The following is a 144,179-nucleotide window of genomic DNA, read 5'->3' on the forward strand; positions in this document are numbered from 1 at the left end:
AATCTTCATCTTACTAAAACTGCAGAGCAATTGGTTTTGCAAAATATATTTTAAATCAAAATGCTATAGAACTATTTTAAAAATGAAACATCTACAAATACAGTCAGTTTTGTAGGGATTGCTCTATCTGTTTTCCCATTATTTTCCTAACTAATAATTACTCTTATTATACTGAATTATTGTTTTTTTTTAAAACAATATTTAACTTGGTGTCCAAATGGCTTTAGTTTTATATTGACTATATTACTATTTTATGATGGAAGAGATTGAGATTGGGATTTGACTTTTCCATCTACTCATGCATGTGAATTTAAAAAAAATCTATAGCAGTCATTAAATCAGCATGCTTGCTTATTTTACTAAAGATTATTCACCATGTAGCTTGTTAAGTACGTATATAAGTCTTTGCAGCATTGACTGCAGTGCTGCAGTTACTGGACAATTTTTGCATACATCCTTTGTTATTTATGTGCCTAATCTCGAATCTTACATCTTTAGAACAAGGAAATGCATTATATAATCAAATATTTATGGAAAAAACCCCCAACCCCCTCACAGAAAATATCTTTATTTTATTTTATGACCTTAAAGGTACCTTTTGTTCAGAGTACATGCAGCAGGGGGTTTTACTATGCATGATCTTTTGACTATGCTTTTGTAGATCCACTGCTAGTAGTCAGAATTACAGGAAGACAACTGCTGGAAGCTCTTGAAAATGGAGTTTACAGACAGTCAGCTCCTGATGGAAGGTTGGTACCATGATTGTTTAATCTGTTCTATTTGTGTATGACAATACTAGCTGTCCCAGAAAGTTAAAATTTTTTACAGTTTCAATTAATGCTGATAATGGTGTCACAAGACTTGTGTTAAACTTGTACCATGTAGGATGATTACATCTCTACAAGACACATTTCTAATATTTCTATATTACACTAGTTTAAAACGAGTAGAATCATATCACATACAGTGCATGTTTGGTTTACAAGATAAATGGGATATTTATCTGGGACATGCTTATTTTTTTTATTTTGAAAAAAAAACCTTCGAAAGAATGACATTTTCATGTTGCGGGCTAATGAGTAATAAATTTTGCAGTTAGCTTGATGTTCCAGCGGTAGACACATTATTGACATAGTTACCACTGAAATGACTTTCTGTGATTAACAGGTAGTCTAGATTTTCCTTGAGACCATTAAACAACATGTGCAGATGACCATAACTGTGTCATTAATAACTAGATACCTTTCTCTTTTTTTAGTGATTTAAGAGATGTTTAGTTCTGGACCAAGTTCTGGGCTGCTGGCAAGAAGCCTAACAGCTGTTGCCTCAAATATCCTTATATTTTAGGGTATTAAGTGAAAATATGATCTTATTAATCTTATTTTAAGATTGTGTTGAGCAATATCTGGCTTGCTCTGAGTTTAGATTTTACTGCATTGTTCCAAAAGGTTCATTAATTTGATTTATTCCTCTGCTATTCACCATTTGTTGTCTTAACTTCCATATTTCGTCAAGTAGCAGGAATAGAATTTGTATTTGATCCAGATGCAGAATGAGGGCACAGAATTCTAAGTGAAAATTCAAGAACAATATCAAAAGGAAAACAAGGTCTGCCTACTTGACGTTAAGGATTAATTGGCTTATGTATGTTCTGATATATTTACATACAGTTTCTGAGAATACTTCATACTTGTGAAGCGTTACTTCCATAAAATACAATCTAATTGCTAAATTATGAGAGTACACTGGATTATGATTAAATTCTTTTCCCTTTTTTTCCCATCAGTTTTCAAATGTGTTCATTTCCTGACATTCCTATCTGTCTTTAGTCTAATGAATATTCCTGCCATCCTTCAGAAGATTAGAAAATGCTGGTACCAAGTTTGGTTTTTAAACCATCTTAGTCTTCTACTAAAGTTCGGGTATGCAAATACTATTTTTGCATGTTCAAATTAAGAACAGCTATTTGTGGCCACAATCCCTCAGTCCAATTTGTATGCAAAATGTACGTGTTCAATCTGGGAGTTATTTAAGAAGGTGTCTCCAAGCAATTTCAACTTATTTTTCTAGCAAATAAAATATTTGTAGTAAAACAAAATATGGTAGTATTATTACTAATTTTTCTGCAGCCTTATAGTTCAAAGCAATTTTAAATAGGCATTAAGTATGTACATTTTTGTATGAACATATTCATATTATTACTCTGATTTTTCAGGGAAAAGATTCAGGGATGCAGCAGTACAAAAGTGTCCCAGATTTTACAACAGAAACTACACAGACACTTTCCACAGCTCTTATTAATCATTTTGAATCTATCAGATTTGTTCATGGCTTCACAAATGTTTCTCAGAATGTGCTTAACTACCCTGTTGAATCAGCATCACTAACAGGTAATTTAAAGTAGTGAGGTTCCAATCAGCTCCAGTTGTTGCAATGGGTTTTGGAATCTGGGCAATAAAAATACGACATTTTCTCCTGACTCTTTTCCTGTTTTATGCACTATTTAACAGAGATAAGTGCTATATGTTTTTAGAGCAACAGTTGCTCAGTATTATGGTTAGAACTGTCATTTATGAGAATGAGAGTGTTTCTCCTGGAGACATGTCTTCTGTAGTCAACTTTGGTCATCCAGTATTTTAGAATTTTGAATAATACAAATAAAGCTAAAATGTGAATAAAACAAAACATACAGAAATTAGTCTATGTGATTACACTCTACCAGAGTGTAATCAAGAAAGAAAACAAAAACTCTATGCCAGCTTCTGAGTACCTGACCCTGCAAGTCCATGCAGCCACTGGTATATGGATATGGTCATGCTTCTTTCCCATGCAAGCTGGATTAAGAGTTAGTTGTATTTGGGAGATCAGTCCTGCAGGTACATAGGGATGGATTTCTGAAGAGACAGGAAAATGGAGGAAGTAGAGAACAGAGTTCAAACTGTGGTTTGAAATTCTAGTCCTCTTGTACATTTTAAGAAAGTGGATTTAACACGTGGAGGCTTTGAACTTAGCATGTAAGGCTTTTTAGGGACAAAAGCCTTTCTGATAAAATCCCCTTTTCACCCTTGCAAACAGTCTGTGATAAGATTGTTTTTGGGGGGTATAGTTCTACTGATACTTCCTAGCACTGTCACCATCTGTCTCCTTCCCTTTTTTACTTTGCTGCTTGTAAGCATCAAATCTAATGTCTGGAGAGAATACAGAGTGATTCTGTCACTTCTCTAGGCACCAATTGCAGAAGTTGTGTTGTATTAGATTTTCCACAGTTACAAAAATTGGAATTAATTTAAAACGAGCCAGAAAAATGACAGCTACATAATACTCTCCCTTTTCACTTTAAGGGTCAAGAACTAAAATACAAATCCTAGGGTGTTAGGTCATCCAATTCCCACTGATTTCAATGAGTAGATAAAAAAAGGACACTGACAACTTCAAAGGCAACTAAGACTATGTAGCTTTTGGAAGATGCCCTATTTAGCTGTTGTGTATTAAGATTAAAGTAGAATATGTGGATTTTAACAATAATTTACTTGGGCAGGTCTGAAAAATCCCACCTAAGATTTTATTCTTTAGAGCCATGACTATGGCCCTTCATTACTTGCAAGTTCTTCCTCCCAGTAATATTTGAACAAATCTGTTTCTTTCAGAACAGTTTACTTGTTAGGAGGGAGGATCTGATCTAACAAATGTTTTAAGTGATCCTAATACTAAATGGAGTCTTACAGCTGAAATATAGTCTTATTTTCAAGCTGGCATTTACAATGCCTGCATTTACTTAACAGGCAGATTTGGATAGTCAGTAAAATCCTTCTATAATAACCCAGAAAGCAATTTTCCTTTACTCAAGGACATGTAAAACACTGAAGAGGTGAGGCATATATACACTAGCTGTATATACAAGGACATAAAAAACACTGAAGAGACAACCTTTTGTTGTCTACATTTTTGCAAAATGAAAAATTTACGGCACATTCTAATACTTGCTATCTTGCATCTTGGTCAATTTTCCCTGTACTCAAAACAATGTGAATAAAATGCTGTATTTTGTTTATATCATATAACTCACCTTGCAAATGTTCAATGACGGCTCGTTTAGAATCTTGTATTGCTTCATAAACAGGAAATTCAGAACTTTCTTGTTTTATTTTTTAAACAGGACACTACAGAGAAATCACTTTGTAATAGATGCAACGTCAAAAATGTTTTAATCTGTTCCAGAAAAGCAAGTCTATCCGATTCTGGCCTAGCAGCTGTTATGTGTATTTTTTTTAAATCCTAAGAATCATTGAAAAGTCAAAATAGTTAAGATCATTTTCATAGATCTAAATTATGCGAGCCAGACAACAGGTCGTACGCTCCTATGATTTGTGCAAAAAAGCGCAAAAAAGGAAAGTGTTTCAAAACATTAGCATTAGCTAAAACTTTCTATTTGCATTTTTGCCAAAGTAATTTATAACTGTAAGTATTTAAGGAAATAGGTCAAAGCCATAGAACAAAGCCTAGACACACTATTAGTGTTTCACAATGTAGAGCTTGAGATAATGCAATATTCTGTGTAATCTCTGCTGAAAGTAGATGTTGTAAAGTTTAGTGAGAAACAGAAGTTCCTCCTTTTCCTTCTATGTCTTTTCTTTCGCTTTCTTCCCTTAGGTCCACTGGCTATATTTATCGCCTTAAAATCATACGAATTGCTTTATTCTTCTTTTCCTTTCCTTTGCAAAGACAATGAAAAAATCTAGCCCTCTGGACCTACTACCTAGCACAAACATCTAATGGGTAATAAAACTGGCCTAATTGATGCCTTCATTATTTTTCCTTACTGATCCTGTTGCAGGAGGCATGTTGGGTGCAAGGAAGAGGCACCCTATTCACAGCCTGTTCAAAGCTAATACCGCCCCCAGATTACCTTATGTGGCTCATGAGAACAGTTGACTGGGACTCTGTAATGAGCTTCCTGATATGTGAATGCGGTTCAGACTGGGTTATCCCCCCCCCTTTGAATCCCATACTGGCTCCCTTGTTATTATGACCTTACATTTAACCTCTTTTTCCTCAATGACTGATTCAATATAAATTATTCTTTTTCCATGATGCTCCTTTTTTCTTCTTCTTACCATATTTAATTTTTACACTGACCTTCCTCTGTCAGAATAATAGATTATAGTATTCACTTTGTACAATATATAGACTAGTTTTAGTTTGAAATTGGCAGGAGTTTTTAATCCTTGAAAAGCTCCTGAGCATTTCATGTTCATTTGAGTCCTGTGTGTTAGATTTAGTGTGAATGTAGTACTCTGCAGCAGTCACACATATCAACTGCATGGTGTGGTAACAGTATTTCTGGAGGAGAAATAGATAGGTAATATATGACCACTGCTAGGACCTTCTTACAGCTATGGATTTGGGGGCCCATGTCTTAAGACAGCGCTGTAGGTAATGGGAACATAAGAAATCTCTCTAGCGTGAAGCAGTAGCTGTGCTAATTTTTAGCCTCAGCTCATCTGGATGAGATAGAAAAGATCTGGTAATGAAGAATAGTTCATCCTACAAAATATTCTCAAATACTTGGCTTTTCCACATTCATCTCTCTAGGCTGGTGATCTGCTGTCTTCATTTCACTATACAGTCTGTAAATGCTATTTCTTGGATTTCTTGGATTTGGACATAGCTTCAACAAGAAAGAATGGTGCCTCACTCCAACTACAGTGTTGAGTTCTAGGTATGTAGAAGATGATTATAAGAAACAATACAGTTCGAGTTATCTATTGGAATTCTAGATTATAATTAAAAAACAATGTTTAAAGTGTTTATTAAATATACCATAGTCATGCTACAATCAGATCAACACTTAAGTTGTTTAAGCGATGTTAATATAATTATTTTTATTCTATTATTTCTATATTACTTTAACATTTTTTTTAATTTGCTGCAAGTCTTTAAAGAAAGCACAGATAAAAGAACATCAGTGCCTGCCATAGAAGGAAGGATTTGTCACGTTTCCCAGAAAATGAGGGAACATTTGTGACAATTTAGAATGCAAGAGAGGAGGGTTTGCATATGTTCACCATGGTTCTCAGCAAAAGCTGCGACAATTCTGACTCTGACTGAATGTGATGAACAATGTCTAGGCCAATACAGTATCTAAAAACTGCATTTCCTTTAACATAGTAATATCAAACACCAGGTTCTTATTAAAAGTCCAGCAAAATTATGTTAGTGTTATTTTTGCTTTTTCTTTCCATTAGCATTAAAAAATTTCACTAGTATAAACATTTATTTGAAATAAACAATAATAATTTTTTAAAAATTATATATCTCTGACATGGTAAATACATTTTCTTGTTCTTTAAAAAGTAACATGAGAGACAAATGTTCATATATTTAATGACTAACATCTTTTGGTTGCTTTGCTAAACTAATCTTTCTCATATTCTTGCTGATTTGTATTGTAGCAGTGATTCCAATTAATTTTAATTTTGAAGGCCAGTATGTGAAAAAGTGATAGTTTGTATTAAAAAAAAAAAAAAAAAAAGAAAGAAAATCAGGCTTACCATTATCTAAGTAACTAGTACAATACTTACATAGGTTTAACCTTACTTATATAGATGTTTGTACAACTGGTATAAATAGCCATTAAATTATACTGTTAAGAAGGGAAAAGTATTTCATCAAATATTTTTTCTTATGACTCTCTGTTTAGTGGGAAAGAGAAGTATCTCCAGGGTTTTAATTGGGGGTTTACTTTTATATGCTCTGGTTTCAGTGTACAATCGAAACCTGTTTCAATGTATAATTCTACATTCTCCCTATATAATAACAGTGCTCTGACCACCAAACTGTTACGTAGAATTATTGTGATCAGTGATAGATATATTATTATATATGAAAGATACTGTTATTTCATGAAGGCAAGTGGGGTTCCTAAGGTAGAGCATATGGGCCTACTTCATTCTGTGTCACAGTGACTTCCTGGGAACAAAGGAGAAATACCTGGAGAGCTGCAGCAACTGTATTTCCACTTTTCTCTAACAGTCACCTAGAGCCTGTTGTTCTGGCAGAGCACGGCCAGTTTGCAGCGTCATTTGACCATGCTCCCTGCCATCTGCGTGCGTTCCTCATGCCAAGCGTTGTTGCACACCGCCAGCCATGCTGGCTGTGTTCCACATAAGGATTTCTGCATTGAAAGGGGAGCAGAGCACAGCAATACCAAGTGCAGAATGATGCAGTAGTACAGAAAAAGGGCTAGTGAGAGACCAGATTTGTCCTTAGCAGCAGGTAAAAGCAAGAGGAAAAAAAACCAAGATTGTTGAGCTTAATGGGAGTGTACTAATTTAAGAATACTATTTCTGTTTTTACCTAATACTTCTAAACACTGCATTCTGAACATTGTGATTGAATTCTACTATCTACTATCATTAATTCCTTACAAACTGGAATTGGACATTTCAGGTTAAAAGTGATTTATAATTTAGATGAACATGTCAATAATCCAGTTAAGATATAACAGCCCAAACATGGTATAAAGAATAAGAAACAGCAAGAGAACTAAAGAGAGACAAATGTTAATTCCTGAAAAAATCAAATGAAATAGGAGAATCCAACAGGAATTCTTGACGTATGTTTGCTTCAAAATGTTTGAATTTAAGGGCCTCTATATAATGAATGTGATCTTAAGTAACAAATGAAAGGTAGAGCTTTGAAAAGGATGGTGGGAATGGAAATGGGCAAGCTTTTCTAGTGAATTCGCAAAACTATTAATTTCTGTTCATCGCTGTAGTGTTCAGTGCATCAAAACAAGAATGCGGGTAGTGTAACAGAGACTTACACCACAGGAGAGTGGCTGGGGCAGTAGGTAAAAATGAGTAAGCCAGTCTTTCTGCAGCTTGGTCTGTGGGAGCAGCATGTTGTCTTCACAGGGCACTGCAAATGAGTCAGGTGGGAGAACACCCGTTTGGAGGTTTTCTGAATGTGAGAGATGAGGTAAGGTTCAAGGGCCTATACCCTCCTTGTAAATCTAGCTCCAAAAGCTCCTAGTTTATTTCAAGTTCAGTTCATCTCAGTTTCAAATTTTTGTGCATCAGACTTTATCAAGAGAGTTCAATATATGAAATATTCAAAGAACAACAGACAAAAAAACCTACTAGACTACAGTGCAAGATGTATCAATCATCAGAAACTACAACAATGTGAGAAAATTAACAATGTTAACAAAATTGTTGTAGAAAAACTGTTCTGGAACAAAACCATAATGTCAAATTCAAAACCTCATTTTTCCTTTAGGAGAAGTTCTGAGGTGCTTCAGAGAGCAATCAAGTAGGTTAAAAAAAAACATACACGTGAGTTAGACGTCATGATACAGTGCGGGCAGAACTGCTCTGAGGACCCTGGTAGATAAAAATGACAGTGTATTAATACTACAGAGCAACCTGAGGAAACCTTCGTAAACTTCCAGACAGTAATTAAATCATTTAAGGCAATTATTCTTTTCTTCATGAGCTGATTTTATTCTAGCATTGCTGAAAGCCATCTGTTTTATTCAGCTTCTTATTTGTAGCTGTTGTGGCAGCAATTGCTGCTTTTCATCAGATTGCGATTCATGTTGGCAAGTTTAGGAAACCAAGGCCAGATTCAGCAAAACACTTCAGCTTCTGCTTAGCTCTAAGCATGTCTTTGTATTTACTAATTTCAGCGAGACTTGTGGACAGCTTTAACATGCATTGCTGAATCAGAACTTCAGCTTTACCTGTTTGGAAGATGCTTATCTAGAACTTGACATTTTACTAATCTAGTCCTTGATTTTAAGTGCACTGTAATTCCTATTACTCTGTGGTGGTTGGAATCACTGTTTTACCTTTCAAGAAGAAAATATAAAGGAATCACAGCTGCTATTGTATTTGAAGATTTTTTTTTAACTATAATTCCATTCATTATGTTTGAAATAAATTTACTTGCTTTTGAGACCTATCCACTATACAATGTCTCTCAAGTGACTCATTTCAAAAAACGTTTTGTTTGTTGCGTATTACCGTTTGCACTGTTTTATTCTTACAGTGTTTTTCAAAGAAACAGCTCAGTAGTCTTTACAAGCATCCTGTTCTACAGACAAATACTGGTGCAAAAGGGTTGCATGACTTGCTATATCACATAGCAATCTTTGGTGATGTTGACAGTGGACGATTCTTGACTCTTAGGTATGTGTAATTATTACTTGATTACTTTACTTATACTTGATAAAAAGCTAAGATGTGCAGTAAAACCTATCTTTCTAGTGAACGAAAAACCAAGAACATTTGATAAATCACACTAATTTATATTGTGTTGCCTGAAGCAGCTTGCTGTGTGCACTGTTTAAAGGCTTGGATGTTTCCTTTGCCTAGGAAAGGATACTTGAGGATACTTGGCTAAGCAGTATGTGGAGGAATGCTGCTAATGGAAGTCTTCCAGAAAGCTCCTCCTTACCAGCGGGTCAAAGACAAAATCCTGAAGAACCTTTTAATATTAAACTTCCCATAAGGCAGTACATGCTAAACTAGCTTGTTTAGCTTTTTTTTTTCTTTGAGTCAGTAAAGAATATAGTTAATAATTATGTAAACCATGCATGTGTAATTGGCTGTCCAGTGATTTAAATGATAATTTGATAATTTAGTTACTGTTGCAAAAATATTTTTTAAAGTGTTGGATTAACAGTGTAATACTTGACTTTAGATACCATCTTGTGCTTGTAAAAGTGCCTTTCATTTGAGGAGCTCTAAGTGCTTTGTACGTTTACTCAACATAGGGAAATGGAAGTTCTCAAGGGTTAGAACTTCTTTTAGTAATTCAAAATAATGGAAATATAAACCTGTAAATCACTATGAAAATAATGAGTTTGAGGAATAACGGATTAGGGAAGAGAAGAACTCAGATATCTTTGTTTATGCTATTGTTATCATTATCCTGTATTCCTGTCTTAAATAAACCTGCCAGTATAGCTAAGTAATTTAATGGCAATATAATTTATTTTTTGTAGTTTAGAATCGAAATCACTGTCTAGATGATGAATAAAAATGAGTTTGAGAGTCTTAATTCCTATTTGAGTATAATGTAAAACTACCAAACCATTTTGCAGATTTTGCAGATGTTCATAAAAAAATGTACTATGTGGGTAGTGTAAGAGGCTTTTCACAAGAAAAACCTGTGCTCTTTAAGACACTACAACTAATAATTACTTTCTCATACCCATTAAATTCACAAATCATTAAAAAGATGAAAAGTGGGGTCTGCATGCTCTGCATGATAAGATATAAAAGAAATTAACATATTCTTCCTCTCAGCAAAGTCTGATTCAAATTACCGTAGAACCAGTTTAACTTCTGGCAGATGAAATGCATACATTAGCCTGCTAGAGCCATCTGCAAGGCAAACACTTTCTTACCTCATATGTTTCTAATTAGAACGTTTTGTCTTTCAGGCACTGTCAGATGACATGCTATGACTGGTAATGAATTCTGAAATCAAGTACATCCCAAAGGATTTAAAATCTTCCTGGATTATGGAGAGCTGTGAGTTTCAGTTATTTTCACAGTTTGACCGTAAGTCTAAACAATATTTCTTGGAGAGCAACTTAATTATATGAAGAGCTGATATCCCCAAGAGAGGGATTTTTTGGGGCAGATTGGGATAACATAGGATTTTTTAAAAGTATTCTTTTTCACTTGTTCATTGAATAGGACAGTCATGTAGATTTTTATGTCAATATCCAACATCATTTATTTTGGAGAGCTAATACAGTGTGGCTACATGCAGATTTCCCTTCTGCTCAACCTGAATTCTGTTCCCTAGCCGAGAAATAGTGGAGTACAGTACAAGATTAGCATTTTAATACTCATTTTTATGACAGAGTAAAACCTATTTTATGTAATTAATTTTTAATGCTTGTATGAATATCAAATGACTTAACATGATCTTTTTATTGGTGACATTTACTTTTTCTGTTTCATCCTCTTGTTTGAGGATAAAAGATTATATGTGTGATATATTTAAGTGATTGCTTTATTACATTTTAATGCCTTATTGGAAACATAAATTATTTTACATGAAACATCATCTTCAGCTGAAATATTTCTCTTATTAAAAGATAACCTTGCAAAAAGCTGTAGTATCATTACTGCAGTTTTCTCACCCTAAAACCAAACTACAAACCTAAATAAGCCATCACTAATATGGTATCATATAGCATGTGCATCACTTGCATAATACCAGTCATGAGAAACATGAAGAATAGTTTTATTTCACTTGTAAATTAGTATTGAGATATGGAAGGCATGAAGCTGAAGGAGTCTTTACAAATTCTATACAGGAATGGGATGGATGTTTTACAATATGGCTGAGTGATAGCAGCACTGCTGATGGCTCTAGATGAGTATCTGATTAGGATATGCTGTGTTACTGGATTTTAGAATAATTTTCAATCTCAAAAAGCTATTTAGTTAAGTACATGAAGGGAACTGACTGCTGCTGAAATATTAAAGGAAGTGCTAATAGATAAAATCAAAATTTCAAACAATCCTATCCTTTTCTTGAGTAGTGATATTTTTGAAATATCATAAGCAAGCCTGAATAAAGGATCGTGCTTCTCTCCAGAGACGGGTGTGTAAGGACCTTCAGCCCTTGAGCGCCCTCAGGAAAGCAGACAAGCGAAGCCAGGATCTCCAGGGCTTTTGTCCATGGGTAAAACCAGCACATAAGTTCACAAGCTGCTCCTCTGTTATCGTTCATCATTTCATACCAGCCTTGATCAAAGCTGAGGGAATATTCAGTTGTTTTCTTGACAGTGGTCATCAAATAGCTTTGTGGTGTTAATGCTGACCCTCATTTTCCTTAGCCACGCTGAATGGAAACCAGTATCTGCCCCTGCCACCCAGTACAGCTGGCCAGTACCTTCCCTGCAGGGACTGCTCTCTTGTCCTTGCTTACCTGCTGCTTTGCACACCTCCCTGGTTCATTCACTTCTGCTGGTGCTTGCAAGGCAGCAAAGTTCTGGCTCCTGGAAGCCTCTTTAGGGAAATTCCACACAGGGGCTCAGAAGTCACTTTGAAAAGATCTTTGGGTTTTGGTGGATATATGTTTTCCTTCTGTTTACATTTGCTTTTGTGGGTAAGTACAGGGGCTGTGAAGGAATCCATTGCGTTTCATAACAACCGTTCCCCGTGCAGCTATCATTCAGGACTTTTTTTTCCCCCTTCTTTTAGTGTGGGAGGGAAGCAAGATGAGTGGACCTTTGGCAGGTAGAATAGCTACAAATATATCCACTACTAGGCATGAAATGGATAATCTGTCAAATGTGCACAAAGTGCCTTTCCCTGTCAGAGGCAAACCTCTCAGTCTCCTTCTGGATTTGTGCTGCCTTCAGGATTTAATCTGTCTGGGCTAACAGCATCAGCACTGAGTACTCTCCATTCATAGAATATGTAAAGTGCCCCACCTTACCCCAAGAAGATTTACAACAAATGCTGCTGTTCCCTGGAAACTACTGAAACAAATAAAAGATTGCTAGTATGAAAAGAGGTAACCATAGTAACAAAAAATTCAGCAAATCCCAGCTGCATCCCAAACAACAAAATAACAAACATTAAGCTGATTGAAAAAATATTAAAATTTAATTCCACCAAGAAGAAGCCATTGAAATGGCTGCAAAATATTACAAACAACCAAAATTTTACTGGAAACATTTTAGTACCACTGTAGCTAGGAAAGAAGAGATTGCAAGCAGGATCAACTTCTTAACCAGAAAACTGCTTACAAAGGACCAACTCTTGTTCCCACAGATACCAACAGCCTATTACTGGCAGAATTCAACGGAAACAAAGTTAGAGCCTTCAAATTCTTACTGTATTTTTACAAAAGTATTTATTCAAAAGAGCAATAAAGGAAAAAAAAAAGTACAATCTCTCTACACTTTCTCCTTAAGAAAAAAGTTGCAACAGTCTTATTTGTGTGCCTTTGCTATCTTTTTAAACTAACTGCCCCTTGGAATTAATAACAACCAATATAAAGTAAAACAGTACAGCCCAAGAAATTGTTACTGATAATACCTCGGAGAACGATATGGCTACGCAGTTAGAAATGCCATACAAAATTGTTATCCTGACTAAATTTAGGAAAATGTAGCCATCCTCAGTTATCAATTCTTGCTGCAAATGTACAAAAGGGGCCAGTATCACATTGGGTTTTTGACTCTCCTTCGTGTCTTTTTCAGAATAAACCCATAGTAACATGCTATTAAAACTAATATAAGTAATTCTATTTGTATACAATTAGTGAAATCTGTATTATGTATCTTATGTGACAATATATTTTGGAACATTAACTTAAGGATATTACTTCATCAGATATCCTAAATTAAATTACTTTAAATTATTATCAGAGTTTCTGACTGTCAGTATGTCAGTTAAAGTAATTTTTTAAGATACATTTTATTTTAATATTTTATGAGATCATAAGATAGAAGCAATTTGGCTGACCAGGTGAATTAGTCCCTCTCTTTGCTGAGATAGGAACAATAAGCTAATAAAATTAAAGACAGACAAACAAAAAAATGCAGCTAGAATCCCAGTCGTGGCATAGATGAGAAAAATGTTTAGAATTTTTGATAATTTTTGAGCATGTCTAGATGTAGCAAAACATGAAACTATGACAATAAAAAACTAGATTTTAAAGACTTGTTTATGTCAATATAAAGAAGAAATTTGCCATAAGCTTTATCACACCTTAAACTTACAAAATACTATGCCTAATGTCACCAGTAACAGAGCCAATCTCTTATATGTGAAGTAACTGGATATACTGTAATTACATACAAATTATTTCTTTCATGACAATGATTACACTGTGATGGTGAATTTAAATTACTACATTTCCTCTAAGTTTGTGTAGATTAAAGAAATGATGGTGGAAAGTATTTACTTCAATTAATGTCACTAGACTGGTAATTTTTAATTCTGCACATATATTCTCAAAGAGAGAATTATTTTTTGCAGCCTATAAGGAAAACCAAGTAGCAGATTTACTGCTGTTTTTCAGATTAAATAAAAGTGTCTGGTCCTGATCGCTTCATAGCCTATACGAGACTGAGTTTGCTGGCCCTGCTTCAGCAAAGCAGCATAAGCACATGCTTAATGTTAAGCACACTGATAAAACCTTTGATTTCATTCCATTCCATCACATTTGGCAGATGGCAGCTTCCATAACACACTTCTCTTTGTCCTCTACTCGAACAGGGGAGTACACCACCTACTGAAAAACCACAGGTCTCCCACACAAATCCTGATACCAAAGGAACGACATACATATATGCACATGCTTTTCTAGATCAAACTGCAGTGCTCTTTATAGAATTATGCCCCTTCCTTGTACTCGCCTGAACAGTAAGCTATTTAACTACATTGTACCATTCTTTGGCACTTGACTTCTGCAAGTTTTTGACATCCCTCTTATCATTTAAAGAAGTTCTTTCATTTTCATTTGAAAAGAACTGTGTAAAGCAGCAAGTATGGACCAAATGCTGAACTGACTGCAGTTTGGTACTGTAACTCTGTGATCTTTACATACACAAACTATAAAGTGCTTTAAAGTCCATTTACATAAAAGGTGCAAATAAATACTGTGTCCTCTTTCATGATTTTCTTGGAGACACACAGCACTGATGAGCCCACACTTAGGAGTATCCTCAAATTGTTACAGTAATTAGAAGAAGATGTGAATTCCATACAGCCATGCACAGGCTGAATTAAAAATGGGGAACACTTCTTTTTCCTGTATTTACTGGGGTTAGTGTCTCATGGCACCACAGCCAGCAAGCCTGCAGCTTGTCTTCCTTTAGCTCTGTGTCTTCCTAGATCCAGAGGCAGTCGCCTGGATAGGTAAAAAAGGTATAGTGCAACTCTGGAAATCTGTGCAAAAAGGTCCCCTTAGTGTGCAGTACTTGGAGTTAGTTGATTCATTCTGATTGCCACTTGCTGAAAAGATGAACTGTTAGCAAACTGTGCAGTATCTTTTCTCTCCTTAGTTAGCAGGCTCAGAATATCAGGCACTGACACAGCACATCCCCACAGCAGAATGCTGACAGGTCTGTCAGTTGTCAAAGTTTCCCCAAATTTGGTTTATGCCGTTAAAAGAGCTCTAATAAATGTCTATATAATGCATAGTGCAGCACTGCAGTGCTTATAATCTGTTGTGCCCAAAAGATCCGACTATAAAAGGGGAGCAGCTTCATTGGTTTTTAAACATGAGGAATCGAAGCACCTGTGAGACGACTTGCTTAAGGTTGCAAAGTGTGCCAATAGTCAACTCTGAAAATGACTTTATGGATCATGTTCTGTTTTAATGGACAGAACTTCCCTAAGAACAAATAGTACTGTATATTTCTACAGAGTAATTACTTTATACATTTGGGGTATAGTCCTTCTCCCATCTGAATCATGGCAAAACTCCCACTGTAGTAAGTATGATTTGGATCTCATGTTATATTTGGAACCAAACTCAATTACTTAGTCGCATATAGCAGAACTATCAAGCAAATAGCCTCACAGCATGCTTGATGCAGTCTATTACAATTCTTAATGATCAAAATGCAAAGTCAAACATTTTGCCTTCTTTAGGTTGTTTCTGTTCACATTTTCGTGCTTCACATGGATGCTGTTCCTCTAAACTGTAATTAATACAAACTAAAAAGGGAAAAAGAAATAACAAAGAAAACAGAACACAATAAATCCTATTACCCAGTTGACGGAATAAATGTAGATTATCACCATGTCCATATCAAACCGCCATCCGCGGCTATCATCCTCAAAGTCCATGTAGTCCATCCTGTGAGCAGCATGGGGAAAATGCCTCCTTGTTACAGTAGCTGAGCGTCTTTGAAAACCTGCTGGAAAACAACAGGCTATAAAAATCCTTATAAAAGCAACTACACTGAGTACAAAATAAGTTAACCTCTACTCCCCAGTTATTTTCAGAACAAATAGAAGCAGGCAATCTTACGCCTTACTGCTGGGTTTCCTCACTTTATCAGACAAGAAGCTCTCTGGGGATTTGAATTTAAAGGATCTAAAACCAAACTTTTTCTTCCAAGTCTGGCAAATAATATTTTTGTTTGGATTTGGTACTCCTTACTATACTAAAGTAATGCTATATGCTTGTATCATCCAGATCTGTGAACATGTCTTTTTTGGTGCCAACTTCCACTGAATTTGATTCAGAAAGTAAAAGGCTCCATATACTGTAATTAGTTTCTTGAATCATTAATTTCTGGATTCCCTGAACCTACTTATCTGAATTCTTCAGCAGTCCTGCCACATCCCTATGTGTACACAGATTTCAAACGAACACACAGACCAACAGTGCAAAAATATTTGAAATCCTATTGATTTAATTGAATTTTGTATTTGATTTTTTTCAAAACACTCTTCTGACCAAGACCTGTTTGCTTTAATATTATTTGAACTTGCACTGATTGATGGCTAAGCATGTAAGAGAAATACTATATATGCGTAGTACTTGTATAAAAGCTGCTTGTGAGGGTAAAGACAACTGACGGACCAGCTGTGTTAGGCACCGAGTTATGGCATGGGCAAGAGGTGGGAGCTGCGCTGCAGAGGCAGACAACCTGACCCCAGCTGTGACAGTGGACAAGGAGGGACCGCAGTCATAGAGCTCTGCATTTATATACAGCGTTCTGTTTTCTGGGAAACAGGTTATTGCTGGACTGTCCAGACCCTCTTCCCCTAAATCGCTCTAATGGGTTTTGGAAGCTCAAAGCTTGGGAGAAACAGCTCAGAGTTCCCTTCAGGGTGCATCACAGCACAGCAGCGTGCACCCACGCACGCTCCTCCGTTTCATCTGCTAACGCGCTCCTTCTAGTCTGGCTTAACTAGGCCTCCCTGAAGTTCCTCAGTTTTCTGCTTTTGATTAACACAAATAATTTATGTGGTATACTGTTCACATGCCAGTAATTTTCATTTTAATACTCTCAGATTTTATTCAAGATAACATAAAATACATGTATTAAAAAAAGTATCCTAATAAACATTTTTGGTGGAACTGCGCTATTTTTCCTTCTCTATGGAGAAGACGGTTTTGTTTTTCTTTCTGAATTAGTATTTTGTCTAGAACTTGTATAGCACATTTTTTCCATTCCTTCCAAACAAAATCTTTCTCTCTTTGCTATCTTTTTTAAGATACTTTGTCAGAGACCTTTTGACTCCTAGTAAAATAATTCAACTGAGTATCCTATGTTCATTTAATGACTGATTTAGCAATGTGACTAGACTACTGAAACACAAATTTTATTGGAGAATCAGTGCTGGTTATCATGATACCATATTTTGATGAATTTTATTTTTAATAATATGGATCAGTTTGTCATGTACAGATATTAAACTTCTAGGTGTGTATCTATCAGAATCTCTCTATTCTATTATATGAAATCTTCATGGCAATGAAGCATGGTGAACTTTTGTAATTGTTTTCAGTGACACCAAGTGGGCTAAGATCTGCCTACAGCTAAAAATGCTACAGTGACTCTACAGAAAAAAAAAAAGCAAGAATTTTCTTTTATAGAGCTTTAGGTTGCAATATGACAAATTTTACTCAAGCGCATAAGCTAATCAACTGCTTAAAGAGAAGTATGGCATGGACTGTCTTGTATTTTATGTTATGTTTTCAATTATGTTATTTAAAACAGTATCTTTGAGTACTCAAAAATAATTCAGTAATTGAATACTGAAAAACATTAGTCTTCTTCAAGCATCCTTATCCTACTATGAAGATGTAGTTTATGTGAAAAATGTTCATTAAAAACCTACCTCAACTTAATTTATAATACTTAAATATTTTTGTCAAATGTAAGTCTAGACATATACTACATATACATAAGTTAGTGTTCTTTTTTTAATTCAAATCGCAAATGATGTTAAATTTTATCACTTCTATTTTAACACGATCTTTGCCTTTTATGCATGAATTTTGGTGTATGTTATCCTCTCTGGAGGGTCTCAGTTAAGACGGCTACCTGTGATTTCTTTTTATTTATTTCTATACTTTTAGCAAATATAACAATGTAACAAAACACTACTGGCTATTTTTGCATGAACAGTTTAAGATCATCTTGCAATCACAATTAATGTAAATATTTAGCTACATTAGTTGAGACGTGGTAGGCCTCGCCTTCTAGAGGATTTAGACAAATATTACTGTGGTTTGTATCTTTGTGTAATTCACCCTAGGCAAACCTGCATTCAATTTATGTTAGATTAGACTTTGTAATGTAATCATTCTATGTTGAAGAACGGCACTTTCAGTATAGCAAACCAGCTATTCTGTAATTGCTCTTGATATAGAAAGCCTCAGAAATACTGCTGGTGCTGTAGTAAAGATATGAATGCAGTCAGAAACTGCTTACTGTACAACATATGTAATCCCTGTGGCTTCTTGAGCATGAGTAAAGCAACTGAAAGTTGACAGTCAGTAATGTGAAATAGATCTTAATTCCATTATTGAAATAGTCTCATTCTTACCATCTATAAATTGATTAAGCTTTAGTTGAAAATGTCTAGCCTGTAAACTGAATTCTGGAACTTAACACACACTAACAAAGAAGAACTTTTTTTTTATCCTGAAGTATATTCCAAAGGACATTTGCATATATACAGTACTGAAACTGAGTATCAGATTTAGACACTCTGATGTCTATCACGCATCTGATCGTGCAGATAGCTTACTGCAGAATCTATGATCCATACTGGACTTCTTGTCTTTAATACATCCTGACAAGAAAAATATCTACTGGAGTGGAAGAAAGCTGTGGCTATACATAGCATTCTAGCCAACAGCAAATAAAGCTGGAGCTGTGAAGTTCTCCAAAAACTGTAGAGTAACATGGGGTTTTGACATGCGAAATAGAAGAGCTGATGGTGCCCCAAATCACTTTTAATGTATTTAAAAAGTGTATTTAAAAGAAGCCTTATTTCAGGAATACAGTCCCTAAATCACTTCTATAAGCACGTATTTGTTAAAATACATACTTATATAACTTGCTTATGCATGGCTGTTGATACGATTTTCCACTCAAATCACATGTGTAAACATGCATACTGCCAGCAGAGTCTGGCAGACTTAGTGGAAACCTATAACTGAAAAAAAATAACCTCAAATTATGATTTTAGATTGATAAAAAGAGTACAAATCAAAAAAGATTTCCATTGGATCATGAATAGGCACATCTGTTGCATGCATCCCTGCTAAAGTTTTTGCAACCTTCTATTGAGATGCTAATGATAATCAAAATAGGGCTATAAATAATTTAAAATATTCTCCCTATTTTACAAGTTGACTAGACTAATCTTGCTATGACTGAAGGCGAGATATGAGATAGGAAATTTAGCTCTAAAAATATGCCTGTATGAATAATAGGTAAGCTACAATGTCTTTTGCGGCCCAAAATCAGATGCAGTATTCTGGATGTGGTCCGCTGAGGGCTCAGGAGTGGGATATCATCGCTTCCCTCAATCTGTCGGCCCTGCTCAAGTTCATGCAGCCCAACATGCTGTTGGCTGCCTCTGCAGTGAAGGCACAGTGCCGGCTTGCGCTCAGCCTGCTCTCCATAAGGATGCCCATGGCCCTTCCAGAGAGCTGCTCCCCAGGCAGTGCCCAGCCTGCGTCATTGCCAAGGCCGCCTCCTCTGCACGTGCAAGACAGCCTTGCTGAATTTCAAGAGATTCCCCTCAGCCCATTTCTCCAGGCTGTCTAGGTCTCTCTAAATAGCAGGCCCGCCCAGGAGTCTATCAACTGATACTTTTTTTTGGTCATCGGCAAACCTTGTGAGAGAGCACTCGTTGCCTCCTCTAAATTGCCAATAAAGATAACTCATAGCTGTCCATTTTATTGTTACCACCATCAGTGAGCTGAATAATTTAGTATCATTAGTAAACTTTAGCAGTTCATTATGCATCTCTTTTCCTAACCACATATGAGTATGCTGAACTACACGGACTGCAGTGGGATTCCAATGAAAATCCATTATAGTTTACTAGATGTTCTTTTCTGTACTATTTTCCATTATATATTCCATCTTTTGTCTTGGTCTGGTTTTATTTGCCTTGCTGAAAGAGGCCTTTATTTGCTGAAAGGTCTGCTTCATTGCTTCCCACATGAAGTTTACCATTGTTTGTCCTGTACTTACTTCAAAGACAACGTGTTTTTACACTACTTTCACAGAGGAGATATTATCCCAAACTTCTGCATGCCTACCAGCCTGCTCTAGTATATGTGCAAGCTGTATCATATTCTGGTTATGCTAATATAGTAGCCAAACTGCAAAATTTGTCAGTTAAAATGAACTCTGAGTCCTGTATTTCCAACAACAGAAAAAAGCATGTATTACCAGAGAGATTTTTGAGAGGATGGCAGTCATCCTGTATGAATGCCTGCAAACATGTGCCACACCGATTCCCAGTCTCGTATCCTAATCCCTGACTCAGTCTGAAACCTGAAGGGTCAGCCTGACAGGTCTGATGGAGTACACTGTGTTGGCATGCCTGCTCTAACAGGCAGGGTGAGCCTAGCTACAGCAGCCTTTTGTTTATATTTGTAAATCTAGCTGACTGGCAGCGTGCTTCCCTTAATTCCTTCAGACAAACTGGTGACTGACCTACCTTGGAGCCATGCCACTGTCTCCAACCAGATTCACATTCAGCATTAGCTAATGTCAACTCAGAAAAATGCCTATTTCCCATGTAAGCAAACAAAAGAAATACTTGTGCCTCTAGGGAATGAAAAATACAGAACACAGGACCACATCTTGAGCAATTTTTTTCTCAATTAAGTTTTCTGATTCTAGTATTACTTAACCAGTTTTTGGAAGCTGATCAAAGTTTTATCAAAAGAGCTATCTGAAAAGCCTTCATATTGGACCATCAGAAAATAAATCTTTACAAAGAAAAGTTGCTCAAAAGGTTACCAAGAAATAAGCTGATGAAATTAAAAAAAGATAAACTATACTTATGAAATGTTTAAAAAGCTTTAAACCCTTCATTAGGTGTGTAATAGTGGCTATCTCTGACTTTCCTAATTAAACAAAAACTAATCTAATTTCCCCACTGCTCTCAGTGATGTTAACATGCATTTTTGTGAGTTTGTGTGTTACGGTGTCAGAAGTCTTTTGCTGCAGATACCCTCGTGCCTTCTGCCTGTGTGTCCCCAGCAGCCCCCTGAGGCAGGGATTATAGGCAAAGTTAAGAATACCAAATAGGGAACCTAAAGTGGTTTTGAGCACAATTTAGATTCAAGCCCAAGAAAGTGATCCAGGAAGAATATATTAGCCAGTTGCATTTTGAACTGACATAAAACTTTCAGTAACTTTTATTCAAACAGAAAGCCGGAGGAATGGGTCATGGTAGTGACACCTGTATTTAAGTAGGCAAAGTTTCAGACAACTCTATCTTTAGAGTTTCCAACTAACTGTCTCTAGTCATGTTCCTACAGTGTGAGGGATTTTTAGGCTATGCTTTTGAGATACCTAAATGCAGCATTCTAAATTACTGCTGTGGGACAACTTGCCCGATTTTCAGGCAGTACGCTGCTTAAGCGGTGTGAATTCTCTAGATTTTCCCTTTAATCATTTATGTTTTACATGAAGTTCAAGATGATAGCTTTTCACATATAAGAAATGCATCATCATATGACCTTAACACATACATGAACTATGTCATATATATAATGTAATAGATTACGATAAAATAATAAGCTCAACATTAACATCTGAACTGTATTACTTAGAATATATAGAACTTATTGTTCTCTAACTACCCTTAGAGAACAAGACACATTTTTGTTTTTCCTGCCAGCAGCTTCCACTTCTGAGCAGTACCAAAGAACATCTGCCAGTCCTCAAACTTCTCAAGTCTGCTCGTTTTAATAGCTCAGAGCATTCCTTGTTATTTTCAGTATCAAATCATGATGTTGGGTGACAGTTTTGTAAGTAGCAGAGCAGAATTTACCAAATTTGACCAAAAAGGCCTCCGTGGACACACAAAGAGGATATAAGGAGGATGTTGTTTTTTTCCACATGCTTTTAGAAGCAATTTATATTGTTCTTATGAAAAGGAAAAACAGATTTGTTAGCAAGACTCAGCACCACAGAAAGCTACTAGATAAGTAAACATAGATGAGGCCTGGTGAAGAAAAGCCTCATTAGATTGAAAAAAGGGAAACTTGGATAAACAGTGAATCATACATTTCATTCCTTTAGCTTAAATGTTTTTCAGTTTACAATCACTTATAACCACAGCAAAGTTTAACTATTAAAGTACGCTTCTTTTATATAATAAATACAAAATAAAGGAAAGCTTAAAAAAAAACCCAAACCAAACTCTTATTCCATTTCAAGGAATACATGATACTATCTATGAGATAATTCCAACATCTTTCAAAAAAGATTGGTTCTACATTTTTTTGTGTGTGTGTTTTTCTTTATTGACCACACTTAAAACTATTTCTTTCCTTTTTACAATTTGCAGCTTATCTTTAGATTCAGAGCACTGTGCACAAGTCACATATGGAGAAATTTTAACTTAGCTCTACTGCAGTAGTCATCTACCTCTGATTTCTTACGGCATGCGTTAGCTACATGTTTATTTTCAAATACTGTAGTTAAGAGTGAATGGAGGTTAGGGAAAAATACAAATAGTACCTACCTGAATCTGAAAATTATATTCTTCATGTCCAAAACGATATAGAAATGATTTTCTTACCTTCAAAAACTCTGAAAGCTTTCTTGCAGCTTGGTAGAGGCCATTTTGCAGAATTTGATTTTTGAAAACTTTCTTTTATTTTCAAATACTCCGTAGGAAAAAAAGATTTGGTAGAGTTGTTCAGTTCTACAACAATTAATAGAAAAGAACATATACATTAATGCTGCAATTACAGCAATAATTTTCCTATGTTAATTCTACAAAATAAGATCACCTCATCTGCTATGTAATATTTTTTCTGATCATGACATACCTTTTAGATCTCCTAAGGTTTTGAAAATCACATAAAACCAAACATGTACAGATACAGCAAGAGCAAGTCTTAAACATGCTCTTTTAATTCTCTACCTCCAGATTAAGGCATTTAGGAAAGATGATGTCAAACTCTACATGAATGAAGCACATTATAAATCAGGCTATTTAAGTTGCAAGACAATTAAAATGTCTATGAATGAACGAATCTGACTGTGATATTAATTCTCCATTCATGCTATTTTTGCTTTAACACTATTAGTCAATAACAGCTGGCAACAGTAGAAGGAGAGGGAGAAATCTGAAAAATTATCTGGATAGGTTTTTTCTATTGTGGATTAACATGAATCGCTACTTAACACATTCTTAGAATGATTAATGACACATTGAAAGAGCTGAGGAAATATCTAGATGGATTGAAACTCAAAAATGGCAAAACAAATCTACCTATAGTCATGTATCTCTGGAAAACAGATTTAAAAGATGAACATATTATCCTATCACAGAAAAGAAGGGATTTGATGATAAAAGACATTTGCAAGCTAACAGTTAACAGGAAAAAATTTTAAAATCCTAATTTCAGTTGCTTGAACAAATATTCCCCCCTCCAACTACCACGGCTCCATATAAATACTAATAATAGTGGTTGTTTCCACAATTTATTGTACACCTTAAAAAAAAAAAGAAAGAAAAGAAAGGCCCTTCACAGGTCTTTCAAAAGGCTTATGTCTTATTACCATATTTATTATTGCTTTGTTGCAAATTTGCATACCTTTTTAATAATCAATGTTTATTAATTCTTTAAGAGACGAATCTTCTCTGACAAATCTGAGAAAGTTAAGCTTTTTGTGAGCAGGCTCCAGAAAGAAAAAAAAAATATATGACAGCAAGCTACTGAGTCCTTTCATTGCAGTAGCTCTTGCTACGTAAGAGGAAGGGATTAGCAGACTGAAAGTCAAAAATATGCTTGTCTTATTCTAAGAAGTCTTTCAATGTGCCATATTTCAGTCTGAAGACAGAACTGGCTACACAGCATACATAAAGCAGAGAAATCCCCAATGTTTCTATCTCATTATGTGAGAAGAACAGTGCTATTGCACCTACAAACCTGTCTCAGTGGAGGGAAAGAGGCCATTTTTTCTCCTAAACATAACTGAAACAAACTGCGTATTTTTTCACTAGTGGTTATCCATTTTTATGTAAGAGCTGTATATGGCACTGAATATATTTTGATTAAGTACTATCAGGATTCAGAGAAATGCCTCTGATGAGACTCTGCTTGCCTCTTGCAGGATCAGAGTGTTTTATTTTCCTTCTAATGGCCACAAAACCTGACTCAATTCTTTCAAATTCGTTGTCCAAATTTAACCAGTGGAATCTCTGAGGCATCTAATTGCTGTTTTTTGAAAAGGCAGTGATGACAGCTCTTACTGGCTTTGAGAAGGTTGCTTGGTTAGGCTTTCAGGCTGGCCAGACCAAGCTGCCTTTCTATACGGGACCCTTTCCTTCCCACTGACTCGACCCACGATGCACAAACAGTACACTCAGTCTCTGCTTCTTAGAACTGGTGGATTTATTACACATGGGTGCCAGATCTGGCACTTCTTAGAAACATTGTACATGAATCATGCTTTAACCTGAATCAAAGTGCACAAGCCTGTCCCACCCTCATTCTTTCACCTAATACAAGAGCCATTTCAAAGACAGAGTTCCTGCAAGTGGGTTGCTGTAATCAGATCAAATTCTGTCTTTTTGAGGTGAGTCCTTGGCACTGTTATCTGACCAGAGGTGAATCTATCCAGAGGGGAAGGGCTTTCCATCTTTGAAGAAAGATGGGAACGTACCGCAGACACCGCCAGGGCAACTTGTCTGCACTGGTACTCGCGCTCAAGGGAACCAGTAGTAGAGGCTCACTGGATGTGGGCAACAGGCCAGACTAAGTATCCCCATGAATCACATTCGGCTTTGTAGCTCTGGATTCTGCACTCCTTTCCCTTATAATTGGTGCTTAATGGATTTTTCTGCCCTCACCTTTTTTTGACTTGTTACATGCATCCTTCTATTTTAGTTATATTCAATTTGCAAAACTGCACAAGCTAAAAAGTGAACTTCTGAACATATCCTTCATTTTTTTTGGACATATCCTTGTAAAATAAGATGCGATTACACAAAAGGAAACTTACAGAAAGCATCCAGAATACATTAGTAAGGAAAATGAGAGAGACAGGCTGTAGCATTAGTGGAAAATGTAAAGAATGCTAGCAATTATGCTTCATTGGCTGCACAGACCTGTAACAGCAGTGATTTTAACATAACTTTTACAAGACTTAATAAATTGCCCAAGTAAAAAATATCTCCTACCCTTTACATTAGTCCTGCATGATTCGTATTCCCTAATATGTTGATTTAAAAAATTTCTCTAAGGATATGATATCATCAGTATGTCTTGGTTGATTTATAAGCTGTTCAACATGTTATGCATTGGCAATATACAAAATATTTTTCTTAATATATATTTGTATAATAAAACAAAGTCAGTTTAGTGTATCTGTTTTCAAATATATTGCTAAGCCAAGTATATAGTGCTATAAATTGTACAGTAATATACAAATAGCTGTGGTAAGGTTATATGGATGTCTCTGAAGTTGTTAATTTTACACACATATCATATATGTGTATGACATGATGACTCTATTATTGACATTGTAGTTGTACTGTAGCCACACAAGTCCATTTCCTCAATAAAACTACATACCTTTCTAAGTACTCAATTGCTACATATAATCCTGGAAATTTCGCTTAAATGACAGTACTTTAGAGGTGTTAAAAAGGTTTGCAAATATACTTTAGCAAGCACCCATATCCTCTTTCTGCTCTCCCAGTAGTACTTTACTGCAGCAACCCTGTTAAATAGATTTATTCATAGCCTTACAGCAACTAGAAGTCATTCTCTAGTAGTGAAACCCACCTCATCTGTACATCAAATCCAAAGGAGCATTGAGCATTAGGCAAATGAAGTGAGAACAGCTTGAAACCTCTATACACCAGACAGGCAAGGTGCTGAGAGTGCTCAGGCATCACACAGTTCTTCACACGCAGTTTTTTTGCTGCAGTGCTAGTTTAGTCACTCCCTATGGCCATCGGCTCTTGCCACCTGCAGCACTCCCATGCACCATCCTGGGGAAACTAGTATGGCTGAAAAATGCCTCCTTCCCACCCCAATGAGCTCTTCTTCAGACAGTTCAGTTCCTCGAGCTAGTTTGTCATCCAATTACACAATATTGTGCCTCTTCAAAGAAGAATGTGCGTGCGACCAGAAATAGAAGCTGTGTAGCTCTGCTGCTCAGAGCAAAATCCTAACTTGATTCCACATAATCTACATCCCCAACCTGTCATCAGCACAGTGCTCTCCCAGTTTAAGCAGGAAGCCTGCATGATCTCTGCAGCATGCAAAAAGTAAATGTTCTGTATGGCTGAGTCATTTCCATTATTTTGTGACCATCTATGCACAGTTTCAAGTGCTGTAAAGGGCTTGACTCCATATATCATAGAGGAGTTTTATCCACAGTGCCAGAATTTACCTTTTTTTAAGCTCCAGGTGTAAAGACTGACCCATACTGTTCACTGTACACTATCAATAGCACTACTTAGCCTTTCTTATTCCTACACTCTTTCTGACCTCAAACAACAACCCCTACCCACAAATGTTTTCCTACTGCAGGAAGTCAGCAGTACTAAAGAGGAGGGTGTAAGAGGAAAGGAGAGTAGAATTTAAAAACAGTATTAGAATTCTATAGCCTTGTCAGTTTTTATTTTCACCTAAATATAAATTAAAGTCATAAAGCCAAGGAAAGAATCATTTTTTTCTCATTAACTTAATAATTTTTAAATGCCTTTTAGTGAGATATTTTGAGGAAATACATGTTTATAATGTTTGGAGTTTGTGACTATTTAGCAAGGGAAAACCAAAGAAACATGAAATATCAAATCCTGCATTCAAAAATCAAAACGTTTTGACATACACCTCCAGAGTAATTTCTTACCACTTAAGAAAGCCTGCATGGAATAGTTCTAGGAAGAGCTAAACGCAAAGAAATCCTCACAATGGATAATAAGACCAAATTCTATTCTGCATGGATTTTTTTTTTATTCCACTGCATATTCTTGTTATTTCTTTGGAGAGGAGAATACTTTTTATGACTATACTTTGTTAGCAGAGATTTACTATGCTTTTAACTACATATTTATTCAGACCAGAAATACATGAAGAAAAAGTTATAGATGTTTTTTTTTATCTTGTAAAAAGTTTAATTTTTATACCTGTTTGGAAAAAGACTCTGGCAATTGTAGTGCGACACAGTGGACATGGAGTGCTGGCTGGATTGTCTTTGGCAAGCATCCTTAAGCAAGGTTCACAAAAGATGTGGTGGCATGGATAGCACATGTAAGGATTGAAATAAACATCCAGGCACACTGCACAGATATAGCCTTCTTTATCTCCTCTGAATTCATGCTCATCGTCTGTATGCAGGTTATCTGTTGCAGTCTGCAAGAAGAAGAGAAAGAACATTTCTTCACAGCTCGGCTTATAACTAATTTTGGATAAACCAATCAGCAGGAAGGTGGCTTTAAATAATGCCTAAGAAGTCAGTACACACTGTGATATTCTTAACTTTTAATACACGTTACTTTTCATGAGATAATGAAACATATGGACAAGAGAGGAATGTCACAACAAGCATGAGGAAAAAGAGAACAAAAGTTATATATCAGACAGTAAAAGAAAGGAACAACAAAATCAAAAAGTTTGACTAAACCTGTAATATTATCAGATTTCTTCTTTTAAAACAGATTTTAGCAATTCACCTGTAAATTTTATTACCAAAATATCTGGCAATTTTCCTAAGAGAGGCAAAATGAAACAAAACCCTAAAAATAACCTATGGATTCTTCTGCCTTTGAAAGGTCATTTAGGAAAGGTATGTTTTTGCAAGACTCACAGTGACTATCAGTTAATGACTCACAGTTTGAAACAAACCACAGCTTTATCACTATATGGAGGTCCTGAAACTTAATGTAGAAAGAAAATCCTTCTAGGTTTTTCTTCCAGGAAATCCTAACAACTTGGGCAAATGCTTGTTTTTGCTAGCATGTATGCTTATGAATTTTCTGGAATGGATGTCTTTGTAGGAGGACATGATTGGACTTTCCATATTGTGTACATGCCATATGAACATAAAAATGTTTATATAGAACCAGGTTCATGCTTTGTTATTGTAAAATGACTAAATCTTACCATGCTATCTGAAGATCTTATACTAATGACACCCAAACTTTTTGGCTTAGGAAGAATTTTTTTCTTCATTTCTATGGGAGCAACACAAGAAACAGATTTACTGAGCTGTTTCCTCTATCTCTACTCTCTGTTTTATAGCTAATAGAACCCAGTATACCCCAAAATCCAACAGACCCACCAGGAAAGATCTGAGACAGGAGTGAGTCAGGCACTGCCAAGTGTCAAAACTCTTTTCATATGCCCCTTGTTCTAAACTCTCAAACCATACCTACTGATGCCAATTTAAGCATCTTAATTCTACGCTGCCTTGCTGTATCAGTGACTTCCTGTAGGCTCCAGTACCATACTTAACACCTTCTGCTCTAAATGTCCCTTGCTCAACCACCACCCCATACCCACCTCCTTGCTAGGCCTGCAGAAGTCCTTACAGACACCTATTACCAACGTTAAGCATACCTCATGACTCACTGCTACCCAATATGTACTGCTCTGTGCCAGAGCAGCTGCATGATTAGCATCTAATCTGCATACCCACCAGCCATCTGTTAGATGGGCCACTTTTGACACTTGTAGGCCACGGCAGACTATCACTGCTACTTGTATACCCAATATTCATGATAATATTTTGTGCCTACTCAGAGACACAGGAGTCTCTACGTCTGTCTCAGGGATGATTATGTTTATGGCTTACTGCTTTGGATTTCTGCTGTCTCTCGTAACAGTCAATCCTCTGCTATCTGGGATACTGAACACAGCAAATAATAAATAAACCCTAACAATATGAGTACTATGGAATGCATTTGAAAATGCAGAGCAGAAATGTTTATCCAGGAGGATTTACCAGTTCTGGATAAGCACTAGCCCTACCAGTCTCGCTCATCCTTAGCATCCCACTTTCCAGAACATCAAGTGCCAAGAGAGCTTACAAATTCTGGCACGCAGTGACACAAACTCATGGAGACAGCTTGGGTTCAGCAGTGTCCAGACATTAGCTCTTGTGCAAACCAGAGGTGTCAACACCTGCATGGCTCTTGTAGCACTTACCTCAGCACTTACTACTCCAGCTTGATCTTCTCCATGCCAGATCTGAGATGGGTCTAGAAAACCAGAGTCAGCTTTGCTTTAGTCTGAACTGAGCTCTCTGGAAATTTACTGCAGAGACAACTAGGCAACTCTGACATGCAGCCATCGTGAGTCTGTCTGGGATTATTACTTCTAGCTCCAAGTACCCAGAAAGCAATTGTGTCATTCTCAGAGATAAGTTTGCCCCAGGAAGGGCATGAGAGCAGCACTGTGCTATAACTAATCAATAATCCTGCTTGACCCAGGTTGTCTCTACACTTATGGACAGCCCACACCAGAATAGCATGGCAAAAAGGTAATTGAGAGTTGGTTGTAACTAGGTAATTTTAGAAAGAAGGAAGCCTTTTGTTGACAAAAATCGGCAGACAGACTGGCACAGAAGATGAGGAACATAGTCTCTGTGCTTGGTATACAACAGAGATGACTTCAGCCAAAATTAAGAAGCACTAATACATTTGGCAATGAAAAAACCCACAACGCAGCCATGTAAGGACAGAAGTCAGAAATAAAAGCTAGCACAAAACCACAAGATAGGAGGGAAAAGCTGACTGGCTTTGATGGGCTTCGCTAGGAATGGAAATGGTATAGAGGCGTGCCTGTCTGACTGACTGCAAGTTAAACACTTTGCATGGCCCAATTAAGCACATAAGAGAGCTGGAGGCAGAATGGCTGGAGGACTCCAGGGTAATGGAAGGTTCTGAGATAGGTTTGTAACTGTGATAACATGAACAGACAGAAGAATCTCAGTGTCTACTACAATTAGTAAGCAGATCTAAATTACTCTAACATGCAAACTACATTCTATTTAAGAGTAATTTGATTAGTGAATCAGAGGAAGAACTGTCTTTTCTACAGCTTTGCACCCCTTCTCAAATAGCGTATCTACTCATACTGCATCAGTTAGTAGTGCAAAGCTTAAATCACAGGACTTCCCCTATGCAAGAAGCTAATGTAAAGTAATTTAAATTTGCATTATTTTTATTTGCAACCAAGTGGTGCTTCAAAGTTTCAACAACCAAAGCTTTGGTGTTTGAGAGCTTTACAAGCATAAAACAGAATGTTGCCATTGCAGAGAGATTATAATGCAGTCAAAATTGAGGAAGGCCACGTAGATGTGACAGTGACAGGAATAAAAGACTGCAGACTACTAACAGGGAAACTTTTTAAGCAGTACAATCCTATTACTAGTAAGCAATGGAAGAAAGGTAAAAGCCCTCAAAAATTTCTATGTTCCAAAGTCACATGAGAACTGCTAATACTGACTGCATCACCTTACTGTAATCACTGAGTGAATGGCAGAAGGGTATAAAAAAACCCAAACCAAACCAAAAGAAAATAAAAAGGCAGTGGAACAAAGGATCAGCTTCTGCTTGAAAAGCCTAAGAGGAAGTTTAACTAGCATAAGAAGTCTAATGTAGTTTGGCTGGACTATGTGAAAGTCTTTGATTCAGTTCCACATTTAGGGAGAATACATACAAGAAACAAACATTATATTTATTGTAAGATTTACCTGTAAGCATGTGAAAGAGAGATCTCACCATCTGTGATAATTATGTATGCACTATAACTATGCACTAGAGAACAGCTGTTGCTGCTGTATTTAATTGTTTTACCACTTACTCACTTCTATTCTGGAAAAGCCAACAGGGCTTCACTAAGCAAATTCTTAACCATTTGCCCCTTTCTTGGAAAGAACAATCAAACAGTATGCAAAGTCTGGTAAAGATTTCCCTGTTCTGATGAACATTGCTAAAACTATCTCAAAACTATAGGTAAAACAGAATCAAGAGTAGACAAAAATAGAGTAATCATCAACAAGATATAAACTCTAAAAAGGGATGGTCTGCATCTAATAGATCAGATACACCTGGTATCTCTTACATGTTGTTGCTTGAAGAGAGCTACGAATCGGGCTTCTACAGCAGTACTGGCACAAGATCTAGTATGAGGGCACTAGTTGACATCTTTGTCAGTTCCCTCAATCCAAGCTCAAAGGACACAAACTTTTCCAGCCAATTCACCTCTATGCTTTCTTATTCCTGTCTTAGGTTGCTGGTACAGTAGACTGAGCCATAGAATAAATAGAACAGGCTAAAAAACTCCGTAATAAAATATCACAGATGGAGATTTTAATGCTAGGAGATGACACAGACATGTAGCCATGTGGACTTAAAGAATGGGCTGAAGAGTTATGACTTTTTAATACATTTTGAAATCAGTATCTAAAAAAAAGATTTGTGAGAAAAATGTTGAAGGAAATAAGGAACATAAAGGTCATTTGAAGAGATAGCAAGCAGAGCATCACATGAAAAATGAACCAAGCTTCTTAAGAATACAGACACAGGTCTTCCTAATTAGTTAGAATTCAGACATTTTCATTAAATCAACAGACAGCATCAATACAGCTGTGGAGGACAACACTAGGAGTGGCTAAATGCCATGTCTGGAGAACTGGTGAAACCACAAGCAAACAGAAAAGATGCTCAATGCATGTTGAGAATGAACTATCACTGTTGGCTTGTAAAGCGCATAATCAGCTAGTGACCCTCAGCAGAGTCTGCGTTCCAGTAACACTTGTCAGAAGTGGTAGGAATACAAATGAGAAATGATGGCAGAAAATGACAAGATAAAAATCCTTTGGGACCACTGGCAGTTGTAGAAGACACAAGATCAGTCATCCAACTGATTCAGAAATCCTCAAGTACTCCTCCCTCCTCCCTCAAGTTATTGCAGACAATGTTTGTCCATGAAGTGAACATGTGGTAGAGAAAAATAAAACTCTACTAAAGATAGAAATTCTAAAAATATGGAATCAGAAAGAAATGGAAAGAAAAGCTAAAGCATTCCTGATTGTGAATAGAATTACTGAAATGGCTTGGATATATTTATTAATTTATTCAGTCTCTCAGAGGCTGCAATTTTGATTCCATCTTCCATAACGCAGTAAAACATTTACTTTCAAGGATCTGGCAAATCCTGACAAGTTGAAAGATTATCAATTTACAGACAGCACCACCTGTCAATATGTTGGGGAAAACATTCCTTGAGCACTTGAAGATGAAATTCAAGAAGGCCAAAGCCCAGATGAATCTAGAACTAGTGACAGATGTAGACATTAACAAGAAGAAATTCTACATGTATGCTAGTAGCACTGTGCTGAAAGATTATTTTTAAATAATTTCTTACTAAGTGATATTGATGTATACAGTGATCAGCATATATATTCTTTTACAGGTCCAGATGTTATGTAGACTGCTTAGGAGAGGAAAATTCTTCTATCCTTGCATGCTTAATGTAAAGGTACATAAAACTAGCCTCTTTGCACTGGCAATTCTTTCAGTACTCTCTTACATGAACAGTCCCTCCTCTAAGGGTCAGCAGTGGTCTGGGAGTCAGAAGAATACATAAAGCCACATTTTTACACTTACAAACCAGAAGAAAGAGCTGACATGCTGCACATCTGGATGCCTCACATCTTGAAAGAGAGCAGTCTGCACATTCTCCTTTGCTCTCTCAGAAGCTCCCCTTTGGTAGTTTGTTCCAAGCTATTTGTAAGCTATACATAAATGAAACTATAATGATTTACAGCTCAAAAACTGAATTTAAGCCTTTAATTGTACTATATAATCAGAATATTATACACAGGTTTTAAAAGAGTTTGGCTATACGAGACAGAATGGCTCTAGATCTGCTTTGTACAGAAATGGAAATACTTCTTAGTTACTGCAGCAGTGGTTTCAGCATCATTTCCTAAAGAAATGCAGCTTATGAGATTGCCTCATCAGGTGGTTCCACAACAGCTTTTGAACCCTTAGCTAATTGTAACCAAATCTGACAGAACAGTTGAGATCTCAAGTGTATTGGCTTCCTGAAAATTTCACAAAAATTGACAGCCAGATTGAGGCAGGAGACTGAAATGAGTGCCATCATTTTGGGAAAGGCTGTGGAGTGCCCGCACCAGGTGTCTAATTTTTGGCCAAACAGTGAAGGCTTAGAAGAGGAAAATGAGGATACTGGAGGAAAGAGGAGTACTGAAAGAGGCTTTAGTGTCTGTAAGCAGTGTCCTTAGGGGTGTAGAGAGTAAAGAACGTGATGGAAATCACAGAAGAGAGGAGACGTAATGTGCTAATTATGTACGATATGAAGAAGTAGGAAAGCAGGCTTCACACTATTCGCTATTATTCACCTAAAAACTTGTAGTTGTTTTCTTTCAAGTTAGTGACAATAATAGCATTAATACATTGTTGCTTATTAGAAATTACCTAGTCTAACATTTGCAGGTTAAATCAGTGACTTTTTATGGAGATTTAAAAGCAAACTCAAAAAACAAAACCAAGTATAATTTTAAAATGTTTGAAAATCCCTACCAAAAATCTTTACTGACTAAGCTAGTAGCAGTTCTTCCAAGTCAGGCCAAAGCGTCCCCTGGGGTTTGTATGCCTCTGAGCCTCTGTTTTGGATGACTAGCATAATGAATGCAAAGAGCATCTTTCCAGGCTTCTGGCAAACCTAAGCTTAAAACATATAGATTATAACAGGGCAGATAGGCCAATGCCCATGGCATACATTTCTGTACAAACTAATAATTCACTCTGAACTACCTGCACTCTAAACTTCTCGCTATACAACTTCTCAGAAAAATCCAAAGGCAAACTAAAAACTTCAAAGCAGACCAAAGCAGCTTGAGCAGCTCTCTGGAGCTACCTATCGCTAGGAGTCATGTCCTTCTTTCTGCATTTGGGCTGAATAAATTGCCCAAAGGGAAAAACAACTGACAAACATTTTGTTTCACTGAGAACTTTTGTTTAAAGAAAAGAGTGTATTTATTTTTATTTTGTGTATTTAAAAGTAGCGTTAGGCAGTGGCATTCTTCAGCTCTTGATTAAGTACTTTGCAAGGCCATGGCTTCTAAAGCAACAATTAACTATGGGTAGACAGCTATACTTTAGTATATAAGGTTGTAAAGTGACAACACTAAATGAATATAACAAATAATAGAAGTGAAAATCAGAATATTCTGAACAGATAATCACACTAACCTCCAGGTAACCTCTTTTATGTTCCAGAGGCAATAAATTATCTGCCTATCTTCTTCTCACGGAAGACAACCTCCTGAACACTTTAATTCCCTTTCCTAGCTCTATTTGAGTCATTAAAGGTTGTTCTGAGCTCATGTTTATTCATGAAGGTTACTACTTTTCAGACCTGAAAAGACCTTTTGACCCTCCAAACTTTGTTTTCCCCACTCTAGCAATTTGCCTAATCAAATATGCTTGATTTGATTTGCCTAATCAAATACACGTATGCATATTAACTTTTTCCTATCAATCCTGAATTGTTTCTATCTTTAGGTAATGATGGCCACCAACAGTATTACTACAATATTTTCTTAGTCCTGAATGATCTCGTAATGAACAGCACAGGCAATTTAGTTTCCTATCTAGTTAAAGTTCATTGAATTATTATGCACAGGCCATAATTGTACCCATATATTATGCATGCTACAACCTGAGCCAGGTCAATAACTCTAAGTCTTCACTGACCTTATCATGCCCCTACCTACGATAATTATATCTGGTCCATTATTTTAGTATCTGAGCACCCTATCATCACAATTCATCACAGCTTGTGTGGTTAACTAAAATTATTTTGTCTAACATGCATTAACATTTTCTGTGCTTACCTGCTGCAAATTTCTACTCTTGCTCTGATGGCACAAGGGCTCCTGCGTAACCACAACAGCTCTGCTGCAGGCAGAAGTTAACTAGGAGATGCTACTAAGACTGAAATTACTGGATTAATTCAGCACACAGTGGAACATCAAGCCCATCCTTATAAATAAGCATTTCACTGGAGTCTAGGTGAGTTCGGTCTGTATTTTTCTTCTCTGGAAATGCAGTTATTTCATCATGAAAAAATATCAAAGTAATATGGCAACATCTAATTTTCATAAAACCTAAAACTATTACACAAAAACAAACAAACAAACAAACAAAAAAAACAAACCCCATGGTTTATTTGGGACAAATTTGAAGTTTTAAAGCATATATTTATTTAATCTGATTGTTAAGGAACCACGTCCTTTTACACATTTTCTTAAGTTTTAATCTTCCTACCAAAGTAAAAGATCGCCGTTTATTAGTTACACCAAAGCAGCTGCTAGCTATATCTACAGTGTTCTCTGCTTGTAATAGTTCTGCCATGTGGTAAAAAGATTTATGTCAATTCACATATATAAAGACCTAGAGAATCAATAAATTATTTCAGCTGAAATATTAGTATTATACTTGTAAAAATAGCCCACCTTTTAATTTTGAGATAACCAACAGATTTGCAGCACTGAAATAACGACAGTAGTATGCATTTATTTTTCCACGCCACTTGTAGGCTTTGTGTGAATGCACACACTATTATTCTGTCAGGGAAGATACTCATAATAAAATGAGTTGTGAAAGGATGTCTGGAACAGTGCTGCTATATTTTGGCAGCTTTGCATAAATACAGTCATAGTATTCCAAACAACGCATCTGAAATTCTTCTTGTCATTCACCATAAATCTAAAGCATTTTATAATGATGCATGACACAATCTGAGTTAATAGATAGCACACAAAAGGTCCCTTTGTGCAAAACTCCTACTCTTACCATTAAAACAGGTCTCTTCCCCAGCACTGCACAGCAGAACGAGCCACGGGAAGAGGGCTGTTCACAGATCGGTTCCAGTCCTCTCCCGAACCGCGCTGACAGTCTGTACTCCATTTCTGGAATGCAGCTTGATAAATAACTAAAATCTGCAGTCTGATGTGTTTTCTGCTAAAGTTTCACTATTCCTGGGATCTGCCACCTCCAAGTCACAGCTCTCCCTGCCTATACAGTTGGCGCTTGCTGCTGTCCAGACTGCAGACGAGCAGTACTGCACCAGACTAAATCCAGGGGAACTGCTCAGCAACTGCACGCAGGGACTGCAAATAGTTACCAAACACCCATACAGTGAAAAGTACACAGAATTTCTGGCCACTAGATATGTTACAGAAGACTTAGTATTGATTTGGATAAAAACATGGGCTTGCTGAACATGCTTTTCCAAGGAATTTATTTAAATAAATTTTATATAAATTAATTAGTGGTATTACATAAACACTACTTTCTTCTCAGTCATAATTTGCAGTGATTACACGATCACTCAAATGTTATTAACATGACATAACAGAGATTTACAACACAGCGTAGAAGCTGAACTGAGAAAGTTCTTGCCTTTTATTCTGCAAATACTAGAATTTAGGTAGGGACCATCAGAACTATGACTGGAAATGGGAATTTAATCCAAATAAACTAACCGTGCCTCTGTCTGCATTTACAGGGATGCGCACTATGGTAGGTACTACCCTGACTCTCCCTCTGGGCATCTGCTGGGACACGACATGTCTCCAGCTGGGTCGTGTACTCAGGGTGTCCTTTCCATTGGGCTGGACAAACAGCACAGAGATTTAAGGAATCGGCAAGTATCCACAGTTTCCACAATCTAAGTATAGCTTATGACATGTTATAGCAAGAAAGGATTCACCAAGTGAGATGAATTTCTTCAAAATAACTCACCTCAAAATTAGAATCCTAAATTTATTTTAAGACAAAGAAGTGTCACAATTTTCAAAAAGTTTTCATTATCTGGAGCAATTGGGTGATCTTCTTGCTCAAAATAATCCGACCACCTATTTAAAGTCTTGTTTGAGTTTCTGAAACATGATTTAATTATTATATAAATAGATCCCATATATAAACCATACTGAAGCACAACATTCACTTACACTGAAGGAAAAGAGAGACATGTAAAGGATTTCAAATAAGAATATACTTGAGAAACTCTAGGGAAAAGATGAAATCTTGTCAGTGTTAGTTATTCTTTTATAGTTGATGACTAAGATAACTACTGAATAATCCTAACTTCACTAGAATTGCATCTTTGAATTCATTTCCTATGTAGTTCAGGGATGACTTGAGGAAATTCATATATTTTCCTTAAAAAGCCAAACAACTCACCAAAACATGTAAAAATAGACTTTTACTTCAAAAATGTCACGAAAATGAAGGCAGCTTTTCCAGTCCTAGCTTTTCCAGCACTACAAATCTGCAAGAAGTCCAAATCCACTGGATTTCCTACAGAACTTTCTGAAAATTTTCTCAAGTTGTAAATGACAACTTCAAAAGAAAAAATGATTAAAGCTTAAGACTCTAGTATAGTAGGAGTTAACAGAAAAAATAAAAAGCATTTATAAACAGGTCAAGTAAAATATTTTTTCCAATTTAATTTACAGTTATTTTAAAATAGTAAAACTCACAGTTTATAATTGATCTGTAGTACATATTCTAATGTGAGATTAAGACAACAAAAACAATCAAAAATATAGAAGTATTTTAGATAACTTCATGTAGCAATAGAAAGTCTGCCTCGTTTTTTTTTCTTTTCATGCAACCTCTGAGGACTGACACTGAAATCTGATCCTGTTAAAAAAAAATTCAGATGGATACGCAGTAACAAAATGCAACCCAAACACTGCTCTTCCAAAAAATAAGATCTAGATACTCAATTTAAAAGAGATTAACCATCTCTTTCTAAATCTTCTCCTTTGTTATAGCCTATCAGAAAATATAAATTATGGTTTTGTGACAGCAGCTGCCAACAATAACCACTGTATCATTTCCTCAAAATTTTATTCAGTCTTATCTAAAGTCATCCAAACTGCAAAAACTTGCTTTCTCTCAGATTCAACCATTAGAGGCCTCACTCTGGAGATGTAGAAGCTGCAAAGTTTTAAATGGTTAAACCCTCTTTTCAGATGCTTGATTTAAGCAGCTATTATCAAAAAATTTTGTCAGATGACAGAGCAGAACTGTTTATTTCTTACTATACGTGGGAAATCTTGCATACATGCATGCATATTTTTGTAATAACGGAGAACTTTAATATACATGTCCATATATACTTTTCACACAGAGGAAACCACATTCCATGTGTAAATATTACAATTATAACATGCAGAAATTATTTTATACAAGACATGAGTCATCTGTGTTGTATAATCAGCATATGGCATCCTTCTTTATTTCCCCAGAAGTTTTGTGAAGATAAGGCCATTTTAATTTTTAGGATGGTAACATTTCTCTTCTACAAAAGCCTTGAAGGAACTGAATAATGAGTTCTTACGATTTTAATCTTTTCTCCCTGTTTAAGTTTAATACAGTAGTTTTTGCTTCCTGTAAACTTTCTTAGAAAGTTGCTCAGAAACCAATATGAACCTCCCCCCCCCCCAAAAAAAAAAAAAAAGAGAGAGAATTTAAGGCTTTTGAGCGACAGGATGATGAAATGGAAAAAAAATGGGACTGAACATCTGCTATTTTACATTTCCCTGACTGGACTGAAAAAGTAGGATGCACAAGACTCACCAATACAAGGACATAAGAACTACTGTGCTGAAGTGCTCATAAATACCAGCCTGTTGCTTTTGAAAATGTAAAAAAAGATAAAGTTAAATGAAACAATACATAGTGTATTGCTGCACAAACGTGGGTTTGAACTTGTATAAAAAGGATTTTAATACTATAAAAAGATTGTACTCAGGATTCGCTTAGCATGGAGAAGAGATGGCTTGGGGTGATCGAACAGCAGTCTTACAACATCTATGACCAGTCCACTGAGAAGATGACTCTTTACATGGTGCATGGTAGGAGAATAAGAAACAACACGCATACACTGAAACAAGAGCGGTTCAGGCTGGTTTATACGGAATATTCCCTGTCCCACGTGGACAGTCCAGCAGTCAACTGTGTTGCGACAGAGGTTGTGCAGTCTCCATCTTTGGGGGTTTTCAAGATCCCAAATAACCTGGTCTGACCCTAGCTGGCTCTGCTTTGAGTAGGAGGTTGGGCTGGAGATGTCTTGAGATCCCTGAGTTATAAGATAAATTATTCTATGATTCTATCGGTTTATTTGCTAACCAATGTTTTTCAGTTTTTAGTAATTCTCTTTTCCCCTCTTTTTGTTATTTGGCCTCTACCTGAGTTATAGAGACATTGAGTTTTTCACATAGCATCTTTCTGTTACAAGTATGATAAAATACTAGAAGATTTTCTTGCTTTCTGTTTGCATTGCTAATAAAATTTCATCTGCAAAGGAAACAAGTATTTTACTGTATTTTCCATAGGGTATTTTTTAAATTCTAATTTTCTCTTGCCTTTATCCAAAGGAAACAGCTCTGTAGATGAAGCAGAAGTAGCAGAAAAGGTCTGGCAAAAAAGCAAACTGTATAAGGAAAAAACAAAGCTCCTTCTGCTCATCATTTCAAGGATGTACTGCGACACAGGCTGTATTCAGGAGGTAAAATTGAATTTCTGTTTGCTTAGCGTATCTTGGATAACAATCTTGTAGAGGAAGTCTCCCTGCCATTCACTAAGCTGGGATCTGTTCCTTGTAGCAGTACAATGACACTCTTGACCAGGGTAATGTTGACTGAATGTGGTTCTTTTTCACCGCTTCACATGGTGTAGGAGAAGGGATCTGCCTCAAGACAGGCTCCCAAGTGTGTCTCTTCTGAAGAGATGTGAGATGCAAAGACAACTCAATGGCAGCGCCACCGTGCCACGCTGCCACGGCAGCGTTCAACAGAAAAGACTACGACTCTGGTGTGAGCGAGGGTGAAGCTGAACGGGGCTTCACGCCTTAACAGAACTCATCCACGTTCTCATGACCTGCGTAGGGCAGTGGTAACAAATGTGCCTTTACATTTGAGAAAATGTGCATCGTGACAGCTTATGATTCTGCCACCTGTGTGATTAGCAGTAAGTTATGATTCTGTTCATTCAGATCTGTTTTGTGTTTTTGCTGTAACATTCACATTCATGCTGAACATTAACCTGGAATATATCCTTCCATTATTAGCACAACATAAACCAGTACTATATTTCATTTACGAAAGCATCTGTACAGAAATGCTTTGTGTTTTTATTTTCTCCTACAAATATTCTTTTGATAAACTAATCTCCTTATAAGAAGAAAATGTGCTTCAAACCTTGTGCATTAATCGGACTGTAACAAAAGCTGCATTACAGTATTTTAGTCACATCACCGCCAAAAACTGAAGCTACTCCGGTACATCGTTACAATGGTAAGAATTCCAATCTTTTGGTAATTTTATGTATTCATCTATGTAACATTTCCAAATAGATCTCCATTAACTTTCGTCACTGTTTTTCCTCCCCTTTTTGCTTAAATGCACAAATAATTAAGATGTTTCTTTACTCACAAACAAAAAAGTTTCTTTACAAAGCAACACTTTTTCAGGAAACTACAAAATCAAAACAAAAAGGACAAGAAATGTTTTAGTAAACGACAGTAATATAAAATCACCTATGAAAAATTTAAAGAACAGTGAGATTCCATCCTAAAATACTGCAGATTTTTATAGCTAATTACATTGTCATAGAAATTCTCAGTAGCTTTTGCTGGTGCCATCATTCAGATTGGTTAAATACCTCGAGGTCCTTCACAAGAGATGCTCAGAGGGTCCTTTTTTACTTACTGATCTCCCTAAGAGTTACAGGAAATCATGGTCAACTAGAACATACAGGAAATACAGTTTTCTGATCAGGAAAAAAGAAAGCAACAGATTTTCAAGGATAGCTCTAGATACCTGAACTGGAAGAAAAAAAAAGACTAAAGAAGAGATGCTTCAGTATGTTTTTGTGTTCCAAGAAAATATAGCTGATGCAAAATAGTAATAAATAAAATCTGAAAACAGTACTCGTGCTTTTGGCTGCAGCTAAGCACACAGATCACATAGATACAGAGAATTATAGCAAATAATTCTGATATTCAATTAACCAATTAGCCAGTATCTAGAACTCACTATTCAAACAGAAGCAGCAGCCACATAGTCTAAGTTATAAAATAAAGTATACATGGAATAATGCAACAAGCTCTAGAAAATACAAAAAAAGACTTTATAATTATTGTTAAAATTAGACTCCCTTCCTTCCTTCCCTCACCAAAGCCCACAGAAGATGGAAGACTCAAGTTTCTGTTCCCTAAAGAGAGCAATCAAAGAGTGCTAACTTGGACTTTACAAATGGAAGAAGTAGTAAAGGGCTCAAAAGCAGTAAAATCAAGTTCGTGCATTGCTGTGCACAAGCCAATAAACGTTTCCTCCCAATGGGGATAATTATTGTGGGCATAAAGCAGTATTGGCATGCCTACAATAATTCCTGTTCCATAGATTACACCATCAGGCATCACAGATGTGGTCAACACCAATTGCTCACAGTAGCTCCATGAACAATAACATTTGTTCGTAGCAGCTCCGTTAACTTTCTTCAAGAACTGCCTGTCCTCCTGCCTAACGCAGGAAACTCTGTACTTAAGTAGATAAACAGGAGTTTAGCATAGAAGAGTGTATTCAAGCTAAATCAACACAGAAATAAAACTCCTAGAGAAAGCTTCCTTCGTGACACTAGTTTTGCAAATTTTTCTTAGCAGTTGAAAAGCCAAGCAATACGTAAGGCCTAACCTGCCTATTAGTGCTAACATTCAGCTGAGTTCAAATACAATGCTGATAATAACTGCTCTCATCAAGAGCTCTGACTTTAAAAATCATTGCTGCCAGTCCCTCATATGCACTGCTCAATGTGATGTCAACATCTGCAAACATGTAGTTTATAGAGAACAAGAATTTGTCCAGGCTTTCTATATTGCTGAAAATGGTCATAAGAAAATCCCACAAATGGGTATCCGTGAAAGTACTCATGAAGTGTGTGTGCACCAAAGAAACAACCGGAGGCGGATACCACACGGTGGTTTTTTTTTTTCTTTAAAAAAACCCAATTATTTAACAATTATTTCTGTTCTTTCATGGGAATTTGTCCTGCACCACTGTCCTATGAAATGGATATAATTCATTCGAATGGTCCTCCTCTCTGATTCTTATTTCACTCTGTTTTTTGATGTTACTGAATTTACTGAGAATATACTGCTTTGGTCAAACAGTGCTTCAGACACATTTTAAAAAATCCTGCTCAAACAGCCTTTCATAAAAGGAATACACTTCATGGCCATGTTACACATTAATATTTTTCACAATTAAGGAGAAGAAACAATGTCTATTAGGATTCATCACTAATTTCAGAAGCCAGTTGGGCACTACCTTTCAAAGCTCAAGATTATATGAAAGAAATAACTTGTTATTTGCAACAGAATTAATTTATTTTGTTGTAAAACTGAAATATAATATAGGATTAAACTACAGGAGACAAAATAATCTCCATGAACAAACAGCAAGGTCATATGTATAAAATGCTCAAATCTTCTGCAATTACAACAATGCAATTTAAAGCCATGGTATTTATGGCACTTTAATGAACAACAGGGTGAAAAAAATGTCCCATTAAAATCACCTGGACAAGTCCAGTATTTTGTTTTGCAGCATTAGATAAGATTAGACAGATTAGTAAGAGTTCATTGCAGCAACACAATTTTCATTCATTTAAATCTCCTACTACACAAAAAATATGTATTTGTAAATGAACAGGTCACAACTACAGATTTTATGATAAACCAGAGGTAAACAGTAAGTTTAGTGATTAACTTTCCCAACGCAACCAGTTACCATAAAATATTATTTGTGATTCTTAAAAACAGGCAGGACTCTTCTTTAAGATTAAAAGTTTTGGCAAAGTAATTCAGAAAAACAAATCTTTAAACATGGTCTTTTTCTCATGTCTAAAAAGGATCACAAGTTTTTCAATTTATCTTAGTACCAGTAGACCTTATCTAAAAGCTTAACTTCTTATAGAGCAAAATCCAAATATATTCATTGTATGTCGCAACATATTTGGATTCACAGAAGTGAATACACTAAACTATACTTCACACGTCTTTGACTCAGATATACGACAGAATGATCACCGAAATCTAACAATGGCATACAACGTATAAAATTCATCAGCAGTAGACATGGAATCTCAAAAACGTCATTGCTGTCAGCCTCAAAGTCTTTGCAAGACTAACACCAAGATGGTACAGAAGAGCTTGGAAATTTATAGAAACAAGAACGCACAGCTCATTTTCATGAGAAGAACAATTCAAAATACGTATAAGGGAAAAAAGGACCAATGTAGAGAAGTATTTCAGGATCATTTCTCTAAATGACTCACTGCAAAATGAATTGCAAGTTACTTTTGTGGCAAAGCACTGAATTTTAGTTTCTTACCGAATTATATGCAATCTGATTTGCAAAATGCAAGATTTCAAGTTTGAACGTGATAATCTAATAGAGCCCACTACCACTAACATGTTAGCCAGTTAAACATGTTTTTATTTTTAATCATCTACTCTGACAGTAAGAAAGGACACTATTTCCTACCTTGTATCTAGCAAAATGCTGAGAAAAAGGAGAAACTACTCAAAACGATCTTACTAGATCTCAACAAAGGACAGCTCTCCCATGACAGTCTGAATAATGTGAGATGCTCTTAAGTAAGGTCCTGTAAACTTTCCCAAGTTAGCTCCAAAGAGCACTGAGCAGTGTCCCGGGAAATATCTCAGCTGTCTAGAAGTTCTGGATATGACTGCTGTGAGACAGCACTTTGGGAACTAACCACCTCCCCCTGCCTATGTAAAGCTGCAAAGAGCAGCAATCAGGGATGCCTTGCTGGTGACCAAGGAGGCAGGCAGTGCCAGAAGCAAGTCTTTCAGGTCAGCAGAGATCCTGGACTCCTACCTGAGATATTCTATACTCACTTTTTTTCCTTTTGATGAGTGGATGTGTTGAGAGCCTTGGGTAGCTGAATGAAAGATGATTTTCATTGCTGGGAAGAGTAACTCTGTGGTTAACTGATAAAAGCAAACTCTTCTTTAGGTTAGCATATCTCAAAAACCAACCTCATTTGATACTGAAATGTTCTATACATTTTTACAGAATAGTTTCACTTCTAATTTTATTTTCCTTAATGTGGCAGCATCTTGTATCCTAGCTTACCACACCATCCTGTATCCTAACTGATGATGAAATGTAACAATCAAAGACAAAAAAAATCCAGTATCATAGAGTATACAAAGCAAACCAATGCTATTGAGTTTGACTGCAATTAGTTGATCTCTACTAGTAAGATGTGACCATTTTTAGATGGCTCATTTGTCAGTTCCTCAGACAAAAGCAGGACATAATCGTACAAAGCTCTTTGTATTTGTTCAAAGACCTAAGTATATTAACAGAACAGAACGCATTAAGCTTCTGACTTTTTGTTTTATGGCTTTCACAGTGAATTCAATGGAAGACTAGTACTTTATTTTGGGTTCTTAAAGAATGCAAGCTAAAGCCCTAAAGCAGAATATCCACTGTAAAGCCTTTGTGAAGGGTATGACCAGCACAAATGCTTGCAGAGCCCACAACACAGCCAAATTCTCTAGAATCTAGCATTTCATTACTAAAAAGTTTCTTAGCTCTCATTCTGCAGATAGATCTTCAAAAGTAGTAAAATTTAACTGGTAGGGACAATCTTGGGAAAAAACTCAGTGATGCAAACCCTTCAGTTCTTCATCCTGACTGCAGTCTTAACTGTGTAGTCCATCAGTGTCAACTTCAGTCATTTAACCTCAGATCATTGAGGGGAGAGAGCGGGTACAAAGCGGCAGTGGAATGAACTCAGCTGGGAAGGAGATGCTACTGGGAAGAAGACACAGCGAAAAGCACGGATGTGTCAAAAGACACTACCAGAGAGAACAAAAACTTAGAGGAGAAGCTCTGATACAGTCCCCTTTTAGATGTGACATGCAGATACTGAGCAGGTATTAATAAATCAGTGGTTAATCAGACAAGGAGTGTGCCTTGGCAGGAACAGAGATCTATAGATCACAAGATAATTTTTTTCTTTCAAAAAATTAAACAAAAACCGTAAGTCACCCATTGCATAATTGCGGATGATAGTTATGTAGTTACAAAAGCCAAGAAATCATTATAAATTTTGCTCTATGAATTAAATTGAAATACAACAGTGTACATAAGTTTCTAATGGTCCCTCAGCCTGCAATCACAGTGTACTCACACTGCACCCAACATTACTGTATATGTACTTCTGATTTTCAACAGCTATTTTTAAATGCTTAATAATACTTCTTTAAGCCCAAATGACTTGAAAATATTATTTTAAAAGATCTTGTTAAAGAAAAGCCCATACCAGTACTAAAAAGTAATAAAATCCAGCTAATCTTATTCCCAACATTTTTATGTAAAACATCATCATACCGCTCAAAATATTGTTCTTAAGTCTATACCTCATAAGCATAACCATACACCTTTATGATTAAGAACAACAGAAGCTGTGAAAACAAGATTATTTCATACAAATACTGAATAATTTCACAGAAAGCTACAGAGTTAAACCGTGCATCCATGTTCAGAAGGTAGCTGACTAAAGTGACATACTATACACTACTAACAAAATTTTCATGCTAAGTGGTAGGAAACAGCATGTGGTAACTTTCAAGTAAAGAATGTTGTACTTATTTGCAAGCATTTCTAAGATAATATCCAGAGTTGTTAAAATTATTCAGCAACCGAATTTTAGGTTGCTAGGCAATAACAAAGCCCGTCCATAAGAGCTCACTTTATATAACATGCACTTCCATTTTAAAATATAGAGCTTACTAGGTAAGACTTTATATAGAAGTAATCAACAAAGATGTCAACATAAAGATGCTAGCAGAGCATGTTCTCTTGAGAAGATTAGACAGCGACAAGAAAATTTAACTGAAAAAAAAGTAAAACCTCACCTAAGTTTCAAAGTTAAAATATTACTTTTAGTTCATTACCAGCCCTAAAAAGGTCAAATTTAATCATCTCTACCATATATTAAATCAAAATTAGTTTACCGTTTAGCAGAACAAAAAATAATCAAGAATGATTAACAAAAAAATATAAATGTATTTATATTCAAATGTTTCCTTCTGTTTTGTGGGAAGAACTGTAGTGTGCGCAGAAGGGGAGAACAATACCTTCGTGACTTTTGTTTTTCCTCCTTCAGCAAAGGACAAACTGTAAAAAATTTTTTTTTGGACTTCACAAACGGACTTCAAGCTTTTGTGCACAGAATAGTGAAAAATCTGAAAAGTAGGAAGCATGATCTAGACCTTCCTCTGTACGTTCTAGATGAGGCTAGTTAGGCTCAAGAGGATATATATGTATTTTTTAAAGGACTGAATGCCTCCCCTCCTACTGCTAATTCTCAAAAAAAATTGAAGATTCAAAAACAGAGACATTCAAAATGTTAAAATATATATACAGCATTTCCATTTTCCCCATCTCCCTTTTTAAGGCATGATGAACACATTCATAATGATAATCAAAAGGGGACTTCAGCACTGAATCCCTGACCAAAGTTGCTGAACTGTTAGTTAACTCCCTGGGACTGTTTTGGACTGCTCATAAATTGGACATCACGTGGACACTGTATGGAGACTGACCACAGAAGTCAGCATGGACAATCTACTGTATTTGCACTCTTCTGTTCTTCATACAGCTCCAGGTTTGCATCCTAAATATCATCCCACATGCTCAGGTCATTCTGTAAGCTTTGCAACACCTACTCACAGCTTCATGCTGCAAAAATCACCACTGTGCTATGCTATAACACAGCCCTTATGTTCAGATATTTTGAACTGACAAAGGATACCTGAGACTTATTTACATCTCAGGACCACAGGGACACCACATGGGGCTCAGAGGAGACCCGGAGCCACGTGATGTGTGGTATGGACAAAAATCAGTATGGGCAGGAGCTAGCTTTAAGAGCACAGAATACCTCCTCTGGGGGGAGTCAGCTCTAAGCAGAGTGCACAGTATGAGGGCTACCAGGCTTCAGGTCAAAGAATAACTCCTTGGCCCTCTTTTTCAGGGATTGCAAATGTGCCCAGTATGTCTAAGTGCCAGTCCTAAATCTACGTGGACTAGCATATGATGGAAATATGATTTGCAGCAGCTAAAAAGCCTTAGAAGTATATAGAATAGGACTGTAAGATTCTCTGGATCACTGAATCCAGTAATGTAAAATTGTGAGCAATAAGATTATAGGTCCACAGCCTGCCTACTCCATACGCCAAAGCTCCTAAACCACATTCCAACATCCTCAAACAAGTTTTAGACTCATACTGAAAGACACAAAGCAAAAACTAAATGCCTAACCTAGTAACTGGCATGAAATCAATGACAAATAACCTTAGGAAACAAACTGTGAACTTGTCCCGAGGTCTATACCCTACATCTGCTTTCACCAATTCAAACTGTGTGAAAAATTTCTCCCTGGCATCAAATCTAGTGACTAGGTTACCCCTGAGAGCGTGAACATGACACATCAACCAAGCATCCAAGAACTTAATGCCAGGACATCCCGCCTACCTCCTCCCTAAGTGTGGCAAATTTCCAGTGCTTGGTGATTTTCTAAGTGCCTCAGTATTATACGGATTAAAAACCTCAAAACCAGTAATATAAAAAAATAAATTGTGTAAACTGGCCATTCCTACTTCTGCACTGGTGGGAATGACACTTCAAAAAGAAAATATTAGGTTAATGGCCTGAGATACGTGCTTTTAACAGAAGGTTTGTTTAGAATGTAAGACAATTTTAATATTACTTTTCACAAAAAGAACATTTAATTGTCTGTGTTTACAAAAAAAAGCACATGACCTAGCAATCTGAATGACACACTTTTAAACTTCTGGGCCACTGTCCTTTTGAAATACAGAGCAAGCAAAGGTATGCACGCTAACTTGAAACAGACGCTGGTCTCTCATTTTCATCCTTAAGTAATCATGTGCACACGCCTTTAAAATACAAATACCACAGTCAAGCTCTTTACTTGTATCAAAGGAAATCATAGATCAAAATCCTGAACTTCTTAATGGAAAAAGAACCTCAACTATCAATTTCATGAAATGTGTAGCTGTACGTGCTGTAACTGCCAGAATGACAATCTGCAAAGATCCCTTGTAACTGAGCTGGAATGCTTTTGAGAATTCAAAGACTAACATGATTCTGAAATTACCTATAATTTTGAAAATTTATTTCAGTTAAAAATTGCAACATTTGCTACAAGGCATCAAGACATTCTGATCAAAATCCATGAAAAGTCTCCAGAGAGCACAGCCACTATCTCACTTTCTCTGGTCTAAGCATGCCCTGTTTTACCCTCAGATTTCAGTACAGTAATTGCCTTTCTAGACAACTACTGTACAATGTGAAAAACATTCATTTAACTACAGTTTTGAATAAAATCATGACAACTGTTTACCCCCCAAAGTTCATGATAATTAGCTGGCAAACAACTTGTCTTAAAATTTGAAATTTATTACCTGAACTAGAGCCTCTTAAGTATTTATTTTAATGAAAGCCTTGCTTTCCACAGAACTATATTGAGTCACCTAGGCATTTTTAGTTTCAAGTTCTGCTTAGCTTTAGATGATACTAATTTATACAGACTCAACAGTATTTATTCATTAATATCTTTTAAATGCACATAACAGCTCTGCAACAACATATATCATCTTTTATAACGTAATCAATTACAAACTGTTTTACTTGCCAAAAGAGACTAAATTAATAATTCAGACTGTTCTACACTGCTACAAACCATATAGCAGCTTTTAACTCAAGTGAGAAAAATACTTTAGAAGATTATGAGCTCAAAAATTGGAAATGATTTCTGGTTTGCACCAGACATACTAATATGTATGTATATTTTATGTATGTATTTGAAAATTCTTACAATTAGGAAAAATGGTCATGTAAGAAAAAACAATCCCTCAAATGCCCTGTAAAGCAAACCCATTATAACTTAATGAAATGTAACCTTCTGTAACAACTTAACAAAAATCTAGTGACAGATCACTAACCACTGTTCACTGCTATTCTTATAGTCCATGCTAATCCTCTGTTTTACACTGACAGCTATGTGTTTCTGAAATGTCCGTCTGGGTTGTGACTATCTGTCAGTAATGCAAAGACAACTAGCTCTTTCCACAGTCATTTGCATCTGGCAGGCTTCTTAAGACATACCTAGAATTGCATGACAGCTGACGTTAAGCTTTCAGGGCCAGGTCAAATAAGCAGCTTAGCCACTTCCATATGGTGTGAAGAAATAAATTCTGCACAGAGGCATTTCTCTGTATGCTTAGCTCACATACTTCTGCACTATAATCCCAGCAGCAGCGATGTATGGTGAGGGCAGCCAAGTGATTCTGCCTGGATTCAGACAGACCGGAAAAGAGGCACTTAGATGCTTCTACACCAAGCTCTTTCATGATACTGCAAAGCCATGGAATCAACTTTTAAGTATCAATTGTACTCACGTTAGTTGTCCTGTGCTAGAGTATCCGAACATCTTTACTTGTTTCTCTGAACTTCAGAATACTGGATACTGAATATTTTTCAGTGTAGGTAAAATCAATAGTGTCTGCTTCAACCTCTGCTTCATGCAGCCTACTTTCTGAAATGATTCAGTGGAGTAGAACAGCAAACTAGAAGGCTGACAATCAGCTGAAGAAAAGAATAAAAACTGCAGAAATAAAATGAAATGCTCAACAAAACATAGTATATAAAGAAGTTCATGACTAAATGAATTTTAATTAAGAAATAAAATGAATTTTGTGTTCTGTAGTCACTGTGGCTGAAATAGATGTTGAGGAGAGGAATGATGGTTAGACAGTTCAGGGAAAGAACTCACCAAGTTCAGCTTAGTGGAAGAAAAAGTTACTGACTTGTGGGAGAAACAACGACATGCTGTATTCAGGCTAGAGACACTGACAGACCAAAAGCTATGAAGTAAGATAAATTGAAATTAGGTATGCCAGAATGAGCCAGAGCTGCCCTAAGCTGTAAAATTTCAAATTTGATCTGGTGCAAAACTAAATATATCACTTTCCCAGGCGAAAGGGTTTTTTTTTAAGAATGCAGAATATACATAGATATTTTGTTATTTGGAGCAGTGAGACTCCTGGGATTTTACAAGTGGTGAAAATGATGGAAAATAGCAAATAAAATGGATAATCTAACCATGTTGTAAAGGTACTTTGGTTTTGTAGTATTTTAATTGAAACTGTCATTTCCTACAGAAAAGCTACATAGCTAAACAACTGTTGTTTATTAACAAAACTGTTCGGTATGAATCCAGCAATTTTTAAAGCAAATGGTATAATAGTTCTTTCAGGGAGCTCTTTGCAGTTCTAACTCTCTTAGGCACTGTGACTGTATGCCTGGTTTGACTGCACACTGATAAATTGTGCATTAACTATTGCTTTCCTTCCAGAATGTTACGTCCTTTCTTCCAATTTGTGCTGAACATATGCATGCTTCTATATCACGAGGAGTACTGCAACTTGTGGGCTGGAAATCATCTGTGATGATGGCTACTGTTCATATATAGCACAATCTTTTCTAAAACTATTGAAAAAAAAAGAATGTGAAAAATTTTTTAGGCTATGGAGGAATCTAATGTGGTATGAGAAAGCTAAGCTAAGCCAAGCTAAGTCCTCCTTATGGAGGGAGTAAAACAAGCAAAAGAATTAGCCTTAATATACTGGCAAATGTTTTACTTTCAACTGCCTAATTTTCGGTGACCATATATTTGGCATTCTTATAATATGGCATCATTGCTAGAATACCCTGTGACAACTAAGCAGTATCAAGACAAGTCAGTAGCGTATCTGATAATATCAAATATTATCAAATAATACAAATATAAATTCTGTAACTTCAGGTTAGTTAACTGCAACTATGTTTATGATGTAAACTACAGCTTTATTGCAGATGCCCATGTTCAGTCAGGCTACATGTAGCACAAAGGTCGGCAGCTAAACACATGAGAAAAACTGTCTTTCCTAGAACTACCTAAGGATCTCAGGGCCTCAGGGTACATCTTTAGATTACAGTTATCCAGTGCTACCAGCATGCAGGTTTCAGGGGCTGCACATCCACTCTTCAGAAGGGGCCCAGGCAGAAATACCTCCAGCATGCTCCTCTCCACTCTTCCTGCATTACTGCGTGGAAACCGAAGCACGCGCCACAGAACAGCATACGTCAGGTTCCCAGCAAGCGCGGGAGCTGCTAGATACCTTGTCTGCATGGTAGCTTTCCCATTTGTTACCATGCCTGTTTTTTCATCGAGAAATATGATTACTGCCTTATGAAAAGAGGGGGTGGTACATACCTAGATAGTCAGTCTCTTCAGTGCCTACGTGTTCTGTGAAATAACTGCTGTCCATCACTTTTCATTCCAGAAGTGGAACAGAGTTGCAACTGGGGTCTCAGATTTGCATGTTTGGCATTAAGCACGTAACTATTTGCATCGATATCCAAATTCCCCCACATAAATGGTACTGCTTAGCTACTGAGACTGATCTTAAGAAAGATAGAATTAAATACATCTTTCCAAGGTACTGGTATTCCCCCTCTCTAGAGAATATTTTAAGATTCCACATACCACATAGGACAGCATTTATTCCTTCAGAGTTCTGAAAGTTTGGAACAATGATTCAGATTTTGCTTTTGAAAAACTAGTCTCTCCTCTCAAATTACAGCAACCCTTACAGTAGTATAAAATGCTAAATAGAAGCAAAATGTAAGTCTCCTTATTATATTTTAAAGCAACGCATCAGTGGGACATACTAGGTGAGAATAATTCATGGTTTAATTACATATATGTGAGTACATAAGGCTACAAAGCTCCAAAGATACAGAAGTCCATCTTATAAAAAACAAGACTGTGACTGATGTTTTCTATGAGGACTGTAAAACCATGAAACAAAGAACAGTTAGTGAAAAAAAGTTAAGTATAAGGTCACGTTTTGATGTTATAGCTCAGCCAATGTAATGGTTATCTTTTTTTTTTTTTTTTTTTTAATTATTATCTCCAACCATGCAGGCCAACCTGTTTTTATGTTGGCTGTAGCAATCTACTGAACTCACTGTGAGTAGAATTACAGAGAAGATTGATACACAAGAATTTATGAGTTTTGCTCTGTTAGCTTTCATCTGTTTTACCTCCCTGAATCAGGTCACTGCGGAATCAGGTGAAGCAAGAGAAGTAGACAGCTGTGGCCAGAATCACACAGGGACTCCTTTTCACCAACTGGAACACGAAATCACTGCCTAAGTTGCCTACTCACAGTATCATTTAAACTAATAAGCTAATTATCTCCTGGCATATTTTGACATTGGTGTGTGGTTCTGCTTATGTTTGTATTTGAACATAGAACTGTGAAAATTGCCCAGGAAATCATTCATAAAACTATGCTACAATAATATATCATGGATATGTTGATTTACATGCTTTCCTTGCAGCTGATGCACAGAAAAAGCAAAATTCCGGAAAAACTTTGATTCAGTCACAACTCCACTACGCTAATCCAGTAGTCCTGATAGTCTAGTATTCTTTTAACACCCTAAACAAAGTTGCAAATCTTGCAGAAGAGCATAAGATTCATGATAGCACAGGTATCACACCTTTTGCTTGGTATTGTGCCAAAAATCTAGCTTGGTTAGTAAGCTTGCCAAAGGGACAACCCTGTGAAGTACCAGGTACCCTGAGCTCCCACTCAGTATCTGGCAGAACTTCCCACAGTGAATCATCAGGCTCTGAATCAGCAAAGGCAAGAAACTAGCACTGATAAGAAGTTTGAGCATCAACATAGATTTTTGCTGGCAAAAATTTCAACAAATCAGTGTGTTTTGAATAAACTGGGCACTAAACAAACAAAAAAAAAGGTTAAACTATTACTGCACTACAACAGATCAGATGAGTTTCCTCAGTGACACTCCTAAGGTCATAGGAAAATATACAGGATGTTCGCAAATAAGCCATGAAAACAGTTACAAATTGCTTTTTAACTGATATGTCTTAACTTACCTTCTTCTTAAAAGGAGAAACACCAAGCCAAGTGAGTAAAGGAGTCTTCCATCAGCCCCCCAGCTCCTTGCCTGTTTCCTCAATATCCAAATATAAGTGTGAGTTGACAGGCCCCACTTGTCTCCATTTCCTACTTCCACATTTTACTTCTATGTTATATATATAAGGTACTTTCTAGCAGCCTTATTTCATTCTTTTTCTTGCTCCACCTCCATATCTACATGCAAGAACTGAGAGCATCTGGTGATCCTGCTGTGTTTCACTTCACTCCTCTCCTCTACAGTCCAGCTTCAAAACACCGCACAGTAAGCTCAGGAAAGAGTTGTGTACGTGCATTTGCACTTCAGCTCCATTAACTTGTGCTCTTATTCTTCCATCTTCAGCTGCAGTCCCATCCCACACAGCAGGAACACGACAAGAGACAGCTGAAGGAGAAAACCTGTATTTCCTCTGCTTGCTTTCTCTCTACCAAACAGCCTCACTCCTGCATTCAAGATCCACAGTTTGTCAGGTAACTTCTAGCTGCCTCTGTGCTGGGTCTCTTTCCTCTCCACATGCAAAGGGCTCCTTTTAAACGAATACTGAGGCACAAAGGAGTGCAGACAGTCACTTGCAAGTCAGATCTGACTTTTAGATTGCTTCTTGAAGGATTTTCCTATAGAGATTTCAATACATGTGCCATTTTAATGCACATGCAGTACATCTTCTATATGACTAGGAAAATACTGACAAGCATTTTTTTTTACAGTATCCATTTTTGAGGTTTAAGAACTGTTTTCTTCCATTGTGCTAAAAATACCACTTGCTATGTGCTTTCATGAAAAATACCTTGAGCAACTGAACTCTACCTGCAATGATTATATAACCATATTGCAGGCAAAAATATAGCAAGCCTGTCCTGCTCAAAACACGCACTGTCATGTTTGAAAAAATGACAGAAGACTGATTGAAGACAAACCAGAAAAAAAATGAGTGCAAATAAGAAAATGAAAATAAGACGAGGAGAAAATGCACATAAAATAGGCAGAAGGAACTGCAGCAGTCCCCAGGCCTCTTGATCTGGTACCAGCTCTAGTGTACAGAGAGGTAAGAGAGACAACTTGCTGCCAGGAGTATAGTGAAAAGACTGTAGAGAAATTTAAAGCCAGATGAACAGATACTGTGAATCTATATCTATCTGGAACACTGGATTTGCTGAGATTCAAGATGCTAAAAAAAAATCGGTGTTAGAAGCAAGAGGAAAAATAAGCCTTCGTGAAGGTGATGAACTACTGGTATAGATGAAACGGAGCACAGTACTTCTATAATGTGGCACTGGAGGTGAAATTCTGCACGACCTTCCACTACTATCGCGCAAGACAGGTTTTACAAAAGTTCAATCCAGAGAACAAGTGAAGTGGAAAATAACTGGGAGCCTATCTCAGCAGCTTGGCTGAGCAACCACTTGCTATCTCAGCTCTCCATTACACAGCGAGATCGTATCTTATGCATACTGGATCAAGTGTGACTAGTGCCATGTTACCTGCAGGAGACCCTCATCGTATTTTGTCCCCATTATGGCAGGTCACATTTCAGCATATCTCTAAAATTGCTCACACTTTTTGTATTAAAAACAGTTTTGGTACACTAGCCAATGCTACATTTATGCTTAAACTAAAGAGAATCAGGATATTCATCATAATCAGAACGAAAGAAATCTAACAGACATCAACACAGTAGTCAATACCACTCTAAATATGGATATATTCCGTACAGATTAACAGACTTCAATCCAGAAAAATTCATTTAGTAGTAATTCTAATGTATTATTTATATCCTCCTGGAACAGCTTACTGTTAGAAGCCAGATTGGTCTGTTGTGCTGCAGCAGGAAACAACATATTGCTACAGTGACTACAACAATGGTATTCCGCTTTTCAGTTCTGTAATTCCCTGTACAAGAAATACAATAACTAAGAGAAATGGTTCTGTCTAGCAGATTTATTCTAATGCATAAATTCAATTTTTATTTTGCTACTATAACAAAATCAGTGCTCCTCTTCCCATTCCAGGCTGGGTTTTGGACCCACCTCAAGGGGAGTACTACATAACAGTTCAAGCTCTGTAATTGTGCAGCCAAGAGGAATTACAAGATCTACCTCTATCTCATATCCTCAAACAATCTATATCTTTTTTTTTAAAAAAACCTTGCCTCTTCTGCAGCAAGTGAACCCATTTAATAGTTTAAAAAAGGCAAAAAATAAAGACAAATTATTCATACACAGCTCTACATTTTCCATCTCTTTTAAAATCTTACTTTTCTATGGATGCCAATAAAAATAAAAAGCAGTTCTATAAACCAAAGAAAATCTGCCAACTCTACTGATAATGGGTAAGAATACAGTTGTTAATGGTATCTGCTTCTACAAACTGCAAGGTATTAAGTAGCAGTGACGTATTTAGGATGAGTCAGACCTGAGTCTTATTTATTTGCATATGTTCTCAAGAATATCAAGGCTATGTTGCTTTCAAATGTGCCAGTGTTGGCAGGTCTGCTACTACAGAGTCCAGTTTCAACAGATTTGTGTTTTATGACTGATATGTGGTCATTTTCCTAACTTCACATACAGCCTTTGCCCACATTAGCGTACTTAAAGGGTCTCATTTGTTCATCTTCCTTCTTGAAATTTCCTTTAAAAAACAAGCAGTTATCTTAAGATAAACATCCATCACACTGTCAAGTGCGGCCAAATGAACAAAGAGGAAACACAGAAAAGGCAGAGTTTTGCTTCCATATGAATGACTGCCAAATTTTTACCTTTTCCCAGAATCTTAGGTGTAATGCCTCTTTCTAATCATATATCTCTTTTTGCAATAAACCTATATACAAATAGAAAACACTCAGAATGCTCCCAAATCACTTACTCTTGCCAATTCAGGGAGCCCACCAAATGCAGCATTCCTCGTTGGATGGTTTCTTTCTCTCTAATGTTTTATCTTCCTTCACCATGGCTGCAATCAAGTCTTTTTTCATTTTTTAATAAATGGCTTTTGCTCTGTTTCTTACTAATTAAATAGTTTTCTATTTAGAAAAATTAAACTTATTTTCTTAACCAATGGATTTTCTGTATGAAAACGAGTATGAAAAATACAGTTATGGAATAAGGACACAGTAGGAGTTTCATTTTTCTGGTGAAGTGCATTTCAGAGATGCACTGTAATTTTAGCTCTCCTCTTCCAGAGATGCACTAATTTTAATCCACAAATGGAAATTGAGATATTCTAAATTACATCTATTTAGATCTTTCTAATTTTACTTTTAAAGAAGTCCATGTGTAAGCTCTCCTCATTCTGTACATAGAAGAAAATGAAAAATACAGGAATATGAAAATAGTCATTTCAAAATGCTCAACTTTGAGCAACAGAAGATTCAGATTTGATTAAACTTTTGTAAAACTTGAATTTTGTCAAGATTGTGGGAGAGAAGCCTTATGTAATGAGGATGAATTTGCTTCTTTCTGACTGACAGGATTAACAAAAATATGAGATCATCACTAAATCAACTCTCTTTTCCTCTCTTTGTATTCACTATGTCAAAATGCCGCCTTGTTGAGTCCAATCTTTACAAACAACACATCTAAACTTCTACTGTTCAAGCAGAAGGTAAAAAACTTTAAATTTGGAAACTTGATTGCTAATTACTAATAATAGGAACTGACAGACATGGCAACTTCAGAAAAGGCAGGTGCTCTCTTGAAAGAAAATTCAAGAAAAGAAACACGCACACACTCCCCCACAATTCCAAACCGTATTAAGTGTGAAGCCTGTTCCTAGCTAAAGCCTTACCTGTAAGAATCTCTAAAGACAAGTTTTCCCTTCTGATGTGTAGTCGCTTTAAGTGTTTAATTTAAGCGTTGATTAAAAAAAACACTAGGAAAGTGCATGATGTTAGAGAAAACACCATATCAAACAAAAACTTGGTAATAGCTTTAAATACGTACATAGGCACAGGTTTACAGTGATAAGAGGGCTGGAATGCAACAGAGCAAATTTTCCTTTTCTTTAACTTATTAGACTAACTAATAAAAGCTTTTATTTTGGATCCAAAAAAGGCATTCATGGACCGAAAAGACTGTCCACCTTCTTCAGCTACAACAGCAGATATTACCTTTCCTTACATTTTATTCTGGAATACAGTTACCATCTCTTCAGTATTTTGCGGTACTATGTATGACTTGTTTCACTAATTTGCTACTTTAACTTTCCATTCGTATCAGAATGACCAATAGGTTATCAAGCTTACAGATAGTGAATATGTATGCAATCTTTTCTGTTCTATTTGTGTGACATCTTTTTGATGCTTACAATCACTCTTCCCACTACCAAGCACGCTGCAAAAGCACAAACAGGTCAGCCAAAATCACTGCCTCCTTCTTTTTTTTTAAGCTTACCAATCATGAAGGGTGGCCTGACACAAGAAGCAGCAAGTGCCCCCTCTTTTGGGAGACAGTCATTTAAGGCACTAACACCCATATACTTCTGCTATGCTGAGGTTATTCTATAGTATTTATATATATTTATATATTCTGAAAGTATCTTACAAATAGCTTATAAGTAAGTTGCTGAAGTGAAGGAATATATTCAGAGCACCAATGATTTCTGCCTGCAGTAAAACTGCATTAAGACAACACAGCTACACTACATTCTAGTCTAGCCTCAAAATAATCATAAAAATTCACAGTATATAGTTTACAGATACAGTGAGACAATTTTGATATGTTGTACTTATCCAGTAGCTCTGTGAGTTATTTCTCCTCCTTTACAATGTAAGTGAAGCCTAAGGAGTTTACAATATAGTAATAGTGAAGCTGCAATGGTCTAAGGATATAGGATTATAGGGTCAGGCAATTTGTTTTATTAAAGCAATTAATATACATTAATTTTTCTAACTATCCATGACAGAAGCTAAACAAGTTTTTTCTTGGATGGGTACATTTGTTGGCAAATTTGCAAGGCTGTTTATCCCACTTTAGTTATTAATACCAAATTACATAAAAGGCATATCAAATAGTAGAAGAGGCCAGGACTTACATCGCCCTCAGAAGGTGTAATCACAAAGAATAACACGAAAAGAATGCAAATGAAGGTAGCTAAATTCCAAAGAGTTTAAGTAGTTTAAAGGCTTGCAATAGGAGCTTCACACACACTTCAAAACCAGGTAGCTTTTGCACACCATTTCCCTAAGGAACAACTTCCACAGAAACTATAACTGCAATATAAATAACATAAGCCACGCTTTTGGGCATATATACATCATTCTTAACGTCTCCTTGTTACTCCAGTTTACCAGCGACAGAATTAATCTCTTCATTGCAAAAGCCATTGTACAGTAACAGTTACAACAAAACAAAAGCAAAGATGGTCAAGTTTTGGCTTATAAGCTCCTCATGCCTGAAGTTTCCCCCCTTCATGTATCAGCTAGTTAAATAAAGACGCTACCTCTTAACTGTAACCAGGTAGCCCTATAATACAGTATTGCCACTGCCAGTAACAGGCCATAAGGCTTGCACTGAATTTGCAAGGCCTCAGGACTGAGAGACGTCAGGCTTGCTCGGCCTCGACTTTCCTTGACCTGCCTGCAGCTTTGTTTCACTTGGTTTAGCTGTGACAGCACTTCCCTAATTCACCACTGTCTACAGCTAATCTGTTTTACTTTTGTTATTTTTGTATGGTAAAACCACAGTTTTACATAGACAGCAGTAACAAGAAGCTATTTGATGTAAAGGAGATCATTAGGACTAACATAATGCCACAGTCTAAAGAAACACAGGCTTGATTCCGCCATAGCAGAGCCTTGTGCAGTAGCTACAGACAAGAGGCAAAGGGCAAAAACTGAAGCACAGGAAATTCTGCCTGAACGTGAGGGGGAATTTCTTCGCTAGGAGAGTGACAGAGCACCAGAACAGGTTGCCCAGAGAGGTTGCGGAGTCTCCTTCCTTCTCTGGAGATACTCAAGGCCTACCTGGAAGCAACCCTGTCTAACATGCTCTAGGTGACCCTGCTTGAGCACAGAGGTTGGACTAGATGATCTCCAGAGGTCCCTTCCAACCTTACCCCTTCTATGATTCTGTGAACAGAGGACATGGTGCAGAGGAGCCCAGGTATGAGATGACAAGACGAGATCCCACAGCTATAAACAACTCCTCAATGGTCCCTTAAAGAAATGCAGACCCAAAGCTGGACAAAACTAGTTTTAGGGGTAACAAAGAGATCAAAGAAACAGTATCTAACATATGTGAAAGGCACCATAGACAGTAAATTCAGATATTTGGAGCTGCAGACCAATGAGGAAGAGCAAAGGTATACAACTCTGCTAGCAAACACATAAAAGCATCCCCAATTGGATTCTGCAGTGAGAAAAAAGAAACCATAAACACGAACATCATTTCCTCCTGGTAAAGAGCTCCAGACAGTGACAATTGGCCCTAAAATCCCTCCTACATCCCACAATGAAACTACCAACTTTAGCACCCAGAGGAGCAGCAGAAGTGTAAACGTAACACCAGGAAAAGAAGGGAAACTAGCAGCACGTATAATAATTATAATTGCAGTATTATTCTTTCTTTAACAATTAGATTTGGACTACTACTAATAAATCTTTTAAGATTTCAATTCTACTAGCAATAAATCTTGCCTTTATTATTTTATGTTTTCCTCTTTGCCCATAAACAAGGTTTTGATCGTAACATCCTGCAGCCTTGCTGCTTAATGATTGTTCAACTATTAATGCTATAACATCATCAGTACAACATCACTATTTCAGAAAGAGTAAATAATTCATGACTGACATATCAGGCCAGGACTGCACCCTCCGCAACTGCATGTTAACATAGAAGCATCTCAGCCAAAACATGAAAGTCTTCTTTTCTCATGATTTTTTGTGCAGTAAACATAAGTTTAAACAGTTACTTACAAAATTACCGTTATTCTGAGAACTGATCCCGAGCAAGGCTGGTTTTGAACTCAACCATGGTAAATTCCCTAGCTGGAAACATTTTTATGAATACTTGATCTCCACTTCTCTTCCAGTCACTCTAGAAAGTGAATAAGCAAGTCAGTGCGATCACCTCCCATGCTGAAGCATAGTGTACAAGTATGAGCCAGGTAGTCAAAACACTCTTGCACTATTGCATCTCTTCAGCTAATATTGAGGATTCACAGCAAGTCAGTCACTACAACTAAATATTACTTCTTACTAAATCCATCATCTTCTGATACAGATCTCAGGTTTAGGAGATCAAGAATTACCTTCTTTCCCCTGTTTTTCCTTTTTACTCAATTTTAAGGAACTTCTCTAGAGTTCCATCTTTTGACATAGGTTACAGTCTTTAGAGCTTGTAGTCACTGCTTACTTTTCCAGCTGTGGTTTCATTTCACTTCCTTCTCACTCTGCCTTACTTTGGTCCCATCTCTAAATAAATTTACTCTTGCAACAACCAGGTGAAGAATCCGTAAGAAGTCCAAGAATAATTCTTTCTACTAGTAATACCACAGTAGGGATGTCTGAAGTTCCACTGCGCAAACCCATGATGAGACATCTGAAGGATTTACAGTTTAAACACAAACAGAGCAGTGCAAGAAAAAGAATTATAAACCAACATACACATGAAAGAGAAACATCGATGAAGTGACTCACATCAGACGTTAAACCTTTCAAGTCCAGTGCCTCTGCTACAAGAACATCAGTGGCCAAAGTCCATTAGTATATATACATATAGATAGATAGATATGAAAATTCAAGGCTGCAGGCTAAGATAAGAACATTTAGCCCAAGGTGGTGTGTTCACACAATCCAATATTTTATCCAGTTGTTCCTCCCTAGCTCTGATTAACAGTAAGATTAAAACTTACTCCCTGGAAACTAACCACAGGCACCTCTGTCAACACACGTGCATCCACGTTTCAGAAAAGATAGAAACGCACTGCTGATGTGTCAAGTTATAAAGTGAAGCAAATGCCCAATAATATTTTCTTCCCCCTGCATAACAGGATCATTTCCAAGAGGATATAGTAAATTTGAAGCTAGCTGTATAGCCTTCCTCTACATAAAGTGACTGAACAGAAACGAAATAAAACTTGGAGGAGCAAAAGGTATTTCTTTGACTGAGATCTTTCAGAAAAATGATTGCAAGTTTCAGACTTTAGCAAATAATGCAAATGTCTTTGCAAACAAACTTCCTTTCATGTACATCTTCTTATAACAGAAATACTTCATATTCTTAGCTATAACTACAGTAACAAGAACCATTATTTACACTGGCAATTGCTAGACATGTTACTTCCCATTACACTCTAACAACGTGTTGGCACCTAAAAAAAACCCCCACGAACACACAACCACTAGGCAGGTATCCTCTTCACAGGCAGCGGGAGCCCTGGCTGGCTGAGCAGGCGGAGGAAGTTTGGGTGGCTCGGCGGCCGGCGGGCAGCTCAGAGCCGCACCTCACCGCGGAGCCCACCGCAGCGCGGACGCTGCTCAGGAGCTCGCAGCATTCCTCCTGCTGACAGTTCACGGCTTATATATTTTAAAGTAATAATAGTGCGCATTCAGTCATAACACAATGTTTACCGATATGTTTTGGCTCGCTACATCAGACAGAACATGCATGCCGAAAGAAAGAAGGACAACTTGACAGATAAAGTTCTCGCACTACAAAATAAACTTAGAGAAGCAGCCTATGCATTTGCAAAGGAAAAGAAGTCCAAAGTCTGAAAGGGTTCATTCTCTCCAGCTGCTTTCAGGAAAAGGCTTAATTAAAGGTAAAAGTGAGATGTACGGTAACTTTAATAGAGATGGATTATAAGATTCACCTCCCACCACGGTTCTGTACAGGACTTCTAGAAGACAGTCCTAAATGAAATGCTCTCCACTGTCATTTATCAAAACTCTTGCATTCTACCTGCTCCAGTGTTTACGCTTTCTTCTATTTGTGAAGATTTACCATCTGATTGCTTAAGTGAATGGTAGTAAGTATGCTCAAAATCATGGTTTCAAAGAACCACAGCCAGGCTATTCTAAGTGCTGCAGTGACAATTTGTGCCTACACACCAAAGAGGGGTGTCAGAGAGCTGAAGAGAAACGGAGGAGAATGGAGCTCAGAAGAAAAGCAGGACACCGTGGCTGGCCCAAGAGAGGAGAGGCTGCTACAGAGATGCAGCACCCTTCAGGACACGGCAGACTGCAGAGGGGACACAAGTTCCCCACACTCTCCTGGGAAGATGACACCACAGCGGTGGGAAACGCTGCCTGCCTGAGAGCCTGAGCTCTCACTCTTACGTCCCTGTTTAAATGGTCCATGTCACAAGCACTGACTTTCAGCAAGATTAAAGAAATCAACGCCCATCAAGGAACAAAACCAAAATAACTTCCCCTCACAAACACTGTTCAAACCCAGATTTCTTTCACATGCTTAGCTTTTAATTCTTTATACATTGCAAATTGCATGCTTCCTGATTAGAGTTAATGGATTTAACAACTGTATATCATTTATCATATTTAAATATACTGTGGAGGAATTGGTTAGGCAAGATTTAACAAAAAAGAGATTTGAAAGTACAGTTTTTTTCTCTAGCTACCACAAATTAGGAAAATTTGTGCAAAATTTTATTCTAGAAAGTAACATCTAGCAAAAATGAAGGTGGTTGAAGAGACCACAGGTGACACAATTGCAAATGCTCATACATACTGTGCTTGTGCATCAACATTTTATTCAATAGAAGCAACAAAGTCTGGAATTTTAAAAACCATTTTAGGGGCTCTGACACCTAAAAATCTTTAAATTTATCACAAGACCAGCAACCAATGCATCCAGAATTTAGAAAAGTTTTCTACTCTCAGTATCACAGTTGTTTTAAAAAGCCAGAACAAGTTTTCAAAATATTACAATGACAACCAAAATATTTGCTAACAAAACAAAAGCAAACAAAAACTCAATCTCAACCTTCCCCTAGATGAAAGTCTATGTGTCATACTGAAAAGTCCTACGATATGTCCCGGACTCATCAGATTTTCAAGCTGGATCTGCACACTTAATTGAGAGGGACAGCCTCTATGCAATTATTTCTCCATCTTGTATTCACTGCTCCACTTTAATTTTGTACTATATTCTAAAGGATCTACAGATAATATCTAGAAGACTGAAGCCATACACTGTCTGAGCAGAGTAAAACAATATGAGGACAGTGGAATATTATGTGCATGATTTATGTGCAAAATATCAGCACAACATTACACACTAATTATTGACCCTACATGGTTTAAAATGCAAACTAATGAAAACAATACAGCATCTTACTTAAGCATAGTCAATTAAAATAATCTTGGTAGCTTCAGGATAAGGCATAAATACTAAGTTAAACTAGATTGCTATCAAACGTAAAGCAATCATACAAAAAAAAATCTGTGAACTACAATTTATGGAAGCTTCACATGTCACTGTACACTGGCTACAGAATATTCTAAGAATATAACAATGACATGCTACTCAAGATAGGACTGATTTCTTAAGTAGGTATTATTTCTCTGATGTGAATTCTGTTTGTTCTATCTGGCCAAACAGCATTTTATGGCAGGAATTTTATGAGAACTTTTCTTTTGAAGACATGCATATCATTAGTCTTCCTATTTAATTTCCTCTGCGCACACAATATCCATGTTATTCATTTTAAGATATAGTCCTGGTCTTTTTGCCCCTCTCTTCCTTTCTAAAAAGCTCATGACAATCTGTGGTCTTTAATTCTGTTCCCATTTAGATGGTTTGAAGAAGGTATGTGTAACTGTAAGTGATATGAATATACAACATTTTTGTTATATTTGTACACAAAATATTTAGCTACTAAAGACATAATGATAATATAAACAGCAACAATAAGCTCATTATTTAAAGAAAAGTATTTCTGTTATGATAAATACAAACATCTTTTAAAAATAAAATATGCATAAAGATAACCCAAAATGCCATAACTTAAAAGTTAGGGAATCCTGAATTGAAGGATTCAGTCAGGAACTGAATCCTGAACTGTGTTTTCCATTTAGAATGTATGAATGTTCAGATTTCCTTTGATGGTACTGATTAAATCTTATGGTATTTCGTCCTGCTTCAAGGCTTTTTTTACATCACAAAACAACAAAAAAATCCAGCAGAACTAGTTACATACTTACCTTTACCCATCAAGATCTGATCTACAGAAAAAGAATTGATTACGTTGAATTAGAAAAACTGCATGTAGGAAGAATACATAAATCCTTGTCTACATGATACATAACCCTACATAGTACCATCTTAAACTAATATTAAAAGATAGCATAAAAAGGTCAGAATGATTTACAAAAGCATACCAAACTTTAAAAGCATCATTCACTTTAAACACCTACCTGCTTCCGCAGCCACCGCTCTCGCCTTCTTTGTTTTCTCCTTAAGCTTTTCAATTTGTTTCTTTCTCTCTTACTCAGCTTTTGGTTGGAGGAAATACTTGCAGGCTGCATAAGACCAACAGGTGTGATGTACTGTTCCTCTTCTACAGCACTTGTAGATGGAGAAAGGTTCATCACAAAAGGTGACTGATCAGCAAGGGCACTCCCAGAATATTGCCCAGTAGCTTCAAAATCACATTGGCTTTCTGTTGCTCTATGTACTAATGTGTTAAAGGAAATAGCTTGAAACCTTCTCTGTAGTTCATCTGCATTTGAACTATATCGGTCCTGAAAAGCAGTATCATCTTTCTGATTGGAAGCAGTATCATCTTTCTGATTGGACTCTAATTGCAAGTCACATCTTGTATAAACAGCTGGATTTTCATTTTGTCCTTGACAAATATTTCCCACACTGGAAGTTCCACATAAAGCAGGCAACAAAATAAGCCTCTCTCTGATACTTAAATCCAAACTATGTGATCTTCTGTGAAAAGCTTCTACAGTGCATGCATCATTCATAGACCAGGCAGCAGAAAGATTTTTTCTTTGATTGAATGTCTTTAAGGGAAGTTTTTTGCCCTTCATCTTAAAACTAGGTGATCTTACTTCCAGACAAAGTGCTTCTATTAATCTTCCAATACCATTATTATTTCTGGCCATGTATGAAAACCTTTGATTTTTGATTTCCAAAGTTGCAGTCACCAGTTTGCAGTGGGGATCCTTGTTAAAATCAGATCGAGTTTTGCAGAGCGGTAAGCGTTTTGCTGATGGTGTTGCCAATTTAACAGAGAAAGCTGGCTGATAGTCAGTTCGACTCTTGCAGAAGTGTATATTTACAGACTGTCCACACGAACACTTTGTGTTGCAAACAAAGTTAAAGCCCCCTAAGCGGGCCTCACAGAACGGACAGTGTAGTTTTCCAATTGTCCACTGTGCCTATTAACAAGAAAAGGAAAAAGAACAACAGGTTCATTGTAAGTGAATGCTTAAGAAGCCATTACTAGATTTACTTTTCCCCTTTAATGAAAAACAAAAAGTAAACACTTTTAAACACAGGAAAAGAAACTGCACAGAAAAAAAGAAAATCCACTATAAATATTTTTCTCTCAAGAACACTGCTTGCTGAAATGATAACCAATTCTAAGAAATCTAGAACTAACACACATTTCAAAATGTAGAAGCTTTAAATTATTTTAAAAATTTGTCTATAGAGAGAACAATGCTGCAATACTTATGAAAATATTAGATCCTTTAAAACACTGAAATCAATTTACCATGCTAACCCAGAACTGGCAAGCAGTTTCTCACTTGAGTTTTCTGAGTGCTGATACATCTCTTGAATACTAAGTACAGTGAAAGAAGATTTCTCACGCGATGAGTGTAGATTTTGCTTTGCTTACCCGACAATGCTTAAAATGGTACTTCACATACTTTGGCGTATGTAGTATTGCAGCATAATCTGTGTGTGGGTACAGTCACAAACCCTTTATATTGTATCTTTAAAGGAGACAACTATTTCATTATTTTTAATTTTACGAATCTCATTTCAATTCTGAAGTCGCCTTTTCAAAGAGAAACTTATCACAGATGTATAAACATACACTTGTACAGTCAGTATTTTCAGCAAATACATTAATCTGTGCAGCAGAAATATTTGTAAGGATTAAAGTTATGCAAGTGTTTGCAGAATCAAAGGACAGAGGAGAAACAACATTATCAACTCTGGTCACACATCACTCACTCATGTGCCTAGAGTTGTAAGTGAAGTTCAGCTCTGAATATTACAGATCCTGCCCAACATTTCTAGTTAAGCACTGCTTTTAGTTACCTATATCTTTGCAGATCAGACTGAGAAGATGTTGCCATGACTGACACCTGTCTGACTGAATGCTTCGGAAAATTCTGGTAAAATTAATTTTACAATTTCAGAAAACACTTGTGTGCTAAAGGAGGTTACTTTTTGGTATGTAATGCTAGAAGTAGTTCTGGAAACTCTTCCTTGAGAAACTTCCTCCTGTGTTTTGTCTTAAAAGCTCAAACTTCCTGAAAGTTTAAGAGATGTGCCTTTTGTTACACCTATGAGAATCTCTTTGAATCTGGACATGTTATTAGCCTAGAGGAAAAATTCAGTTTGCATATGCTCAGTAAAGCTTTCTGAATAATTTAAGATCCCTGAAAATTCCTCGAGCAGGCACAGTCCCTCTCAGAGTTTATAAAGCTGACCAATTTATGTCTATGCCATTCCCCAAAACAACTAAGCTGGTTCAAAGGCTTGCTATGAGTTTCTCACTTTCCACTTCTGAGATGCTGCAAGCTAGGCTCCACAACAAAAGAAAAAAACAGTGTCTCTTTAGTGCCTTCGCTAAGTCTTGTTGGCACTCTGGTACTATGGAATAGTAACTTGGATCTCCAAACGCAGGGGAGAGGAAGGAGCCATGAAAAGTCAGGGAAGAAGGTAAGGAGCTTGGTAAAACCAGGAAAGAAGGAGAAGAAATAGAAGAGAAGGGACATCTCTGTCCTGCATGTATAGAGTTTGGGAGACAAGGTGCAATACAAAGGAGTCCAGGATTGATTTAACATGAACTTTGAAGTGGACTGTGGAAGTACTGACTCAGTGAAGGAGGTAACAGCCTAACTGTGGAGGAGGTGGACCGGGAAAAATCAGCAAGATCTGAAAAAGATCTGAGGGGACACAATTTCAGAATGGGCTGCATAAAAGGGAAAGCAGTTAGTTCAAGAACTTCTAAACGCTGAAGTGTGTATGAAACCAAATGAAATTGGTTAAGAACAGGGACAGATGCCAAAAAAAATAATGGCTAGGAAGCAGTAGGTTGTTACAGCCTGCAAATATTTTATGCATATGTAAAATGATTCAGCCTTTGATTCAGAAGTCCTACAGAAGGAAATAACACACGATCACAAAATTATTCTGATCTGGGTAAGAACTGTGTAAAAAGCCCACACATGTACCCATAAACTCACAGGACCTTTCTACAGAAGTTAGAAGGGAATAAGGCAAGAGTTTCCAGGATGTAAAAGGACAAAATCAGGGCTAAGACAGCTGAAGGCTTTCAGACAGAACTGGATTTTCTGTTTCTGCCATCAGAGGAACACTACTCCTCTGCAATCTTGAGCAAATGTTGTAAGCTTTTTCCACATAGTCACTATCTACGGTTTTCTTATTTTCCAGGTCTCCAACTTTTATCTCTAGGCTTTTAAATGCAGAAAGCTGGGCATTCACAGCTAATGGTGAAAAGTACAAAACTAGCTGCAATACATGAAACAAAAAAACCAGAAAGTACGAAAAAAAATTGGGTCTTTACGATCAGGCATTCAGTATTAGGAAACTCAGCAGGAAAATACTTCCTAGCTGCTCAAAGGTTTTTTCCCCACAGGGGAAATGTTGGTGAAACAGGTGCACTATTTTGCCATGCAATGATGAAGTCTAAGAGATCAGTAATTTTAAGAGCTTAATTAATGTTTAACAAAATAAAACACAGGGCAAAGCAACAAAGACAGAAGATGAAACAGACTTTCTTAATTTTTGAGTAGTTAGCTTTACTGTCATAACAATTTTTGCTTTTTGCGTATTATTTTCAGGCTGGATTTCTGATGTAAATCTTGTAATATACTAAAGCTTAGACACTGAAGTCTAAGTAGAAAGGAATGTAGGTTGCATTTGACTCTCAAAATCAGGTAAGACTTATCAGAAAAACCTTATAACAAAAGACCATCACTATTTCTACTTCTTAAACCCATGCAACATTAACTTCTAGACCCTAAATAACTTAAATACTCAACTGAAGCAATCATTGCAACAGCAATATTGTGAGTTGGTCTGTAATTTCAAATGGGTAGATAAAACCCCAAAGTAGTGACACCTCTTGTCATCAACCTTTGAATTTTCATGAGTGCATTTTCTATTCATATGACATAATAGCACAGAAAACGTAAGAGACAGACATCATGTTATATTCCAAAACTGATCAATTCTCAATAACTGATCAACATACTCGTTAACATCATTACAGTGAACATAAGTACTACAAGACACCATGATTAAGACACACCAAAATACAAAGCTTTTATAATTAATTAAAGTTTTGATAAAACAAACAGAAGTACCCTGTAAGAGTCAGCTGGACAAATGTAAACACATTTGTCCATAAATGGCCAAGAATAGAATGTTCTACTTCCAGGTTTTGTGTGAAAGGAAATATTTAAGAGGAAATTAAAAACAAACTTTGTAAATAGTAATGACATAAACTACTGATGGAAATTCCCTCAATAAAGCAGGTCTGTATATGATATATGGACTGCATTGAAAAAGTGCCCTTGATATTTGTTCCCTGTATTTATTTCATATTATATTGAATGATAAAGATGCAAGGTAAAAACAACTACCTTTTCAATAACACATTTCACCCATTCTGGAATGGCTTCCAAGTTCAAATGCCATATGTTGCAAGTCTCCTGAGCAGCAGCTGAATACTGAGGTGTCTGTTAAATACAGAAATACTGTATTGATATTCAACATTCATGAATGCTTTTTCTATCAATATAGCCAGAAATCAGCCACTCAAATTCAGTAAATCTTTTATTAACAACTGATAAAACTCAAAAGATGCTGTGCATTCTCTAAGCCAAAAATCAAGTAATACTCTATTTCTGAATCTAAGGACAATGGACAGACTCTGACACGGAGGTGTTTTTGTTTTACAAGAACAGGAAGTGTGCAGTGGTTGATCTTCCAAGCGGATTAGGAAACTGATTTCACAAACATTATCAGTTTTCCAGCGAAGATAGGACAAAGTTAAGTTCCAGTTCGTGTGAAAACTGTGGTCAATACCAGAGAATCATTCTACAAAGAATTTCAAATTCATTTTCTAAAAATGGTTGTTAGAATAAATAGCTGAAAACCCAAAGGCTTTCAGTAAGTTTTATTTAGTTTTTATTTCAATAATGTGACAAAATGCAGAGAAAAAACTCCCAAGATTTAAAAAATATTCATAAGAATAGTGTTAGATTTTAGCTGAGCTCCCAAATTGTGGCATTTCACTAAGTGATGCTAAAATAAATACAATTACATTATTATATTTCACTGTAAAAGGAAATAAACATTTTAATATAATTTAGAATGACAATAAAATTAGAATGTTGGCTAAGCTACAAAAAACTCTGGAGAATGTAAAAGTCTTAAAATCAGATGTTAAAAGTTATGAACATGGGAAAACCCCCGACTCCTATGTTGAGAAACTCATGAGAATAACAGTTCTATTATGCTGAGAAGTGGGTCTATACATGGAAGACAGAAGATTTTAGAAATTCTTCAATTAATGTCAGCAGAACTTAAAATATCCAGATACATTTGTTTGCCATCCTTGCATTGTCTTCTTCCTTATACCTATGGAAATTACCTGTACAAAAACCTTTGAACTTCAACTTGGATAGTATTCTGACTTACAGTTTTTATACTGCATTCGTAACTTCAATGTTTAAGATTTGCTGCAAGATTTTGTCCTCCCAAAGTCTCTTGCACTTATAACTCGTCAATGTGTTTAAGTTCTAAATTTCAGCAGGGAAAGAACATGGTTGCTGACACACTGAAAATATTACTCTTCTCAGCTTAGTTGAATATTTGCTTTCCAGTGTTTCAGAAAACACTGGTAATTTATGTTTTTTGTCTGCTGTTTACATGAACACAGAAACAACTCCTCTAGTTGTGTTCACAATGAAGGTGGAGCTCCACCAGCAACTGAAAGTACCCGATTCCACCATGGGGCATCCATGTAGCAGGCAAAGGTAACATCTAGTGTTCACTACCTCTTTTGCCATAGAGTTGAAATGATTTCCAATCCTCCACCGCAATACCCAAACCATGCACAAAATACACAACTTTTAAAGTAAAAAGATACGTTTTCTTCCACTCTTTCACATTGCGAAGAAAATTAAAATAAAATTATAAAAGAAAAAGTCATATAAAGAAAAGATCTCCTTGCTGAGTCCCGAGATAGATGTAGTTGGTAAATATAAATGCATATTCAGGTAACAAGCTATTAATTTATGAAACTAATCAATAGAAATTGATGCATACAAATCTACTAAATGCAGATGTACTAAATGCTGTGCACAGCATTGTATCTTTAAGCATTACAAGCAATGTTAGAGAAAAAATTAGAAGACAACTTTCCAGCTCTTGGATAAGGAAATGGTTTTCTAGCCACGGGGGCTCTGTTTCTGTTGATATCATTTCCCATCACTTTGACTTAAGTGCATGTTAACTATGAATATAGTATCTGTGAAACAATCCTTGGAGAAGTAGTAAAATTAAGACAGTTATTTGTCTTCTGTCTTTAAAGTACTTCCCCATTTCTCAGCCGTGACATGTGCACCCCTTGGCCGGAAGCGTACCAAGAGCTGTGTTGCAGACATACATCACGGGGCATGTGTTACCCTATTGTAAATACCTGTATTGAAAACACAGTTTTCTGACTACTAAATTAAATACATACAGATGAATAAATAGGGACTATTGGTAATATAATTATACATTATCTTAAAAATTGTATTTGTTTCTACCTCTATCGGTTACACTCTTCTCCCATGCCAAAAAGAATGCTGTTGCCCTTCCTAGTGTGTTAAAAATAAATAAATAAAATTCCACCACATCCACCCATTTTGATTTTCTTTGATTCAGCATCATAAGATGTAAGGACTATCTTGCTGGCATATTTGGAAAGAGAGTGATAACTAACAGCTATTAGAAAGCAGCAGCAAATACGCTTTCATTTTTTTCTCTGTAAGATTATTTTTCCTGTCTATTTTAGGGAAGATGGTATAGATTACTAAGTGGTATTTTAGCCTAGCAGGGCACTCCACCTCAGGTCAGATGAATCTTTTGAACTGTTTCTGTGCATGGATTATCTCCTACTTTTTAAAAATGAATAGCAAAACCAACTGAGGTAAAAAACGTTTGACACAACTGTCACAGCAGAAATCAGTATCTGTATTTAGAATACACTTTAGAAACACAGAGCTCGTTCTTAAGACATATTAAAATAACCAATTCATTAAGTGACCAGCAGATAAGATTTTTATATGGAAAATGGAACACTATATACTCTACCCAAGCTAGCAAAGGTATTGTGCATACCAGCCTTCATGCCACAGAACATGGAGGTGATCACTGCATACTTGGCTTCATTAGCATTCCTGCCTACTTTATTCTCTATGAAATGGTCCATATTTTAGTAGTTGTCTCCTCAAGACGTAAATTACTAGGTAAAAACAAGTACAATACTCCTCCTACATTTAAAACCATTGGCACTGATAAAGTTACAAACCCCTTTCAGACTTACTTTAGATGGTTCTTTTCCGTGATGTTTTATAAGACAAACAGAATTTGCTATGTATTTTCTACATCTCCAGCAACGTAGCACAGCAGTTTCTTCATCACTCATTTCCACTTGTAACTCCTCAGATCTACGTGCCTATTTGTAAAGACCACAAAAACGTACAACTCAAGTCACCTGTTAAATACACACATGCTTTCCTCTTGCAACCCCTGTATCTATCAGTAGTCTTCAATGCTACCCAAAACATTTTAAATGGCAAAGAGAAACATCTGTTTTATTTTTAGTTTACATACAGAATTAGAAAGCAAAACCCCTCCAAATCTAGAAAATAGATCAACTTCCTCAATGTTTGCACAAGAGAACTCTAATTCTTCCAATTTATATCCCCTCCTTCAAACCACACTACTTCCTGGAATATATCAATAAAATTAAGTCTTGATTGTAATACACATTAAATAAGCATATAGGTGATGCCATATAACAAAAAAGAAATCCTACCACATAGAAAAAAAAAATGTTTTCCTCAATGCATATCTGGAAGCTTGTTAGCTTAGATTATTTTGTGTGGGGCGATCTGCACCACTGCTGCACTAAGTCAACAGGGCTTTTCACAGCTCTGAATGAGCCTGCTCATAAAACAGAGACTTAATTTAAAATGATAACCAGAAGGACAGGACAGCTGTTTTTCTGTTTACACCTTACTATGTTTTGATAGATCTGCAAAGACCCATTTCTGCTTTTTATCCCCTTGTGCTAACTACAGGAAAAGAAACTGAAAGTGATCTTTTACATTTACACACTTAACTCAAACATTAAGCTATAGTTATGTCTACTTATATTGCTGAAATGCACAATGCTTACTGACAAGAAAGCAGTGCCACAAAAATTAAAATGAGCATTAAAAGAACGTGTTCTTCCACAATCCAAATGTCTGATTCTGCAATTTAACAAATTCAGTTTTATTTTTCACTAACAAAGGAAACTAAGGTCCTCAGCCTAGGTTGTCTACACAGCAGTTTGACTTATTAAACCACATAAATCTTTGCATTTTCCCCTTTAATCTTCTGCCTTGTTTTCTGAAGGAATGAAAAACTATGAAACAAATAAACACATTGGTTAAACCTTGTTTTTCATTTTCATCTGCGTTCTTGTTTTAGTAGAATTCCTACTCTTTCAAAATGTGCAGTCTGAAAATTAGTTTGACAAGAAAGAACTAACACAGCACGTCTACATTAGACTCCTACCTCAAGTGTACATACAAGTTTTGATAAATAGATCCAGATTAATGAACAAAGTGAAATTTAAGCGTTATTTTTTTTCTTGTAGTCTTACACAACAAAGTTAAATGATTTTTTTGAAGACTTCCAGCTGTTTTTGTTTCTACATAAGTGAATGTAAGAACTTAATGTAAATCAAATTGGCCAAATAAGAGATCATGGAAGAGACACTGATAGAAAAGAGACTTTACACTGGAAGTCTGTCTCCTTCGTGACAAAAGTTTGATGATTCTAATGCTTGACTTAAAATAGAATCTCTTAAGTTTCTATTGACGAAGATCTGCCAGTGCTGCTTTCCGTATCAGACACATTTTCAAAGTGGAATCTATAAAAACTGTCTAAGAACAACTTATATTAAAAAAAACAAACAAACAAATTCAGCTTCTGAAAGATTTAACAAGTAGCATGGATCACTTTGCTGTGATAAAATTAGCATCAGACTTCACAGAGTATTGAAGGAGAGATTAGCAGTTGAGAATTTGCTTGTATCAAACACCTTAATGTTGTTCTAGTTCATTCATTCTTGCCAATTTCATAATACATCTTTAACTTAATCTTAAAACAGCTCAGTGAGAACCTCAAATCTAAGACTAAGCAGGAAGGATTGAATGATTTTTTGCACAGTAAGTCCAGCTCAAATGTTTTTTTCAGGTGCAGTCAGTCGTATCTCCTATTGACTAAAGATACGTTCTTGATTAGCGCTACAGTTAGCAATACCTACCTTCCACACCTTATATATCATACCCTGTGTATTCATACTGTCCCTATTATACTAACTCTTGTGGAAAACAAACAAACAAAAACAAAGAAAAACCTGCTTTGCTATCTGTTGAACAGTTGCTTCATTGGAGGTTGATGACAGTTAGCAAACTGGAGGAAAGTCTTACACAATTGGTTATACAAAAAGATCTGAAATAATAGATAAAGAAGTGATAAGTAAAGGGGTGTTGCTGTATTTCAAGACAAGACTGAAATAATGCAAACAAAGATTGTCTAGTCATCAGTGACATTTGAAGCAATGTTAACTTCTACCTACCTGAACAGTGTCCAGCAAGCAATCATGGTTTTATCAAAAAAACCTTTTACTTTGCTGTTCAATACTTTAAAAGTATTTGCTTAGTTCTGCATAGACCTTTCATTTAAAAATACACTTTTGTAAGAGAAATGAATGTATAATATGTAACAATCTCCATAACTCAGGTTTTATTTTGTGTAACCAAAAATGCGGATAGTGAATTATATATTAAAAAAATACATCCTACAAAGCATAGGTAATTTTTAAGACTATGTTATAGTAGGCCGAAGTGTTCTGGTCTAGCAGAATTTAAAAGATAAAATTCCTCTATGTCTATTAAAATTCTGCACATTCTTATCTTTCTGCAGTTCTTACAGAGGAAATGCTACCGTTGCACACTAACACATTACACAGGTTTTCACCACATTAGAAAACAACAAATGCAACCTTTTTGATTTGTTATATGAATATTCTTTTTTATTTTGATTCACACAAAACTGAAACAGTAACTCAAAAGTACACAAACACAGAATCCTGCAGTTTTATTGGTTAAACAAAATTTAACCACATTCTCCTGGATATATTTTAAATAAGTATTTATTTCTCATGTTTTGCATTTAGAACTATTAAAAGGCATCTTGTTCTCACTTGCTTTGTCTTTAAGCAAAGATGCCACCATCAAGGCCACAGATTCCACTCTGAGAGCCAGGCACTCGGGAACTAGATAGTGTTACTCTCACTGGGCCTTTTTAGCTTGTCACAGGGTCACGTTTGTTGTGTCTGTACTGATTCCAGATCAGTTGGCCCGTGAGCTCATGTTTACCTCCAAAATAGCAAGTAGACACATCTGAATGTCAAAAAGCCTGTGCTCCTTCTGTGGCTGTGTGTGTGCATGCTTCAAACCTTTTTCCATGATTCAATCCCAGAAAAACTAGGAAGAAAGAGTCCTAAGAGCTCCTTCCCAAATCACAGACCTCAGACCTCGTTCTTGAGAAACACATATCTGACGTTCTCTTACAGATCTTTGATATATATTCCACAGCCTTCCCCAACTATTTCAATACTTCGTCATCTTTATCCTTATAATTTTTCTCCTTAACATGTAGCGTGAACTTTCTTGCAATTTAAGCCTTACTCTTTCTGTTATCTACCATGAATACGGAGAATAAAATGTTTCTTATGATCCAGAACATTTTACATTTTGAAGCACTCTAAATATATTTAGCTTGCCTTTGGGGCAAATAAATCCAATTCTTTTAATCTTTCCTCACAGATGATGCTTTCTTGATCTCCAACTGTCACTGCTATTCTGCAAACCCTTTCAAATGGGTCATCTGTTCTTACACCACAGGGTTCAAATCTGCATGCAGAACTCAAAATGAAGTATTGCTAGCACTGAGTAGCTTGGACAGATTATATATATTTTTTAGATATACTGCTATGGATGTTACTAAAGAGGTGAACAACTTAACACTTGATTCAGGCAAAAAAAAGAGGGGGGAGGGGAAGACTGACTTATTAGGATGAAAACTAACACAAAATTCACTAGATCCTTTTGAAAAAGTTGTTTCTGAAAAGGACAGGAAAGGCTGGAAAATTAAAAAACAACTCTAGTGACAAACAATTTTAATAAGCAACTTCTGCACGAGCTCTTTACAAGTTTTTGGTTCATATATGCTTTTTGAGATGTTTTAAGAAGAAACAGAAATCACACTTCCCCTTCCTTTATCTGGAAAAACCTATGAACAGCACCACAGAACAGGCGTTCTATTCACAACCTACGTATTCACAAAGCAGCTCATCTTGCAAGTATTTCTGGTTAAAAAGATACCTTTAAAAGAATACTTAACCTGCATTTCTCTCAGGCTGCAATAAAGTGACACTGATGGGAAGGCACACACACACACACAAAAAAAGTGCTTTAAAAACTGCTTTCAGACTGCCGGAGAAGCAAAGCAGCAAGACGGGTAAAGTGCCATACAACCTGCTCCCGCGCCAGCTCCTGCCGGGCCATGAACTGCACTTAGCTCTACCCTTTCAGCTGGTGTGTGATCAGCTTTCAGGCGGCGGTCCGCCGGCGGACGAGACCGGGTGGCTACCGGGCGATACCGTCCCTCTCGTAGCAGGAGCAGCCCACGGGATTAACACAGCTAACACAGAAATGGCAAGGAATACGTATTACTCGCAACGCACGCTTCATTTACTAAGAACTGCTGCTGCGCGCTGCGGGAGCGGACGCGGTGGGGCACTGCGGGAAGCGTCTGGACTGCTTCGGCGAGGACCGCACGTAACAGGTGAGCGCAGAACGCGGGCGCCGGGGCGCGACCCTCCCGGCGCGCCCGCGCCCACCGCGACGCCGGCCCCCGCGCCCGGCGGCGGCCCGAGGGGCGCGGCGCAAGCGCGGGCGCTGCGCCCAGCTCGCCGCCTGCCCAGCGCGACCCGCGGCCGCAGGCCGCCGCCGCCGCGGGCCGCCTCCTGCCGCCCGCTCGCCTCGGAGGGAGCCTCCCCCGCGCCGCGGCCCGCGCCTCGGCGCTTACCCCGCACCGCACAGGCAGCGCCGCCGCCGCCGCGCAGCGCCGCGCAGCGCAGCACCGCCTCGCTCCGCTGGCGGGGCCGCGCCCGGCGCGGCTGCGAGGAGGAGGAGGCGGCGCCGCCCCCACGGCGCGGGCGGGGCGGGGCGCGGCCCGGCAGTTGCGCAGCAGCAGCCGTTGCTCCTGCGAACGGGAAGAGACGTGAGACAAACGGCTGCGGAAAGCGCGGCGGCCGCGGCGCCCCCGCGCGGGGGCTGGGCGGCGCGAAGCCCCGCCGCCCGACCCGCACCCCGTGAGGGGGAAGCGGCGCCGCCCTGGCGCAGGCAGCGCGCTTGTGCCTCCGTAGCACCAGGTGGGCTCCGGCCCCCCCCCCCCCGGGGCCGAGCGCTACGAGCGTGAGCGAGGTGGGAGCGTGGCCGGGGGAGGTCACGCGTGTCCCCGCTGCTTGGCCCGCGCGGGCGGCTCGAAACACGGACGCCTCCGTCGCGGTGTTGCCCCTGCGCCTGTGGTACCCCGGGACGGTCAGATGAGCGTTAACCCGCTGCGTGCGGTCGCTGGCCGCGTTAGGGCTCGGATAATTTTTAGAGTGTTTAAGTCGTTCAGGTCTAGATCTCGTAAGTAATTCTTCGTACCACTTACCTCAGCTTGTAGTTGCTTGTTCCCCCGATTGGGACCCGGAGCGGTGTTAGGTGCTTCAGGATCCTGCTGACTGAGGCGCTACCTTGAGCTAGGGAACAGAAAACGCTACGAAGACGTTCCGTGAATTAGTAAGGTCGGTGAAGTTTATTAGTTTGTGTTCTGTTTACCACCTGTTGGAAACTAGTTTCTAGAAGTTTTCCCTGTAGAAAATAAACCTGAGGTTGTCTCTCTCCACCACCTGTGTTTATTCACTGCCGGATTTCGTAAAGCTCTGTGACCCGGGAGAGCATCCTAGCTACCAGCTGAAGACAAGCGTGCTCTTGCGTTTTGCTCTGCCACAGCACAGCTTCCGAGAACCTCTGATGTATGGGGCCATAAGGGATGGAGCCGAACGTGCCCGTGCCCAAAGGGCTGTGGTACTCGCGTGGGACAGGAAAGTTCAGAGATCTTCAGGGACCACCTTAAGTATTTTACATTAAGTAGACATTTAAAAATATGTTAACATCCCCATGAAAAGACAGATAGGCTGTTTTATATTCAGTGTGGGTAGATAATAGGTATGTTACAGGTAAGTCAGTCATGTAACTTTTAATCAGGACTTTTGATTAAGTGATTTCATTTAGATTAAATGGAAAGATAAACAAAAGTATGTGTTCAAATAAAATGCTTCACTTGAAGAGTCAGCTTAGTAAGCTAAAGAAACTCCACAGCTAACTCAACCATTCTGACCTGCGCAGGAATTTGAATGGAGAGGAAATGTGGAATTTTCCTAAGTTAAATTTATTTAAACTATCTAGAATTTATATCCAAGCAAGGAAAAATACTTTCAGAAATCGTACTGGACTTAAATGGTTAGTTACTTCAGGAACATTTTAAGAAATATTTGGAAGCCTACAAGGAGAAAAAAAACAGGAATAAAAAAGCTACAAATCAGCAAAGAAGAGCAAGATTATGAGCAAGAATAAAAACTCTTTAAACTGAAGTTGAGTTAGAACTTGCAAATACTAAAAGAACTAGATGACCCTCGGCATTAGAGAGATGGAAAAGGAATGAGATTCAATTAAGTAGTACGCAAGGTTATGCACTTGGAGACTACTAACAAGATTTTTTTTGCTGCCAGCTGAGGACTCATCAGATGCAGGTGATATGGAGAAGTATTATAGTATACTAATTGGTCACAGACTGTCTGTGCATTTGCAATGTGATGTAGCCCTGAAAAGTCAAATTGTGTCCTGGACTGTGGGTGTCTTTTCAGTACCTTTGGGGGCGTGTTGATGCTCTGATAGTTCTTTAAGTGAAATAATGCATAGTCATAATCACCCGTTTTCAAGAAAAAAACTGGGGCTGGAACAGGTGCAAAGAAGTGATACTAGGATGATCAGAATGGAGAGAGCCTGTCTTATGGCTTTGCTTACCTAATTAACAAATGTTGGGAAGAGAAAAATTTCTTTGTTGATCCTCAGTGAGGAAATTACTAGAGATTACAACTTTATTTAGCCTAAAAGATATTGAATATAAGAAAAAAAAATGACTATGAACTGGCCATTAAGAAATGTAGGGTGGAAATTAAGAGGTTGTAGCTGTCCCAGCAAGGAGATTATTGGAAAAGCTTCCTAAGAAAAGTAGGGGAAAAACACCAACTAATCTAAAGATGAGGTATAGCTCTATGATGTGAAGCTTACAGCAGCTAGTAGTTGGACTTAAGATTTGGAAAGTCCTTTCCAGTCCCCAGTTATTACACTTGCAGTTGATTTTTGAAAATCGTATACTTTTAGGGAAAAGGTGATTTAGATAATTTGCTTGGTAATTTGCTATCTTGTGATTGAGTGCGTCTGTGTGTGTCTTGGCTCTGATTTTCATGTCCTATAAGAGGCAATGCCATATCAGTGCTTGAATATATATAAAAAAATTCCTAAGAAATATAAAAATCTCTTATTTACTTCAGAAATGATATAAAGGCTTTTTTTCAATGCTTCCATACAGCTCTGCACAGTAATTTCTGTTTGGGGGAGTTCTAGCTTTCATAAGACTCCAGCATCATCTGCTGTTTTACTATTGTCTAAATTAAACCTTTGCAAATCTTTTCATCTTCCAGTATTTTATAGTTTGAGAGCAGCCTGGAATTCACTACCATTCCGGAATTATCGGTTTCACTTTTTCAGTAGGAATGTGTAGAAAGCAGTGACAGTTTCTTTCACCTGTCAGTACTACTGCCTGCATGTAACAGACTTGTTCTCAAGCTGAGATACAAATAAATTAAATTAATTATCCTGTTGTATTGAAAATTGTCTTGATTTTATAGGATGATTAAATCAGTGCACCTTTTAACCAGCGTTAAAATGTACCAAGGTTCAGGGGTGTAGTTTTTCTTGAAAACAGATCAAAGTATCCCTTTGATAGTAAGACCTATTTAAGTGCTATATTCTATAGCAAGACATTTTTGCCTAAATAATTTACACAGATTTTGCAATTGTTTTATATTCTTTTTACGTCTACATTAATGAAATTTGGAACACTTTATAACCTATTAAATTATGCAATATATAACTAAAAACCCTTGATATATTGTAAAAGATCAATAGGCAATAAACTCATGTAGATATCTATAAATTATGTTGTTATTAGCTTGTTTACATACATGTTCCAGTTTAAGAGACATAATCAAAAATATTCAGTAATGAAGAACTTACGTTCTACACTCAAAGAATAATATCTTCAGGTCTCAATTTCAATTTAGGAAATAAATAATTTTAAAATAATTTCCAGCTTTAATGTTTGGAAAAGTATGTTGATTATTTATATGTCCCGGTTTCTGACAAATCTATGACAAAATAGTCTGACAAATACAATATTCTGCTTGGGACGTGCAATTTGATAACATAATAAAAGCAAAACAAAGATAAGGCTTTAAAACTTTATCTTTCTAACATGATACTCTGTTCAAATATTCTTTTGTTGTAGTCGAAAGAACCTTCCACACTCGTCTCTAATTATGCATATTTTAACTATTACTAAAATACAATGTCTGATTTTGCCAGGTCTCACAGAAATCAAAATTCTTGTCATATATTCATCAGAAGATGTATAATACAGTGCGGCACTACAATAAAAAACGTTTTTACTTTATTTTTCTGTTACCTATCTTTGTTTAAATGGATTATTACTTAGCTCCTTTTGCCATATAATTCCATCTGTAATCTTTAAGTGTAAACTTCGGTTTATCCCAACAGAGGGTCACATTGAAATAACTATTTCAGGTGCCAAAATTAAGCAGTGATGAACTGAAAGGAGATTCCCTGCTTCAGTGAGGGGATGCAGTCAGGGCAGCTGTGCACCTCCTGGAGTCAGTAAAGCCTGAGGTTTCTTAAGGGGTGGTTCATTGTTCCAGCAGTCAGGTTGCTACCAGAATTGATGAGTAAGAACGTATATCCAGCTAGTTACAGAGCTAACTCTTCAGGTAGATGCACTGGTTCTACTAACTACCGAAGAGCACTCACTTTTATGGCTCTGGCCATGGTTTAGTCAAATCCCCACCTCAGGCTCAATTGACAGCAGACTTAAGCGTGAAACTGTGTCTGCTGTTTCTTAGCAAGACATTGGGCTTTGGCATTCAGAGAACTTTGTGGTTCACAGTATAGGTATTTGTAAACTGCAGGCACTTTAAGAACTGGTTGGTTGTGAAAGGATGGTGTTCTGAATCCTTGGCACAATTGTTTTAGATACCCACACATACCATTTTAGTGCTGTTTAAGATCCTCATGTCTGTATGGTATCGGATGATACAGCGTGCCCGTTGGAGGAACAGCTGGAGGCCAGGTTTGATACCTGAGGACATCTCAAATGGTACTACAGGCTTACTGGCCACTGAGTTAACTCCTAATTAAAGTCCTATATCAAAGTGCATCTGAGATGCCAAAAAAGTAGCTGTTTTTATTTGTCTAAGTATTTTAGTTTTTAAGGCCTTTGAATTCTGATACCAACGGCAGTGTAAGGCATGATACATTGCATCAGATGCAGAATTAAGTTCTTAATTACTCATTTGCTGTATGTTGCTGGTAAGTCCAATTAAGCTGGTGTGTTTAGCCTCTCAAAAACATGCTAAGATGCTCCTGTATTTTTTATAGATTCTTGCTTTGTGTAACATTCCATTATCTTCTCTCTGTAGTTCCAAAAAAGGCCATGAGAAGGAGGTTTTTTCAACAGAAGACTGATTACATATGTTAAATTGGTTTATAAATATACAAAAATTGTAATCATGCAGTATATAACTTTAGAGCAGATCTTAATCTGAACAAGAGCAAGACATAGAGGCAACAACAATTAGCTGATAAACACTGAATCTGAGCCATTTTATTGAATACACTGTGTGTAAAGAGAAGAGTCCAAGGGAACGACTCTTGATGGACTTACCATATTGAGATGTAGAGTTGATTTATATTCTTTGTCAAGTTGTCATCCATGTGAAGAATGCTTCCAGTTTAACTTGGATAGAAAAGTTCTGTGAGTGGAAATGGATATTACAAGTTACAAAAGCACAAAGAGCCTTGTTTGTGTGTGTTCCTATATAGGCTTGATCCTATAGTTTACAGTTGGCTAAAGGACAGTTGTATTCTACCTCAGCAAAACTCAGCAAAATCAGTGGTTTTTTGTACACTGATTTGAAGGGTTAGGACTTTATTACTCTGCCTGTAAAATGCTATGTAAAGGTGTGAGTTGAAGTAAAGTGATGAAAGATATTATAACATTCTCTAATTATATGGTATTTCTATTTTACTATACATAGAGAGTAAATTGATCTTAGGAGGCTGTATACATCTGTATAAGCTTGAATGGAGGGCTGCAGAACACACAATATTTACAACATAATAGTACATGCTACTCCTTCCCACATCCAATCCTAATTTACTCAGACTGAAAATTCTTGGGTGCAGTGATTTTTTTTTTTGGTGCATCTTCAAGGATGAGCATGAAAAAGCCCTGGTATGTGAGTGGAACTCTTAAATGATGCCACAGTGTAACACTGATAATCCAGTATACAGTTGGCGTGTAATCACGATTTTACATTAAGTGGAAATCTTCAGCTGATATATTATCTTTTGGTCTGTGATATCACTGTTTCAGAATGTGCCAAATACTTGCTACAACTTGCTTTTGTTTTCTGCTGCAGAAATCTAAGATCTGTGATTATGTATGTTTCAGTAGTTTGTTTCATGCACATTGGATTTTTTTTCATTTTGATTAGATCATTAACATTAAAAACATAAGAAACAATAAAATTTGTTGATTTCTATGTTAACAGTACTAGACTGCAAGAGAGCCTGTGGTTTCATGCTAAGTGCAGTACAGGAAGACCATAGTAAACTAATGTGCAGTGTAAATAGTATGGATTATAAGAAGGCATTCTTAAATTTTAATGATGAGTAGCAAACTCCATCTATACTTCCTTCAAAATACTTAATTTTTCTTATCTGTTGTAAGATGAGATGAGATAGTAAGAACCGGTAGTACTTTGCAACCAAATTTACTTCGTTACAAGAATCTCTGTGCAGTTATTGAATGTATGTAGGACCTACAGCAATGCATGTGGTACTTTTTCCAATTTGAGTTGTTAAAAATGTAATCCTTTATTAACAAAAAGAGAAAAAGAGAAAGTATTTTAATATTATATTGAAAATGTAGATTTATTTAAAACTTCAGAAGAAATATGTCAGTGAAAGCATCTAAATAGACGAAAGAAGAATCTTGATGTCAGAAAGTCCTCTGCATGTTCTCATAGCCAGGCAACATGCCAAGGAGAAGCTAAGTGATGGGTCAAAGAATTGCATTTCATACCTGGCATATTGTCCATCTCAGTTTGGTGGTGAGAACCTACATGGGCTAATGCTTGGACAGCTCCAAGGAAGCTGGAGAGATTTATGGATTGGAGTTCTTCATCCTGGACACACACTTGCCTTTCAGTTTTCTGCTCCTGGTTAGTGACTGTATGTAGACAGCATATCTGCCACAGCTGTCTATTTCTGGATTATCCCAGGACACGTGCATCTCCCAGAGCTTTGCTACTTGTGATATGGCTTTAAAGTGTCACATCACTGACAAAAAGAGCTAAAATCACTATTTTTTGTGTCCAAGAGAAGGAACAGCTAGGTGTTTTTAGCAGGCTCGTGTATAACCATGTTCTTGTGTCTCCTAACCTGAGAAATCAAATGTGTAGTTTGGCAGCCTTTTAATGTGACTTTTTAAAAAGTAGGAATGTAGGAAAATTCTGTTTGCAGCTACTTACAGTGTAGCAGGTTGAACTATCAGTGATCTGAGCAGTACTGCCCTGATCTATACTGGCTGTGCACCGTGGTTACAACTCTGTTACCCAGGGTGTGTACATTTCTCTTAGCACCTTGTAGAAAGTGCATGGTTGGGATAACGACAGAAACCAGCTCTAGGTATCTGCCTTTGTTTCGTCTTTTTTGTCTTCTACTCCTTCTTATTTCTTTTAACTGTGTATTTTATGCACCACTTTGGTGCTGCTTTAGCTGGTGTAATTTTTCTGCAATAGTAGCTTTCAAACATTGTCTTTGCCCTCTTTGCAGGCTTTCATATCTCTTCTGTTTTCACAACACTAATTTTATTGTGTTCTGGTTCTTATCTATCCTTACATTTGCATTGATTTTTTTTCTCTGACACTGTTTTTCTTCTTTCATTTGTTTATCAAATATCTCATTTCTGCATTAAATATTGCATTTATCAGGTATCTCCTTTCTACATATTGCATGCATCTCTGTTTTCTGCATTCAGCAGAAACATACTGACAAGATCTCTTGCTCTCTGTAAAAATATGTATGAGATCATCTTGTGTAAAGCAAAAGTACTGACTGTGTTTCCAGATAGTGGGCCGCCAAACAGATACAAACAGATATAACCATAGTTTAGATCTGTCTGGTAAATGCTAGGCTAAAATTGTCAACTGTGAAAGCAAGAAGCTCAGAAGACCAGCAGAGGGAGTGAGTTCCTCAGGCAATACCCCTCTGTTAGGGATGCCCTGACTCCAGCCCGCAAGAGCAAGCATCAGTTTGCCAACACAGCCGCAAGTATAATGCTTGTGAGATGTGCAATGAAGGGAGATGGCTAAAGCAGTTCAAAATATGCAAGCTGTCTAAACAGAAAGCACTATCTTGAAATGGTTGCAATTTCTATTTTACTAGTGAAAAGTTTGAGAAGTTTAAGAGCTAAGAATACAGAAGTAATGGTTAGCTAACTAGACGTATGAGACGTTACTGAGGAAATCATTTTAATTAATGGTAGTGACATTTATCTTCATGATTGCTACAAATCAAATATTGATGAAGTGAGATTAAGCCTTTAATAGGGGAATTTATTTCATTACTGGCACGTGTAATTTTTCACGTCTGTTCATTAGAGTATAAACTAAAATGATATATCTTGTTGAAATGGTTATTGATTAACATAAATTTCATTACTAACTATGGAAAATATGTAAACAAATGATAAAAACAAACAATTTAGAAAAGCAGAGCTGTGTGGTGGCCAATTAATTCACTGGTAGCGGCTACAACATTATGAATGCCATTTTGAGTAGTGTGTGGTGAGCGAGTAACAAGGTAAAAATTGCTAGATGTTTTTGCAGTATGTTCATTCTTAGTAATTCTAACGATTTTCCTGAAGTACATTTCTGAGAGTGAATGGGAAGGGTAAGTCGACTTACCCGTGATCCATCAGCATTTTGCAAGCTATCATTAATCTGAAGGTATGTTGAGCTCTGTGAAAAGTGTGGACTATGCTCAAATGTGTAACAACTGATTTCTCTCAGTTTTTGTTGGAAATAGGAAATGATGAATAGAGATGGGATATAGACAAAATGGGTTGACCTAAATACCAGCTCAGGTCAATGAAAACTTAGCTTGCAATTATCTATTTGGATTCTTCTATTCCTTCTATAATTTGCTGCAGTTAATTTTGAATTCTTTTAAAAATAGTATATTGAAAATCTGCTGGGGAACAGCCCTCTTATGCCTCTAGATTAGAAACAAAATTAATGGGCTTGGTTATTATGAGCTAGTGAATAATTGCTCAAAATAGCGGTACAGAGGTAAGTGTCAAGATTCAACAAAAAGCCAGTATTAGGGACAATATCATTCAATGTGTGCCTTATTAGTGATTCAAAAAATGTTTTAATTTATGGGCTGGCAGTGTTCTAGGATGCTGTTTTAGATCAGAGCACAAGATAAAAGGAGATTACAGAATGGTCTGTAGTTCTCTGAAAGCATACTGTAATGAAATTCATGGGCAATAGGCAGAACTAAATCACAACATAAAAAAACACCCAAAGGAATTCTGGGCAACTAATCTAATCTGTAATGTATACAGAAAATAAGCTTGGTTGAAACCTGGGTGAAGTAAGGAAGCTTACTTTTGTTGATCTTTAAATCATGCTAAAATGCTGTAACATTTGAGACCATTGTCATTGGGATGAGTAGGAAAAGCCTATTTTTTTCTGTTGAGGGGAGTTTGCTTTGTTTTGATAACATTCTCTCAATATATAAAAACAGTATTATTTATAAACTACTCATTTAAAACATGGAAACTACTTTTAAAATTCAGTACAAAGGAGATGGACAAAAAGAGCAGATCCATCTGAAAATAGTCAACGTTACTTATGCAGATACCTGTTTGGCAAAGTACTACCGATTCTGCCACAGTAGAACTTGGCATGCCTTTGGTCTTTAGGAGCCATTTTAAGAATGTCTAGTAATAACATCTGAAGAGAGAGAAGACACAAACATCTTCCTCACCATAATTAATTGCAAAATATTATGGTAATTTTTCAGTGACCCCAGCTGAGAGGGGGGTCCTATTGTGCTAGGCACCTTACTGAGACAGAAACCAGCAATAAGGAAAATCTTAGAGGTATTGTTATCTAGTAAAATAGAAACATTAAATAAAGCATTATTGTTGAAAGTGATGGACACCTGTGACGTTTATTTGAACAACCTGTTAACTCTGAAAATCAGGTTCTGAATTAGCAGTCTGATAACTTCAGTTAAATTTGTGTTCTCCTCAGAAAGGGAGGTGTTACCAGGTATCTTTCCCTCTTAATTTATCTTCTTGACTAGAACACATACAATTCAGATTTTAACAGAAAATGAAAATTTCAAAAGATAAAGAAAAGCGAACTTGTTGTCTGTGAAGAACCTGAAGTTGAGATATTAAGGGATGCCAATGACTGTATGCACTGGAAATATCAAGAGAACACTGAAATTAAGATTTCTTAATTATGTCAATGTATTATGTCCCTGGTCAACATGTGATACTCACAAGAGGAAATCTGACTCTTGGTGAGATGATGATTGTTGGATGACCTGTTAGGTATTTGTGATAGTAGCTACTGTGATTATTTTGGTACAAAATTAAGAAGGAAGCCAATTATTGTGAATTGTTTATATTGATATGAGGTTGAAAGACATAATATGTTATCATATGTATGAAGGGGTATTTCTGACAGACTGACGATTCAAATGTTTTGCCAGAGAGTGACATTTTTAGGAGATTTTTCTTTTTGAGACTATTCCTTCTGTTTTGGAGGAACAGGTTTCTAGGAAGAAGTAATAGTTTATCTTACTGATAGGAGTGCGAAAAAAATGAGCAGTGTTTCAGAAAGCTGACCTTTAAAAAGAGAGAAACTTTTCTTTAGGTATGAAACAGAGGTAAGCCTCAAATTAAGCAGTGTGGTTTCTTTGAGTTTAACCTAAGTAAGCTGTGAGAGAAAGTGAAGAAGAAAGGTTTTAGTAAAGTAGACATGACAGATGGGAGAGAAAGAATAAAAAACAGAAATGGGTAATTAACACCTTTGAAATAGTGAGCAGTCATCAGGAGATGGGCCTTGACTAAATTCTGTGGCATAACATCAATGTCTGCTTTAAACTATTGTTTTTATTTTCTAGCAGAGATACCGATATTAGTTTCCAACTCTATTTTCTCAATCTGTTTTGTAGGTCTTTTCAAAGATTCCAAATAGAGACAAAAGAAGTAGTTGAAGTGTGCCAAAAAGTTTGAAAAATGTATTCTTACTGATAACTGAGGGAAATATTTGCAGAACGTATCTGTAATAGCATCTTCTAATAGCACTACAGCAGAATTCTTTAAGTAATTTTCGCATAGGTTTCAATAGCAAGGTGGTATGTGAGAACAATGGTGTACAGTTAGTGGTATTTCCTTAGTCTTTTAAGGAATTTGCATTTAATATTCAGATGGCTCATTCAAAAATAGATATATTTTCCCTATTTTTGCTTGCTGATTATCTGTCAGTTTGATGAGAAAAAGATAGACAATCTTTTCAGAACTGCTGCGGAGCTATGGAAGGTCTTCGCTGTAAATCACAGTTTTTGATTTCAGAGGGTTGTATTCAGTATTTTGAAGCTTGCTGTCTTTATGGAAGTAGGTATGTTTGTGGGTTGCAAATTGCTGTAGGTATATTGACTGTGCTATGAAGAAAGATGAAGTGGTATTTTGAAGATATTTTGGAGAGCATTTGATATGGTTTGTGTGAATTAACAAAGTAGTCTGTGTTTTTACTGTATACAATAGAATTCTCTTAGGTTTTTTAAAAAAGTCTTCATTAGATAATTATCTAAAAGTTATCCTTGAGGTGGTTCATTTAGAGGATGCTTTTTTATGCCCATAATTCAGAGAAGAAAATTCCATTGAAGAAAATACTATTGAAGATGAAGTAAGTGAATCAACATGTTCGAATAAAGTCTCTGACTTGGTCTTGCTCTCACAAATACTTCAGGCAGTTAATATCATGGTATTGGGATATTTTCTATAGCCTGATGATGACCATTGTGGCAAAGATGCCACAAAGGTGTGGCAAAAGTTACTGAGGTAGCAGATGAGTAATTTATGGAAAAAAGTTATGTCTTAGGTCAAGACCCCTGGTGTGAGGAGAAATTGAAGATGGTCTCTACAAATATTGATAGATCTCAATGAGAGTAAACGTTGTGTATAATAGGTATGAAATAGAGGTAAGTCGCACATATGCTGTCACACGTATAATTCCAGGATTCCCTGTTTTGTTTTAGGTGCTTCACAGGTTACACATCTAGGGATAGGAGAATGGGGAAGTGAGTTCTGCAGATATTCTTGGATATGCCAGAAGAGAGATGTGATAGAGTCTGAGTCCTTGTGCTTCTGACTGATTTTTGTGAGCATTTACTCTGTGGCGCGGCAAGTGTTTTCAGATGTTGTGCTTAAAAAGATGAAGAAACATTTGAGTAATATCCTCTGGTATCTCCTGGTAGCTAACATGTCTCTTCTTTTAAATACAAGCTGTAATTTGTGTCTCAAATAGATGCTCAGAGTGGGGATTTATTAGCTCTTACTGGCTATGTCAGGTTTCCTGTGTAAAGTGTCTACCGATTGGAGTGAACTGTGATTGCTCTCTGCAGTGTCTGCCGTAGCTTTAGTACCTATATAACACTAAACAAACAGAACAAGTAAGTACATAATCTGTTTATTAATTGTCCTAGGCTATTCAAGAGTCACAGATTTTTCCCTATATAGATGACCATGATGAAAGGTCAGTAATGTAGAATGAACCTGTTTCATTTCTGAGTATTGATTGGGGGGGAGGGGAACATTATTGGAAAAACTGATTCCCTTTCTCTTTGTCCTTAACCTAGCCAAACTTTCTGAAAACCAGAAAAGATGCTTTCAGGGTCTACTCTAGGACACTTTTATAGCTTGACACAGCTAGCACCACAACTATCATTTCTTTTTAAGGGCTGGGTGCTGGCCATCCTTTGCCTCTTTGTAAAGGTATGCAGGAGAACACTGAGCCATAGGAAGTCTTTCCGTGGTCTTTCAGAAATGATACTGCAGTCTCGGACCTATTCTGGGTTGCTTGTGTTGGGGAAGTATTACTGACTTTCAATAGCAGGTACTAATTCTCCTCTTTCTTATCCTGCAACCAAGTGACAGGCCCTTACATTTCCAGGGAAATAAAAACACAATTGACTTCATCTTTGGCAGAATGTTTCTAGCAAGTGCTAGGTTTTGGCTGCTCCTCTCCCATCTGTTGAAGTTAACTACCTGAAATGTAGCAAGAGACAGAAGTTGATGAGGGGAAGGAGGAAGAATAGGAATAATGGTAACTGCAGCTTGTGATGAAGAGGTACGTGGGAAACACCTGTCTAGCTGGCCACCCAAAAAGGGTTCCAGGAGTTGCCAGTTGCCTTATGGATTTGACTGTTTATCCAAATGCTATTACTAATGCTAATTAATGCTAATTTAGCAGTAATGTTCTTAAAAGCCTATAGTGGCCTTTAACCCCTTCTTTGGAGACTGCAAATCAAAGTTTACAAGATATATATATATATATATAAAACCTACAAATCAATTTGACAATTTCTTTCATATCATTTTAACTTTTGAACTTAAACTGTCTATGCATTAAGGATGAGTACACAGCTTATTGCTCTTTTGGAACCTGACTTAGATTCATTACACTGAGCCTTAATCCTTGTATTCAAATAGAGTTGTATCAGTAATCAAAACAGAAGGATAGTAAAATAGAAGCAGCACATATGGTAATAAATCCCATGAAAAGAACACAGACTGTAGCATAAATCTACCATCTGCTATAAGATTTACAGACTCTCTTTTTTGCTTACTAAATGACAAACAAATAGATTACCCACCCTGTTAGCCCACGTTGATGGGGATTTTTCCACTATGTAGTAATACACTTAGGTTGGCCTGAAATTTAGCTTATAGCTAGAGATATTTTTGAAACCCTTTGGTGTATAGAAGAAGTCTAAGGTGTGTGTTCTAGCTAGTGGTCTCCCTTCCCCAAACAGATACTACTGAGCAGTTATTGTATAGTCACTAATGGCTTCTCAAAGCATAGTGAAAGGGAAGGGGAAGCATTTTTTACTGATGAGGCAAAGCAGCTGTAAACCTGCAGAAGCAATTTAGAAAGTGATAAGGGTGAGAGCACTGCATACTCTTCTTTAGCTCAATACTATATGTTGCTGTGACTTTTTTTGCAGCTGATTTATCTGCATAGAGGGTCCTTTTGTTCCAAGCGTTATCCAGCAACCTGACCTAGTTGCTTCCACATATAAATAAGATTTACAGACCTGCAGAGGCGGTCAATTCAGTGCTTTTAACTTTCCCAAACTCCAGCTAGTCTGATTTTGAGCTGGAGGGTCAGGCAGCAAAGCAGGATAGTAAGCTTTTTTCACCTCTGCAGAAGTGGCAGTGACTTGCCTGCCTCTGACAGAAGCTGGCTCCATGCTTGCTTCGTTTGGTACCAGGACTCCTGGGAACACGTGGAAGAATCTCAGTTTCTGTGGGAAGAATCTGAATCAGTATCTCCAAAGACTGCCGTAAGCCCACTGTTCTCTCCTCTGCTAACTGGAATCAATTAACTGGAAGGCAGGAGTCCCTAGTGGTAAGCAAGTAAACTGCATCCAACAGTTGGACCTGAACTGCCTCATGTTCAGACTGGAACTGACAGTTGTGCTCTGTGAGGCATAACACCCTCAAGGCCTAATGCTTTGCTGTCCCCCTGAAACGTCCTGTCAAAGGAGTTTTTCAGTTTTGAATATAACATAGCTAACAATATTGATATTTAAAATGTCTGCATTTGATTCCAGAGTTAAGATCTCGGAGATAAATGAGGCACTGCAGCTCTTTTTCTCAGAACTGCTGTTCCACATCACTGATCTGCATCCTCATTTAGATCGTACATAGGTTTCAAGCACAGAGGAACAGCTGTAGAGAGAAGAATTAGAATCTGAAAGGCTTGATCTGCAGAACTGCTAAACACACAAAATTTAAGCAAGTCCTCATAGAAACATTTGATACTTAGAAAATCTAGGGAAAGATGTTCACCTCCAGTAAGAAAACAAACAAACAAAAAAAAATTGAAAAAAAGAGGTTTTGGCACGTGGTACAATTTTAAGAGATACTAAAAATTCACAGATAGACCATAAATCTGTTCTGTTGAACTGGATTTCTGTAATGCTTTATGCTTATTTAATAATGTTTTCTCATTGATTAAGAAGTCTTGTATACCTCCAAACTGAAAGGTTCTTGTTTCACTAAGACAATGTTTTATTTGTTCTTTTGCCTCCTTGAAGATTTCTTCTAGAAAGTTCATTTTTTCCATTTTTCGTTGTTTGAGAATTTTCAGGCTCGTATGAAACTGGAAGACACTCTCTAAGATGGAAGAAAACTTCTCCCTTCTGAATATATCCTTTTCATCTCCAAGATACATTTTTTATACAGCTTTAGCAGTAATGCCCAAAATGTTTTTAACTTTTAGATAAATAGCAAGGGCATGGATAACAGAGACTTAGTAAATACTTTAGTCAGCGTCCTCTAATTTCTGCTATTTTCTTTTGATCAGGATTTCCTTAAGAATTCAGGATTTCTCAGATAATCTTTTCCCCCTCTGCAAATTTTGAGGAAACTCTGGAGTACTTTTGCTTAATCAGAAACTGACTCTCAAATAGTGTGAATAGAGATGCTAGAAAAAAGGCCGTGATATTGTTTATCATGTAACTATTTTTTGATGTTGCACAGAAATGGTAGGGAATTGTTCATACATAGGTTAAAATTATTACTTTATATGTGTCACTTAGAGAAAAACAACCAGCAATTCCATTTTTCTTTCAATGCATTGACCACCTAATGCATCTCTTCTCTTAATGACTCTTATTCTGTTACAGGAAGTAGATGTAGCTATTACGTGCACAGGCCCTTGCATCACTATGTAAGTTATACCAATGCTTAACTAAGCAAACTATCTCAAACAGTTCTAAGGTGCACAAGAACCTCGCTGTTGTCATTAGTCAACATTATTGCAACCTGCTAGTAAATTAAACAGTACAAGGGAACACTCCTAGGTTCTGAAATTCAATTGCACCTAGCATGAAGTTGTTAGCGTGACTCCCAGTATGTTTTTGGCCTGGGCTAGCTAGCACGCTTCCAAAGAGGTGACACGAGAGGCTGTCATTTTGTTCATTGGCATAGTGAAGGCCTAGTAAAAATACCTATTCCATTGTTCAGAGTAGTCATCCAGTGTGACCTGACTCCCTGTCATCTCGCTGGACATCCCAAGACAGGTGATGTAGAAATCTGCCTACCACAATCCTTGCCTCAAATCTCAGTGCGAAGTGACAATGCTCACTATTACAAAATCCTTTGTACGGATGTATGGAAACGCTTGCCAGCACAGGATCTACTACTGTGAAGGCATTGATCCTGCTTCTTAAAATGTATGTGAAAGTACATTTTCCCAGTCAAGTTAGGCAGTGAAAAGCAAGCTAAAAAGTCCAAATGCACACTAAAAATCAGACAATATATACTACTTGAGGAAGCTATGTTAGGCTTTATGAGATACACAGAAATCCCGAAGACTTAAAAAGAGGGTCAAGTACAAACCGTGTGCCACAAAATCACTCTAAAATCTATCTGCTCTATATGTAAATATCCAGTTTAGACCAGCTGGCACAGATGCTAGCAGACTACTCTGACTTAAATGCGCTCTGAGAAGATAATGTAACTTTGTGTGAAAACAGTTAACAACACGGTGATGTAGTTGAATGAAAATGATTAATTCATATCCTCAGGGGCAATTTCCTCCTTACTTAAATAGAAAGGTGTCAAAGAAACACTTGAACGCAAAGAAGGCAAGATATTGATTGTTCTTCGTACCTGTCTGAGTTAAATAGATTCAGAAGACTCAGATAAGTATTCAAATATTTCATGTCCTCACTATTCTTAAGTATTAATAATGGAAATGGAATTCCCTCTTTAGGACCTATTGAAATCTATTTTGCCTCCAATCCTAAATAGCACTGAAGCACTGACTAAAGCCTTGAGTTTCATGCGATAGTTGTTAACTGTTATGGCATCCTTTATCCATTATACTGATGTTTTCCTACATGCGGGAGCAGTCTTGTTCTTCTTCATGGGTAATACTATTTTAGTTGTCACATGCTTCTATGGAGTTGCAGAATCCAGCTGAAGGAATAAAGGAGCCAAATAGTGAAAACACAGAATCAAAAATAGCTGAAAGTTTATTGTCACAAATGCTAGAAGATCTAGAAGTATTTCTGTTTTCTTCCTCTTGTCAGGAAAACAGTTTTGAAGACTTCTCTAATTTCAAGGATTATCTGTTTGAAGACTTCAAAGTTCTTCTCTTTTCTTCCTGCCAACAGTTGTTAACACAAGGTAAAAATAAATCCTGAACAGGGATTGTGTACTAGTATAGCGGCTGTCCATTGGCAGTCCATCTTGTATGACCTTTTAGGCTGCTTATTATGTTTAAAACTGCACATATTTCCTTCACATACCATGTAGCTGAAGTCATGTCATACAAGGGTACAGTGATGAGGTATTAAAACCAGCTGTGCAATACAATTTTGTATGTGTGGATTTGATAGAATGGGAGGCAGAAATGCCACTGTTCTTCTCACTGTGCATTGAATATTCAGCAAATTATAATGAAAAACTCAGAAAAAGTGTATAGAAGTATAACCACTTTTCTTAAACAGCCTTGGGTTTTCCACAACTGCTCTTCCAGTCTTCTCTCAATTAAATTTTCCCATATTTCCAAGGTAGTGTACTCTGAATAGAAACTATGAGTGAATGCCATCTGAGTCACAGAAGACTTGAGGTTTGAAGTGTAAGTGGAGTTCTATAGCTCCTCCTGCTTGTGTAAAGTTTGCTGTATGCCTCTAGAAGGATGCATAGGAAACTGATTGATCACCACAACTTTAAAAGCCTTAGTAAGAAATCTGAGAATCCCCAGACTAAGGATTTTCAGACCAAACATGCAGCAGAGAGTGGCTGGGAAAAGGGACTGCAGCATGTAATCACAAATACTGATTTCTGTATATGGCTGTGCAAATTAAGAATTATGCTACCATTTGTAAAAATGCTAGCAAATTTGTCTCACTGTTGATTTTCACTGAAATCTTGACAGCTGAGCTTGATCGTATCAAAATCATATGTTTTTTTGTTATTGGCATCCATGGGAGTCAGGCTGAATAAATGGTCTATGAAGTCTAATAAAAACAAAAGCAAACATTCTCTCTTGCTTCTTTCTCATAACTAAGTAAGGAAACACTAAGTTAGCAGGATCCTAATAGTTGAGTACTCAGGTCTCATACAGAATGGCAATAAGAGCATACCTTTAACAATAGTATTTTAATGACTCTCTCAGGCTAGAGCTGTAATTTTGTATATGGATACTGGTATTTTAAAACTGATTTCCAGAGTAGAGGTTTCAGGTGGTTAAATCAAGGCACTACATTATGACTTTGAAATAAGCTGAGCAATAGAGATACAAGCAAAAAAACCTTATAAGGAAACTCTTTGGAATAATAGTAGACCAGGTTTTACATTGACCTGAAAGTAGCTCTCTTGTCTGTTAACTGCTTTGAAGGTCAGATGTAATAATAAAACACAGGTAAAAAGGAAGTCCCTTCTCACCAGTTTGCTTATAGTCAGTGAGTTGGCATTGAGCTGTCTTTCTTGTTATTCCCTTTAGGGGATTATCTGTGAGGACTAGATTTCTTGCTTTGAAAACATTCTGTCAGTGTTGCTAGTTTTCAGCAAAGTGACTCTGAAAGAGATAGAAAAGTATTGTAGAATGAAACAAACCATCAGAAAATAATCTGTAGGTGATGTAACTGGCAAAAATGACATCTATCCAAAACCAAAAGTGATGTGAGAAAGGGAAACATTATCAAAATCTATCAGTTTACATCAGTTAATTATAAATGTTTATCAGTTAATGTTTATCTGTATCAATTCACATCTTTTTTAATAGAAAAATGAGGAGGCGGTTGCTTCATTGTTAAACACATTTAGATTTCTCTTTATCTTAATTTGATAGAATATTCCACTTTGATCTGAAAAAATTCAAAGCTATATTTTTTACTTTCTATTTGTTCCATTTGAAAAGAAAAGCATTTAAGGAAATCATAAGCAAAGTATAAAACAATTATTTATGGAAAAGTATACTTGGCTGGGGCAAATCCTATTCCACTCACTTGGGAGAGCAGTCTTCAGTACTTCAGTAGAATTGATTCCATAAACAGAGAGAGCAGGATTCAGTTCTTTTGTTTATGTTCTAATTTAATGAATCAATTATGTTATCTTGGTAAGGATATGCACATGATCCTTTGCAGAATTTTGTGTAAGATACTGTGTTTGACTGTCTTGCAGTCAGGAAGTATGGTAGTTGCAATACAGGTAGATGTATGCAAGCTAGTTTTAAATGAGTTGGCTTGGGTAACAGTAATAGTGAAGATACAATACTGTAGGATGCTGAGAATTTAGATGGTCAGTCTGAAGTCCACAAACTCCTATTTCCTGTGCCACTGTCATAAAAGCTATTTACCTTTGCTTCATTCGAAACTTGACTTGCTCTCTGCCTGCACTCTGTTGTCTCAGTGTCTACAGATTTTCTCCTTCTACATGATATACAACCTTTGTGCAACCCTAGTCTTTCTGCTTCTGCAGCCGCATCTGTATGTTGTTGCACGTTCCTCCTGGTCCTATGGTAAAGAATTGTAGACAATAAAGCGGGCAGCCCTTTAGAACTTCCAGTGTCATTAGTTTCTCTTAGCTGAGCTAAAGACTTTGATTCCAGATATTTTCTTCCTGATATTTTTAATACCAAGTTCATGTAAGTATAGTAAGCATAGTTACACAATTAATATTCAGGGTTCAATGAATGAAAATTATATTTCAGTTGTGGATCAGTTGTCAGCGCAAGCAATCATAGGCCTAGGATCATGAAGGCATGTCACACAAATAAGTATTTTTCTTCTCTATTGTTTTCTGGAGTTTGTTTTCTTATGACAGGTTTAAATAGAGAAGTGCAGATTTTTTGGAAGAGACATTTATATGTGAGATTTCTGACAGAATTGCTTTCTAATGATTTCAATGGGAGTTAGTAGAAACCATCTATCCATTCTAGTTAGCAAAGACCAGCTTTCCCCTTTCAAAAAATTACAAAATAACACACTTCGTATAATAAAACCTAAATAATCCATTGGTATTTTATTTCTTTAGAATTTTCTTTTTCAACTATGTTGTCGGTCTCTGAAAACAAAATAAACAAGAATCTAATTTAAGATGCTACTGCATCCTTAGTATTTGTTATGAGAGACCTTCCTGTTACCATAATTCAACAAAAATCCATTGTCTGAACTAGAGTAATTTTCTGAGTTAGACAACCTGTGTGTGCCAACTGGCATTATGCTAGTAGGTAAAGAATCATGTTTTTCTGACTACTGTGCTTAAGTTGACATTGCCATGCAAAAATCTGGTAGCAATTGTGAAATGTGTGTGGTTAGTTTTGTTAGTATAGTCCATGGTGTTCAAGTCACTGTTATTTCAAAGATCTATCAAAGTGACTACCTAATCAGAGAAATTTCTCTAAAATGTTATGATTATTTCTGTATCAAATCTGTTCATTTTAGGTTTAAAAAGTTTGCTGTCTTTGAGTGAAAACACAACTTGGGTCAGAAAATCAAATTTTTTTCTTCCAGTATTCAGTAAAGATGCAGTTCTTCATAGGCTACAGTTGATAAGGAGTTAGATGCTTCTTTTTCCTTTATAGTTGAGCAGCTCTATTGAACTAATAGACACAGGAGAGCCTTATTATCCTTCTCTGTGTGTCATGTAGTCTCATACTTCAGTGAACATGACCCTGTACAATAAGGGCAGAATTTAGATTTCAGACTAATAAAATTTGTGTATTGTACACATTAGACACCAAAGGAGCTATGTTCTTTTAACAGTATTGAAGCAAGAAGGAATGGTAAAATAGTACAGTCTTTGGTCCATTAAGGTAGTTTTCTTTCAGCATCTTTCTACAAAGCTGCCCTGAAGGAAGACTTAGATTTTGAAAGTTTCAGGTGTGTTGGGATGAACTAACAACGTGCTCCACCAGGATGCTGCATGGGAGCTGTTTAATGAGTTGAGGTTTAATTCTAGATGCAAAAGGCATCCTGTGCTTCTACCTGTAGTAGGCTGCTGGTGCTGGGTAGAGGGTACATTAGGCTGCATGTGGCTATTTGCGCAAATCCTCTTATGTATAAAGAGGTAATAAGAGCTGATATGAGGACTGAGAAACAACCAAACAAAAAAAAAATGGTTTTACACTGAGTATAGCTTACCTAAACTAAAGAACATATTTTACATGGATAGGAAAATACATACTAGATTAGACCATAGCCATCCTTATTCTATACAGAACTGTAACTGTATATCATTTTAATTTTAAAATATATGTTTTAACTTTTATGATGCAGTAACATGCTACATGTTCTCCTGTTCCTGTTACAACAGTCTTGGGCTTAAGCCTCACTTTATTAGCAGTCCATAAATAAGAGAAAAGAGAATTTTTCCCAAATGAGATCAGGTCAGGCTACAGAGAGGTTGAGCTGTCTGCATGAAGAAAACTGTTGAAGAGGGCTCTTGTGAGGATCTTTACTGGATGCTAGAAGTGATGATGAATTTTTATTTACCTCATTTATCTCTTTGGCAAAATATGTGAGCAAAATAAAAATTACTGAATTTCTCTTTTCCACTAAAATGGCTATGAAATGATACAAGAGAATTGTCATGTCATCTGTTCAAGTTTCCTCTCTTCACAAATAGTTTTTGAGGTATTTTTTTCCTTTTTATTTATCAACCAGTTCTACTTATTAAATTTAATATAACAGATTCTGACAGAATTTCCTCCTTTACTGAACTAGTCATTCGGCCATTGCACGCTTCTCTTCAAAAGAATGCAGAAGGTGCCCAGGAAAGAAGTTAGTTCAGGATGTAGGAGCATTAAACCAGAATTTTAGCTCTTAAGTTAAGGCAAGTCAGTTGATGCTGCAGAAAAGTGAAACTTTGTATGTGTCTGCATGCATATAGCGAGCATCCAATGGGCATCTCTAATTCCATGACCAGGAGGTTTTCAACATTTGAGAAAGCATTTAGCAGTAGATTTGCTTGCTAGTTACATCAGTAGCAATTACAGCAGGTAATCTGTCTGCTGAAGAGTCTGAAGATTATAGGCAAATTACAAAGGTTATAACAACGTTGACCCTTTCTACCTACTTATGTATAAAATTACATAGTCTCATCTGTACGCCTGTTTGCTTCAATTTTCTGTTCGTGCCTCTTCCTTGAAACCAGTGAACCATGACCAAATCTCAAACTGAAGAAACCTTGATACTGCCAGTTACAAAGGTCCCCAGTTTTTTCCCTGTGTGTTGACCAGGAGGCAGCCTTCACAAACTGCAGTTTGTTGGGTGCGAGCCAAAAAAAGTGGTTGCTGCACGTAGGGAAAGCATTGAATGGGTTAAACTGAAAGCAGCTTACAGAGAGCAGTTTAAAAGCCTAACAGATACACTTGGTCTTTTAAAATTCTTGTTTGACTGAATTAACTTGCGTTAGTAAGTTGCCTGTGCAAGCTAATTAGAGTTTAATGTCAGGGTCTGTGGATGGGGGCCTTTTTACAGTTTGGGTGAGTGATAAGGGACAATTTGAAAATGATTGTAGTTAGAGGCTCAGAAAACAGAAAGCCTTTAAGTATTTTTTTTTTTTTTTTTTTTTTAATTTTGGCTTTAGAAGTACAATTATATTTAAACTACTTGCCAGTACTGCACAAGAGTAAAATATTTCCCAATGAAAACTGTAATTGTTATTTTGCAATCTTGTACTTAAGGTTACATGATTGTGTCAAAAACTCAAGATTTCCCCTTGCTGATGTCGTAGGCTGTGTTCTGATAAACCTTATAAATCACAGCTTGCTTTGACAGTTACATATACCAATTAAGTTCTGTGCTATTTGTCTAAAACACCTGTTGTGCACTATCTTGTTACTTTAACAATCTTTGATAGAATAAGATCAGAGAATATTTTTATATTTGTTCTCCCCTCTGTGTACGTCTAGATCAAGATAAAACTGGGATTTAATTTTTTCTATACATATTAGTTAACATCTTTAAAATAGCATTTTAAAACTATAGCACAGGCTTACTGCATTTTCAATGTATTAGGTAGTCAAGACTAACCTTCCAATTCATCTGGAGTTCCTTCTGGAAAAATCTAATGTTATATTATAATCTGGCTTTAAAAAGTGAGAGATTTAAGAAGTGTTAGCCCACACCCTAAAAAAGAAGCACAGCCATCAACTGTCCTGCTCCAAGGTGATTGTTTCCTGCTTGCTTTAGTCTGACATAAATGCCCTTTCCTCTACCTCTGGTTTCTAGTCCTTGTGCTGATCTTCGCATTGAGGAGGCTGTGCAGGGAGCTGGACCTGGGAAGAGATCTGGCTGAGAAATGGCAAAATGAGCAAATAGATAAAAGATTAATTCTCAGCTGGATCAGTTTCCTCATCTGAGTCATCAAGTGACCAAACAAATGTCAATATGTTCTGTGAACGTGTTGAGAGTCAGGTAAACTATCTTGTTCAGTAGCAACCTGCGTTTATGTCAGATTAATATAGTTTGAAACTATGTTCTACAATGGTGGTAGCCAGAAATGACAGCAGTCTTAATTCTACTCATAAGATTTTGTAAGTGATCCCAGTTAGATCTTATCTATTAGGAATAACAGTTTCAAGATCATTCAGTAGATCTAGAACAACAGCGTTTTAAGCAAATCCATATGCATTATACCCAGTCATAGCAAAATTTTCATATAACAACTGCATTGCAATTGCTGAGCTCAAAAGATACTCAGGAGAGAAATATGAGAATATGTACTGAGAAGTACTGAAAATACTATACATGGCTACACATAATAATTTTTAAAGATTTCATTTGGTGTAGGGACAAATTTTTAAATGTTGCAATGGTAAATAATATTCATTCTTCTATTTTTTAGATATCTTTGTAAACAGATGCTAATAATCATTTGAAGTATGCCTTCTACCTTGCTTCAGAACAAATCCAGTTAAAAGTTCTACTCCATGATTTTTTAATGTTGTTCATTTCTGCATAACCTTTAGCACAACAGATGAAGGAATTTTTTGAATTTCATGAATGAATTTGAGATCAGAGTTTGGTAATAATTATTATTTTTTTTTCTGCAGCAACCTGTTTTTATTTAAAAATGAAAATGTATCAAAATCTGTCAATATTGTGGAGGTAATCATTCCTTTTATTCCACAGGCAGGAAAATCTGAAATACAGAAAATGAATAGAACTTTTTTTCACCAAATATTACTTCTAGTACTTAAAAATAATTCCTTTGGATTTGATGGATGGTAATTAATGTTTCAGCCTTTCTTAGCATCTTTGGACCTACTTGACAAGGTGCATTACCAGCCAAAAGCTTTGTTATATGATGCATACAGGATGAGACATGCCACCTGAATTTGCAAATTGTATGGACATTACATAATATAACGAAAGTGGATTTGATTTATGCCATATCTACCATAAAAGGAAGAGATGTTCTCTTTGTCTAGTCTCCCTTTATTTTTTTTTCCTACTTTCTGTCTTTTCCATCTCTGGATCCATATGACTTCTGTTACTGTGTTACAAAATTACGGAATATGATGCAGATGTCCAATATAAATACTATGCCCTAATTCTCAAATGAATCATTGTTATAGGGAGCACTGAAGTTCCTAAAAGGACTGTGTCTCTTTGCCCTGCTTATTCTCAGCTCCCAATGAGGGTAAATTTATCAGAAATGGCATCATGGTGCTGTCCTCGTGTTGCAGTAATTTTTCTCATCATTATAAATTTTAACCACTTGGGAAGCAGGTCAGTTAGCAAACAGAGACTTGGTGGTTCCACATAAAGGTGTCATATTTCTGGAGGTTCTCTGTAAAGCATTTTTTCCATATTCAATTTTTTGCAATGTAGATTTGCTCTTGGTGGATAGCACATTTGACGTTTTCTTTTAAAAAGGTTAAGTATCTTTAACAATAGATTGTAAATGGAACTTTTCTGGATGAAAAAGGAAAGAGGAAATATTCAAATAGAATAGAAATATAAAATCTCTGGAGGTTTGACTAAAGAAAATATATTAATGCAGTTATCCTTAGTCTTTTGTGTGACTTGTTCTCCAATATACTTCACCCTGAGTTTTATCATTTCACCTATCAAGAATAAGAAGGTGATCTTAATACTCCTGGATCAGTTCGTAAGCCCCAAACTGAGAACTTGTATTCTAATATGTAGGAAACCTAAGGCTGTAGAAAAAAAATGAATAAAATCCTGTACAAATAGAATTTTTAGTTTTGTGGAGTTACAAAAGATGGTGACCTTTCTGCTAGCATTTTGTATGTATTAAACTCTCCAGGTGCATTTAAACTCCTCTTCCTTCCATCCTTCCTTCCATCCTTCCTTCCATCCTTCCTTCTATCCTTCCTTCCATCCTTCCTTCCATCCTTCCTTCCATCCTTCCTTCCATCCTTCCTTCCATCCTTCCTTCCATCCTAAGTTAACTTATTCCAGTGTCAGGTTCTATTCACTCTTCAGAAGTGAAACTTGTAGGAGAAGTCCTGCAGATCTTGATGAGAAAACAATCTCTCTATAGTTATTTAAAAAACTCTATCTAAGAACATATATATTAGCCTCAAAACGTTATATAATTGTTTGAATAAAATCCTTTTAGAGTAGCATTGTGCTGCAGTAAAAATGATAAGCTATTTGAGTAATTTCTGCAATCTGATTTTTCTAATTTCTTCCTTGATTTCTTCAATCTTGCATTCTGTATGATTTTCCCAGTGCTTGCTATTATTCTAAACTCCTCCTGGCATTGTGAATCATGAGAGATGCCTGAATATTGAAAAACAGTGTTTCATTAAAAGAGATAAGAATTTGTGGGAGCTGGGAGACTGTGCAAATTTAGCCAGGTTAGATGCCAAGGTCTTTTTTCTTTTTTTTTTTTTTTTCCCTCTCTCTCTTAAGCCAAACAGGAAAGTATATAACTTTTATTTGAGACAGCTGTGGTCTCTGAATTTTTAAAGAAAATTTGAACTTATAGTCTGAGGGAAGCAGACCATGGAGTAAGATAACTGTCTAGCATCCTTACTATGTCTAGCTAGGTTATACATACATAGAAAACTCATTCATTATCGTATGACTGAGCACTAGAATAGATTGCCCAGAGAGGTTTCTTAAGAATTTAATGATCAGGGAGAGGACCCTCCCACAGGCCAAAGCTTTTAGCAACTCACTGTACCACCGTTTTTGTTATCTTAGGCACTGGTAACATTTTGAAACTGATTTTGGGAGCAGAAATTCCTTGCGGGAATGCTGATATGACAGATGGAGACCTGTGAATGATTGAGTCCTGCCAAATACTTGGGCCCAACATACCCAAAGGAGCTGCAGCCCGCCTGTGCCATCAGCATGTACTTTGGGTTCCTGCTTACAGACACAGAGTGGCTGCTCTGTTTTGAAGGACAACACTGTATTTAGGATGGATCCATTGAAGAGGAAGAAGGAACAATGTAAGGAATTTCTCCTCCCCCGTTAATAGCATTGATATTTAAAAAGCTTGAGTATTACTACAGAAACAGAGCGTTGTTTGTAGGTTATGTATTTGGCTATGAGTATATTGTAGCTGCTATCCTTAGGTCACTACTGCTGCATAAAATTTTTGTATTTATTTTCAGTGAGAGCTAGTTTTTGTCTGAAATGTTTAGTCATAGAAAAATAAGGAGAAACAATAATAAGGAGATGCATCTTTGATATTGTATTTAATAGGTTTATTTGCCTGAAGTTTCAGTCTTAGCTAATTATTTTGGGTTTTTTTTTTAGTGATTTCATGCAAATATGGATGATCACAGTAAAAAGTAATTCATCACTGAACGTGATTTCCTTTGCAGATACTATTGCAGAATGGCTGAGTAAATCTGTTTGAGAGATTGCAAAACTGCCCGTATGATGCATTGACATGAAGCTGTATTTTATTTTTACAGTCAGTAAATATTGCAGACTAAAACTAAAAGATTAGTTGTCTCTAAAAGACGTTGCTGACAGCCTGTAAGCGTTGTGTAACAGGAGTGACTGACTTTCAGTAGAAAAATTACAAATTGAATGTCAATTTTCTATTTACATTTAAAAATGCTGTAATAGAATCTTCTTTATTGTAATATTTTATATAAAAATTAAGGCTGTAAAAGATTAAGTCCAAATTCTGTATTTCCTTGTGTGATATGGCATGCGTCAAAGCAAAAGGAACACAAAATGCTATCATCTGATTTTGGCGGTATTTTAGCATTTGTTCTGTATTAGTGTGAAGTAGGGATTTTTACAGGTTCTAGGAGGAAATCATCCACAAGAAAAATAACAGCCCCTGTATAGTACAGACTTACTTGTATAAAGTGCTTGAGGTTATATGTTTACCTTTGCAATATCTTAGCACAAGACTATACATACTGTCCTGTTGCACTAGGCATGTATGATTTATGTAGCGTAAAGGAAAGCACAAGTGTATAAAAGCTTGTATTCATCCTTGTAGCATTAGCAGAACCTGGAAATCTCTAGGCAGAGATAAGTAGTGTTTTAAGCTTTCACCAACTAGACTGTCTTGGAGGTGAGTTAAAACTCAAATGCTGCTACTGTTCAGGCTAGCCCTGCAGAAAGAGATATGTGGATGGATTTTTGGCCTATCCACTGCTAAACCGTTTCCTAATCTAATGGCTTCGTATAGCTGAAAAGTGCAGTACTCCCATGGCATTTGAGCTAGATTTCCAAGGTGGACTTTGGATACCAAGATGTGTGTTGACAGAGCAAAACCAGAAAGCGTAGTGCCCTAGCCTCTCCGCCCATCTCCAGTGACACTGGTGCCTCTTCACCAAACCCACCTCATCACTCAAAAGTCAGCTCATTTTTCAGCTCAGCCTGCTAAATTAAACCTTACTTCAGATAGGTGCAAGCAGTTGGGTAAGAGCAATATGGCTTACCCCAAACACCACATCAGAGCATCCTACCTATCAGTTGTGTAATTGCTTGCCTAATTTCTAGAGTAACACACACAAAAAAAACTCAGACGAGGGATGTATGACTCACTTGTGATTATTAGAAATAGGGGATAATGCCATTCATGCTCTTACTTCCTTCTTTAATAGCAGCAAAACCCACAAATTGATGGTGGAAACACATGTTTTTGGAGGAGAATATGATTAAGAATTTCATAGTTCATTGAGGAAACAGTAAGATTAGAAGCTATTTTTATTTAAACCAAAGCAACAAACCAGACTAGATAGATAAACTCTGGTGAACATTTCGGGGCAAGCAGTCAAGCTTAATCATATGTAACCTACATGGGGAAGATTCACAAAATAATGTACTCTGAGGGGAGATACTAGCGGAACGTGATGGGAGTTGAACAGAGCCGATAGTCCGTTATTATAGAACTACAGTGAAAAAGTGAGCAGATTTAAAAGAACAGCTAATATCATACTGTGCAGAACAGTCCCTATGAAAGCTGTGTAAAATGATAAACATGCCATCAGACTGTCTAAACTGCCAGCTCTAGTATATATGGTGAGTAATTTCATTGTAGCTGGACAAGATAATCCAGATACCTGTTTTCCCTTTGTGGTCTGTCACAGTGGAAAAGAGCTCCTTCAATAGATTGTGCGCCTCTCATGAGATGCACTATTACCAGTGTATTTCTTCAGCTGTGCTTGATATTGCAGACTGTTGACTCTCTCAGTATGGTCCCCCAATAGACCTGCATTAGATTTTTTGGAAATTCAGTAGTGGAAACTTAGGAGCATTTGAACACTTGCTGCGAAATGGAGGAGTACACTCCGCAGTGAAGTTTCACAAATTGCAACTCCATAGGCTTTGGCTGTAATGGGATGGGAGTAGCCCTTTAATATTTCTAATTATTGTTCATTTTTTATTACCTGAAGGAATGGAGTACTGGTATCTGTTATGTACTTCGTTGTAAGGCACTAGCTTAATAGAATCCTTGATCTTTCTGTGCATGCTGTGGAGAGAGTGATTTCATACCAACAAAACTCTATCCCTGCAACTTTCTCTTCTATCACTAGACAGCACTCCTTTTTCAAATATAGTGTGTGCAAAAATTACCAGAAAGAATATTACAGAAGAATTCTTTAGCAGAGAAAACAAAGCATCTGTTATATAAATTAACGCTAAAAGAGGGTAAAAAGGATGTAGCAGGACATTGTCCTGCTAACACAATCCTAACTCATGAAAGTTTCCAGTCTCTTAAACTCAACTTGTACCTGGAGGAGGCAAAGGAGTAGATACTGGAAATGTATGTATAGGAGAAGAGGTGACATCTGACTTCACTACCACCTGGCAATCCTAAACGCCCTATAATTTAGTGGGAGCTTTCGCTAAAACAGTCAACAGGAAAGCAGCTTCCCCATGCTGGAAATTCACATCAGGTATCAGAGTTAGCAAAACAGTGAGAAAATTGTACAACTGATGCCTCTCTAGTGGCTGTCGTTTAACAACACTGTCCTGCTGCAGAGTGAGGCTGTAGTTTCGCTGTCGTCATCCAAACACAGGAAGTCAGGTGACGCCAGACCTGGCCCATAGGTACAAAGTCACGCCATCAAAACCTGTGTGAAGCACAACTCGTGCAGCAGTGATCATGGATCAGTCCTTCGGTGTCATGTGACAGTAGTGATTTTGGTCTGGTACTAGGAGCTCTAAAACCAGGCTCACTGCATCGTGGGACTTTAGAGCCTGAAGATATAGTCTGTAGATATTCTTCCAAATACATCTTAGCTGCTATAAAGTTCTACCTCTGTTTTGCCTGTTTGTGCACGTTTGTGTTTCTACATTGCAATTTGTCGTCACCTCGCTTTTGCCAGTGCCAGAATCTGTGAGCTGTGCTGCAACCTAGGCCACTGGAAGGAAACTAAACAAACAAGTCCTCCCCCAAAATACCGTTGCTTGTTTATTGTCTTTTAGGTTGGGATCATTTCAGTGATGCGTTTTGCAGTGTGACCCCTTTAATAGCTGTGCAAAAACAGCTGAGGAGTGGCGCCCTGTGGCATAAAGTAGGAATGAGTAGCCAGGGACAGGAGTCGCTTAAGTCAGCTTTGCCACTTATGAAAATGTACATATGACTTCACCCATAATAAAACTAACAAGGTCTTCTAGGCAAAAGAAAAAGATTTAATCGGGGAGGAGGAGTGTAAAACTCCACATGACAGCTAAAAAGCACCAGAGGAAGAAAGGGGAAAAAAAAGTGGCAGCATAATATACTACTGAATCTGACTGTAATCTAATCCTCAGCTTTGCTGTGAGCCTACCAGCTCTGGAATTGTCTCACATCACTAGTGCTCTACATGTGATCCAAAAGTCCCTGCTTTGCAGTAGAATATCCATAACTGAATTGCTGAACATTACAGATTAAAAAAAATACTAATTTTAAAAGATGTAGTAGTTGTGTATTAAATATGCATTTGTCATATGCAACCAGTGTGGATTTCATTTACGGCTGATGATAGCATCATAAGCTTTGTTAAGCTTATGAAGAGGCTTTGTTAAGGTTGAAAGGGTGCTGTGTCTTATTTTTTTCTTGAAAAGACAAAGTGGTTTTAAATGTTTTAATTTTCAAAATGACTGCTTTTGCACTCTGATCAGGGAAACAGTGCTCGGTGCTCATTAGCAGATGTAAAAACACCTTCAAAACTACTACTAAACTTGACTGGTAAGAGGAGATATAAAGTGAAAAAGTAAGGTTTTAAGGTTGAAGATCTACTGAATCAACAGATTGTAGCTATGTATCAAAGACAAACTGTTACTCATACAAAGGACATTTAGCCTTTCAAGTCTTCAGGATTCTTGGTACACAGATGCTTTATGTTCAGTTGAGGAAAAAAAGAAATCAGGAGATCTGAAGTGAAGTGGGCTGCATAAAGATACCTAAAGGTATCACAGCTTTTAAAGAGTTTTTCCAAACTGGGAGAGATGATTAGTGTAAAAGTTATTACAATCTTTACCTTTTTTTTTTTTTTTTTTTTTTTTTTTTAATTTGAAATATCCTACAGCTAAAAATCTCTTCTCTGACTCGAAAGAAAAAAAAATTAAAGAACAAATGTAATTGCTATAAATTAGAACTGGAAGCTGAAATGAGACTAATTTAAGCTGGAAGTTAAGTACAAACCTTAACAATGAGGGTGTAAAATATTGGAACAAACTTCGACGTCATTTTTTATGGCCTCATACATTCAGATCAAGATTAGTTGCCTGCTAGAAGGTATGCTTTACTGCAACATAAATTATTGCAGTCAGTGTAGAGATAACTGGCAGAAATATAATGACCTGTGCTGTACAGAAGATCAGCAGTTAACTTTTTCAATCTGTGGAAAAATGCTCTCTTTGCTACTGCAAAATCTGCCATTTCGCTAATTGAGGAACCTGCATAACCAGCTATTGCACATTTTCTCATTTTATGGATATTAGTAATTTCAGTGATATCAACAGTTACCTGCCAAAGGCTGGTAATCTGCAGCCTAGTTCAGTGTCAGTGTCAAACAAATCAAGAAAAAGAAATTCTAGGTGTGGAAGTAAAGCAGATTAACACAATTTATCACTATATGAAATTTATATCTGTTTAAGTGAAGGTATAATCCTCTCTCCTCTGGACTCTGGATGATTTATTACAGAGTATTCTTGAAGTGTGATGTCTTGCCATGTGATTGTAACTGTATGGATTTGTACCTGTCTATGTGTCTGTGTGTTTGACGTTGCACATCAGAATGTACATATAGCAATACAACTGGAATCTGAGGCTACAGTTAGAGTTTGCGGTTTCCCAAATACGCTAAGCAATAGCCCACGTGTGCCAGTGGGCTGAAATACAGCCCCTTGTGTGGGGAGAGTGTGCCCTGGTGGGCCTTCAGCTCAGGTCCGTTGTTACTTCCACTCAATTCCTGGGCCTGCTCTGGGACTAAAAGGCATACTGCATGCAACCACCTTCTTCTGGATGCCAGGAGTGTTTGTTAGTATAGTTGTGGGCCTTTCCACACCAATTCACTTCAGTGCCCAAGGGCATTTTCATGCACATTTAATTTATTAAAACAGACAGTGTGAGTTTCCTGCCTTGGCCTTTATTGTATATAGTTGCAGAACTGGCTGCTGTCAGTGAAGGATGCTTCCCAAACTGCTTAAATTATTAATACAATATAATAACTGAAACAGTCATTTAATAAATTAAAAATTCTACTTGTTCTATTACTAGTTTCTTTCCATTAGGGAAGCATTTTCAGATCTGCTCAGTGTAAGCTTAATATTGTTCCTGCTAATGTCTGTGAAGTTCCCAGCCTATAAATATGTAACGTCTACAAAAATATGTGTTTTATCCTATAACAAGTAGGACCCCATAGGTCAGAGTGATAAATAGTGGGTAACTAAAAATTGATCATATTTTACATAGACATATTTCAGTCCATTTTCTGGCTATATACCAAAACCCAGGTTGCTTGCTGAGGGAAGACATTCCTCAGAGAGAGCATAGCTACATGTGAGCTTCCTGTCCCTTGGGCCCTCCACATAGCCAAACTCTACAGCCTTTGACGTCTCTGTGCCTGCAGGAATGAGAAACCTGTTGCTTGTGGTCAGAAAGAGTTGCTGGAGGAGAGGCTGATAAATGGCCCCAGGTTGTCTGCCTTTTGCTCACAAATGCCAGTACTTGCGTACATATCATATGACCACTATAAACCTAGTTGTTCCATCTGTTCCCTTTTAAAGGATGGAAATACAACATTATTTGCTGATGGATTATATCCATTCCAGCCAGTAGTTTTTGTTGTACTTCTTTCAACTCTAGTGATAGAAGAATATGTAACATCAAACCTTGATCAGGGTTTTAAAAGTTGAGCTACCTGTAATTTAATGACAAAGCCCTCCTCAACTCCTTTATCTTACACTACAAAGACTTCTTTGCATAACAGATTCATAGCGTAAATTATATTTGTGCCATCATTTTTTTCAGCATTTTCATCCTGAGCATATGTGAGGATTTTCTGGCAGCTTCCAGCTAAACGATGACTGTTAGCACCTCTAGTCAGCCAGGACATGGGCTTGTTTGATTGAAGTGATGATGAGTCATTTCTTTTACATTGTGAAAACAGTTCTTTTTCTTTTTATATAGCCTTTGCACAACTGACTTCTTGAGACCCATACTCGGTTTTGTTTCATTTAAGAATATTTATTAAGCTTTGTCTGTCTGGGCCTATATGTATTGCTTCCAAATGTATTTGTTACTTCATCAGCATAAGAAAAACCCCCAAACAAACAAAAGCACCTTGGAGAATATGAATACACTGTTTTGGACTAATTTGATGTTTGGATAAAGGCTATTGCAATGAATTTCACATGTATAACATTGCTTAGATGACTTTTGTTAAAATTTAAGAAGTGTGTGAAATTAGCCACATCAATTTTGACCCCATTTCAGTGTTTTCAGGTACAAAAGGGTAGCTGTAGTATTTCTGGCAACTTTTTATACCTCATTCCAGCCCAGGGAGCACTTGGGATCTGGTTTAATCTTAGGGTTGCTAACCTGAACTGGAGAGCCAGCAAGCTCTATAGGAAGCTTATAAAAATGCTATTTCCAGGGCTCAAAACTGAGCGGTTTCATCCTGGAAGTGCTGAGGATTATATATTACACATTCTAAGGCTTCTTGCATTTTCTCCATTAACTGGTTCCTCATCAAAGGTAGCTGAGAGAAAAATTTAGAGATGCCTGTCTGGAGTACCATCACATGCTCGTTCGTTCTGACTACTGCTTGCACACATATTTAAAGAGCATTCTCTTATCCCTAGTTTAAGACTGCATGCTCTTGTAATTCCCTCTTGCATCCATGCCACTCTCAAATATGTTGATCTGATTTAGAGATTTGACAGATTTATCTGCTTCCCTGAGGCAGAAACACCACTAAAATGAGTAAGGAGCACTGACCTGTGTCCTAAAGCAAACATGCAGCTATATGATTTCATTCAGAAGTGCTGAAGAATGTAAATGTCTGCTAGTTTTAGCATTTTTTTCAAGTATTTTGCTGTATCAGGAGTTATCTCTAAGCATACAAATAGTTCCACTGAGATCCCTGGAATCATTGAAAGATAAAGGTGTGCTTTACCACCTTACATTTGGGTTTTAAACTCTTCACAAAAGGAAGCCAACAGCAGAATATTTGTCAGTCCCCTCTAATCTACATGATATCCCTTTTTGATGAGCACTGGTATAGCTTTTCCTGCCTCCTTCCTCTTTTTTATAGCTATTAGCTGATTTCTGAATGGAATTCTTGAGATTTGGGTCACTTTCTTGCAGCTGTGTTATATTTAAAAATGAGTCAGACTGGCAGTTTCTGATTGCCAGCTATAATACATTTAAGTACATTTTCATTTAATTTCAGAAGATAGAGCTTTTTCTTCCAGGTTGTTACCTAATGCATCGTACCAGCACAATTTCTTTCCAATAAATAAAATATATTTTATCTTTATAAAAGTAAGCCTAAATCTAACTTACAGTGTTCATGTTTGAAATCTTGCCTGGCTTTGACTAGAAAAGCTGCTTCCATTTGTAGTTGGTACAGGATTTTGCATACCTAGTGAAAGTAGATGGGAGCTTTAAATTTTGGTGGAAGTAGGATTTTATTCACAACTTTCATATTATTAGCTATGAGCTTTCTTTTCTTTTCATGCTTCTAAGTTCCTTTTTGTTTTTTTTTTCTCCACTTGTTTTCCAGATAGTTCATATCAAGTTTTCAAACAGTGGCATCTATATTTTCATATTTAATTATATCTTGGCATATGATATTCAGCATATGATGTCTCTGCAGATAAAATAGCTCAAAACTGTGGTTTTATGGTCTTCCTGACAGTTAAAACAGCAATGCAGAAAACGGTTGTTTGGTGGCTAGTAGGTTGCCTTAGGATGTTCTTTGCTTGAGAAGAAAAGAAACAATGGTAGAACAGTACTCTAGGATACAGAATCCAACCATTGCTGGCAGAGAGTATTGTGCAGACTATCATATACCTGATTTTACTCTCATTCATTTCAATTTAAACCAATGCAGCACTACTGGAATTATTTCTGATTTATTCCAGTATGAGATCATTGGCCTGCCATTTGTAATTGAAAAGAGAGAGCTTAATGCAAATGGAAACACTATTTTAGCTGCAGATTTGTAGTTGCTGAATCACATACAGAAATATCTCAGATCTCTGCAGCATTCTGTGGGATTGGTTTTCATCACCTTGTTGTAATTTAGGAGAAAGTGGATTGATTTATAATGGAGTAAATCTGGTGTGCAGAAGAGAAGCAAATGCCCAATCACTGTTATGCTACTTGTGGATGAAAGTCTCTAGACACTTGACAGAGACTGTCCTCCTACAAATTCATTTTTGGGACGGGCTCCAACAATATGGAAAAAGCTATAGCAAGAGATTGATGTTGAAGAACAGAGGATTTAAAAGACAAGCTGTGGGCTGCTGCTTGATTTCTTGAAAAATACATATCCAGATACAATTAGCATTAGTGCACTGATGCAGAGCCACAACCATATACCTGCAGTCAGGGAATTTTGGTCCAATTAAAGATCCTGTGGGAAAGAAGAAAATCCAGTTCTGCAAGTGTCTGAAGCTTCTGCTGTCTTTCACAAAACTCACAGTTTGCCCATCTTAAATGTGGAGACAAGTGCTGGCCTTTGGCCCTAGCAACCAAATTGTTACTGCAAGAAATCACACAGACTATTTGCCAAATATGCAACTGGATCTGAGGCTGCAGAGAAGGATATATCTGTCCAGCCTGTATTATTCCAGCTTTTAGGAAAACACTTTCCTGATGCAACAACCCGATTCCTTGGTTAACCCAGGGAATGAAAAGAAACATCCAGTCTCAATCCAGTCAGTTTAACAGATTGGGCTTGAAAGATTTCAGGTTGTTGGCTAGTCAGATAATTGGTGTGAGGATGTGGGAGATCTGTGGCTTTCTAGAAGCTACCATGAGTAGTAATTATTTGTGATAACTGCTGATTTTTCAGTTTGAAAAACATTACCTCTCTACTTGTCTTTACCAAGACTGAAGAATGGCACATTGCAGAAAAAATGTTGTCACCAAGAATAATTTTGTTCAGGAAAGAGGTAAGTAAGCACGTAAAATTCAGGAGGGTCAGTAACACTAAACGAAATGACTTTTCCTCAAAAAAGGCCTGACACTGAGAAATATCTTATAATAATTGATAGATAGATGATTAGGATCTATCCCTGGTACATCCCTGGTATCTTGAACACGTGACTTTGAGTCTGTGAGATTTACAAGAGTGTCTTGAACTTAGGTCTTCTCCATGTCCAGTAAGCATCCTAGCCATAAGGCTATTGGTTATGTTGAAATAAGGCACTTTCATCTCTTGGTGGAAAGCAGTTTGCTGGAGCTTTGTATAAAGAGTTTGTATAAACAATTAACTAGTCATTACAACAGGGAGTTGAAACCACTTTCTGGCTTTACATATGAATGCTTTATGCTTGAAGCCACTGAATCATTCTCCCTATGGACTAATGGATATTTATTTATTTACAGAAAATAAAATAGTTTTAATCAAGAGAGAAATAGAGAAATATTGATTCTATACTTTTCCTTCCTATCCTTCTCTCATTTGGGAAACAGAAAATGAGCTAGTAACAGCAATATGTTAACAGAAGCATTATTACCTGAATTAAGGTGACTACTGGCTTTTACAGTTGTCGGTTTCATTTTCTTATGGATTAAGTCAAATGTATTATTTTCTGTAAATATTAGTCATTAATTTCTATTTTTAAGTATTTCTGAAATTTGGATTTTGATATTTGTTTCAACAGAGAGACAATGTGGAAAATCTTCAATTGCTTTTAACATGGTCAGACTTGCATCCATTGTTTTCTCTTGAATTTTGAGTAATTGTGGGGTGCTTGACTTGCCTGTATATGTTAGTGGGACATATCTGTACAAGCTCTTGTTTGTAAAACAAAAAAGTTTGTTTGTAAATAAGAAACAAAAGTTGGTAAAAACTCAAATATTTGATGAGCATTACACATCTACTAAAAATACTTTGCAGAACCTGCACTCTCAACTCCCTCTATCTGAAATTATTTCAAGTGATGTCAGAAGGAAATTAGTTGTCATTTGAACAAAGACTCTGATTCCAAGGGCCATTGACATGTACTTGCCATAGTCTGTATTGTCATGTAGTTCTAAAGAAAAATGGTATTGTGAAGTGGTCCATATATATTTGGTAATTCTGTAGCCCTTATGAATGCAGAACTGTGTCCATTTTGTGGATATTATCTTATGGAGAACTGGGACACCCAGCTCAGGTATGAGGGGAACCGAGAGCCTCCTTCCTGAGAAGGAAGAAACTAAAGACCAAACTTTGGTGAACCACAACAGGTAACAAATGAAAGATGGGAAAAAAATGCATTAAAGTGATATATACATACCAAAACTTCTATTAAAATATTGCAATGACTACCAATACAGCAGGCAAACTGAGTTGGTGTATAGATCAGAGCTATTATAGACCCACATGCAGTGCAGCAGATAGTTCAGTCTTGTCCCACAGAGCAGCTGGCAGTTCTCTTCATGGATGTAGATGTATGCACTTCTATATTGCCTACACTTTAGAGGGATCACACATCTATATCCAGTTTATTGTGTCTGATGATATCGATCTCATCTGCATCTCATTAAGAAAGATGAGACATGCTCTATTAAAAAAAAAAAGTTGCAACCGCCATTGTGATATAGAGAAACCAAGAAACAATCTCATGCTTGAGATACTCTGATGGTTTCCTTTTCACAGCAGATTTTTCAGCCCCTCTTTCTTTCCTACATTCAGCTACCTTTACAAGGGTCAAAATCTATGTCCTATAAAGAGTAACCAAGAGCATTGGAAACCAGTGTTATATTTTTGACTGTGATAGTGTGACAGAGAATATTCTATTTTAGATATCACAGCTTTTTTGAATCATACTGTGATGTTCTCAGGTTTTGTTAAAATTTGTGGCTAATTACATTTTGAGTAGACTACCTGATTTACAGCAGCTGGAAAACCAATCCCTCATCTCTTAATAGTGATGTTAATTCTAACAATTTTCTGATGTTCTTAATCTTGTTTAGACGCTTTCATTTGAACACTGATTATTAATTTGATACTATGCTCACAATTAATAATAAGGTCAATGCAATTACTTGTAAAAAAAGTGGAAGCCATTTCTCTATGTTAATATCAAAAAGAAGAGAAACCGAATTATTATAGAGGAACTTGCTCCAAACTGTATATGTATTGAGTAAGCTAGAGCAAGGGGAGAGAAGCACAACGTATAGTACTAGTTACTGATAATGCTCTTCTGAACCATGGGACCAAAAGCAATAAGTAAATTAGTTACCCAAGTGAAAAAATCATATTTACTTAACTGAATTCTGTCAGGAAAAAGAGGTAACTTTACAGGCCCTCTTCACAAAGTTAGTTCTCCTTGGCAACACTTCCAAGAGAAATGACAAAAACATGGCAGTCAGGTTATGTGAAGAAGAGCTCAGAGGGCTAGGGAAGCTTCCATATGATGAGAAAGACTGGAGTAATTCTGTTCAGACAGAACCTTGCTAGAAAGAGGCATCACAGGGTTAGTTAAGAAAATGGATAGAGATAGTATTTCAGGCTTTTTTTAATACACAAATAGAAAGTTAGCTAATATAGCAAGTTAGCTAATAAAAATGTGAAAACTCATTTACAGTCCTTTACCCAACACATAATTGAACTATTCAACTCATTGCCAAATATGGAATAAAGGCCAAGAGCAAAATATGTTTTCTTTTTGAACCTGACATTTTTATGACCTTAATTACATTAGGGTAAAAATGTAAATAAAGAGATACGAATAGAGGCTCACTTGTTTTCAGACATCCATTAATTATGAACTGTGTGGGATTAGGAAATCTTTCAGTAATTTCCCCAATAGGTATATTGTGCATAATTGTACAGTGGGGTTACATCTTCCTCTGAACTTCCTATTTCTGGCCATTTATGGGGAGAGACAGATCACTTGTCTCAATGAGTGGAGCTTCTTCTAGCTGCAGGTTGCACTTAACCTACATGGGCTTCAGAATAAAAGTGATGAGACCAAATCTCCTCCTGAGTTATCCTGACAAAGCCCTTGGATTTCAGTAATTTCAGTCCAATTTATATGACTTTTTGTAGAATAAAAGAAAAATCACACTTTAGTGTCTGGAAGAGCCAGACACAGTGCCCTGACCCTATAGGAATTAAAAGGCTGATTTTCTGGTGACAGAGGTAAAGAACAGAGTTTTCTCCCTGTTTTTCTCACCTTACATACTCACCTATCAGCGAGTGAGCAGATGAAAGTCCCCACAGAGGAAAATGTTTAAAATATGAACACCTAAATGAATATCTGCAATTTGAACTGTGTAAGGAATCTAATGGACATTTTTTTCCCTGTGATCTTCTGTTATGTAGTTCAGAGCCAAACAGATTATTAACTTGAATCATATTATTGCCAACACAGAGAGTCATAAATACCTTCTTCCTTAGTTCTAGTCTTCCCCATTGTCTTGTAATAATCAAATACAAGTTAATTTATCCCCATGATGGCAATGTTACTCTGACATGAAGATAAACAAAAACAAATTTGTGCATTTGTGTAGAAAACAATTTACTCTCTTTTTCCTTTCAAAAGCTTTAGCTAGCATAATTACTTACCAAAGTCCCATGGAAACAGAAATGGAAAATAGGCACAAAGAATTGAATTCAAGGGCGATATCACAATATTGATATATCTTCTACAGAAGAGAACGGATTCAAAGTGAACAGATAGATGTGGTATGTATGTGTGACTGTAGTGTTAATTTTCATAGAACTCTCTTTAGAAAGATCTAAGAATAACTTTTATAGTTTTCTTACTGAATAAACTACAATGTGTCATGTTTCACGTGGTTAGAGAGGTGGGTATGGGAGGGAAGAATGCCCCACAGGAGCCTTGCTGCTAGGATCAGACAGGGAGGAGGAAAGAGTTTTTTGCCATGCTGCTTTTTCTCTTGAGGAGATGGACAGAAACAAGTAAGAACTCTCCTCTCTGGACAAGTGGAAAGGAAGAAATGAATTACTTCTCTCAGAGACATAATTCTATGCTTAGCAGTAATACAATTATCTATTGCAGCAGAGTACAGGTAAAAGAAGGCTTATCTAGCCTATCATGACTAACATAAAATGTGTGTTAGGAAAAAGCTCTGAAAATCTTGATGGATATATGTTGTATAGGATACATAAAACACACTGAGACTCTCTTGTATGAACAGTTACAGAGGTAAAATTACTAGAATAGAGATGAAGGGACTGGTTTGTCAGAACTTCATTAACACCTTGTTCTCAGATTTTGTTTTATAGTAGTAAAGATACTAGTGCTCTAATGATGAGTTCTTGGGTATAAGATAATTGGAGACAGCATCTAATAAAAGTCATAAGGGCTAGCTTTACAACTAAGTTCATTAGTGCAACTTACTTGCCTATGGACAAAATTTGGATACACAAGAACTCTGTTTGTACATGGAGATTCCTAAAGGTTTTGACAGAATACCATGCATTGCAGCATGCCAGGCACTGGCATTCAGATAGCACTGAGGGACCCAAAATGTGTCCCGATTGGGTCAGACAAGATTAAATGGGAGGAACTAATAACTAGATGATCTTTTGCCAGAAGAAGCTTTACTTATTTTGAATCTGATTTAGTGATAACATAAATTGCAGTGAGGGAATTTGGATGCCCATAGCAGCTGGGAAGTGACTGTTGATTGTGTGGCAGATGGGATAAAGCCCCTGATGGTACAGAAGTTTTACCTAGCATCTAGGAGCTTATAAAGAATGATTAATAGAATAGGAGAACAGAGAGGGGGAAAAAAAAGTTGGAAAAGAAGGCCCTGACTAATGTAATCAAGGAACAGCACCATCATGAAACAACACCAGAAACCATACTCTGTTATGGTAGTGATTAAGATGTGATCAAATCTCACTTAACTGCAGCTTTGCTTCTTTATAGTAGACATAGAGTCTATTTGATTTATCTTGATAGTAAAGTCACCTGTTAGGTGTTATAGTGTGTTACTCTCTGTGTGTTTTGCAGCACCATGGTAAACTAGAATATGTATTTGCCCTCATTGTATGGTTTCCTTTGCCTCCTTTAAGAATCAGGTACTATATGGACTGAAAGTCCATCAGCCAGCTGTCCGTTCAGATGAGTGGCAGTGGCCCTCAGTTGGTATGATCTGCTGCTCATCCATATCCTGGAGATGCCCAGGACTTCCCTGGTCAACTCAAGAGGAACCCACATTGTTTGCTGCTGTGAATACATAGAATTGATTATTTTCTGGCAACATCAAGCTCACATCTAAGCTGCAGCTGGAGTCACAGAGTAGATGCTTTCTGGCCTCTGGGGCCCAGTCCAGCTAATGTCATTCAAAACACAAGCAAGAGGAGATGGTAGTGGTCCTCCCATCATCTTATTCCCAAGAACCCAGGATTCTTTTAACTGCTAGAAAATAGTTTGAGGTTTCTAGCTGTGCTGGTAGAAGTAGATACCTGAACTATGCTGAAAACAGGTTAAGCAACCATCCTTGCCCTGTAATTTGCAGTCATGAAAAGGGTTAGGAGGCTGCATGCTCAATGTGCCAGCTTTTATGAATCATTTTTTGAGGATCTTTGAACTCCCTTTGTTATGTAGGAATCCCAGATTAGCAGGGTGCTTGAGTCTGCCCTTATGTTCCACAATTATTGTAAACTGCCAGTATGGGCAGCTACTGGAGGGGCAGTCCTGCCTTCCACTGTGTCCCTGGCAAAAGCCTCCCACCTGCCTAAGCACTAGTAGTTGCCTCTACTAGGCAACAAATTCATTATGAAAAACGAAAGCTTTTCAGTCAGTTAATTCCTCAGGAGCACATTTACTTCCAACAAAGACAAAAACCTTCCTCCATGAACAGGATCCAGGGTTCCTGAGAAGGTGGTTCAGCACTGTGCCAGCTCGTGCCGTAGGTAAAGGAGGTTAATAGTTCAGGAAACACAGTATCCTCATGGTCTTCTTCAAGGTCACTCTTTAAAGTCAAGAGTCAATAAGGCTCTGTGATCAGGCATGACTTGTCTCTGTATAGGTAAAATAAATCATTTCTTGGTTAATGGGATAAAGTTAGTCTGCAAAGATCAGATCTTCCTAAAATTTAATTTCTACACATCAACTCTACTTTTTCCGTACAGTATTTTTTAAATAATTATGTTATATTTATTTTAATATAAATAGAACAAAAGTAATTCATAATAAAATGAACTCTAATCAATACTGTTGAACTCCAGTATTGAATTATGGATCAAACAGTAGAGTTTTTATCCTTCATAAACAATGATGATTGAACTGGAACTGACGTCTTTATTAATTAGGGAGACAATGATCCAACATAATTTATTTTTGATCTCTAGTGTAGTAGGAAAGCTCTGACATAACAAAAGAGGAAGTCCTCAGTTTCTATGAATCTTAGAACTGAGGTGAAGGATTCAAGTATCTTAACTTTATTTTGGAAAATAATGATAAACTGGTTTAATTTGGTCAAATATCTAGTGTTGACACCTGTAAAAGTTTAGCTAGGGAAATGAGAAGATGTTTTTCTTAACTTGTTGTTATTCCAAAATAATTTCTCTCTTATTTTGTCTTTTTTGAAGTGCTAAAATGTAAATATGTAAGCTGCAAAAATGGCTATTGCAATAAAAATCTTCTGAGCATAATTCCCCTTAGGCTGCTCATTGAATAAAGTTCCTTTTAATTTAAAAGTCATTTTATAGTATTTCCAGAGTGGGGAGGGGAGGAACAAATAAAAAAGCTTGAATGTATCCATTAAAAACATCAAATAAAGAAACTAGTAAGTGAAAAAATAAAGTAGAAACCTTAAAAAAAGGTTGCAAAGATTGTACTGAATCAACTGTACTTGTTTGAACAATCGTTCAAATATTGTTTAATGTCTGAAAGAAATGCTTAAGACCCAGAATATTACTGGAATCTAGTATGTATTGTCAGCAAATGCTTTTAGCCAGTTTTGTGAATGTTAAATAAATAGATGGAATAATCTTAATTAGTACTAGGAAAAGCCTGATTTAACTAAGAAGCTGCTCAGTGCTGGTCAGCAATTTTAGAACTGTATAGCGGATGTTATTAGAATGATTTCTTCTACAAACTTTAGTGAGGAAAAAATACTTTTGGGGTGATATTTTTAATTCAATTACAAATATCAGGCTACAGCTTTTTAAAAAGCATTTAGCCAGATTCTGGATTCTCAGGACTGCATTGCACCACACAGGTGATTCTTAACCAGCTACAAAATATTTCCTTACAAAGACCAGCTCCTAGTGCACCGGCTCTGTCTATTGCTCTCTCTCGTCTCTGACACAGGAGATGTGCTGATAAAAACCTGTGTGCAGCAGGAACATTGCTTTGTTCTCCGCAGCATGATTAGAGTTGACTAAGTAGATTTCACAGAGTTTCTCAGGAATCGAGTCCGTGCTCAGCAGCTTAAGTATCAAGAAAATACGCAAATGGTTAACAGATAATATTGCAGATCTTCCCTTATCACAGCTGCATTGGTACAGAAGGGACAAGCAGAAGATACAACTTAAAGTGAAGTTTATTCCAGAATCTCAAAATTCTCATAAGTTTATATAAGCTTGTGAAAACTTACATTTGAACACATATGCTTGAAAATCTCTCCCCCCCCCCATAGAAGAATAATATTGAAGTGAAACTCATCTAAAACTCACCTTAAATCTCTAGACTTTCATAAAGACTGACCTGTCATAAGGGTAGCAGGGCATCACGAGTAACAGCTTCACTTCAGTGATGCCATTTTGATATACATAACATGTATTCATTTGGGGGGAAAAAAGATCACCTCCTGTTGTGTTACTTCTGAGACTGTGGGGTGGGTTATGCTGAGTTATGCTATAATTTTAAGTACTATTGTAAGCGCTTGGCAGAGAAAGGCATATAAATACTTACATGTCTACTTTGTGTCTGGTTTTAATAAAAATGATGAACATGAAAGTAGTGATAAGGTAAATGAATGGGATGAGAATAGGACAGTGGAAATTGCAGACAACTCATCATTGTCTGGGATGATAGGGGCAACTGGAATAGCTGAGGCAATGGAAAATGTGGTTAATAATATGGGAATGTAATGGACTGACTTGCTAATATTCTGAGATGGTGGTTATTCCTCCATCATTCAGGTTATTCCTCTGGGTTATGGGGCCCACATTATATAGTGGGTTCTTACAAAATAAAGAGAGCAATGAAGAGGGAGCAGAAACCCCACTGGACTCAGTGCAGAGCCATCAGAGGCCGGACTGAGTCAGCAGCATGGGAACCTGGCTGTGCTGCTCTCAAGACGTGCTGAAGCCAGGAAGCAGCACAGCACAGAGCTAGCAAATCTCGCCAGGCCTGACCTCCAGTATATGGCCCTGTGGGCAAGAGCTAATCGGCTCTGAGCTGAACAAGAAGGTGAGCTCTGGAGAAGGTGGTACAGAAAGAGCCGAGTAGTTTAGCAGGAGTGAGCTCACTTTTGCTTCTGCTTAGTGCCAGTTGTGATTCAAAGTAAAGGCCAAGGATGTGGAAAGAGCTGTGTAAGTTAGAGGATAGTGGTACACAATCAGCTAGGGAGTTATAATAGATTTTGAAAGATTTCTGATCAGGAAAAAAGTTTTTATACAGCCCCCTGAAAATTGACAAATAAACCTTAAATGTCTTAAGATAGAAATTGATAAATTTAGGGAAAGGATAATGAGATAGCACTCCGTGGTGATTCAAAAGTTGGAAATTTAGGCTTGTTTATTGTGCTGTATGTATTCTGAATTTGTACTGTATTAATTCCAAGGACACTAAATGCAGGTTTGAAGAGGGATTTTCTCCCTCCTTGATACATAAATTGAATGTCCTCTAGAGCTTCAGGAACTGGCCACAGCTAGAAACAGCGCACAGGGAATGATTCTGCTGCTGGTTTTGGAAGCCACTCAGGTTTCTGGCTGGCTCATCTTGCTCACAAAGTCAGGACTAAACAGATTGCCAAACTTGGAATCATTTTGCTCCAGATTTGTCTGGCTGAGAGGTATAGGACTACAACAACAGCAATGCCCTTAAACTTTCCTGCTCCCTTCGTATTGTTTTTGGCCTATTGTACGACAAAGCTTAAAGTTGCTGCAGAGTATTGTAATACATTTTGTGGTTTATGAAATGTGAGATACGTGAAGCAGGTCGTCTGAAGTGGACCTCTCATAGCGAAATATGTGTGCTTACATGGAGGGGAGAGGGTTCAATGGCAGAGTCGGCTCAGCCGTGAAATTCCTATTCTCTTTTCTGTATTTTACAGTTATAGCTGTTCTTCAAAAGGTTTTTGAACAGAGTGGAGTGATGCTAATTTCTGTTGGCTCTATTTCTGAGATACCTAATGGGAAAATTCAAGAAGGCTGTAGTTGGTAGGTTGTCTCCTGGCAATCTTCTCTTCCACCTGTTTGGAAGCTCTTCCACAGAAAACTGCACATACTGGATTAGTTTCAGTGAACTGAAAACATTAATTTCCTTAGCTCCGTAGCAAAGCTCATTCGTGTTGAAACCATTAATGGAATATATTTTCTTTTTTAACACAAGCGCTGTATTTTATCCTGCTGAATGTCGAAAAATAAAACTCCTTTTCAACCCAAAGTATAGTTTGCAACCACATGAACAAAACACTGCCATCAAATTGCAACATTTCAGTTTCACTCTGGGAAACAGATAATACAGCCATAATCTGAGAGCAGCCGTTCCCATTTCTGAAGTGTGTAGAACGAAATTGTGAAAGAAAGCATCTTCTTCCATGATTGTTAATGCTTTTTCATTTTGTACTTACTGAAGATCCTCGTTTGCTGCAGCTATGTCGTAACTGAATAACATTATCTAATATTTTAATTGATTTTTTTTTTAAGTTGTGCGGTGTTAGGATTTCATTTGCTCTCAAGTCAGCTTGGATTTTATGAGACGATGGATTTTCTTTAAGGATTTCCCTAGTTGCCTCACCTAGGTTATCTAAACACATTAGCACCTCATTTAGCTGTTTAAAAGTTTAAACAGCATTTTGCTGTGTAAATGCTTAGTAGGATTAGAGACGCTATCACATCAAAAGAGTTTTCTTTTCGTCTACATCTTCCACCTCTTACTCCCTCCCCTTCCTTCATGGTTGCCAAACTTGCCTCTCAGTGTAATTCAGAGTGAAATGACTGTGGTGGCTGGGAAAAAAAAATCCAAAAAGCAGAGCCGATGTAAAAGATTTCAAGCGAGAAAAGGGCCCCACTGGTTGTTCTTGGCAAAAAGCGCCTGGGGTTGACTTCGCTTGGCCAGGTCAGTGCAAAACACCTCTGACACCAGTTTCTGCAAGAGCTTTCGTGGGCTTCCAGCGCCTTGCGCGGCTGCGGCGCGGCTTCCTGCCACCCAGCCGGGCGCTGTCTTCGTGGCATCAAACCGGCTCGAAACAAGCAGAAGGACAAATTTTCGTTTCACTGAAGGAAAGGGGGGCTTTGAACAGCCAGTTGCTCAGAAGCCAGGCGTGGCTCTGCGGTGCAGGAGACGTAACGGAGGAAAGAGCAGGCGTTGGTAGCGAGGGCGCGGAGGACGCTTCCGTGTCGGTCACTGCCGCGTTCTGGTTTGAATCTCCCCTGCGCGGCCCCCACTGCAGAGCGCGCACGTCTGAGGGCTCATCCAGCCCATCTCCGTGCCTCGACCATTTAAAACAGCAGAGGTTGCAAGCCTGGAGGCGGACGAGTGTGGTCAGGTCTTCTCGTGAAGAGGAACTGACCGAAATCTACCCAGCTTTTGGGAAGTTAGGAGCTCAGCCGTATTTTTCAGCGCTGACAGAAAAGATGAAGAAACGCGACTGTGTGCGCAAAGCCTGGCTCTGGGGTCCTCATCGCCAGTTTGATTAAGATAGAGTCTGGCAAAATCTTGCAGTTAAGCACTTACTTATTTGGCTTTCTGCGTTTTCTGACTTTGCATGGCACAAGTGCGAACTAGAGTGAAAGATGCTCTAACGTCATTAAAAATACTGAGCTGCAAGATGATGGAAACCTTGCCGCATAACTTTCTGTCGTAGGGCTTGCTTTCAGCTTCCACGGGCAGCTAAAGTTAAGGCTGGCAACCACAGCACTTTCCCCCCTTTTTCTTTACGTGACAGAGGATGCTTCCCAGGTTTACGATTGTTCGGGCTGTTTGCTGGGTATTAACTGATTGACTTAGGATGTGTCAGTCTGACGCTCTTTATTCAAGATTGTTCCCAGAGATATTTCTCTCATTTCGCTCTCTTACAGACTCAGCCTGCCCCCCTCCTCTGGGGGAGGATTTTTTCCCCCCTTTTTTCGGTTTTGCTCTTCCTCCGAGGACAGCGATTTCAGCAGTGTGCTGCACCGCAGTTTCCGGCCCGGGCGCCCCGCAGCGCCGTGTCTCCGCGGGGAGCGCGGAGCCCTGCGGCTGGACGCTGGGGTGGGAATGATCTCGAGTGGGGCTCCCACGGGGGGGAGGGAGGGGAAACGGCGGCGGGGGAGCTCTGCCCGGCGTGCTGGGTCGCGCCGCGGCTCCCCCCGCGCCGCCGCCAGGGGGCGATGCGCGCCCCGGCGCGGAGCGTCGCCCTCGCTCCGCGCCTGCCGCCGGCCCGCGCAGCGCCCACCCCCCCCCCCGAGCCCCCCCCGCCCCCCGGGGAGCCCCTCCGCGGCCGGCCCCGCGCGTGGCCGGCGCCGCCCCCTCGGGGGAGCCCCGGCCGCGGCGGCCGGGCGGAGCGGCGGCCGGGGGCGGCGGGGGCTCCGCGCCCTCCCCGCCGGGCAGGGGCGGCGGGGGCGCCTCCGGCCCGCCAGCGGCGACCCCGCGACACCCCCCCGCGGAAGGGCGGGGGGAAGGGGAGGGGAGGCAGGAGGGAGGGGAAGAGGGAGGCGGCGAGGGAGAGCGCAGAGGCAGCGCAGGAAGGAGCGGAGCGGAGCGGAGCGCGGCGCGGGGAGCCGGGCCGGGCCGGGGCCGGAGGCAGGCAGGCAGGCAGGCAGGCCCCCGCCGCCCCCCGGGGCTGCGCGCCGGGCCGCGGCAGCCGCGATGGGCGGGCGCGGGGCGGCTCCGGCAGCCGCCGTCCTCCGCGCCTCGGCCGCCTCCCGCCGCGCTATATAGGGGCGGGAGGGGCGGCGGGGGGGGGGGCCCAGCGTGGCCAAAGCGCACGGGGCGGCGATGCCTCCTGCCAGGGGAGCCCACAAGTGACCGGCGCCTCTGCCCATGTCCGTCTCCTGAAGCGGCCCCCCCGCCCGGCATGGATGTGTCCAGCAACACTACCTCCCCAGAGCGCTCCCCCGAGGGGGCCGGCGGCCCCGGCCTGGCCGAGGTGACCCTGGGCTACCAGCTGCTCACCTCGCTGCTCCTGGGCACGCTCATCCTGTGCGCCGTGAGCGGCAACGCCTGCGTGATCGCGGCCATCGCCCTGGAGCGCTCCCTGCAAAACGTGGCCAACTATCTCATCGGCTCGCTGGCCGTCACCGACCTCATGGTGTCCGTGCTGGTGCTGCCCATGGCGGCCCTCTACCAGGTGCTGAACAAGTGGACGCTGGGGCAGGTCACCTGCGACATCTTCATCTCCCTGGACGTGCTGTGCTGCACCTCCTCCATCCTGCACCTGTGCGCCATCGCCCTGGACAGGTACTGGGCCATCACGGACCCCATCGACTATGTCAACAAGCGGACCCCGCGGCGGGCCGCCGTGCTCATCAGCCTCACCTGGCTCATCGGCTTCTTGATATCCATCCCGCCCATGCTGGGCTGGAGGACGCCCGAGGACCGCTCGGACCCCGACGCCTGCACCATCAGCAAGGACCATGGGTACACCATCTACTCCACCTTCGGCGCCTTCTACATCCCGCTGCTCCTCATGCTGGTGCTCTACGGCCGCATCTTCAGGGCGGCCCGCTTCAGGATCCGCAAGACCGTCAAGAAAGCGGAGAAGAAGCAAACCTCCGACACTTGCCTCCCCCTCTCGCCGGCCGCCCTGCAGCGGAAAAGCAACGGGGAGCCCGGCAGGGGCTGGCGGCGGACTGCGGAGCCCAAGCCCGCCGCCTGTGTCAACGGCGCGGTGCGGCGGGGCGAGGACGGGGCTGCGCTGGAGATCATCGAGGTGCGGCCCTGCAACAGCTCCTGCAAGACTCACCTGCCGCTGCCCAGCGAGGCGGGCGGCTCCCCGCCGGTGCCCGCCTTCGAGCGGCGCAACGAGAAGAACACGGAGGCCAAGCGGAGGATGGCTCTGTCCCGGGAGAGGAAGACTGTCAAGACCCTAGGCATCATTATGGGCACCTTCATCCTCTGCTGGCTGCCCTTCTTCATCGTGGCGCTGGTCCTGCCCTTCTGTGACAGTAAGTGCTACATGCCCGAGTGGCTGGGGGCAGTCATCAACTGGCTGGGTTACTCCAACTCCCTCCTCAACCCCATCATCTATGCCTATTTCAACAAAGACTTCCAAAGTGCTTTTAAGAAAATTATCAAGTGCAAATTTTGCAGGCGGTGAACCCGCCGCTCCGGGCCGGGCCGGGCCGGGGGGGGCTCCTGCCACTCGCTCCATCCTCCTACCCTCCCCGCTGAAGTGTGTGGCCTCCGGGTCGGCCCCCGCTCCGGCGGGGGGGCGCCGGGCACCCAGCCGCCTCCCGGCGAGCCCCGAGCGGCTTCGCCCGCCGGCCCGGCCCGGCCCGAGGCGGGGACCGGCGGGGACCAGGGCACCCTCGCCTCGCCGGGGCCGCTCCCGGGCGCCGGCGCTGCCGCCTCCCTCCCTTCCGTCATTCTAGGTAGACTTGGGGTTTGCAGATCTTTGCTTGTGGTCGCTGTAAACCACGTTGTCTGCCCGAGTAGCATCGGTAAAAATAAACCACCCTATGCAGAAAACCGCCGTGTCGGTTTTTCTTCTCGGATTTAAAAGAAGACGGCGGGGAGCTCCGAGCCCGAACCGGGTCCGGCCGAGTAAGTACGAAGCCTGAGGCGACTCCCGGAGTGGAGGAGGGGGCTCTGGGCTCGGCGCCGCCCGGGCTCTGAAGCTGGCAAGTGGATTTACTCTGGGGAGAAGCGACCGTGTTCTGCAGCCTCGCAAGGTACTTCCAGCAACGCTGCCGGCTGCGTAACGCGCGTGGTGTTCGGACCTCCCCGTACATCGGGCTTCCCCCTTTGCATCGTGGGGAAGGGGACGGGGATAAACCCGAAGTAATTCCCGCACGCGTAATTACAAGCAGTTGGCTTGCTGTGAAGCCTTTGCCCGAGGGTTTCCCACTCGGGAAACGCTTGGCGTCGTGTGGCCGCCTCTGAGTTGACCGCACACGCCGCGGTGCAGAGAGTTTAGGCAGCCTGCAAAGTAGCGACGCATTTTTTTAATAAAAAATAATAATAATAAAAGACGCTCCAAAGTTTCTCCGGAGACGTTGCGGAGGCAGCCAGCTGCGGCACAGCTTGCTCGGAGCCCGCCCCCCAGCAATGAACCACAACATCGCCATGTGCGCGCAGCGGGGAGGGGCGAGCGCGGCGGCGGCGGCCCCGGGAGGGAGGGGGGGTCGCTCGGCGGCCAGGGCTGGGGCCGGGGGGGCTTCCAGCGCAGCGGCGAGCGCCACGCAGCGCCGGCCCTAGCCGGGCCCGTCCCGTCCCCACAAAATCCCGGGGCGCTCCCCTCTCCCCGCCTCGCTCCGGCCGCGGAGGGGGGGGGGGCACGGCGGCGGGGCTGACGGCAGCCTGCCCCCCGCCTGCCCCCTTCGCTCCGTGCCTCCGGCGGGGCAGGGCACGGCGGCGCCGCGGGCCCGAATGCTTGACCAAATACACACATATCTATTTTTTTCCTGTTTAGTTTGTGTAATCTGTATTACCTATAGGTAAAAAGGGAATGTTAAACCTGTGCGTCACGTGAATGTAAGTGTCCGGTCATTTCTGAACTTAAACCGCTTACATTAAACGACAATTGAGCTCTTAACAGCCTCAGATACATAGCTGATTTTCTGAAAATCTGATTTGACCTCATTTTCGCAATTAAAGTGATCTTTGATCTTATCTTCTCTTTGATCACTCCCAAGCACATGCGTCCTAGATGTTTTTTGAGCGTCAAAGTGCCAGAAAAGTGAGTCTGCAATGATTTAGGTGCAGAAACAACTTCCTGGCAGTTGAGTCCCTTGCGACCGCGAGGCGTGAGGCAGAGCCGCAGGCCGGCGGCGCGCAGCGGGCGCGGCGGGAGCGCGGCGCAGCGGGGCTGGTCCCCTCGCCGCCTCCGCCGGCTCCCGGGGCCCCGGCGGGCGCGTTCCTGCGCGCTTCCCCTTCCCTGCGAGCTGCCGGGCAGCGCTCCCCGGTGTGAGAGGGTGAGCGCAGGCCCCCGCGAGCTCCCTGCCTGCGCCCCGCGCCGCCGGGAGCCGGCCAAGGAGCCGCGCCTGCACGGAGCCCCACGGGCCGGTGCGGCCTGGGGGCGCAGTCCCTGTGCCGCCCTTCCCCTCTCACACCCCTCTGCTGCCTCCGCGGGCTCCGCTTCAGAGAGCGGGTCCCGAGCCGGGAGAAGCGAGGGAGGCTGCTCCGCCTGCCAGCACACCTGGTTAATCTGACGTTTTCCTCCCACGGTTGCAGAACTACTTTATTTTCCGAGCGGCCCTCGGAGCGACAGCCTCCCGGAGAGGTCTCCGACGGGAAATCCGCTCGCTAAACTGCTGGTGCCCGATGTGAGGGGCTCCGGGGGCAGCGCCCCGTCCGTGCGCGCAGAGCCCGGCCCGCGGGGCCGCTCTGCCGCCGGCGCTGGGCCAGGCCGCGGCCCCCGGCTGGGGAGGGAGGGGGAAACTTGGGGGCTCGGGAAGGTCCCTGTGGCTTGGGGGGGCCGGTGAGAGCCGCTCTGCCGCCGTCCAGCTGGGCGCCTTTCTCCAAGCGCAGACGCTCCCTCCATGCTCGAGGGGACGCACCGGAGCGGCGCCGCGCCCCCGCTCCCGCGGCCGGGACGGAGGGCGGCGCGGAGCCCCGCCGCCCTCCCCGCCTCTCCTCGGCCGGGAAACGAAGCGAGGCCGGTCGTGAGCCAGCGGGCGACAGCGGCTCGGTCGGTCAGTGAGCTGAACCGACCCGCGAGGGGGACGCGGATCTGGCGTGGAGAGACACGCGGCGCCGTCGGGGCGGCTCGGCCCCGGCTCCGCGCGGGGCTCCGGCGGGAGCAGCGCTCCGGGGCCGCCGCCGCTGCTGCCGGGCGCCGGGCCGGGCTCTCGCTCCCGGCTGCAGAGCCCGGAGCCGGGGAGAGCGGAGGGGGCAGGCGTGCCCGCCGGCGAAAGGCACCCGAGAGGCAGCGAACAGCCGGCGAGGGGCGCCGGGGGCAAGCGGCGGCTGGGGGGGGGGGGGGGGGGGCGCCGGGGCCGGCGGCGGGCTCGGCCCGGTTCCGCTCGGCCCCCCGCAGCCCGCAGCTGCGTCTCCCGCGGCCCCGAGCGCCGCCGCGCCGCGGCAGTGAAACCTGCCCTGGCGTCGGGGGGGGGGGGGGGCACGTTTCTCCCCAGAGTTTTGCATTTCTCGTTCGCTCTGTTTTCCCTTACCTTTTTCTCCCCCCCCCACCCCAGTTTAGATTCTGTAATGCGGGGAAGAAACAATCGGCTTTCAAAGATGGGGCATTTTGTTTCTGTGCTGTAGTTTTCGCATTCCTAATTTGATTTCCACCAAGATTAAACAAAAAACAAACAAACAGAGGATTTAGTGCTTTTAAAAGAAGGAATCAGTTCTATATCAAATCAATATTTGTGGCTCATTGCAGTATTGGATTTGCTCCACTAACGAGCATCCTCCTCACATTTTAGAAAGCTTCATTTCAGTTTTAAAAGGCCTATGGAAGCTCAAGCAATGAATAAAGAAAAATCCAACTGGCAAGTAAAAGCTTTTATGCCTCAAACAGAATGCAGAAAATTGAGTTTTAACAACTTGAGTCAATTGTTAATCCCAAGGACAGGTATAGATAGAGATGCTTTAACATTTTTCTGCCCTTAAAAATGTTTCTTTAGACTGCAGTAAAACCAGAAGAAGGTCTCATAACTTAGAATTTCATATGCTCTGTGGCTCCAGTCCAGGCTGAATTAGGGTATGAACATACATCTGACAGGATGTATTGGCAGAGCTATCCCAGCACACTTACACTGGCCAACTCTTCTGGTGGGGACAGAGGAGAGGAAGGGGGTAGGAGGAAGGGAAGGACACGTGCTGGTATAATCTTTATTAGTGCAAAGAGTAAAATAGGCTTTATGACTGTAATTTCACCTGTTTAAATAAAAGTCTTCCTCTGGAAACATTTACCCCCTGCCCCATTTTTTCCTGGCATTCCTATCCTGATAAAAAACATTCTATAGATCTGGTAAAAACAACAGCAAAAACAACCCCCCAGGCCAGTTTCCCAGCCTCCCTCCCCACGTCCTCTTAGTTAAAAATCTACTCTTTAGAATCTGCACTTTCAAATGTCTTTTTTCTAAGCATTGCTCAGGGCAACATTGTGAATCTTACATTAAAACACATAACCAAAAAATTCACCCTTCAGAGAGAAGAAACCAAAATGATGCTAGGAATGAATTTCTGTTTCTTGGATGCTCAGGGAAGCATTTTAAAGAATTTGGGAGGCTATTACCTCTTCAAATATGGCTGAAGGAAATGAAGAAAAATGCCTATTGTGAAGCACTGGATCAGTCCTAGTGGGGCTCTGCAAAATCTAAAAGCTGTCAGACCCATCATACTTTCACAGCAAAATTGTTGTGCTGGGATGGAAGTTTTAATCTGAATGTGAGGGAAACAGCACAAGCACAAGATACTGTCCCAAAGGATCCACTTATCCTGAAATGATGTTGCCATCAACAGTTAAAACTGTATCCTAAATGTGGGGAAAGAGAAGGGCAAGGAAGCTGCTTGTCTCAAGCATCGTCTTAGAGGAGTTTCTGATTGTAACTAATGCTGTTTACCTACAGGCATCAGTAATGCTCAAGAGCTGTCCGTTAGGTATATATTTTTATGTAGTTTTGAAGAATCTCCCAAGTCACGGCCAGAAACAGGAGGAGGGAGAGATGATACAGACAATAAACACGCTGTGAAACAAGGTTTATTTCAGCCAGCAGGTCACAGCTACTCTCTGAACTGTGTGCAGGCAGCGCTGCTCAGCGCTGGTTTGCTGGATCCAAAATGGTCCTGTTGGGCTTCCACCTCCCCCTTAGCACACCATGGGCTCTTTTCCTTATCATATGTGTCATTTGCTTATCCTATACGCCATGTAAGCCTGGTAAAAATATGCTTACCATATCTTGTGATTAGACATGTTTTTTTCCCTGCTGTGCCCTTCGCAAATGGTTATGAAATCCAACAAACTTCATGGCTTGTAATTCTCTTAACTTTGGTAGGATCGCAGCTCAGGACAGGTCGTGTGTAGCCTGCCGTGAGCTTCACCTTGCCCTGCTGCCTGCGGCTGAGCTCATTTTCTCCCTGAGCAGCCGGTGGGACGGCCGGCCACAAAGCGGCACAAGGCCGTACATAGCATGGCCTTGCTTGTTTCCAATACAAAAAACTTCTGTGCACGGTACTTTCCATAGCTGGAATGAGGTCAAAACCATTTGACTTACTGGAGTGGCTTCTTGACTTGAGAAGTGGGTGACAGAGGATTTGTTATTATTTTTGTACCTCTCAATTCACACCAAAGCAAAATGTTGAGGCTCTCAGAAGACTGGCAACTCAAGCTTTACAAACATTTACATGTGGCTACAAATCCTGGCCTTGCAGATGTCTGTGCCAAGGCACTTTGGCAGGCTGTCAACATTGTCCTGCAGAATGTAAATGAGGGATGGGAAACAGATGGATTATAAAATGCTTTAAAAATTACTAAACCTGAACAAAATTTGGTAAGAGTGAAAAAAAGAGAAAAAGGCACATGATCACCCAGATGGTACTCCCAAGTGTCTCAAAACTACTGAAAATAGTGAGGGTCTTAAAAAGGAAAACACATTCCCTCAAGCAAACAAACAAAATGAGAAGGCACAAGAATCCTGTAATGGAAATGTGGACAACATAAGCAGAGTCAATATCTGCTCCCTCTGTAATAAAATCTTGTCTTATTGTTTGTGCTAAGCAGTAGTTGAAGCATATTTTGCTATTAGACAGAGTCGATATAATCTTTATAAATAGACTTTCACATTCTTAGAGCTATTTACACCCACTCTGTTGATCTGTAACGTACACACAGAAGAGATGAAGATGATGTAAGCTAAAGGTGTTATCTGTGCCCTAATTTAGCTTGTACCTTATTCCCCCTCTTTGGCATTCATGCCGTGGTTTGGGGGGGTTTAAGTAGGTGGAAGTGAGTTTGTACATATTGGACTTGAAGTAATATCATACAGTGTGTTATACCATTTTGGACATTTTGTCAGTAGGGAATGTGGTCCACAATCTAATTTTAAACTGAAATCTGAAGTCACCTTTCAGCTTTGTAGGAATGAGCTAGATTATACTATGATCAAGCAGCTCAGAAGCAAAATGTCATTTTTCAATTTGATATTTAAGTAGCTGGCTATGATTTAAAACTACTCAGGGACAAAAAAAGAAGTATTTTGGATATCTGTCTGCTTGAAATGCTGTGGTCCAAGCATAGGTCTTTTGAATTGAAGTGGGTTATGAAATGTTTGGAAAGTTATTAAATTTGACATAAAAACGTTGTGTCTTTGAAGTCAAGACTTTGGAAGAATGCTGCCAGGTGACGTTGGATTTGAAGGCAGACACCCAGTCTGTCAGATGCAGTGCTTGGACTGCACTTGGAAGTGTGCGGACTCAGTTTCAGCCTCTTATCCAGACACCAGTCTCAGCCAGGGATTGTACAAAATTTATGTCTTGTGCAGAAGAAATGCCAGGCTGGATGTTGCCTTCAGGTTGGTGGCCCTTTGGTCTCCATCTGTTTATTTTACAGTAAGCCTCAGGATGGGGGCTGAGCCAAAAATGGTCTCATCTGGTTGAATTTCTGTAGAAAACTGCCTCCATCTCTATGCTCTGCTGTTATTCTACCCAGTCCTAAGAGCTACACGAGCTTTGCTCAAGCCGAGCATGTGGCTTTCCCTTCTCCTTTTGAATTCCCATCCCTGCCAGCCTTGCAGCGGACGGCTCCTGCGTTAGCGGCACACACCTGCCCCAGGGACGTGGCAGAGTCTTGTCTTCCCACGCTGGGACAGCCTGGGCTTGCTGGGGTGCCTGGTGTCCTGGCCAGGGAGACCTGCAAACAGCTGGTGGTATCCATGGATGGCGTTCCTGCTTTCAGGACCGCTCATGCAAAAGCAGAGTGCTTACCGCTTTGGGACTGGGTTTAGCTGTCTGAGAGTGTGTAATATTCAGTCTGGTTCTCTCTAACCCTTTAATAGGGGAAATTCTCTCTAAAAAATCAGCAGAACCCATTTAACTGTAAGACATGCACAAATTGCCCATTTTGATAAGTACTGTATTTAGGATATGAAGCTGTTTTCTCTAGTATCATGTTATCACGTTATCTACATCTGTGGTGTCACCACTATGATCCTGTGGTTAGATGGCGAGGGACTTGGTGGTAGAGTGGGAACCGCCGGGTCAAAGCTGCCCTCGGTTGGACTGGGTTGCTGTTTTAACCATCTTGTGTACAGAGGAATAAACACCCAGATAGCAAACGGAAAAGCAGGAAACTGGACGAAGGCTCCCTTGAAGAGTGCTGCTGTCTTCAGAAGAATTGCAGAAGGCACAAATTTGGTTTGTTTTGCTTTGAGCCAGCTGATAACACTACCCGTTTTGTTATTGTAGAGCACGCAAGCATTTAAACAAAACACTGTGCAGGTGAAAGAGGCAACTTCCCACACTGTACTTCAGCTGCATTCACCTGCTGTGAAAATCTGTGGGATAGTTGCCTGAAACAGCTTTTTTCAATAGCCTATAAAATTTATTTCCCCCTCTTTCCTGTGGGCAAGCTAGCAGATTGCTCAAAATTGCTGGGTAAGTGTTCTCTAATTTTTCAAAATCACTATGGTGAAATTATTGTGAGTCTGTCTATGAGGCCCCACAAAACATTTTTAAAAATCAGATTTGTGCAAATTTGTGATTTTAAAGATCAGATTTGTGTGGATCAGTGCAAGCCCTGCCTGGCTTTAGCAGGGGAAATGGGGGGTAACAAGCACTTGCTGTCTCTCCATCAGCCCCTTCTAGAGCTGCTGCTTTATTAGCAGAGCCAGGCAAAATGATGTTTCCCTATAAAATTTAAGTAAATGTTTAAGGATTGTATAGAGGATGTTTCTGAAGATGTCATAACATTTTTATAGCATCATAACAGAATATGCACCTAATCTGATCTGTCATAATAGGTCACTTTAATAATATGATTTGTTTTAAATTATTAAAGACAGGTAACATCTTGTCTCTTCTGGATTTAATCACCTGCTTTATGAGCCACTCAGTGTAGAAAAATGTTTCAAGCAATAAAATGCAGCTGCGTTCAGTGACTTAAAAACAGTTTCTGTCATCTTGCACATTGTTAATATTGACCTCAGGAAATTATGTAAGAATGACAGTGTAAAAATCTGTAGCCATGTTCAGAGTTTAAATAATTCACAGATGTTATAGAATTTTACAATTGCTCATAACAAACTTCATATATTTTATACAAAAGTGGCATTTTGACTAAGCTGTTCCCCACCATATCAAATTGGTGTCCAAACACAAGTATTTCCGAGGCAGCAGTGCCGCTTGTGGTATAGTTTAGCACTTCCAGCTGTGACTCTGCACCGTGCTGCAAGCGCACCGGGTCTCACCACTCGCCTTGGCTGCGATGCCACGTCAGGCACAGGCGGCGCGTGAGGGGCCTGCTTACAGAGTCATATTCAATCTACTGCTGCCCTGCAAAACTACTAGAGTGCTGAAGTAATAACTTGTTATATATAACGTGTTATAATAACTGGGTAATAACTTGTTAAGGGGGAAAAATCTTAACAGTGGATTATGGGATAGTTAAAAATGCACCTGCATTGCAACAGAGAACACTGATAGCTTTATAATACATAATATTCCTTTTATTGTTTCACTCAAATACGGAAAGACCTACACATGACTTGCCTCTCTAGTTGGAAAATACAAATTAAACATTTCAATTTTCAGTAGTTGTATTTTATTTAAAAAGAAAAAAAAGCAGGATAGTGATATATTCCATGGAAAGGGAGGCAATCCTATTTCATTCTAAGGACCTCCTTCAGATTTTGGTAAATAAAAAAATGAAAAGTAATGATGTTCAACTTATTTGTTCAACTTATTCATCAGTGACCTGGATGAGGGGACAGAGTGCCTCCTCAGCAAGTTTGCTGATGGTAACAAGCTGGGAGGAGTGGCTGACACACCTGGGGGCTGTGCTGCCATTCAGAGAGACCTGGACAGGCTGGAGAGCTGGGCAGAGAGGAACCTCAAGAGGTTCAACAAGGGCAAGTGCAGGGTCCTGCACCTAGGGAGGAATAACCCCATAGCACCAGTACAAGCTGGGGGCCGACCTTCTGGAGAGCAGCTCTGCAGAGAAGGACCTGGGAGTGCTGGTGAATGACAAGTTGATCAAAAGCCAGCAATCTGCCCTTGTGGCCCCAAGATGGCCAATGGTATTCTGGAGTGCATTAGGAAGAGTGTTGCCAGCAGGTGGAGGGAGGTGATCCTGCCCCTCTGCTCAGCCCTGGTGAGGCTACATCTGGAGCACTGTGTCCAGTTATGGTCTCCCCAGTACAAGAGAGACATGGAGCTACTGGAGAGAGTCCAGCGTAGGGCTACAAAGATGATTAGAGGACCAGAGCATCTACCCTGTGAGGAACAGCTGTGAGAGCTGGGCCTCTTCAGCCTGGAGAAGAGAAGACTAAGGGGGGGGGGGTTCTTATCAATGTCTGCAAATGCCTTAAGGAAGGGATGGGGCTGGACTCTTTCAGTGGTGGCCAGCAACAGGACAAGAAGCAAGGGGCCGAAACTGAAGCACAGGAGGTTCCGCCTGAGTATGAGGAAATTTACCCTTTCCTGTGAGAGTGAGAGAGCACTGGCACAGGTTGCCCAGAGAGGTTGTGGAGTCTTCTTCTCTGGAGATATTCAAAGCCCACCAGGACATGATCCTGTGCAATGTGCTCTAGATGATCCTGCTTGAGCAGGGGTTTGGACTAGATGATCTCCAGAGGTCCCTTCCAACCTCAACCACCCTCTGGTTCTGTGATGTGATTTCACTCATAACTCAGTGAACTGACTGCTATGTTTCAACAAGTAAGGGTGATTATGGTTAGAGCTCACCTTGCATGAAAAATTTCCAGTTTACTGAGCTATTGAATTTCTCCTTTCCTTTTGTTGGTCGATTTTAGGATATATTGTATACAGAGGGTTAGTAGCAGTAGCAATAACAGTAATAATGTAGTAATACTCTTATGCAAACAGAAGCTGTGAATACTGCATATGTATTACAACCTCTGTTTTTGCCATGTGAAATAATGTAATATACAGTAGATCATGATAGACAGCAAAGTAATTCATATATATATCTTCAGTAGAGGACTTTACAACCAGAATAAAGTTTTTTTTTTCTTTTGTGGGTCTGTAAACTTGTAAATGCTTGTAAAGTTTATCATTTCAATCTTCAGTCACTGTGTAGTCTAGTCAGTATTCTTGTTACAGCCATCGTTGTATTGCAAAGTAGCCCATTAAATTTACAGTCCTAAAGCTAGCTATTGTGATTATTATTCTGGCAGACCACTGGTTTTGGCATCACTGCTTATGGACAGTAGTTATTGTAATGAAAATTTGACAGCAAGATTATGGAGTGGATCCATACCAAATGCTGCCTGTTATAAACTTGACTGTATATCTTCTTCTAGATGTAACTCCCCAGGGAAGTGTTCACAACCTGCCAGCCTGCCACAAGGATGTAACCTTTTCTTCATTGTATTACAGCCTGAAAGAGATTGTGTTAATTTAAAGAGTTTGCATATAAACCCAAACATTTAGGACTCCTCCTCTTGTACCGCACAGAGTATCGCAGTTCATCCGTACACGCGTGGGTGCCGCACCCTGGACTGGTTCTCTGCTGCTGACTCGAGGGTACTGCTGACAGCACATCTGAATGTCATTCTCCTGTGAAGTCATTTTTTAGTGAAAACCCCAACTTAAGGACTATTCAGGAAGAGAGAGAGGTGTGACAGGTGAAGCACCCTTGGCACTGAAAAAGACTACAAAGATGAGTGTTAGGGTGCATCTACTGTGTGGAAGAGCAAAGGAGAAACCAAAAAGTCTTTCCTTCCTTGCAACTTCATCCTTTTTTTTTTCCCAGAAGAAGTAGGTGAAAAAAAATCATGTCAGAGGAAGCCTGAATTTGAAATCTAAAATTAGCCCCTTTTGTTGTATATTGAGAGATGTAATTTGAAATATAAAAAAGACATGCATTTAAGTCGGTTTTGTTGAAAAAGTATCCGCATTATTAAAAATACCAGCAAGTTCTATCTGACGTATTACTACGTCACAAGCCTGGATAGTGCTTTGGGCGCCTTTCAAGGAAGGGTATTTGACCATGCTGTGGGGATGTTTAGACTCTCATGCAGAAGGCAGCCAGAAGGGGCAAAGACTTTTAGCAATTCCAATAGAAAATGAGTTTTGGCTTCAACTCATTCGAAAGCCTAAAAAAACTGATAAAAATAGTGTTATTCCTGAAGCTAAACAATATCCTTGCAATCAAAATCACAAGGCACAGCAAGCAAGTCATGTTTAATCCCTTTGATACCAATAATGGCCAGGACAGTCTGTGCTACCTTCATCTTTTCTTTCTATTTCCCTGTCAAAAAAGGAAATTGAAAGGAATCACAATTCCTCTATCTTGCTTATAAATGCATGCAAGAGCAGCAAGAAGGAATGCATGAGATTTTCAGTACTTAATCCCTGTCCCCCACCAGACTAAAGTTTAATAAAAATTGTATTGCAGCCGGATGAAATTCAAATGTTAGGCAAGCCTGCAATAGAGAGTCAAGCTCTGGAAGAAGGGATGACGAAGAGGTGCAGAGAAGTCCCCTGCCACATTCAGCACTAGCATTAGATAAAGTAATCATCAATTATTAAACGTGTCATTCACACTGGCATTCTTTTTAATCGGAGAGAAATAATGTAAAAAAAAAAAAGCCTTTTGGACAGTGTCTACCATCAGTTTTATATGGTAAGAATATAACTTTATAAAGATTCCAAAATTGACCATAATACGCATGAACTAGTGATGCCAGAGACAAAATGCTGACTGCTGAGTGCACTGGTAGATAAACAGACCTGCATATGGGAGTTTTTGGTGAGCAGTCTGAGGGGGCAAGGAAGAGCAGGACAGAATGGAAAAAAGCTCCAAATGTTTTCCCAGAGGGAAATTTTCCATCTTTACATTTTATGGCCAGTCTGAGGAGCAGAAGTTTTGAAATACTATGAGGAAGTCTGTTCTTACTCTGTTCCTAAATGTTAGGAAGGGAATTATTCAGTTTCTAATGCACTGCTTCAGGTGAGAGAATGTCACATAGTTCAGGCAGGCTCCAAATAAAGACCAAGTGCTGGGCTGTGTGTCTGCACTGAGCCGGGAGCCTCCAGCTCCCTGGGTTCCTCTCCCTGATTGCCAGTCTCATCCTGGTAATCTCAGTTTCCCCTATTTATCTTTACAATCAGGCCCCTTCCAACAAAGAGGAAACGTCACAATCTTTTTTTTTATATATATATATATGTATATATATGCATTTCAGCCTACTGTATATGGTAGTTTTTACAGATGCTCACATTTCTGTCCTTTGTGGGTGAGGTATCTTGTAGGCTGGAAAACATCCTTTAGAGACAAATGGATTGCTATCTCGAATTAGATCCAGTTAGTCTTCTCCACTTATGGCTCTTCAGATGAAGGCTTATGACTGCAATACTTGGCAGACAGGCAGTCAAACCACATTAATTCAAATGGTTCGATATCAGGTTGGCTGGGCTGCGTGGATATCTGCGCGCCAGCAGACGGGGGCTGTGTGATGAATGGGTTGCACTGCCCAGCTCTGAAGTCTTATGTTTTTGGTATGAAATTGCCGTATCTGTAAATGGTACAAGTCAGAAGCTGGATCTATAGAGAGGTGTCTGAAAAGGAAACAACCACGGGGAAAAATTTTCCTCCCAGAATGGTAGCTGGGCATAGAAGTCACTCAGTCATATTTTACTACCTTTGTGCCACTGAAGCCAAGGAACCATGGTCAAGTAGTTGCTTCACATTATTGTAAACAGAGTTACTTTCATGTCTTATAGCTGCATTTTTTAAAGATTTAAGATTATTTTTGACCCCCATGTCTCTCAGCTTTAACCCTCCATGAGACTAATCTTTAAATGATCCCATGTAAAGGAATTTTACATGGGTTTTGCAGTGCCATGTAAGCAAAAGTCATTTCCAAATTATCTAAGGGAGCTGTTAAATGGCCAGAAGACAGTATTTTCTTCTGGAATGTTTTGTCAAATCTGGACTTTGTGAGGTTATGGCATATCGAAGTTGCCCCTCTGATAACAATTCAAAGAGAGGTCAGTTAAAATGGGCCACTTTTTTGAAAGCTGGCCAGGGCACAGGACTTTCCATTTGTGTCTTATTACTTGCAGCTTTGGGGTGGAACGGTAATTTCCGGAGCAGGATGTTATGGAAATGGAGCACTTAGCATACTTGCTTTACTCATATGTTTTTATACAGAGGTTGAAGTGGAGACAGGTGTATTACTGGGCAGAATAGGTTGAGCAGTTCCTTGTGGGTGAATCTCTCAGGATTTTTAGTTCTTTTTTTCTTTTCACAGGCTATCCATGGACAAACCCGCACCATTTTCACACCCACCTCTTCGCGACGCCGTAGCATTGCCACTGCCGGTGGTAAGTTGGATTAGGCGTTTTCTCCCAAGTATTCATCTGCGCACTCCGCCTTTGAATGCTCGTGATAGTGTTGCCTATCTCCTGTCCTGCGCCTGGAGATGAAGCTGGTTGTCCCTTAGTACAGGCTTAGTAGAGGAGACTCTCTTTAAGGGAAGAAATGTTACCCAGCCAGTAGAGAGCCAACCTTACTTAGGGATGAATGTGCTCTTTCCTCAGGCACAATGCCTATTTTTGTGTGAGGAATCATCTTTTGTCAAAGGTTTGTGCAAAAGCTCCCCTGATGCAGATCTACAGAAGAGCTAATTAAGGCGAGTGTTTGGTGTAAGTGCGCGGTGGTCTGCAGTATGACTATTTGTAAAAGAATTTTGCAGAATTCAAGCGGCTTTATATTTCATATGAGTCCTTATTTATATTAAACCCTTTTGCTACATAAAACATGCTTAAAGTGAAGGTTAAATTTCTGTATTAGCAAAAATAAAGGGACAAACTATGGAGTTAGTAATTTTTAATTATTGTCTATAGGTGTACTATCTATATGATCTAATGCATTCATTCTTGTAATATTGAACAACCTGTTAATGATTTCCCTTAATCAAATGCAGATCTTTGTAGTGTTAGTACACTTGAGTAAACAAATATTTCTCTTAATTTAGTCTCTTCTTCTGTTTGCAAAGCCTTATGGGTTTCACTGTGAAAAATTAAGAGCTTTCAAGATGGGACCATGGACAACTGTTAAAGGTATGAAATTGTACAGACTTTCTCTGAATGTTCTTAATAAAGAAAATCTTATTAGCAACATATTAATAAGAAAGAGAATAAAAACCATAACCAGCTCTTACTAGTAGTTATACAAGTGTATTTTTTTGCATAATATATTTTGTGTACCTAGTATATTTGCCCAGCTAATTACTGAATCTTCTCGCATGGGTATTGCTTAAGGCTGCTTATGGCCTTTTCAGTCAGTTAAACTAAATTGTGCCATATTGAGGACAAACTAGGGCAACAAATAAATTCAGCAGCTTTGTGTTTAACAGTCTGCTCTTTAATGTATCCCTCTCATCCCAACATCAGCCCTCTGTGGCAGATGTGGCAGGATCTGAATGGGGCAAACTCCTGTGCACAGCTGGGCAAGGCTACCCTTTGTGATATCTACTGGAGCTCTACAACCTTTATTCATCAGAAGACCACCTAAGTCTTCAAAATCATCTGAGGATAGTCTAATTTTATTGAAAACGATCCACACATCATTTTTGCAATGCTCACATGAGGGTTTCCATCCTCAATCAAATAAAAGCTGGCAAATATTCAATGTTTGTTACATTTATTTTTGCCAAATCTTCTTCGTTTCCTGTATTGCAGGGAGGTTTGTGATTTTTTCATAATGTTCTGCATTTGCAACATTTCATAATTTATGGCCCACCAGTGATTCACTGCACACAGGTTGATACATTGCTGCACAGGAACAATACAGGGGACATTCAGGGTTGTTTTTTTTTTGTGGTCTTGTAAATATATTACTTTGGCTTTCAGAAATATGTGGTCATCAGAATTAATTATTAAAAAAAATAAAAGTCTCTGCTCTCTCCATAGACTTCTCAGTGCAGAATACAGAGGTATTTTGACTTGTTTTTTCCTGAACAAATTCAACTCTTTTCTGCTATAAGCATTAGCTGACAAAATGAAGCAATTTCTCTTCTGTAAAAGAAAGCATGGAACAAACAGGAAAATCAGTGGTTCTAATATAGCGGGAGAAACTCACCTAGCAGCATAGTTACTGTGCCTGATGCCAGATGAGATCATTGTTCATATGAGAACAATGAGGCTTATTTAACGATGCTGGTCTACTTTTCTTTTATTGCAAGGAGGTTATGTACAGTGTGAAAGCTCACTCACTTTGCATAATACAAATAGACTAGGATATCCTCAAGATTGCAAAGCATATAATTCTCACACTGCAAATATCTAATGACTTCACGAACACTTTAGCTTCAGACACTAGCTACGGTTGGTATAAAATTGGTGACCAGAGTGATCCATGATTGTTAAAAGAACGGCTCAGCGAAATTAATCTTTTGTGCCCCCTCCGTCCTGCAGATTTGGTTTTGGAAGAGCCTCGTGCCGTGACAGCGGCACGCGAGCTGGCTGTGCGGGACCCCGTCACTCCTGCTGGCCCCAGCAGCCTGCAGCCTCAGCTGTTAGTGGCCACGTCCATCCTTGCCTGTTGCTTAGTCTCAGTAGCATTTGTATTTTCAGAGACCTGATAGGATCAAAAAATCCCTCAAACCTTGCATCGGTTATAGTAGTTTCAAATTGGGAAGCTGGAATGTTTTTCCAGGCTTTGTGACACAGAAAATTGAAAAAGATTTCTTCTTGAGACTTTGTACTATATATATATATATATATATGTATATATACACACATATATTTGAGAGTTTACTGAAAACACAACTTATGGGAATAAAATAGTAAATTACAGTCTACACATCTGATATTTAAAAGACACAAATGTCTCATTTTAAAATATGCTCCTGTCTGAAATATTTTTACCTACCACTATTGCTGCTTGTCCCCTTTGATAGTTTTCTTTCTAAATCACAATTAGCCTCATCCTCTTATCCTTTTATTACTCCTTTTTCTCTTACCCAAATCCGTAGCAAGTCTGTTGTTTGGCTTCAGGCCAACAGACAAAATTGAGAGGAACTTTTGCAAAGCATTTAACAGATGACACAACCCTTGGCAAGAGCGGGCGTAAGTTTGCTCTCTAGCCGGGCATTCTTTACAGAGCCAAAATATTCAGCCAGTTTAATGTAGAAAAGCAGGAAGCCCCCTCACCAGCAGCCTGGGCTTCATCAGGGTACAGTTCTTAGTAAAAAGCAGTATTTGAGGCTTCTGAACAAGGTAGTCAAATTTTAGCTATGTTTTTTATATAGCTTTCTAACAGAATCCTGATTTTTTTAAGGAAAATAAAGTTAGCTTTTTTCCCCTTTTTGTGAATCTGTAAAAGTAACATCAGTTGAAAGGTCTCCCTGGTGAAACAGCTATAGTGCTACGGCAGCATGTCTTGTGTTGGTTTTCTGGCAAACCAGCTGTAAAGAGTAATTGTACCTGCAGGAGCGAGACTAGATAGAAGAAAATCTTAATTTAGGCCAGGAGGTTGCATTTGTTTATCTGTGAAAAATAGGACATGCATGTTATCAAATAACTGTATCAAATGACACCTCCAATTACAGCTGTCTTAAATATATACAAATTCTTTTATACCATTAAAGCCATTAGAAAAAGACTTTAACAGTAGACAGAACATGAATCAGGCAATAGAGGTAAATACTTAGGTCATTTTGATTTTGTTTTGAAAGACTGAACTCAAGGAAGGAGAAAGGAAATGAAGAAAAGTAGGCAATTTATATTTAGTGCAACGCTTATAAATACAAGGACAATTTATGGTTAAAAACCATTCAGTCCTAGAGGATTAAGGATGTAGTACACTAGCTTTTGAGATAAGACTAAAAAATTGAAGCAGAATGTATGACCTCATTTTCCCTTTTTAAAATAATATTCGTAGCAATCTACTGTATGTTGCAGATTTAGCATAGCCAAAACCTTTTTTTTGGCTGATGGGAAATAAAGAACCTCTGAGAAATCTCAGGGCTGAGGTGGAGCTTAGGTGTCTCCTCTCTGAACATTGGATAGGTTATCCACGAGGAAAATATTTCAGTTTAAAGGAGGGGAAAATAATAGCACATTTTTTTGTTCAAAAAATTTTTTTTTTAAAAAAAAGATCAGTAGATCGACTCACAAATGGTACCATTAAATAAGACTTTTCTGGGGGAAATGGGCTCAAGAGGAAGGAACATTTGGAAAGTTCTGTCTGTCATGACTGGTTCACTCCTCAAGTCTGTGCCTAGTTCCTAAGTCCAGGTTCATTACAAGCTATTTAAGAGAAAACGGATAGATCGTTCAAGGCGATTTAATCAAATTCAAGTGATTTGAAATCACTGACCTAAGCCATGACTGAAAATCAGTAAGTATGATCCTGTATTTCAATTATTGTCTTAAATAAATTAAACTCTTAGTGAAAATAATTCTGTTATAACATAGTAACTTCATATAAATTTATATGCTGTTTGACATTTCTTAAATATTTTTAAAGAAATGTCTATATAAGTTACCTTTTTACAATTTTTACATTTTTATTACTTTAAAATGATGAAAAGCACATTGCTTCTGTAGAATTTTACTCTTCACAAGCCACATTTGGCTGGAAATCAAAGGGCAATTAAAACGTGCAAGGGTAAAAATTGTTAATTCAGTAAATATTCCGATTGCAGTAAATGTTTTTCAACATGGACAAAAGTTTGTCAAAAATACGTTGCCTTTAACAAGAATCAACTTATTCCATAAAAGAAATAACACATGTGAATTAAATGTTCCTAGTCATCACATCCTCCAGGATTTTAGACTGGTAAATATCATTCTCTGTCCTCTCCTTCATATACTCTAGGAGGTAAATACACTGTATTTTCTTGTCTTGGTTCCTAATAATGTCCCAATTTTGATTGACCTAACTATTGA

At 38.6% G+C, this 144,179-nt stretch overlaps 2 protein-coding genes and 1 long non-coding RNA gene across 7 annotated transcripts; 2 read left to right on the top strand and 1 right to left on the bottom strand.

Moving 5' to 3' along the window:
* Positions 1-12,616: 12,616 nt before the first annotated feature.
* Positions 12,617-77,019, bottom strand: RNF180 (ring finger protein 180). 5 transcript variants are annotated; one of them, XM_062600358.1, is made up of 9 exons: positions 76,993-77,019; positions 76,440-76,605; positions 74,255-74,349; positions 72,167-72,298; positions 69,213-69,308; positions 64,770-65,744; positions 27,360-27,585; positions 22,788-22,913; positions 12,617-15,907 (listed from the first exon to the last, which is right to left on the bottom strand). In XM_062600358.1, exons 4-9 carry the CDS (start codon positions 72,266-72,268, stop codon positions 15,705-15,707), a joined length of 1,728 nt encoding a protein of 575 aa, XP_062456342.1. In that variant the 5' UTR covers positions 72,269-72,298; positions 74,255-74,349; positions 76,440-76,605; positions 76,993-77,019; the 3' UTR covers positions 12,617-15,704. The 5 variants fall into 5 exon arrangements, with proteins under 5 accessions (XP_062456342.1, XP_062456340.1, XP_062456339.1 ...); XM_062600356.1 differs by lacking the exon at positions 74,255-74,349 and having other exon boundaries at positions 12,617-15,904; XM_062600355.1 differs by lacking the exon at positions 74,255-74,349.
* A 47,991-nt stretch (positions 77,020-125,010) lies between these two features.
* On the top strand, positions 125,011-126,390 carry HTR1A (5-hydroxytryptamine receptor 1A). The gene has a single exon (XM_062599979.1). It carries the CDS (start codon positions 125,011-125,013, stop codon positions 126,250-126,252), a length of 1,242 nt encoding a protein of 413 aa, XP_062455963.1. The 3' UTR covers positions 126,253-126,390.
* A 13,142-nt stretch (positions 126,391-139,532) lies between these two features.
* LOC134153232 (uncharacterized) lies at positions 139,533-140,763 on the top strand. The gene is made up of 3 exons (XR_009961135.1): positions 139,533-139,607; positions 140,282-140,345; positions 140,679-140,763. It is a non-coding gene; the product is annotated as an uncharacterized LOC134153232 (long non-coding RNA).
* The last annotated feature ends 3,416 nt before the right edge of the window (positions 140,764-144,179 follow it).

The sequence above is a fragment of the Rhea pennata genome, chromosome Z, assembly GCF_028389875.1.
Source record: "Rhea pennata isolate bPtePen1 chromosome Z, bPtePen1.pri, whole genome shotgun sequence".
NCBI classification, from domain to species: Eukaryota; Metazoa; Chordata; class Aves; order Rheiformes; family Rheidae; genus Rhea; species Rhea pennata.

Excerpts from the sequence above, each read along its gene's own strand:
- RNF180 (XM_062600355.1), bottom strand. The coding sequence starts at position 76,469 with ATGGCCCGGCAGGAGCTGGCGCGGGAGCAG. Across the intron at positions 72,299-76,439 it reads AGGAGCTGGCGCGGGAGCAG|GCACGTAGATCTGAGGAGTT; the intron begins GTTGTATGGCAC and ends CTTTACAAATAG. Across the intron at positions 15,908-22,787 it reads AGCTTTCAGAGTTTTTGAAG|CAGGTTTTCAAAGACGCTCA; the intron begins GTAAGAAAATCA and ends GTTGTTTTCCAG.
- HTR1A (XM_062599979.1), top strand. The coding sequence starts at position 125,011 with ATGGATGTGTCCAGCAACACTACCTCCCCAGAGCGCTCCCCCGAGGGG.